The sequence below is a fragment of the Grammomys surdaster genome, unplaced genomic scaffold (genome assembly GCF_004785775.1).
Source record: "Grammomys surdaster isolate TR1022 unplaced genomic scaffold, NIH_TR_1.0 126158, whole genome shotgun sequence".
Classification (NCBI taxonomy): Eukaryota; Metazoa; Chordata; class Mammalia; order Rodentia; family Muridae; genus Grammomys; species Grammomys surdaster.
Genome location: NW_021620966.1, coordinates 2,373,438 through 2,512,649, shown reverse-complemented (window position 1 = coordinate 2,512,649; position 139,212 = coordinate 2,373,438). Strand labels below are relative to the sequence as shown.

Below are 139,212 nucleotides of genomic sequence, written 5' to 3'. Positions count from 1 at the left end.
TGGTGGTGATGGTGGTGATGGTGGTGATGGTGGTGATGGTGGTGATGATGGTGATGATGGTGATGGTGGTGATGGTGGTGATGGAGTAGCAGCAGGTAAGCGAAAGCGATGAGTTGGTAGATTTGAGGAATTATGTGGCCTGAGAGAGATTAGAAGGAAGCTGGGTAAATGAATAGTCTTTGGTAGATCAGGTTAGGCTGCTCTAAGACACATTTGCTGGTGGATGCCTGTAATCCCAATTTTGAGGTGTTAAGTTGGGAAGATCAGAGGTTCAAAGCCAACCTGAGCTACATGAGATTAAAAAAAAAGGCAAACAAAGCACAGGTGTCCCCTGTGAAGGAGGAAACTGGAGAACTTGGGGCTAAGACGAGCTAGGCACTTGAAGAAGACTCTCAGGGAAGGACTGAGTTTAGAAGTCTGGATGAGGGCTGGAGAGAGGGCTCAATGGTCAAGGGCATTGGCTGCTCTTCCAGAAGACCTGGGTTCAATTCTCGGTACCCACAACACGGCTCGAAATCATCTGTAACTCTAGTCCCGGAGGACCCGATGCCCTCTGCGGGCACTAGGTATGCATGTGGTACACATACATACATGCAGCAGATGCCTCTCCACATGAGAAAAGTAATAAAAATTCACATTGAAAAAGAGAGCAGATAGAGTTGGCAGAGAAATTAGTGGAGGAAATGGGAGGAAGTAAAACAGGAAACCGGGGTGGATCTTATTGTATGTGTGTGTGGAACTCTCAATAAAAATAAATATAATTTTAACAAATTCTAGATGAAGTTAAGGAATATTTTGGAGACTGGACGTGGTGGCAAATCCCTTTAATCCCAGCACTTGAGAGGCAGAAGCATGAGAATCTCTGTGGGTTCAAGGCCAGCCTGGTTGTACAATTTGAGTTCCAGGTCAGCCTGGACTACGTAAAGGAACTCTGTCTCAAAAAACAAAATCAAAAACAAAAACCAAACCACCACCAACAAAGACCAAAACCAACAACAACTAAGAATAGTAAAAAACAAAGAAGAAAGGATTCTGGGAGAATTTTGAGGGTTTGGGGTTGTATCTTCCTCTATGTTTTTCTGAATCTAGCCTCTGATGAGGTCATCGCTGAGCTTCTGAGTGGTTGGTTCACTTGCCCAGGATAACCCAGGGGCCTAAACCTCAGAACTACACCCAAGCTCTAGCCCAAGCCCACCCTGGTTTGACCACCCTGGGTCAGTATTGCCAAGGACCATTCTCATTTACCTGTATTTGTTGCGAAGGTTCAGTAAATTTCTGTTTTTGCTCTAGTTGTTTTTCAACACGATTTGGCCCAGACACGGTTCCTAAATTATCTTGCACAACTGTTGATTTATTTCTCAACCTAGGAGAATAGCTGCCTTGGTTAGCCATTGTGAGTGGTTTATTAGTTACAGGATTCCTAGAGATTTTCACCTTGGGAGCAACCTTAGAAAAATCTGGAAACTGGTAGTGCACTTGAGCCCGGCTGTATCTGAACCAGTTGCCTGAACTTGCTTTGTCAGCCATCTGTCTCTGGGGTGTCTGCCTTAGAGAGCTTTTATATTTACCACCTGGACATTTAGTTCTGGTTAGAAAGCTTGGATCTTCCTGATGGTCGCTCTTCCCAACAGTCACTGGTTTTTCTAAGGGAGAGGTATTTTCTCCTTCTGTGTCAGGGGAGTAACAGGGCTTGCTGTTATTTGCTGAACCATTTTGGGGACTGGGCTGGCCAGTGAATTCTGGGGTTTGTTCTTTGGGGTAATACTTTTTTGCATAACATGGAGTGTCATCAACACTCTCAGCATTCAAAGTCTCTGGGAGAATTTCATAGCCAGTACCTTGACCCCTGTAGAATTGTTCTTTGGAGAGATGATGGAGTAACATATCTGAGACGGGGGACTTTGAGGTATCTTCTTTATTAGCTGGAACAGGAGAAGCCAAGGCGCATTGCTCATCTTTATCGTGCCTGCTGCTGACAAGTTCAGTCGTCTTATCCCAAGTTGCTGGCAGAGCTGTGTTCTGGCGCACCTCACAGTGAGCAGCCACTTCCTGAGGGTCTTCTCCTGCCAGAACAACTTCCGCTGAGACAGGAAAGGTGTCATTTGTTAAGGTAAAGTTGTAAGAAGTGCACATCTTCATCTGAGAGAAGTCCCCATCGTAAGGCAGGTCCTCCTGTTGCTTATAAGTCATATCTTCCGAAAAGTCGGCTTCGTCCATGATGGTGTGGTCGCCACAGACTGGAGTCTGTGGTCCTCCAGTGCCCGGCCTTGGCGTTCTTAATGCTCAAAATGCGTTGTCTGCTTTTCATTGACTGTCTGCACTGTGTGTTCTATGCTGTAAGATGAGAAAACAGCTTCATTAGTAAATATATCAGAATCATGTAGGAAGCTGTGCTTAATCTGGTTGCTTTGGAGGAACACAAAAAGATGCTTTTCATCTAGAGCGATTCGTTTGCAAACCTGAGAGCAGAAAGCTCAGCCAAAGAATAACTCATCCTAAATACTATTGAGAAAAAGAATGATGGAAGAGTTATAATTTTTATCCATTAACTTCAGAGGAGGTGTGGCCCGTACTTAATGACCATATCTTTATCTCACAAGATACAGCCATACCGTTTGGCATTTGTTCTCATCACGCCTCAGCCTTTCTAGTGAAGATCAAATGTGGAATTTTTTTCTTACATGTCTCCTTGGTGTCCCTGAGTCCCATGATGCTGGAGGCTAGCTCAGCTCAGACGTGGCTATGCAAGTTCTCCATTCTGTTTTCTTTTGTAAAGTGGTATTTTATTTCTGAATTGACACATAATAATTGTAGAGATTTGTGCCACCCAATGTGTGTTTCGATATATATATATATATATGTATATATATATATATATATATATTAATGGCATTAAAAAATACAGGGTCTCACTGTGTAATTCTGACTGACCTGGAACTCACTATGTTAAATATGTTGGCCTCGAACTCAGAGATCTGCCTGCTTCTGCCTCCCAAGTGGTATTGATTAAAGGTGATTTGCTCCCCACACCGGGCCGAAGAGTAGTTTACTTATCACCTTGAACACGGATTGATCTTTGTAGTAAAATATTAAAAATCTTCTTTTAGCTATTTTGAAATATTTATCACTGTTAAGTACCTCACTGTGCAATAGAATATCAGTAATATCAAGATGCATTCTTCCTAGCCTAACTTTCTAGCCATTGGCCCAGTCCTCCCTGTCCTGTAACAATTCTGCTAACCATTGTTTTGCTCTTTGCTTCAATAGGATCAGGTGTGTGTGTGTGTGTGTGTGTGTGTGTGTGTGTGTGTCTACTGACTGCGTGAGTATATGTCTGTGTGTGGTTATGCTGTGTGCATGTATATATGCACATAAAGGCCAAAGGTCGACATTGGATATCTTCCTTACTCTCACTCTTCTTTTCTGAGACAGGGTCTCTCACTGAACCTGGTACTTAGAATTTGACTAGACAGGCTTGCCAATAATCCCCAAGGTTCCTCCTGTGTCTGTCTCCTTAGCAGTGGTACCACAGGAACACTAGAGCACGTCTGGGTTTTTACACGCATGTTGGGGATTGAAGTCAGTTCTCAATGCCATGCAGCAAGAGACTGAGCCATTTCCCGGTCTCAGATTAGCCTTTCTGGGTTGTACATATGAATGAGATCAAGTACTTGCCTTTCTGTGCCTGGCTTATCTCACCTCTCCTCTGCCTCAGTGCTATCACCTAGTGGTTTTCTCTTAGATTTCTTTTTTTGTTTTGTTTTTGTTTTTGGAGACAGGGTTTCTCTGTGTACTGGCTGTCCTGGAACTCACTTTGTAGACCAGGCTGGCCTCGAACTCAGAAATCCGCCTGCCTCTGCCTCCCAAGTACTGGGATCAAAGGCATGTGCCCGGCTCCTCTTTGATTTCTTAAAGAGCATAGAACAGTACTTCTCAATCTATGGATCGCAACCTCTTGGGGATTGCATATCAGATATTTACATTATGATTCATAACAGTAGCAAAATTATGAAGTAGCAACAAAAGTAATTTTATGGTTGGGGGTCACCACAACATGGAAAACTATATTTTAAAGGCTCGCAGCATTAGAAAGGTTGAAAACCACTGCCATAGAAGGATTAACAGAAAATAGCCAGGGCAGGTCTTTTGAATATCTAGAAGACAGGCTGCAGCCAAACATCCCTCTTCTACTAGGACCCAGGAAGGAAGTTTGCCAGTGAGGCTTTGCCTCAGCCAATCCCTAGCAGGTGCCCCCACCCAGAGGACAGGGTGGTGGTGACAGGCAAGCGTCTTGGGAATATTTCTCAAAATGGTCAGGGCACAGCTGGTTGCCACTGGGTTCAAATCCTTTTAAGAAAAGCCACAGCATCCATGTAGAAGCAACTCTTCTTGTTGATGAACAGCACCTTACAAGTAATAAAGGCATCCCAGCTTTTAGGTATGATGACTGGGGCTATTCCTCCCCGAGAACACCAGCCAGGTTCTGAGCTCTGCTAACTCAGGGTGACCATAACCACTAGCTGGCCCTGCCCATCTGGCGATGGGGTTAGGAGAACAGATCTTTGAGGTCCTTCTTCATCCAAATTTTTATGTCTAAGAACTTGGATTTATTAGCTAACCTCAAAGGCTAAAATAACATGTTTGACAAAGAAAAAAATGAGAAAAGCTCCCCCAAGGAAAGAGGAACACAGACTTAGGGCATCTGGGAAACATCAGACAAAAACCCTTCATTCGTAGTTGCATGCCAGTGTTACAGAGGCCAGACTTTAAAAAGTGAAAACTGCCCCGAAGAGGGGAGGAAGAGAAAATTGCCACAAGATTGCTTTAAGTCATTTATAGAGACGAATGCTTGCTACAGACTGAGGAAGGCATGTCTGTGGGAGCAGAGTTCCGGGTTATTCACACCAAGTTGAAGGGGTAGGAAGAAAAGTTTTCCCTGGAGAGATGAAGACACAGTGGGAAGGCTGGAGTCTGCCCTGGATTTGGTTCCTACACCTCCGATCATTAACTGTATGGCATCTACAGTCAGTCCTCCCCTTCCTCCTCTTCTTCCTCCTCTTCCTCTTCCTCTTCCTCCTCCTCCTCCTCCTCCTCCTCCTCCTCCTCCTCCTCCTCCTCTACCTTTTCTGTTGTTGTTCTATAAGAAATTACTATATCCAGCTGGCCTCAAACTCTTGGGCTTAAGTGGTCCTTCTGCTTCAGCCTCCTGAGTAGCTGGGCCTACAGGCATGCGTCTGCATGATTTTTATCTAACTTTTATGAATCCAATTCTCTTCTGAACAAGTAGGCATGAGAGTGCCCAGCTCACTGTCTTCTAGATGACGGCAGGACATGAGGTATATGAGGCATGAGACACGGAGTGAGAGTGCAGCCGGCAAACATCTAAAATTAAAGAGCACCTTTAATCCTGGCAGGGGTAGGGGCAGAAAGGTGGAGAGGTGGAGGAGCAGCAGAGAGGCAGAGAAGCAGGAGCAGAGAGGCAGAGAAGCAGGGGCAGAGAGGCAGAGAAGCAGGGGCAGAGAGGCAGAGAAGCAGAGATGGACAGGCAGAGGCAAGCACATTCTCTGTGAGGCTAGATTGGTCTATATAGTAAGTTCCAGGCCAGCCAGGGATACATAGACACTCTCTCTCTCTCTCTCTCTCTCTCTCTCTCTCTCTCTCTCTCTCTAGATAGATAGATAGATGATAGATAGATAGATAGATGACAAACAAATAAGAAAGATAAGGGATGATGGGATGGCTCAGTAGATAAAAGTGTTTGCCACCAAGCTCCACGTTCATGAGAACATGAAGGAGGAGAAAAAAAAAACTCCTGAAAGTTGTCCTCTGACTGACACACACATGATATGGACAACACAGCCACAGACACACACACATACACACACACACGTGCACACACTTTCGTCTAAAGCAAAGAGAAGATCTCACAAACATAAGCCCAAGGAATTCTCTCATTACACAGAGGGAAGAAGAAAAAGAAAAAAAACAGCTTCAGAATTACTAGTTTCCCCATGTATGCATCCAAACATGGCAAGGCCTTTATCACAATGAGCCCTTACAGGTGGCTGGAAAGGACTGGAACATCTTCCTAATAACACCCAGCTCAGTCTTGGAATCTGAAGGTGTCTTCTGAGAGATTCTGATCAGAACCCAACAGAACCTTTGGCACCACAGCTGTCCCCGCAGGTAACCGGAGCATTGTGTGCTCAACAGCAGCTCATAGTCACTCTGCAGAACAGAGGAGCCCTAGTGCCAGCCAGCCCTGAGCAGAGGTGCACAAATGCCCGCCATGCCATCAGCTCTTCCCAACGTGGTTGACAATATCATAAAATCTGAACAGGATGCTGACGTGCTGGCCTAAGCCCACTACATTGCCTGTGGAAGAGATGCTGCAGGAGTGGCTGGATTCTGAGCAATCAGTCAAAGATCTATTCAGTGTGTGGGGAGGGAGCACTTAGTGTAGGGGCAAAGGTTGGTCAGCCTTGTTTCCAGCTGATAGGGGTATTTCTTTACTAGGTTGGTTTAATGATAACACTTCCCATCATGGAAGGACTGTTTTCATCACTGAGTCACGGGTTGTTTTGGTTTTTTGTACCTGGGGATTGAAGCAAGGGGCTCATACATGTTAGGCAAGTATCCTACCACTGAGCTACACCCCAGCCTTCAGAGCTGAGAATGGCCTTGAACTTCTGATTCTCCTGTGTCTTTGATGGAGTTTCTATTATTATGGTAAAACATCAAGACCAAAATGACTTGCTGAAGAAAGAGTTCATTTAACCTTACAGCTCTGAGGCCACACTCCATCACTGAGGGAGGTCAGAGCAGCAACTCGAGGCAGGAATTGAAACAGAGGCCATGGAGGTACTGGCTTTCTCCTCACGGTTTGTTCAGCCTGCTGCTTTTCTATAGCACCCAGGACCACCAGGCCTGGGGTGGCACTGTCCACAGTGATCTAGACTAACCTCACTCATCAAGAAAACACACCACAGGCTTGCCCACAGGCCAATCTGGTGGAGGCCTTTTTAAACTGAAGTTCCCTCTTCCAAAATGACTCCAGCTTGTGTTGAGTGGACATAAAATTAGAGAGCTCAATTGACACCTTGTTAGCTTGACACACAAAAGCATCACTGTTAAGCCATAACCTTTCCTTGTCCCAAGATGTCATACCAACCAATAGCACAATATAAAATACATTCCAAACTTTAAATATCCTGTGGTTTTTAAACATTCAAACACTTTAGAAGTTCAGTATTGTAAAACATCCAAAGTATTTTTCAAAGTCCAAACCTCTCTAAAATATCCAGGTTCCAAAATATCCATATTCTTCTAAGGATTCCAAATCTCTAACTATTGTCTCCCTATAATATAAAAAAATTGGTTAAGTAGTTTCCTTCTAGTCCTCCTCTTCCTCCTCTCCATCCTTCTTTTCTCTTTCCCTCCCTACAGGGTTTCTCATTGCAGCCCTGGCTGTCCTAGAACTCACTCTATAGACCAAACTGACTTCAAACTCAGAGATCTGCCTACCTCTGCCTACCTAGTGCTGAGATTAAAAGCATGTGTCACCACCACCCAGCTGGTTAAATAGTTTCTTATACAAGAGAAAATAATCAGGGCATAGTCACAGTCAAAGCAAAACCGAAGTTCAAGGGTATAAACAGGTTAGTACTGTCTGGCATCTACTCACGGTCCTCTGGACTGGGACTCTGCTGCAACTGGCTGCACCTTAACCAGTACCCTCTCCTGGGCTCTCTCCAGGAACTCTGACCCTGCCTCAGTTGCTCTCCATGATCCCTTCATGCCTTCAAAGCCACTACCCTGGAGTGACCCTTGCACATTGCCAAGTTTGGTTGCCATCATGAGATGCAGTCTTGGTCTCCTCTGGATCATAGCTTCTGTGTGGTGACCCTGAGTAAAACACTCCCAGATTTGTAATCCTCAGTGATGCTGGTCTAGTTCTGAATTGCCACTAATTTCCTAGCTCCAACTGACCAACATCGACTGTCCCAGCAAAGCAAAGTTTCGTGTTGGTTCTCCTCTCTTATAGTTACAGCCAATCCTTCTGCTGCAGCTCACTAGAACCACAGATTCTTGGTTCAAAATACCACTAAAACATGTCTGATAGAATCTTATTTCCCTCCAAAACTTGGAAAGCCAAGCCTCTAACAAATGGATTGCCTTCAGCTTTGTCTTCTCAGCTCCCATGATAGCTCGTTAAGTTCTCGGAACATCCAGTGGTTTTCCCAGCCCAAAGTTCCAAAGTCCTTCTATAATCCTCACCAAAACATGGTCAGGTCTGTTAGCAACACTCCACTCCTGGTACCAATTTCTGTCAGAGTTTCTATTGCTGTGATAAGACACCAGTACTCAAAACCACTTGGGGAAGAAAGGGCTTATTTTATATTACAATTTTCAGGTCTCACTCCAACACTGGGGGAAGCTGGGGAAGGAACTCAAGGCAGGATCCTGGAAACAAAACTACTGAGGCCTCAGAGGAATGCTGCTTCCTGGCCTGCTCCTCATGGCTTGTTCAGTTTGTTTTCTTAAAGCAACTAGGACAACCTAGTAGGGGGCATTCTCTCAGTTGAGTTTCCCTCTTCCAAAATGACTCTAGCTTTTTATCAAGTTGACATAAAACTAACCAGTACATCATGCCTCCACTTCCTAAGTTGTGAGACTACACGTGTGCCTCCTCATGCCACATTTAGGCTGGGGATGGATGTGGGCCTTCATGTGAACATAGGCAGCACTTTCTGATAAAGCTCAACCCCAGCCCTCATTTTATTTTATGGGACAGGGTCTCAGTAAGTTGCCCAGCTAGCCTGGGACTCATTTTGCAGCCACAACAACCCTGAGCTTGTGACGCTCTTGTTCAGTCTCCTTTATGGCTAGAAATATGGCCCTGCACCACCAGGTCCAGTTTTATGGCTATCCTTTGACCTCAGTACCCCTCATTCCATGTTCTGTGAGCCGGGTGGATGGGAAGATGCCTGTGACCCAGCTGTGGATGTGAGAGCCAGGATAACTTCTACTCACCCTCATTTCTCTACTCCACACTCCATCGGGTACCCGTTAGCTCAGCCACCTTTCTCCCCCGAATGATCTTAAACCCATGCTTCTGAGATCAACTGTGCTGACTGAAACAACACTGAGACCTAAGTGTCTGAGGGGCTGATAGAACCATCCCTCCCTGCTCTTCCCTATTCTGGCCTTTAGAGTGTGATTGGCAAGGAGTCCGGAGCCTTGAGGATCTGGTCCATAACATTTTTGTTCTGCACAAAGTCACATGCTGCTCTGTCCTTGCCGAAGCAATATGACAGTCACCACTAAGAGGTGAAATAAGGGTAGGTACAAGAGAAACTCACCTGCATCTTGGGGTCCCGACATCACACAGTGAAGAGTCTCAAAAACGCAAATGAGCCAGCCGTTAACTGGAAATCATTTTATTTCTTTCAATCACTGGAAAGTTGGTTGCAATGGAATGACAGAACAAAAATAACCCTTTAAAATTGTGGTGTGCAGCTCCTCCTGCGTCCCTTTGAGGAAGAGGCCACACTGAAAACTCACAGGAAACTTCTGATGCAATCTAAGCTCTTTGTCTTTATCTTAAGCGGTCAGAAAATGCTTGGTTTCACTCCTAATCTTTATATTGTCTGCCTCTCTTTCTAGTTGTGGATTTCTATTTATCCACGAGGAGGGAAAAAATAAAACCTGCCAGCTGGCTTAAGATAAGTCCTAAGCCACACCCAAGGGTCAGATATTCAGGGACTTTTATATCCAGTCTACCTTGTTTCTAGATTAAAATATCTGCAGAGGTAATGCGATGCAGACCTCCTCTGTGCGGGCTGCACTGGATTCCGGGATGGTAATCCTATCAGCTAACTGGACCTCAGCCCTGGGGGCTGCCCACAACCGCGGTGTCTATAACTGTAACCGTAGCTCATTCTGTGTAGTGGCCCAGCCTCATCTTGTCATTGTGAGGTGACAGGGAAACTGCAGTGGAGCAGCAGATCAACCCAATCCTCCCTCGAGAGCCAGGTGGATGTATTATTTATAGTCAGGCGGAGGGCCACCGTTCTTCAATGAGTGGGCATGAGTGTAGTAACCAGCTGTTACAGATTATTTGTCTAGAGACTATCTTTGAAGCTGAGCAAGCCAGCGTTTGGAAAAACACCTTCCCTTCACTGACTCTTTTTCTTTTTAAATCTAATTTTCCTGCCCATATAAGCCAGTTGTCACCATAGACAGTCTAACCTGCACCACGGACATTGGCAATGCTCAAGGAACGTTTGGAAAGCAATTGATTTTCTGAAAATAATTCTCATGGTAAATTTGTTGTGTGCGTATGAAGTATGCATCCATGTGAGGGGATGTGAGTAGGGGTGCATGTGTTGATAATTATAGGACAACCTCCAGGATAGGTCCCCAGGCATCTGCCATTTGTTTGAGACAGTCTGTCGCTGGCCCGGAACATCTCACCTCACCGCCACTGGGATCAGAGCTGTGGGCCATTGTACTTGGCCTTTTACATGGGTTCCGGGGATCTGAATTTAGGTCTTCTCATTTGCAAAGCAAGTGCTTTTATTGAGTGGTCCATCTCGCTGGCCTTCAGAATAAAAGTTTAACCACCTTCAATTTAAAGGAAGTATTATGCTAATAACTCCAGAGCCAGTAAGATGGTTCAGCAGGTATAGGCACTTCCTGCCTGAACCTGGAGACTTGAGTTTGGTCTCTGAGATGTATTGCAGGCTTGATGCACCTTTACTGGCTGAGTCACCTGAATGACCCAAGAGACAGACAAAGGACTACAATGCCCGCACTCAGGAAGCAAAGATGGGGTGGGGAGATCACAAGTAGGAAACTAGCCTGTTCTACATAGCAAGTTCCAGGCCAGTCAGGGCTACATGGTAAATCCCATCTGAAAAAATAAAAATCAGTCGTTCACTCAATCAGCACAAATGTGCTAGGGATGTTGGTGGAAGGTTGATAGCATGGCGGTGAGGCTTAAAGAGGTAGATGTGTTTAATATACTTGAAATAATGAGGGGAGAAATCAAACATACGTGTCTAATACATATGAAGCAATTCGGGCAGAAACTAAACAAGTGTCTGTGTCCAGTACATATGAAATATTTTGGGGAAAAGCTAAACAAGTGTCTGTGTTCAATACATATGAAATAATTTGAAAAGAGAGTCAGTAGGCAGAGGCCATATGCTTGGGAAAGCATGGGAGAAAAAAAGGAAATGAACCTGCCTCCTTGGTCACACCTCCTTGCCCACACCTCCTTGGCTACACACCCTTGGCCACACCTCCTTGGCTACACATCCTTGGCCACACCTCCTTGGCCATGCACTCTTGGCCACACATCCTTGGTCATACCTCCTTGGCCACACCTCCTTGGCTACACACCCTTGGCCACACATCCTCGGCCATGCACCCTTGGCCACACATCCTTGGCCACACATCCTTGGTCATACCTCCTTGGCCACACCTCCTTGGCTACACACCCTTGGCCACACCTCCTTGGTCACACCTCCTGCTATTTTCTAGTATTGCAGGATGATGATCATGCAAATAATATGCAAATATCTCAAAGGGCAAAAGATGTAGGGTAACAGAAAGAGAAACCATACAACACCCATCCCTAATAAGATTATCTGTATGCTCACCTTTGTTAGAATATTGTTTTAGGTGCTGATCACATTTGTCCTCAACTAAGCTTTACTGTTTAAAACTTCAATTATAAATTGTTTTGAGGCAGGGTTTCATGTGTCCTAGGTGGTCCTCAAACTCCCTATGTAACAGAGGATGCCTTGAACGTTTTGATCCTCTTGCCTCCAGCTCCAGAATGCTGGGATTGCAGGTCCTAGGACTCAAACCTAGGACTTTGTGCACAGTAGGCCAGCACACAACCAACTGAGCCACATCTGGATCCCTACACTAGAACAAAAATATAAAAATGGATGAGAGGACTTTTCAGACACAGCATACCTCCCAGATGAAAGAGAAGTCTCAGTGACCTAATGAAGCTGTATCTTTGGTTTTCAAAACAGGGCATCACTATGTAACCCTGGCTGTCCTGAAACTTCCTATGTAGACTGGACTGGCCTCAGAGATCTGCCTGCCTCTGCCTCCTGAGTGCTGAGATAAAGGTGTGTCCCACTATGCCCAGCCTGAAACTGCACCTTAATTTTTTAAAAAATTTTCATTATTGCTCTACTTAATGTGTATGGGGCATTTTTTCTACATTTGTGTCTGTGCACTGTAAGCATGTCTGGTGCCTGTGGAGGTCAGAACAAGGATCCCTTGAAACTGAAGTTACAGATGGTTGTGAGCCACCGTGTGAATACAGGAAATCAAACTCTGGTCCTCTGGAAGAGTGGTCAGTGCTATTAACCACTAAGCCTTCTCTTCAGCCCCTGTATCTTTTATATAAAATAAATATTTATTGGTGATAGTGGTATCTGTGTGTGTGTGTGTGCCTGAGTGTATATCCCTGAATGTGTACTTCCATGAAGTGCCCTTGGAAGCCAGAAGAAGGTCTCAGGTTCCCTGGAGCTGGAGTTACAGGCAGTTGTGACCCACCTGATTTGAGTGCTGGGAATTGAACCTGGCCCTTGGAAGAGCAGCAAATGCTTTTAACCCCTGATCCAGTTCTCCAGCCCTAAAGCTGTATCTTTATGCACATAGAGTCTGAATGAAAGTGAATTTGCTTTTCTGGACAGCTTGCACCATCTAGAAAAAGAAAATGAAGAAGGAAACAGAGAAAGAGATGGAGAAGGGGAAGAAAGAAAGAAGGAAAGGAAGGAAGGAAGGAAGGAAGGAAGGAAGGAAGGAAGGAAGGAAGGAAGGAAGGGTCCTTTGTATAGTACTAGAAAATGGACAGCCACTCTGAAGTCTTGAAATGAGTGTAGGACATGATTGTCTTCATTCTTGCCTGACCTAGCTTGATCTGACCAGGTGTCTGTTTTCACGCATGCGCTCCTGTTTTCCAGAGGAGCCATAGAAGGGTATCTTCGCTCTTTACCCACAGCTTCTCCTCCTGGAAGAGGAGACCTCCCTCCTGAGAGGCTGCACTGCCTTACTCGCAGAAGTGAAAGGAGCCTGTTAAAGTCAAGTTTGTGTGTATATCAGCTTAAATAAGATGGACTCTTCCTTATTCAAGACATCACAATTGCCAAGAACACTGTTCAAGGAAGACAGATTCTGGGGACATACAGACAAGGATCTGAATTCTGCTATTGTTGTATGTAGCTTTTCACTACCCCACCTTAGCTCCAGGAAGTGGCTGTGCTACCAGCCCCAATTCAACTTCCCTTGAATCCATGGATAAAAGACACACACACACACACAGTTGTTCCTTTTCAACTTACCTTCTTGGTACAATTGCTGGGCGCTACTATCTCCTGCCTGAAAAAGTGTGCCCTTACCACTACTCTTTGCTCTGCACCTCTCGTTGGCCCTAAACTTTAGTGGCTAGTCCCAACCAGGCCCTGCCACATGTGTGGCCACTCCATTTTGAGAGCTCATATGGCTCTCCAAACTTTTTCCATCAGAAGCATGGCAAAACTCTCTGCTCCCTTGTGGCTCCCTTCTACTCCAGGGACCCAGAAGTCCTGCCTGTCCCTTCTCCCCAGCAATTGGTCCATGGCTGCTTTCTTTACTGACAGATCAACAGCCAATTGAGGAGCAGGACCTTAGCATCAGACCCATCCCTACAGGCTATTAACGCTTGCTTGCTTTTCTCTCTCTCTCTCTCTCTCTCTCTCTCTCTCTCTCTCTCTCTCTTTCTTTCTTTCTTTCTTTCTTTCTTCTATCCTTCCTTCTTTCTTCCCCTTCTCTCTCTCTCTTTCTTTCTTTCTTTCTTTCTTTCTTTCTTTCTTTCTTTCTTTCTTTTTCTTTCTTTTTTTCAGTGCAGTCCTGGCTGTCCTGGAACTCACTCTGTAGAACAAGCTGGGCTCAAACTCAGAGATTCTACTGCCTCCTCCTGCCTCTGCTTCCCAAGTTCGGGGATTAAAAGCATGTGTCACCACTGACAGGCATTAGGGCTTTCTAGTTTTACAATTTGGCAAAAGTTACTTAACTTCTCTGATTCTTACTTTCATGCTTTGTAAAATCATGGAGATAGCTGGCTGAGTCCTGCACAGCTTGGTCCTAGAAACTAAACTGGGGTGACACAGGAATGAAGGACAGACACATGTACAGAAAAGCTGGAATCAAGTAGGCTGTGTGTGCTCTGACGGAGTGGCACCTTCTGCACAGCAACCAGGAACTCTGTCGTATGCACAGAGTACAAGGAGGAGGGTTAGCTAGTCTTGGCAATCTCTAGTGCGCAGTGGAGCACTCTCATCTGGAGGAGGAAGCTGCAGTCCATGCTCTCTGGACACTCTGTCAACATTCACACACAGACCCCATTTTTATCAATTCCCTGAGCCTTATGAGGCAATGGAGTATTTGTCAATTACACATATTTACTTGGGATTTCCTCTGCTCCTCACAATTCCTCTAAGAATAAAAGAAGGAAATGTGTTTCCTTCATGTACTATCAATCATACCTAAGAATGGAAGCCATTCCTACAGAACCAAAGCCCTGGACCTTATGAGTCCTCCACCCTTACCCCAGCATGAGCCATCCTAACCTAGCTATGTATTGGGAACATTATAAACAAATAAATGCAGTACATTAGGGTTAGGCTGTGTCTATTTTAGATTTAAGACATGCATACAACTTAGAGCAGTGCTTGCCATATAATATCTCATAAATACTAGCTTTAAAACAATATTAACTGAAGTCAGTAGGACAGCCCAGGTTAAGGCACTGGCTACCCAGCCTGACAACCTGAGTTTGATTCCCAGGATCCAGATGGTAGAAGAAAAGAACAGACCCCCCCCACACAAAGCCGTTTTCTGAACTTCATACAGATGCTGTGGCATAAGGTACTCACCCATACCATGTAGGCACACAGAATAAAATTAATTAAACTGTAAAAAATATTAGTAAAAGAGCTGGGGCTAGCTCACTAGTAGAGCTCTTGTCTTGTATTCCATTGACCCCAAATTTAATTCCTATCATTGTCAAAAGAAATATAGCTATTATATAGAAATCTTAGTCTTTCAAAAGTTTAACTCTTTCAGTCTTTCGTTTTAAAAGCTAAGGATTTGAAATGAAAATCTGTTATAAAGTATATAAAATACTACAAATTTATAAAGTAGAAAAATGTCAGTTATCAGTACTCCCTAACCCTTGTAAATAAATCAAACTACATAGCTCATTTAAAATACATTAGAAACCTCCATGGTTAATGAAGTAAGTATTAGCTCAGCTGGTGCTGAAGTGCCAACCTTTATCAGACAACATTGGTATTACATACCGGAAGTGGAAATGATGCCCGTACTTAAGGTAAACAATCCTCATTTAGCTTTTGAAAATAGGCTTGTGTAGGCTTAATAGGCATTAAGTAGTTAACTCCTAGGTGAGGTATTTATTTCCTCTCTCAAGCAGTGTCATCATTTAAGAGGTGGAAACAGTATGATGCTGGATGATTTTGTACCGGAAAACAATTATCTGCTCAGAGCGTCATAGCGCTCCGTACCTAAAACAGGCTTTCAGCTGCATCCAGCCACACTACAAACCTAATTAGACACCAGGGGGGAGTTAATGGCGTTACCTTTTACATTCATGGGCTGTTCAAGAGAGAGGAAAACATTTAGGTAAAATTATGTCACAGTCGAGCCCTTAGTGCCTGAAATGTTTGCTGGGGAAGGACTATATCTGTTGGAGTCGCAGGGGGCTCCATGTTGTAGGTACCACCTCACACCGCACAGCTCTCGAGGAGCCTCCTGATTTCCTCCTGTTTTATACCATGTGTCACAAGGAAGAAGAGACAGAGAATCACAGTTACGATCTTTGCTGTCCCTTGCCCCAAACTGGTTATTTATTAATTTCCTATTGTTACTGTAACAAATTGCTAAACAAAAATGTAATTTTTTAAAGTTTGTGATAGTTCTCTCAGGTGTCAGCTTGACTAGACTTAGAATGGTCTAGGAGACAAGCCCCTGGATCTGTCTGAGAGGAAGGACACTTCAAGAAAGGGTTCGTGGTGGTAGAAAGACTCATCCTGCATGTGGTTGATACCGGGCCACGGTGCAGTGTCCCAGACTAGATTAAAAAGCTGATGACCAGTGTTCATCTTTCCTGACTGTGGATGCAGTGTGACCAGCTGCCCTGCGGTCTCGCCTTGATGTGTACCCCAACTTGCACCTTGATGAACTGTTCCCGGTAACTGCGAGCTAAAACCCCACCTTTCTTATTTCTAATGATGGTTTTTAGCAGGCATTTTGTCACAGCGACAGAACAAGTAATCTAATTAGCTCTTCTGGGTGCTTAGGACTTCAGAGTAGGAAGTTTCTCCTCTGGGCTGGAGTGGAGCAGCAGGCTTTCCCAACAGAAAAGGTTGGAGAGAGCAGAAACATAAAGGGAAAAGAAGCCCCTGGTTTCAAGGTTACACACTCCCACTTACGGTTAAAGCAGAGAGGGTTTCCTTCCCATGCCGGCTAGGGTTGACTGGACCCCTTTCCATTAGTGCCCTCGAGTTTCTCTGCTGGCTTCCCAGCTCATATTGAATACCTAGCACCTAGTATGAATGCTTGAGGCCTAAGATAAGAACTTAATACAAGATAATAACCTTCCATAAATCTTAAATAAAATTATTACAAATTTAGTGACACAGTACAGAACAAATTTGTTTATCTTTCAGTACTTGAAGCTGAAATTCTGGCATTAAAGTCACTGATCAGGAAAGCAAAGCACGGGGATTTCTACGTTCGTTCTGGAAGCTTCAGAGCAGTCCCTCCGTCATTCCCTTGCCTTTTCCAGCTTCTAGGGACTATACATTCTGTGACCCTGACCCCATTTTCCATCTTCTTCTTTTTTTTTTTTTTTTTTTTTTTTTTACTTTTTCGAGACAGGGTTTCTCTGTGTAGTTCTGGCTGTCCTGGAACTCATTCTGTAGACCAGGCTGGCCTCGAACTCAGAAATCCACCTGCCTCTGCCTCCCAAGTGCTGGAATTAAAGGCATGTGCCACCATTGTCCGGCCCCCATTTTCCATCTTCAATGACATCACAGCATCAATTCCCCTGCCTCTGACATTCCTGAGTCCCTCTATCACTTATCAGGATCCCTGGGATTATCTTGGACTATCCAGATAACCCAAAATAATATCTCCTTCTGGAGATCCTTGATCACGTCTGCACAATCCCCGTTGATATATGGGGTAACAGATTTACAGGTTGGGGGATTAGCACGTGGACATCTTTGAGGACCATTTCATTCACTGCAGTGCCCTTTGGTGATCTAGAAAAGAACCAGTCTTCTCTTTTAATCCCCAGACAGCATCCTTTGTGTCTCCAGAGGATTACCCCCAGATCCCTTCCTGATAGGGGGCTTTGTCACCCATGGAACCACTAGGGTTTGTTAAGTAGAAGGGCATACCTCAAAAGCAGTTTAGAATCAGTTTTAATATATGCAAATACACAATGAATTTTAATTATGCTACTTGAATTTTTAATGTTTAACAAGGGCTATATATCACATTCTATTTATATAAAATGCCAGAGGAAAGAAATTAGTAACTACAGGAAGTAGATGCACAGTTGCCTAGGATTGGAGTGGAGGTTGGAGGGATTTCCAAGGCAGGAGGAAATTTTAGTGGTGATAGATAGATGAATCGGTTTTGGAGACGGTTTTCATTGGTTTGTCGCTACAAGAACTTCCCTCACAGTATATATGTACAGTAGGATCTGCCACATTGTGCCTTTAACTGTGCATTGCTTATTGTATGCTGGCTATACTAGTTCCAGAAAGCTGTTTTAAAAATACCACCATGTGGGCTGGAGATGCAGTTCAGATGATAGTATGCTTGTCCAGCACACACGAGGCCCTGGATTTAGGGCTGGAGATAGATGGCTTTTAAGAGATTGTATTGCTCTTGCAGAGGCTTGTTCAGGTCTTAGTACCAATACCAGGTCACTCTCAACAGCCCATCCAGGGAGATCCGATGCCTCTGGCCTCTAAGAGAAGCTTCATTCATGGGAACATACTCCCAGCTCCCTGGACATATACACACAATTAAAATAAGCCACCACCACCCCCACAAAGTCCTGGATTCAATCCCCATTACCACATAAATTGGGCATGTCTGGAATCCGGGCACTTGGGAGGTAGATACAAGATCACTTTAAGGTTATCCTGAGCTACATAGCTTGTTTACTGACAGTCTGGGCTTCATGAAATACTGTCTCTTCAAAAAAAAAAAGTGTGGAGGGAGCTGCAGTTGTGCCTCAGTGGTAGAGAATTTGCCTTGCAAGCATGATGCCCTACATTCAATGCCCATCACTGCCAAACAGACAAATCTCTACCCTCCAAGGCACATAGGACCTTCATAAATGAAAACTAGGAAGAAACATGTATCACACCAGAGTAACCTGATCTATAAAAGCTCAAATACCTCATTTAGATCTTGGTGTTTCAAAAAATAAAAGAAGGAGGAGGAGGAGGGGGGAGGAGGAGGAGGAGGAGGAGGAGGAGGAGGAGGAGGAGGAGGAGAAGGAGAAGGAGAAGGAGAAGGAGAAGGAGAAGAAGAAAAGAAGAAGAGTTGAGAGTTTATTTCCCACACAGTCAAAGCTCCCTAGCTGCAAACTGGAGCCTCTCTGCCATTTGAGGCTCCCGACTTCGCCCACCATCCCTTTGACCACACCCACAGACAACATGCTTGAGCAGTTTCTGGGTCTTCCCTGGTGCTTTCTACTCTCTTTGAATATGCTGCTGGGAAAGCCCTCTCCCCCCCCCTCTGGGAAACTCCTTCCCCCCCACCCCGGGGCCCCTTTAACTAGGGGGAGTGGTCCTTTCTCCTCTCGTCACCTCCACCTCCCGTCTGAGCTTCCCCATTATACCTTCCTCACCATCTTATAACTAAGCCGTTCACTCCGTCCCGGCCACGATTGTCCTGTCAACCTGAGAATGTAGCAGAGAGTCAACATTTATTTTATAGAATTGGAATTGTTAAATGCTGGAACCATCAATGTGTCTGTACTCGAAAGAGATCTGGTAAGGGGAAGTTCAAAGGTCACTGGATGAAAGGACAAAACTGCTTATAAAGTTTATGGCAGTCGTCATTCTGCAGCAACTAGAGCAACTGGTGCCCAGAAGAAAGGCAGGTCAAATCCAGAGGTGTCAGGAAATGGAGAGTAAAGGCTGACATTTAATACCTGCAGACCGGGTTAGAAGCAACACACAGAACGGTCCTGTACAGTGAACAGCTCATCCAAAATGCCAGTAATGTTATAATAATAATAATAATAATAATAATGATAGAATGTATTTTCTATGGAAAGATGAGAATGAATCTCTTCCTAGGTATTTCAGGTAGGTGTGGGTACCATGAGTGATGATATCCAGAATTCTCTCCCCAAAGGAGCTGATTTTCAAATTTACTCTTTCTTAGACCCCTGGCCTGCCCTTCCTCAAATACACTGTCCCCTGCCCAGTGTGGGCCTTTTCTTCACGTCGCTCTCTCTGTAAGGTGTCTACCCCACTTTCCTTCCTATTTATTCCTTCTTAGCCTGTCACTCACTCTAAAACCTTCTCTCATCCCCACACTAGGGCAGGGTCCTCTGCTGCAAGCCTTCAAAACACTTGCTATCTCTGTCCTGACATCTCTCATACCATAAAATATTGGTGGGGAGGAGGAGCGAGGAAAGTGAGGGCCAAGAGGAGAGAAGTGGGAGGAAGGGGTGCGTGGAGACCCACTCGTGTGCTTGAGGAGAGTGGAAAAGCACCAGTTCAAGAAACGCACTGGGCAATGAGGGTGCAGCTCTGTTGGCAGAATGGTTGTTTAGCATGCGTGAAGCCCTGTGTAGTTTTAGTTTTTCTCAGCCCTACTTTTAATGATTCTTAAACGCTTTAACCTCCCTTCTAACCCACCACCCACCAGAGGTAGTGGATAAGAAGAGATACAAGGAAAGTAGACCTGTTCAAAAATTGTTCTTTGGAGCAACTCTCATCTGTGCTGTCTAGAAATCAGCAGTTCAGTTCACAGGTCAGCAGTGGCAGCTTGATCCACTCGAAAATATTTCATGAATAGAGCAGCAGTCCAGTTTCGTAGAGTCGGGATAGCAAACACGAATCATCAGTGGTGGTACCAACTAACAGAGACAGCCAGGCCTCCACTGAATTGCCAGAAGTCAGCAGGAGAAAAACAGGACCACCAGGGAAAACAGGAGAAGTTCTCAGCTGTGCCTCTCTCAGTGCAGTGAAGATCAGCAAAGACATGGGGCTGAGAGGCATTGCAGAGCTAGCTCTACAAACAAGTCCTCTCAGTCTGCTGAGTCCTATTTATGCTCCCTCCAAACATCACATGTCCTCCACAGGTCTTGCCTCAGCACATGAGTCTGTCTTAGAAAAACTCTGCGTGAGTCTGTACTAGCTGACATCACTTTGCCAAGAAGCCACCAGCATACCCCCAAGAAGTTTTTTGGTGCATTGCTCTCTATGGAGTCCCAACAAAAGGAGCTCAACTATGCAATGTAAGGCAGACCAATACATGCACGTTGTTAGTGAAGAATCTTTCATCACATGTCCTTTCATGTGCTTACTTTAGCAGAACATCCTTTCACCTGTGTCTGCTTCAGTAAAATACTCCTTCACGAGTCTGCCTTAGTGAAATAGCCTTTTACCTGTGTCCACTTCAGGAAAACACTCCTTCACATGATCTGACACAACTGACTTTCTAAAGATTCTGTGAGTGTCCACTTCGGCCCTGGGTTATATCTTCATCCTCAGTACATGGTAGTGTGCACTTGGGAGCACTGGGGAGGTAGGAGAAGGATCATCATAGCTACATGGTGAGTTCAAGATTTACGCAAAACTCTGTCTCAAACAAGACAAAACAGGGCTTGAGAGGTGGCTCCATGGGTAGAGAAGCTTGCTGCCAAGCTTGAGGACCTGAGTTTGAGCCCCAGGGCACACAAGGTAGAGGAAAGATGTGACTCCTGCAAATTGTCCTCTGACCTCCATGTTCACACTGTATCCTAATGGATAAATACATGCAATAAAAATTTTGAAAACAAAGCAACAATAAAAAATAGAGTTGGATTCTTAGCTCTGCCTCACTGAGGACCTTGGTAAGTTGTCTAGGATGTCTGAACTGGTTTTTCATCATCCACAGAATTGGGAGACAGGTTTGTACGAGGATTAGTTAGATAAGTAGACAAAGTAGCTTCTTCAATGTCTAACAAGTATGGGTGCTCAATAAATAGTCTTTTCCCTTCTTTCTTTCCTCTTCTTGCCCTAATGCAGGCATGTAATAGTGAACACTAAAAAGAAGTCTGGACTGAAAAGGGACTTTGAAGCTGGTATGGGAGAGCGAGGAGGTCTGTAAGACTTCTAGATGGCTTGACAAAACCTACTTGAGCAAAGCCTGTGGTCAGCGGTGGCAGATGATGAAGTTTTGAGTGGTGCCAATGAGTAGAATTCTAGATATTTGTGTGTTACTATTGCCCAAATATTTTTAAGAGAGCCAATATTGTCTTCATAATCCCAACTATGGACATTGGCATAGTCGTCTATCAGTGTTCATGGAAGATTTTAAGACCTCCAGGGATGCCAAAATCTACCTTAAGTTCCTTATATAAAATGATGTCGTGTTTGCATGTAACCCTCACACTCTTCCTGTGTATTTTGACTCATTTCTAGGTTATTATACTTGAGGTGGTTTGAATAGGTATGGCCCCAATAGACTCATGTGTTTAAATGCTTGGCCCATAGGGAGTGGCACTATTAGGATAATTGGCCTTGTTGGTGGAAGTGTGTCACTGTGCAGGTGGGCTTTGAGGTCTCCTAGGCTCAAGCCCAAGGTGGTACACAGTCTCCTTTTGCTGCCTATAAATTAAGATGTAGAACTCTCTGACCTACGCTAGCACCATGTCTGCCTGCCCACAACTATGTTTCCTGACATGTTGATAATGGACTAAACCTCTGAAACTGTAAGCCAGCCCCAATTAAATGTTTTCACTTATAAGAGTTGCTGTGGTCATTGTATCTCTTCACAGCAATGGTAAACCCTACCTAAGACAGTACTTAACTGTGATAATCAGTTTTTATCATCAGCTTGATATAGCATAAAACTATTTGTGGAGAGAGTCTCAGTCAGGCATTGTTTAGATCAGCTTGGCCTGTGGGCACATCTGTGGGGAATTGTCTTGACTGCTTTAACTGACAGGGAAGAACCAGCCTGAAAGTGAGTGATAGAATTCCCTTGGTTTGGGTCCTGTGCTGTGTAAGAGCAGACAAAGCTAGATGAGCAATACACATTCATGTGCCCATTTCTCTCTTCTCTTGGCGGTGGGTGTGATGTGACTAGTTCCTTCAAATTTGTGCACTGACTTCCTCAAAATGACAGAGTTGTAAACTGGAACTGTGGTTTAAACCCTCTCTCCCCTAAGTTGCTTTTTGTCAGAGTGTTTTATCACAGCCACAGAAAAGGAACTGAAGCATCAACAAATTAAAAAACACATCACAAATGGCCTGACTTAGTTACTAGAAAAGTAACTGAGTAGAAAATTGCTGTGAAAGACACCAGGACCAAGGCAGCTTATAGATGAAAGCGTTAAATGGAGCTCACAGTTTCAGAGGATGAGTCTACCTATGGTGGGGGAGCATGGCAGCAGGCAGGCGTGGTGCTGGAGCAGTAGCTGAGAGCTTACATGTTGAGACAACGACCATGAGACAGGCTTCCCTGTCTCTACAGGAGAGAGGGAAAGAGGGAGGGGGAGGGAGAGGGAAAATGAAAGAGAGAGGCAGAGGGAGAGGGAGAGAGAGAACTCTAACTAGGAACGGCATGGGATTCTGGAACCTCAAAGCCCACCCTCAGTGACACACCTCCTCTAACAAGGCCACACCTCCTAAATCCTTCCCAAACACTTCCACTAACTTCGGACCAAGCATTCAAATATATGAGCATATGGGGACAATTCTCATTCAAGCCACCACATGGTCCATGAGCAGTTGCTGCACTATACTTCTTGGGAAATAATTACAAGTCTGGATATGAATGGTATCTCAATACACAATTGGTTGAATCTACAAGATATAGAACTCATCAGTTTGGAGGCCAAAGTATCTGTAGGGTGACTAGACCTGGCTTCTTGAGAAGTTAGGTTTATCTTGATAGTGACTTCCACCAGGGCCAAGACGAGAGGGTTTTGATAATTTTAAAGTCCGCATGTGCTACATAGCTAGCACCAGCACAGCCAGAGTGACACATAGCAAGACCTTATTGTAAAAACAACAACAAAACAAAAAAACTTACTTAGGTCTTTATATCTGTAAGATATAGGTCCTACAGGGGTCACGGGGGTTCAAAAGCCAATGTCTGGTAAGCATCCGTGACAAATATTTGAGGTGGAGTGTAACTACTGAGAGTAGAAAGAATTTCTTATGGTGATAATTTAGGTTGCTAGGATGTGTCCAGTGGGACCTCTGGGCACATTTGCAATCCCATAATTAAGACTGATAATAGCATCATAAAACAGAGGAATTATCTTCAGAGGAGAACATCTGAGTAAGAACTGTGAGCCAACTCTTTAAAGTTGGACTCAGGATAGTCATAGGAGACTCCTGCGTCTCTTCTATGCAACTTACCCTGCTAAGTGGTTCTTTGAGCAATAAGGTAGTTGGTTTGTACATGGCACCATGTGAGCCAAAAGCACATGGCTTCATCTGCTGACTGGCAGCCTCTGGATTGTCCCAGACATTCTGTTTGCATTATTTAAAAGCTGGAGAAGCTGAAGTGCTTATGGAGACTCACTGTAGCCCCTGGGATTTCCACTGTAAAGGGCTGGTCCTGTCCTGTGCTTTTCTCTTGGGTTGTTGCCTTTATTGGTATTAGATCACTTATTTCCCTAACAGTTCTTTAAATACTAAGAATTTAGTATTAATTTAAATACTAAATATGTAGTATTAATTTAGTCAGTCACATATGCCTGTACTTATTACTTCTTTTTGAATTACTAAGGAACAGTAAAGAGAGATGTCAAAGCATAGCCTTGGGACAGATTGACTCTGTCATTTACTAGCTAAGTGGATACACTTCAGTGTTAGTTAGCTTTCTGTTACTGTGACAAAATTCCTGAGATAATCACCTTAATAAGGAGAGGAAAAGTGCTGGCACTAAAAGCATGCACCACTGTGCCCTGCCATTTCTATTTTGTTATTTTATTTTATTTTATTTTATTTTATTTTATTTTATTTTATTTTATTTTATTTTATTTTATTTTCTGGTGTTGAAAATTAACATGTGCTGGGCAAGCACTGTGGCACTGAGCTGTGTTCCCAGCCTTTATTTTTGAATTAAACTTTTATTTTTAGATCACTATATGAGTGTTTTACCTGGTGTACCACACACCTGGTGCCCAAGGATGTCAGAAGAAGGTATCAGATGCCCTGGAACTGGAGTTCTGGATATGTGTAAAGCTGCCATGTGGCTACCTCTCCAGCACCATCATCTTAGGTTTTGACCAGAAATGTGTTGGGGCATCTCACTCTCTTTTCCACATTTCTCTTTCATTTGAGAATGTTTCCTGAGCTGCACCTCGTGGCTCACTTTCATCTCTTAGTTTGCCAAAGCTGTGCACTGAACTTAAAATTTCAGTTGCTTCCTATTATACTAGAAATTTCATTCGAGTCTTATTCTTTTAAAACCTTCTTGTTCTTGTCTTCTTTTTTCCAGTTCTTGATGCATGCTTTTGTCTCTATAAATATATTAACCATTCTTATTTTATTACCTATGTCATATTGCATCTCATAGTCTATGTGGGCTAGGTTCTGCTGCCCTTTTGTTCTCTGAGAATATTTGTATAAGCTATCATAAATATATATAGTTATACATATAGTTATATATTGTTTATATAGTTAATATATAGTTTTGGGTTTTTGTAGTCCTTGGTTCATCATATTTTCATGCTTTTATTTCTTTAAATATATTAAATATTCTATGTCATATTTCCATTTCAAAGTCTATGTGGTATATATATTACACATATAATACTCTTAACTACACTTATTAAAAAGTAGGTGTATGTAAATATATATATATATATTTTTTTTTAAAGATAGAGTCTCACTATGTACCCCTGACTGTCCTGGAACTCACTGTATAGACCAAGATGGCCTCAAACACACAGAGACCCACTTGCCTGTGCCTCACAAGATCTGGGATTAAAGTATGTGAGACAATACCCTGGTTCCTGTTGTTTTTGTTTTTGACCATTAAATGTCTTCAAGTTGTAGAATTACACAGTCTCACATATGTATGCATTTGGAAAGATGATTTACAAGACAGTTCAACCGAAGTGATTAGGAAGGTGTACATAGCTGATAGCAGGAATAGAAAGTCAAGTCTATGAGAGAAGGGGCACAGAAAGGAATCGATTCACTTTGGCTGTGCTGAATTTAAAATGTGTTTATTGTGGTTTACTGGATCAATACTCACAAAGAATTTATGAGTATGGAAGAATTATAATATCTACCTCTGAAATAGTACAACCAGCTAATTCAGCTTTTTATAAGAACCTGGTATTAAGGGTGTTCGCTGATAATAACAATAAGGGTACCATTTACTGAACAGCTTCGATGTGTCAGCAGCTGTGTTAACTATTTCATAAACTTTACCTCCCGAAGCATCATGACAGATCTTAGTAGAGGAGGGGTCATTATCTGTGTTTTACAGGTGAGGTAGCTGAGGCTACAGAGGACAGACGCCTAACTTGTTCAAGGTCAGTCAGTCGGAAGAGGCCCCGAGCTGAAATTCAAACCCAGGTCTAGCTGGTGCTAACACTATCTCTGAACAGTGTCCCATGACACACACAGAGTGGTCATGGCCATCACCAGAGAAATGCTGAAACCAGAATTTCTCTAACAGGTGCCCAACTCTGTAAAACATTAAAATTTCATCCCAGTGGAAAAATAACCAGTGGCTATATATAATGTAACCAACATCATCAGCTTCACAGCAGAGACTCTAGTTTGAATATTTCATGAGCAAGCTAAGATCTATTTTTTTTGTGTGTGTGTGAACTTGACATGAAGGCATGAACAGAATGGGAATGTAGCTGCCGAAGCTGATTAAACTCACCAACTCTGCTTTTCCTGGGAACCAGCGATCCTGCAGTCGGAAGAAGTTTGCTCTCCCAACAGCTGGAAACGCCAGAATTGTGACACAGCCTCAAGAACTGAGGCTCCTTGTTCAGACTTTCACACGGGACCCTCTGTTCCTTTTACACAGGCCTCTTTCTTTCTCACATCTGCCTCTTGGAAGACTTTCCCAGGAGGAACAGAGCCTGCAGGGAAAGAGGCACTGGACTGGGGCTCCTGGGTTCAAAGTCTGAACTAGACCCAGCTTGAACTCTGATGTTTATTGTTCCACTTTTCGACATCTGAAGAAGAAATTCGAGGACAATAAGCTTCTAGTTGATGGAGGAGGATCTATCCGGAGCATAGAAGGATCAGGAGCTACAGTCCGGGAAACAAACTCACAGATCTCTACGAGGGAGCCCTGGCTCGTCTAGCTCCTCCCTCCACCCCCTAGCCCCGCCCCTCCGGTGCCATTGGCCAGTCCAAAAGACGCGGGGCGTTGTCAGTTTGAATGGGAGATCCTGGAGCTAGGCGCAGGCGCAGAGGAGTTCGGGTGCTGGGGGAACCTTGCTGACGGGGAGACCCTCCGAGAGGCCAGGGGGAGTCCGAAGCTCTGGCCCACGTGACCTGCCGAGGGCGGGCGCCGGGGGCGCGCGCCAGCCTCCCGCGGTGCCCCTGCTTGGCTCGGCGTCGCCGCGGGGACCCGCCTTGGGGAAGCGCCGCGGTCCCTGGTCTGCGGCCGGAGGCGCTCATCCCTGTAGCGGCGCCGAGTTCCCAGGAGCCGCCGGCCAGAGGGAGGTGAGCGGAGCCTGAGGGGGCGACCCAAAGGGGCGTGTGGGGGGCGTGGAGCGGGGTTTCCGGACCACCGAGGCTCGACGGGCTCGGGTGACGCTGGGACCCCAGGTCTCCGCGGGGGACTTCGCACCCGCACCAGCGCTCTGCTGTTCTTAAGTTCTTAAGTGAGGGGAAACTGGGGATCCGAGTTCTGCAGACCTTGAAAATATTTGCTGGGATGCAGCGACTTCACGCGTTTTCCGAGCGTAACAGACAATGGATACAAAGCCGAATCTCGGTGGATTCGAATCCCAGGCACGTCGCCCGCCCCGGGTCTCCAAACCAGACAGTTTTGTTAGATCACATTTAAACTCCTGAACTTTTCGGAGCCCAGACGGCGTTCTTCTACTTGGCAGGCGAAATTGAGAGATCGTTGCAACCAATTTCAAAGCAAGCCTAAAATGTTGAGACCTTACCCCCGAAAGCTGTCAATTTATCTTCAAATGAAAAGTGGAAAACGTAATTTCCTTGTATTTTAGTGGTAAACAGGTAGCTTTAACTAGCACCGTTTGAACTCAGTTGAAACGAGTAATGATGGAAATTTTTATTTGCCTTTATGCATAATTTAACCTCACTGTAGAATTAGAAGAGGTGAGTTCTTGACTTTCCTCGCGGTGTTCTGTGTTAATTGGAGTGCTGTGTGGTTTGTGTTGTAAGTTTTTTTGTCATCAACCTAGCAGAATTTTCAGGCTTATTCAGACTTTCTCTGCAGAAGGCTAAACTGAAGATTTTCTGGCTTGTTAGTAACCATCGTGATTGCTTCTAGTTAAAGAGCCCTGGAGAAACCTGGAGTTTCTACATGCAATAGCAGCGATTCATTATGCAGAAGTACGAAAGCAAGCAAAGGTCGCTAAATTTTGTTGTGAGGGGGTGTGGAGGGGGCCCAGGGATGCCCGGCCAGTTCTAGGCATTCATGGGCCCCTCTTGGAAACTATTTCTAACTTATAATTCAATGATTGGACTGGTTATGAACTCAGAGACTGTGGGGTATTGTGGAAGCATGTCCCACAGAAAAGTAGTTTAACTGAATTTTCAGTATGTCAGACATAGAATATTACAAGTATGTTTTAATATAAACCTAAGACTTAATAGTAGGCTAATTACAAAAGGTAATGAAGTATAGTGTGCCTCCCAGCCTCGCTGCCTCTATGCTTGGACTTGAACCCTGAGCCATGTGAACGCTAAGCAAGAGTCCTATCACTGAGGCAGTTCCAGATCATTTATTTATTTGAGACCTAGTGTTGCTAAGGTTTTAGGGCTGGCCTGGAACTTGGAATTCTCCTGTCTCAGCCCAGTAGCTGGGATTACAAATGTGCACAAATTCCACCTGGTATGAAATGGCTGGCTGACTTTCTTGTCTGTCTGTCTGTCTGTCTGTCTGTCTGTCTCTTTCCTCTCTCTCTCTCTCTCTCTCTCTCTCTCTCTCTCTCTCTCTCTCTCTCTCTCTCTCTCTCTGTGTGTGTGTGTGTGTGTGTGTGTGTGTAAGTTTTGACACAGGGTCTCCACCTCCCCAGTGCTGTGATTACAGGTATGCACCATCCATGCTTAGGGTCAAATCCAGGGCAGGTGTATGCTAAGCAAAAACAAACCACATCCTCAGCCTTCACCTTTCTTATCTATAAAATACTTCAAGATTTACCTAAAACAAAACAAAAATAAGCCCCCCACCAACTGAGGTCATTTGTTTCTAAGGTTGTGTAATTAATAGGTTACTGGTGGGATCAGAACTGCTTCCCAGTCTCACAGTATCTGCTGTACTGCACTTAAATCGCCACATGTCTCTGACTCCTGCTTACAGCACATTCTACCTAAAACCACATATGGAGTCGGTGGTTTGTTATGGAGTGTACAGGAATATTTCTACCCTTCTAACGATGGTCTTGCTTTTTTTGTGTGTTCTAAATCAAAGGAAACTCCCCATATCTTTTAACCTTTCTAAAAAACACAGAGCAAAATTTTCTTAAGTCTGCAAGAATATAAATATAGTATTCTTCACTGGTAAACAGAACTGTGTTATAAACTCTCGTTTTTGCACGATTACAGAATTCCTTTTTATCTTTCGCAGTCCTGGGGGTTAAACCCCAGCTCTTGCCCTCACATGCTTCGTCTGCTGAGCTACACCCCAGCCTCCTTCTCAGGCTTTTTCTCAGGCAAGCAATTAAAGGAAGGTTGTTGAACATCTGTGAGGCACAGAATAATGTACTGGTGTCCTCAGTGGCCAGAGAGGCAGGATCCTTAGTCAGTTTTGACTTTTTGCAGTGTTTTTCACCTTCGTCTCCTCATTTGGCCCTATGTGATGTAGCCTGTTTCTCATCCTAACATGTAACTTTGCGCTTTTTTTTGGGGGGGGGGTAGGGGGTAGGAGGTGGTGAGGAAGGGGACAAGGTTCCCATTACAAGAAAAAAAAAATGCACTGCCAAATAGGTCCCTGGGCCAGACAGTGCAAGCCTCACAGTTTGGTCCTGTTCTCTTCTGCTCCTGACCAGACAATGCAAGCCTCACAGTTTGGCCCTGTTCTCTTCTGCTCCTGACCAGTGTGCTTCCCGGGAGCAGGCTGTACACCCCACCTCTGCTTTGGTTCAGTCGCTTCCCTTAAATAGAGCGCCTTGCTCTGTTGCCTGATAAGCTCTACTATCCCTCAGAGTGCCTGCAGTACACATTTCCTTGTTTCCACAGAGGGTTTGGGTTGTTTTGTCCTTTTTAATTAGGGTTCTCATATAACCTCATAAAATTAAACTGAGTAGAAACATTTTCTTCCACAAAAGGTGATTCACAATTTGTTTTATGTATAAGAGTGTGTTTTATATCTTTTTTTCCTATAAGAAATTCTATACTCACTTTCTAGAGCCCTTCCTTCTCTGGTTGGATGTAAGGTTTTGCAATTAGGATTCATTTTTGCTTTAAAATGTTTGGAGTTGGTGCTGCCTTTCTAAGAGAACTGAGCCTGGGTTGTTTTTTGTTTTTTTTTTTTTCAGTTTCACTGTTCAGCTTTTAAATTGTCATGCACACGTGTTGACTGATTCAAGTTGATGATTGAGCACCATTGGCACAGTAGCCTGTATTAGCCTCAGGGGAAGACACTTTGAAGACCTCCAGTCTTGAGACCTTGAGTAGCTCCTAAGCAGACTTTTCCTATATGAACATACCTATGGTAATTAACTTACAAATTAGACAAAGTAAGGTGTTAACAATAGTTAATAGTAAAATAAAGCAGTTAGAGGCTGGAGAGATGTCTCAGTGGTTAAGGGCACTGAGAGAACCCAGGTTCAAATCCCAGCATCCACATGGCAGCTCACAACTGTCTGTAACTCCAAGATCTGACGCTCTGTCATAGACATACATGCAGGCAAAACACCAATGTACATAAAGGTACATACATAGAATAGATAAATAAAGCAACGGTGGCAATATACTGTAATGAAATTGTTGTCATCTCTACTCTTGTGGTTTGAAGCCATTATTAACTGTAATAAAGATTACTTGAAGGAAGACTTGTGACATCTACTGATCAAGATAGTTACAGGTAAATGACTAACAGGGCAAATAATGTATACGGCATGGATACACTGGACACAGAATGATTCACGTTCTTGGTAGAACCAGGGCATTTCATCATGCTTCTCAGAATGATTCATAAGTAAACTGTTAGATACGTTTGATTTCTAGAATTGAACATGTAATAGTTTTGGGTTACCATTGACTGTAGGTAACTGGAACTGAAAAGGGAAGTCACAGGTGAGAGAATTACTGTGATAATGAATGGCTGTGGGTCATGTTGTCAAGTGGCTTGCTAACTACTTTTTCTTACAGTATCCTTCCCATTTGTCTTAGTTAGGGTTTTACTTCTGTGAACAGACACTATGTCCAAGGCAACTCTTATAAGGACCACATTTAATTGGGGCTCATGGCAGCGTCCAGGCAGGCATGGTGCAGGAGGAACTGAGAGTTCTACCTCTTGTTCTGAAGGCAAATAGAAGAATGGCTTCTAAGAAGGGCCTTAAAGCCCATGCCCACCATGACACATGTCCTCCCAAGGTCACACCTCCTAATAGTGCCACTTCCTGGGCCAAGCATATTCAAATCATCACATCATTGTTGACGAATAATTGTCCTTTTTTTCTTCTAATAATAGTAGTCATAGGACTATTTTATATTTATTTCTTTGAACTCGTATATGTTTGTCTAATTTGTATGGTCTCTAAAAAGGTAAAAATTTAAACACATCTTTTTTTTTTAATAATGTTCTTTTTTATTTTTATTTATTTATTTTTTTATATTTTTTATACTATATGAATATAGTGTAGCTGTCTTCAGACACACCAGAAGAGGGCATCAGATCTCATTACAGATGGTTGTGAGCCACCATGTGGTTGCTGGGAATTGAACTCAGGATCTTTGGAAGAACAGTTAGTGCTCTTAACCGCTGAGCCATCTCTCCAGCCCCCAAACACATCTTTACTAACTAAAAGACTGCAGATAGGAAAAGGTAACGACAGAAATACATAGTTTTTTTCTTTTTAGAAATTGGACTTAGTTTTTGCTTTTAATATTTTTGGATTGCAACCTTTCCTGTGATCTCTTGGGGTTTTTTTTTTTTGTCTTTGTTTTTAATGTTTGTTTTGTCATGAATAGTCCTTTAGAAAGCACTCAATATATCATTATGTCTAATTAAAATTTAATTTTTAAAAAGTTTCTTGATTTTCTGCTAGTGCTGTGTAAATAACCTATAAAGAACCAGGACTCAGTTGAGAATAGGATAACCTACTGAAGTGCATGACCAGTTTATTTTATTAACTTGGATTGTGTCAAGTACTGTATACTTGGCCTTTATGTCAGTTAATAGTAAATTGACACTTAGCACTTAGATAATGATGGATAATGTATCTTGAGTTAGTTAATCGCCAGCTCACAGTATTATGCATATAGTTTGATTATGTTACTGGCTTACAGAGTATGTTGGATGATGAATGAGGAATTCTATGTATTACTACCTTGATTTATTTTTACTCCTGGTGGAATTTCTTTTTAATTTTGGCATTCAATTACTTTATTAAATTTAGATTTCAAAGAGAAGAAAGAAGAATGAGAGTTCTTTAATGGTTTTTAGCTTTAAAGACATGTGGAAATTCAGGCTATTGAGTTTGATTCCTGGACCCCCCATGGGGGAAGAGATCACAACAATAAAAAGATATAAATTCAGGAGCATCTATCACTCAGACCTTTCCTCCTCCCAGACCTTTACCTGTTTTTCAGATTTTTGTATCTCTAGCTTGATATGCTAATTTTTTAGCTATCATTGGTGAATAGATATTACTTTGTGAAGTACAAGTTTAACACATGTAGAGGCAGTCCATGTTTTTCTTCCAGGGTGTCATTGCAATCCAGTTTGCCAGTCACAGTGGGCACTGTTACTATTTGACTGGTCTTGGACATTCTGTCAGCTCAGCTTACTGTCAGCCTTGGCCCCTGGCTTGGCTCATGGGCTATGTCTTCATTTTCTTCTGGTGACATGATTGAGGTCACAGCTGTTCTCAGGTTTGACCATCTCTCTTTGGGTACTGGTTTCTCACGTTAGTACTATGTTTTAATGTCAAGTAAGTTTTGCCATTTGTTGGCTTGAACTTTTTTTATTGATTGCCCACAATAAACTCATCCCTATGCTACCTTTAGCCTTTGTGTACCATGCCCTTTGCCTTTCCAGGCAAACATGCTTCTTAGGTTCCCCATTATCAGCGTCCTACTCTTTTCTTTTGTGTTATTTTTTTAAATCAAGAGTTTGAGATTCGTTTTTAACCACGAGTCTATGTACCTGTCTGCGCCTGTGACTGCAGATCTCTTAGAGCCAGAGTGATGAGTGTTTGTAAGCCCCCTGACATGCATGCTTGGAATCAGACTGGGATCATCTGCAAGAATAATACAGACTCATAAGTGCTGCGTCATTTCTCTAGCCCTTGTGGTGTTCCTGCATGTGTTCATGTGTGCCTGCATGTGTGTTGTCAATTTGTGGTGCACACGTGTGGTGCATGGGAGTGAGTGTGTGTGGTGTGTATGTGAGTGTGTGTGTGTCCACATGTAGTGTGCATGTGTTTGCAGATGTTGTTCCAAGCGCTCTTCCCACTGATCCATCACCCACACTCAACTTCCTTAAATAAGAACACTTACTGGTCTCTGGCATTAATTTTTTTTTTTTTTTTTTTTACTTGCCAACTTGTTTCCACTTATCTTTCAAATAGAGCTTGAATAGAGAGAGACCTTGAAGAGGTAAGGAGCTTAGGGTGTAGCTCAGTGGCAGAGCACTTGCTTAGCATGCCTGGGGTTGTAGGTTCAGACCTCAGCACCAAAGTGGGGTGGAGTTAGATTACTAAGTTCATGTCTGTTTACAGACACATCGTTAGACACAGAACGACCGGCTTATGCAGGGTCGAGTTTATTCTAGAAGTGGCTGTCCTGGCACTCTGCTTTAGCTCCTCCATAAACACCGTGATGCACCTGTGTCACTGGAACCTGTGCTCCGGATTCTAGTAGAACAGGACCTTGTCTTGAGTTTGTTCTTGATTTTCGTACATAGTCCTGCTTATATTGATAGACATGTTAAAACTAAAGGGTCTTAAAGAATTTAAATATTGTACCTTAGAGGCAATTAGTGGGAAAGCTTACAGACCTGACTTAGAGGTAAGAAAAGTAATGAGTGTTGCCAATATATATAGATTTAAAAAAAATATATTTATTTTATGTGCATAAGAGTTTTGCTTGACTTTATGTATGTGCACTGCGGGCATGTCTGGTGCCTGCAGAAGTCAGAAGAGGGCATCGGATACCTTGGAACTGGATTTATGGATGGTTGTGAGTCTTGAAAGTGGAATGGAGCTGGTGACCACTGGGCCATCTCTCCAGCTGCATTTATGTGAGCCTTTGAATGAAAGGAGCAGGCTAAAAGTTACTGTCCTTTACATCAACGTCAGGAGCACACAGTTTAGATGGACTCATAGATCCTGAAAATGTAGGTATGCTCATCTGCTCCCCACCCCCATCGTGTAGTTTATGGACTTCTTTGTCAGTGGAGTAAACCTGGGCAGGACCTCTAATCTACAATGGTTGTGTACCTTGGACAGTAGCTGAAGTCCACTAGCTGTGTCTGGGGAGTTTCTCTGTATGAGTTTCTAACCAGAGTTATATGTGAAACAGAGGTACACGCCACTTCTTCCTGTGTGCTTCTGCCTGTTTCTGTGGTATGGGGTAAATACTACATTCTCATTGTTTCTTTATGGCCAGACTAAAACCGCCACTGCTGACCATCTTGAGAGGTGCTGTGGAGACAACTGCTTCTTGCAAATGACGGCTTCTCACTGTCCTTTCAGAGCTCTCATATCCTGTGTAGTTTCTAGTCTTAAAGTCTCTTATTCTAGCGGACAGTTTAATAACTCATGAATGTAACTAGTGTTGTTTTACATGTGTGTGTGTTTATATATGAGGGATGTTTCCTTCTAGTATTACAGTACATCAGTGTGCACATGCACAAATGTAGTGCTAAATATGAACCGTTAGCTATGCAGCAAGGAACATAGCAGACACATAGGCAGCTGTGGTTAGAGCCGTGAATCATGAGTCAAGGGATGCCTGTCTGCTCAGTGAGTGGTTTTAAGATGTCAGGGCCATGAATCCCAGCACTCAGGAGGCAGAGGCAGGCGGATCTCTTTGAGTTCCAGGATAGCCAGGGCTACACAAAAACTCTGTCTTGAAAACAAACAAAACACAAGTCAGCTATAAGAGCACTTGTGTAGCATGGAAGGACCTGCGTTGAAAGAGGAGAGAGAATAACATGGTATCCAGTTGTTGCAGAGAGTAATGCAGAGTGTCCTTGGGGGATAAATATGAGAGTTCTAAAACCATAATAACAATTTACTTAGGAGTCATTTGTGGGGGGCATACATTTAATGTCAGGACTTTAGAGTTGGAGGCAGGAGGATCAGGAGTTTCTTGGCTAGATGGGGAGTTAAGACTAGCCTGTGCTATATGAGAGCCTAGATTTAAAAAAAAATCACACAAATCAGTTCGCTAGTCATTCAGTGTGGTCTTCTGTGCAGTTTTCATCAAGTAAGGTATTTGACAACTTCATCTGTATGTCAATTCGTTAACCATGGAAACAGTTTACATTCTTACAGTATGAAGTTAACATTTTCAGTTATTAGTAAAAGTTGGAATTTTGTTATTATCTCATAGATGGCAAGATATTTAAGTATAACTTAGTTTTAAGTTAGGTAAATCCAAATACCTTTCCTTGCACCTCATTTTATAAATGACAGGCTGAACCTCACACTGAATAATAGACAACTGTCTGGCTGCCCTTTTAGCTAGTTGTGTAATCTAGATGCACTTTAGAGCTAGTGTTCCCAGCAGCTACACTAATTCCCTTCAGTCGTGTTTTTAAAAGGGAGAAAGATACACAGTGGGATTTGGGGAGGGGAGAGGAAGAGAGTTGTTGGCCTAATAGCTGTGATGTGTCTTTTCATCTTTAAGTTATTGCTTCCTTTGTGGGAGGAGAGAAGGAAGAGGAAGAATAGTGTATGTCCCTTACATGTCAAGCTGGTTGCTTATGTGAAAACCTCACTTCCTCAAGGAAACATTCAGGCCCTGAAGGCTAAGCCCACCTCTCCTTACTGCTGCCACTGGAACGCATTCCCTGCAGAGCAAGGCTTGTTCACTATTTACAGTCCAGCTGTGCTCTGACGTATCACAGGATGTTATGTGGAAGAAGAATTGGGTTTTATTGTAGATGGCAGCGTGAAGAAAAACCTGGACAGACAGGTAGAAATGAAGAGCCCGCTTAAAATAAGAGACAACCTCTCAGTAGGACGCAAAATAGGCAACAGCTGTTTACCTTTTGCAAATGTAGTAAGATGCTGGGCAGTCTCACGTGTAAAGGCTTGTTCACAATGCTGAAGGTCTGGGACTCTATCTATAGTGACATCTTTATTTCTTTTGTGGTTTCCCTCTCATGCTGGTTTCTGTGGTGTGTCAGTCTGAGCACAGGGTATCTCTGCAGCTGGTTGGGGCTTGTGCTGTTTCCGTCTGCTGACTGGTGCCTCTAAGTCTGAAGACTGCTCCACCTTTGCTCCTCAAGATCGTATCTACGACTCTTTCCTGCTGGTGCTCCCGTTACGGCCGTTAGAGCCTCTCTTTTCCTTCTTTCTTGCACTCACTGGTCTGTAGGAAATTTTTTTCTTGTATTCATCTAATTGTTTTTCTCCCTAACTACATCTACTCTGCTGCCAAGTTAGTAATCAGATTATTAATAATCAGTCTTTGTGGCGATTCATTTAATAATAAGTAAAAAATAGGGATAAAAATGTTTACAGTCTAAATGCCCATCAACAGCAGATTGAAAATCCACTTGCTATTTAATGGAGTGTGATATGGAGATGAAACTATGCAAATTGGAGCAAGGATTTAGGTGACATTCAGAAACATAATGTTGAACAAAACCATAGAAAATGGAATGTGTTGCTTAGGGCTGTGCACACCTTGTGGTAAAGTTAAGATAAGCAAGAGAATGATAAACAGAGTCCATCCAGAGGTCATCTGACAGGAAGTGAAGGGAAGGCAGCGGAGGAGTTGGAGCATCCAGGAGAGTCTCCGGGCAGTGGGAGTGCATATTGTCTTACACTGGGTCAAGTAGACATTTTGTTACCTCATTCTTTCTCACATATATATATATATATATATGAATATATATATTTCTCTCATTCATATATATATATGAATGAGAGAAATTCCTAAATTCTTTTTATATCTGTTTAATATTAATGCAACAATTTAAAGAACTTAAATAGAATATATTTGCAAATTAATGCAAATATAATCTGACTACCGGTGTGGTATCATCCTTGAAAAAGCAGATTTGCAGAGTTTCATTGACTTACTTAGACAGTTGTTGGATCCTCACTTGATCTGTTAATAGCAGTTTTTAAAAGCTCAAAGTATCATGATTTTATTTTAAGGTATTAATCTGATAACATTGCTTTTTCCCATGATTCCCATTAAAGTAATAATTTACATAAGATGATTATACTCCCAACCAGTGAAGTGCACTTGTCAACCAAACCTCCTAAAGCCGATCCCTGCCTACATGGTGACAGTCCTGTCCTAGTGACTGGCCTGTCTATAGTCCGTGACGTTAGCTGTGTGATCGTGTACAGCTCAAGTTACTTTAGGTTAATCTTTGCAAACAGGACTTGCAGCAAAGCATCTTGTATTCCTTTTGCAGAAATGTTGCTGAAGTGCTGCTGAAGGGGCCAGAGATGCAAGGATTGGGACACATTTGAACCTTTAAGCTGTCTGACATTGACCTCCTTTCATAATTAATAAAGAAGAAGCAGGAGCTTAGGATGTATTAACACCAACTCATTAATGTACTAACCGGACAGTGCTCTGCAAACCCCTCTGCGCTATAAAGGACTGGACTGGCCCAGGACACAGTCATTTCGAATTTTCTCAGCTTATAATATGACTGGATGGAGGGGAATTTGATAAGCATGAGGGAAGACCAATCCTTTCATGTCCGCTACAGGTAAGATGCTGCTCTCTTAGTGCATGGCTGTTCATCTGTTTAGACGTGCATTTAATTCTTGTCCATTTCAATTTTTAATTTCAAAGTTCTCAAAATATACCAACTAAGTTTAGTCTGTTCTGCAAGCAGAGTTTTATGGTAGTGTAAAGTTGTGTATACTTTTGTGGGGAAATGACAGTAGAAGCTGTACTGTAATTTATTAATGTTCTCTGGGAGAATTTATGAATAGCTGCTTTATATTTTGTAGCTTGTACATTGTAAGTACAAAACAGGAATCTATCTTAAGACTTTTGTGGCTAATAGGTGGACGAGCTGTCGTGACAGTTTCTAAGTGGTGATCTTTCCTGGTTGACCTTTCAAAGCAGACAAGTGATATAAAGTAGAAATGAGTAGATACTTTCTAAACTTGGCAAATCAACAGCCAGCCTGATATTAAGTAATAAAATACTAACAACATTTCTGGTAGAATAGGAACAGGGCAAGCATCTCTGTTGTTATCTGACATTTATTCTAGAAGTTCATGGGTTCAAACCAGGAAACAATTGTTTAATAAGATGAATATGTAACAGTAGATTCGTTCTCAAAAAATGTGTTAATGAAACAGACACCAGAGGATCATAGTGGTGAATAGAATTTAAATCAGTGTTTGTATCTCTCTGTTTCTCTCTTACTGGGACTTGAACCCATGGCTGCGTGTATGATAGGCACATGCTCTGCCACTGAGTTATAGTCTTGGCACTCAAAATCTTCTGTGTGACAGTGTTTGTTACTAAATCCTCCAAGTCTTAACGTGTGTTTAACAGGAGATTTATACTGTGAAATAGATGATTTGGGTTAAGGCAGTGCTAAGAAAGGTTATACTCTCTCTGTCTCTGTCTCTCTTTCTCTCCCTCTCCATGTGTGTGCACATGTGTGTTGTGTGCATGTTGGAGGCTATCGGACAACTTCAGTGTCATTCCTCAGGTGCTATCTACAAGTTTTTAAAGATGGGTCTTTGGACTGGAACTCACCGGAAGTGTGACAGATAGAAGTCTAGGGATCCACCCGTCTCTGCCTCCCCCAACATCCGGGTTTTTTATGTAGGTTCTAGATGAGTGCATGTGTGTGTGTGTGGTGTGTGTGTGTATGTGTGTTGGGGGCAGGACTGTGTATGCCATACTGTACATTAAGAAGTCAGAAGACAGTTTGTGTGAGTTGGTCTTCTCCTTCCACAGTGTGGATTCTAGGGCTGAAACTCAGGTCACCAGACTTGATGATGAGCACAGTTACCCACTGGCCATCTTACCAGCCTAGAACTCCCATCCTTATGCCAGCACTGTACTAACATGACCCTCTCCCCGGCGCAGTAAGCACATTGTCATTAAAATTTCAAAAATCTCAGGCTGGTGAGCTGGCTCAGTGGAAAATGGACTTGCAGCATAAGCTGGTGACCTGGTGTGCACACTGCCTTGAGAGAACTGACTCTCAAGAATTGGCTGTGCTGGCGTGCTGTGGGTCCATGTATACAAGTGCATGTGTGCATGCATGCATACAAACACCATAAGTAAATGTACCTTTTTTTAAAGTCTGAGGTATGTGGCTCCTCTCTGTAATGTCAGCACTCAGGATTGAAGCAGGAGCATTGCTGTGCGTTCAAGGCCAGCCTGAGCTGTAGGAGTTGTGATCCAGGCTATAGAGTAGGACAGACCTTATCTATCTCAAAGAGAAAGAATACTTTAAAATAAAGGAAAATGGAAGGCATTGCAGCCTGGACCAGCATTTAATGTGAGGTACTCTCATGTTAACCTTAGGCTGTATCTCCCTAGACCTGAAAGTTTACTCCCTTTTTTCCCCACACTCTGCCCATCCACAGCCTTCCCACCTTGCTCTGGTTCACACTCCCAGCATTCCCCACTCGACTCACCTTCAGTTTGTCACTTGGGGGCTCACTGAAAACAGAGCTGACCTACAGCCCAGGGTGGCCCCTAGATGCTTGGGCACAGCCAAGCAGAACATCTGCCTTTGTGCCTGTCCCAAATACACCATACGCTTGCCTCTGTGATTCTCTGTCTTGCACTTGGAGCTCTGTACACTGTGCTGCTCCCTGTCTCAGTTCTTTTGCTTACGCTGTGCATGGTGACCTGAATCCCCTTCTTGCTTTCTTGGGGTAGCTAATTCTACTCAATGTCTAAAAGATTCAGCCCAGAGACCACAGATAGGAACCTTTTCTAAGCTCCTTAGTTTGGTGACATTGTGGCCTATGCATTCTCCTGTCTGGACGTCTTTGCTTCTTTACCTTTTCCTTATTTCTTTGGTTGTTAGTGCCTCAGGGCAGCCCAGTTGCTTGCACTTGTTTGCCTACATGCCTGTTCAACTGTGGTTGGACTTAACCATCAGATGAACCAGGGACATTTATCTGTCTGATCGTTGTGAAGAGTGTTACATCCTCTGATGCAGTGTAAGAACTGTAGATAAGTTGGAAGGGATTGGACCCCTGCCTGAGGATGATCTTAGTTTTGTTCTTTTCCCATCATGGGTCCTACCTGGTTGCACATTGCTATGGGACTTCACCAAGGAAAGACTTGTAACCATCTGTAGTAAAAATACACCAAACACATCCCTGGCTTCATCCTAACCCTACCTCTTTCTTCCAAGTCCTTAATGATATTCAAAATACTTTTAGTAATGCACATTAAATATTTATTAGTGAAATTGCACACATTCTGGAATTTACTTCAAGATAATCTGGGGTTGGAGTGAGCTTAGGAGTAGAGATAAAACATTGATTGGGTTGGTAACTGTGAAGTTAAAAGATGGATATGTTATATTAATTACACTAGCTTTCATGGTTTTGTGTTTCTTTGGGACCTTTGTTCATCTTTGTCATATAAATAATAACCACTCCAATATTTTGATATTATAAAAGTAACACTATTACATTCTAGTAAAAGGAGTAAACCACAAGCTAGAGAGATGGCTCAGAAATTAAGAATGCATCCTGCTCTCACAGAGGACCCAAGTTTGATCCTAGCACTCATGTCAGGTTCACAACCACCTGTAAGCCCATCCAGCTCCAAGGGATCCGTTGCTCTTTTCTGGCCGAACAGTATAGCCAAAGTGGTGAGCTCTAGGTGTAGGGGCAGACTGTCTCAAAAGTAAGGTGGGGGGCGATGGAGAAGACACTGACTTCAGTCTCTGACCTCCCAACTTTACACACAGGTAAGCAAACCCACACATGCATGCACAAACATTTGTTTTGTTTTCAATACATCTTGACTGCAGTTTCTCCTCCCTCTACTCCCCCATCCCCCCCCAACTTCACCTCTCCTCTCCCCGAGATCCACTCCTTCATGCTCTCTCAGAACAGAACAGGCCTCACAGAGATATAAGATACAATACGACTAGGCACATACCATCATACCAAGGCTGGGTGAGGCTATCAGTAGGAGGAAAAAGTTCCCAAGAGGAGGTCAAAGAGTCAGAAACACCCGAACTCCCACTCTTAGGAGTCCCACAAAACCACAAGCTAAACAACCATAACATATGCAGAGGACACAGCACAGACCCACACAGGTTCTGTGATTGCCACTTCAATCTCTGAGCCCCTATCAGCCCCGATTAGTTGATTCTCCTGGTGTCCTCAAGCCCTCTGGCTTCTACACTTCCCACTCTGCCACAGGGTTCTCTGGGCTCCAAGGGGAGGGACCCGATGGATTGAGATCTCTAATTTGGGCTCTCTCTGGTAATGATTGACTGTGGGTCTCTGCATCCGCTCCCATCAGCTGCTGGCAGAAGCCTCTTGGACAGTTGGGCTAGGCACTAATCTGGACTTCTGGCAGCCAGCGTCATCTCTCAAAATGTAGCTCTTATGTTATCATTTTGTCTACAGTTAAAATTTGTTGAGTATCATGTCATTTGGATTGATGGTATTATGTTGTAGATAGACATGCAAATCCAGAAGGTTATATGTTTGTACTAATGATACTTTAGGTGGATGTTTGCTTTATACGGCATTTGCTTTATATGGATATAGGCAAACACATAGCTTTCATTTGCCTTCCATATGAATAAATGTGTTTGTCTCTGATGTCCTGTGTAACCCAGTCACCCTGAATTGAGGGCACTGCTCTCTGTGACTGTTTCCCTGCTCCCTCTCCCTCTGAAATCATGTGCCATGTATGTATGGTGGCATTTTATTTATGTATGTATTTTATGTGTGTGGGTGTTCTGTATGCTGGTATTTCTGAGTACCATGTGCCCAGTGCCAGATGAGGCTAAAAAGAGGGTGTCTGATTCCCAGGGATTGTTTACAGATAGTTAGGAGCCACCAGGTAGTTGCTGGGAATCAAACCCAAATCCTCTAAAAGAGCATCCAGTGCTCTTAACCACAGAGCATCTGTCCAGCCATGCTTGTAGTAACTTTGACCAGTACTCTCCTGATGGACACTTATTAGCAATATTTTAGTGCTATGAATCTCCTTGCATAGACATCCTGTGAAATTCTGGAAATTAATTCTTAAGTTCTGTTCCTAGAAGGGAAAATGCTTGATATATATTTTACACAATTAGAATATTTGGTTAAAATTTTAGTAGGAAGTTTTTATATATATGTATATATGAGTGTATACACATATATACACACATACATACATACATACACACACACTTTCTCTTTTCCAAATGGTTCCCTCTGGTAATTCTTACCTGTTCATTGGTTTCAGTATTAGACAAACACACCAGGTTCAGATGCCTCATCTAGTGCCTTTCGTGTAAAGGGAAGTTTTCAGTCACAAAAGACAAGAATAAGCTTTATTTACTTCAAACCTGCATATAAAGAAATGTAAATAACTGTGGTGGTGGTGCATGCCTGCAATTCCAGCACTCTGAAGACTGAGGCAGGAGAATCACCAGTTTAAGTCCAACATAGGCTACATAGTGAGGCTGACTCAGACAAAGAAAAGAATGAGGGAAAAACCCTACAAGTATAGCTGACTAAACACCTGCACCAGACTGGGCCCAGCATCAACATTCCATCATGGCCTGGGAGGGGCTCCTAAGACCCCGCCTCTTCCTGAAGAGCTGTAGGCAGTTAACAGTTGCTGGGAGACAGGGGTCACATTCCCAGTGTGTCGTAACCACTGGTAAGGTGCCCAGCTCTAAAAGACGCCCTACTTATGCCCTTTCAAGCAACTCTTAAGTTCAGTGGGGCAGCAACACCCCCCACACCCATGAAGCTAGAACAACTGCTTGTCGGGAGGAAGACCAGCGGGGCAGTGCGGGGAGAGGATATGGTCATGAGTGTGTCGTGTACCTGTGTGCCACTGAGACAAGAAGATAAGTAAACTAAGAGTATAGCTGGCTGCATTCCTGATTGGACTGGTTTTATCTTCCCATGTAGTTAGTTCTTGCTGTGTCTAATTGGTTTCATCTAATGTTGAAACAAGATGTCAGAGCCTTGCATATATTGATTTGATTGCCTTTATAAGCTCATGTGTCGAAGGCAACGTTACTGTTGTAGAACAAGCATTAGACATTGCCTAGGTCTTTAGAATTGTTAAACCACGAGTATAAAGTTGAGCATTACCTGTTACAGATTGTGGGGTAAGTCTCCGATTGTAAATCCAGAGTCGGCTTTGAAGTTGATCTGAGTCCTTAGTTTTTCTAGCTGGATCAAATTTATTTTCTACTGTTACAAACCCATTTTAGTGCATGACCCTAAGGACAGCCTGGCATGTCGTTCTTAGGAAGACCGTACATCTCCTATGACAGTTTCTCATTGCTCTAAAGGTCCCACCTTGATGAGACTGGCTGACCATTGCCTCTCCAGTGCTGGGGTGACAAGCATCAGCCACACCTGGCATTTTTATATGGCTCTGGGGAATTAAATCTGGTCCTTATGCTTGCAAGGCAGGTGCTGTTACCAGCTAACTCTCCACCCCCTGTTGTATCAGCTAAGCCCTCTTTCTCTACCTCAGTTATTGGCTTCGGGAATGCTTCTTGACCGTTAGGTCTCTGCTGAATCTAGATATTTGGTTCCTTTATTCTTCTAGACTATAATTGCTTGTGTGCTGGTAAAAAATGGAAAGAGTGAGGTGTGTGTGTGTGTGTGTCTGTGTGTCTGAGTGTCCGTGTGGTGGATGAGACTGAGGTAGATGGAATGATGGATGGGTGGTTTAGAGAGCCTCACTAGTAAAGTGGGTTACTCTACACAGGCCAGTTAGAACAAACTCTATAGAAGATGTTTAGCAACTCAATTGAAGAGACCTCTGAGGCTCAGAAGTGTGAGCAGGCACATTAGCTGTTGCTACAATTAAGTTTACTCTTTTGTCAGTAATTCAACTAAGCATCGGTTTAATCAGGAGTAGCCACAAAAATCCACGTTTATTATATTATTGGGAATTAAAATCATTGATGGAGTTGTGATGTGTCTGTCCTATATAATTTTGCAGAATGGAAGCTTCTTGCCTTGAGCTGGCCTTGGAAGGAGAACGTCTGTGTAAATCAGGGGACTGCCGTGCTGGCGTGTCATTTTTTGAAGCCGCAGTTCAAGTTGGAACTGAAGACCTCAAAACACTCAGTGCTATTTACAGCCAGCTGGGCAACGCGTACTTCTACTTACATGACTATGCCAAAGCATTAGAGTACCACCACCATGACTTAACGCTTGCAAGGTAATTCCAGCCTTTTAGATTCTGTCTAAATTCACTCTTACTTAGAGCAAAACCTTCCATTCACCTAAAAAACCAACAGTATATTTGAAGTTTTCAAATTAATGATACTGCTTTTGAAAACTAACTTTTAGGCAGAGTAGCAATGGAGCAGCCCTAGAGTTTAATTAAATGCATGAAAATGAACTAGAGAAAGCTGTTTCAATTTTGTATTTAAAATAGGTTCTAAGATGAATGCGTTTTATCTTGGGTTGCTTGTCCTCTTAAAAAAAAAATTGGTCTTTTACTTCTTTGTCTCTTAAGTTTTAAAAATAGTTTTAACATCATTTGTTTTTCAAATTTATTTCCCAGGACTATTGGAGACCAACTCGGGGAAGCTAAAGCCAGCGGCAATCTTGGAAACACCTTAAAGGTCCTTGGGAATTTTGATGAGGCGATAGTGTGTTGCCAGCGACACCTAGATATCTCCAGAGAACTTAATGACAAGGTAATAAAGATGGCAGGACAAATGACATTGGCTGCACTGAAGTAATTTTGTGTTCTAACACTACTTCCATGGTTTGTTTACAAAGGAAGATGTTCATACACAAAAATCAAAGAGGAAAAAAAAGTTGGTTTAAAAAAAAAAAAGTAGAAAAAGCAAATAGCAAAAGATTCTTCTTTGTGTGTGAAATCACGTGTTTGACTTTCTGTGGATGGGCACTGGGGACCACAGTATTGGGGATGTCATACACATGGGGGCTGGGGAGATGGCTCAGTGGGTAAGGACACTTGTTGTGCAAGCCTGGTGACCTTGCTTCATTCCCTGGAACCTGCAGAAGGCTGGAAGGGGTACACTCTGATCTCCACAGCTGTTGCGGCACGTGCACCACCCACACACATCGTGCACACGCATGGTTATAGCATGTTAAGTCGATACACGGAATAAGCAGTGTAACCCCTGGCATCTGACTTCAGAATGTAAGCTTTGTTGACGTCTCCATCTAGGTGGGAGAAGCAAGAGCACTCTACAATCTTGGAAATGTATACCACGCCAAAGGGAAAAGCTTTGGTTGCCCGGGTCCACAGGATGTAGGAGAGTTTCCAGAAGAAGTGAGGAATGCCCTACAGGCAGCTGTGGATCTCTATGAGTGAGTACAGACAGTGTGGTCCTGTGGGCCCAGGAGCTTACTGGGTATGTTTTACTCAGTAGATTTCCGAGTTTGTGAAAGATATAAAAGTTGTAAGCTAATTAACTGGCTGGGGTAGCACATACCTCTCCTCCCTGTTTGAAAGTAGCCTGGTCTACATTCTGAATTCCAGGACAACATATTGTGACCCCCATCTCAAACAAAACCAAATACTGGAAAAAAGAAAAAAAAAAAGGCTAATATGAAGACTAGGAACAGTTGTTTCAATGTTTAGTGCTAGAAATCTGCGGTTTCACTTAAACTGCAGACCAGCGCCCCTTAGTGGTAAAAGCGAGAAATATCACTGCTTGAATTTATTTGGGGTAAATTTAGTGTTTGACCAGTACAACCTCATAGAATTGTCTAGCTATAAGGCTTCAAGATCATCTCTTGATGACTCTCAGTAAAGATCTACAGTGAATGTTTTAGCGAACACAGAAGTCCAGCCATTTCACAAGTGCCCTGCCTCAGAATGTACCTTTAAGCCATTGCACATTATATGTAAGCGTACTGTTTTCTGATAAGTGGAATTAACTCTAGGCTGGAATTACAGCTCCGAGGCCAGTGCTTGCCTAGCACACATAGGCCCTGGCCTTAAATCCTCAGCTATGAAAAGAACAAACTACCTGTAAATGAGCTAAGAACTTCTCCTAAACTTACATTTTTCACCACCTTTTGTCATCACTAAGGGAAAACCTGTCGTTAGTAACTGCTCTAGGTGACCGAGCAGCCCAGGGACGAGCCTTTGGGAACCTTGGCAACACACACTACCTCCTTGGCAACTTCAGGGATGCAGTCATAGCTCATGAGCAGGTAAACAGAAGGCCTCGGACCCTGGTCGTCTCCTCCATCACGGGTGAGGGCTGTGACTGGACGGTCTTAAGTTTTATTGTATTTCTGATAAAAGTTTTCTTTTCCAGCGTCTCCTGATTGCAAAAGAGTTCGGAGATAAGGCAGCTGAGAGAAGAGCGTACAGCAACCTCGGAAATGCGTACATATTCTTGGGTGAATTCGAAACTGCTTCCCAATACTACAAGTTAGTCAGATATTTTATGTGCATAAATGTCAAGTGAGCAATTATGCATCCCGTAAAATCACATTGGCTTTGGAGCTGAAGCCTGCTTTTGATGTGTGCCAGGGGTCAGGGCGGAGGCGCCCACACCTGTCTCCTCATCTGCCTGCATCAGGACCTGGATTTGGGGCTGTGAGAACTGGGTGGAAGGTTAGGAACTCAGCACCTAGTACCTGGTACACAGTGCCCAAGAAACTTTGTGACCCTACTTTATCGTTTTCTGAGAGTCTCACCTGGTGGCCTTGAATTGGTAGTCCTGTCTCTGTCTCCTTAGTGTTGTGACTGCAAGCACACACCGTCACCTGTAGGCTTTCACCTGATCCTTACCGGCAGCTGTGTGACTTCTGTTATGCTGAAAACTTTTTGTTAAAGTTCTAAACTTCTCAAGTCGTTTATAAGCCCATTAAGCATGTATGGTATGCATGCTTCATCTCACTCGATTATGAGTTGTACAAGAGGCCAACTTGTCTGAAGAGAAAAGTTTCCAGAAAACATAGGTCTTAGCGTCCACTGATGATCACCGAGTTTTTCTCTACTGCCCCAGCGTTTACCTTTCTGCCAGCATTGAGTGTCACCAAAGTGAAGGCGCTGTTCATTGCTAGCCTGCGCTTCTGTGTCAGCATCCCCCTAGCCCGGCAGCAGGGTAGCAAGGTAACCTGCTTCCAGTTGTTGCCCTGCACCTTCTGGATGGGTCGGGTTTTCTCTGCATAGTGGGGTTCGAACACTCATTCAGACTGAACCAAAAGCACTGGGGTTGATTTGCATTGAAGCTTTAGAGATTCCTATGGGACAGAATTCAGACAACAACAACAACAAAAACAATCCTAGCTTTTGATATATGCCTTTCTCAGACCAATAATCCAGTCCCATTCTTGGGAGTGCCTTTCTTTAGTAAACTTTCTCTGTTTTTTGTTACTTTAAAAAAGAAAAAATCTGGCACATGCCCTTAAACGCTGTGGGCAGGTGCATCACTCTGAACTTGAGGCTAACCTCAGCTACTAAGTGACTCTCAGACCAGTCTGAGGTACACAGTGGGACCTGTCTCAAATAAAGAGAAAAGAAAATGTGAAAGTTGTTTTGGACCATCTAAAACATTAAAGAATGCTGTCTGTCTTTAGATATCTGCCGACGGTTAATATTTATTGGTTGATTATTGATTAGTGGTTCTCAGCCTTCCTAATGCTGTGATCCTTTAATACAGTTCTTCATATTATGGTGACCCCCAACCATAAAAGAATTTTGTTGCTACTTTATAACTAATTTTGCTACTGTTATGAATCATAAAGTAAATATCTGATGTGTAGGATATCTGATAGTCATTCCCTGTGAAACACATGAACACGTGTAAGTTATTGATAGCACAGAGGAGAGAGATTTTCTAAATATTTGAAATACTGAGGCTTTGATCTCATGCTCAGGACTCTTGTATTTTAGTGAATTGTTAGAACTCAAAGTCTAATTCCTAGTTTGGTTTTTTTTTACCTTAAAACATCTTTTCACTTTTCCTAAAGTAATAGAAAATATATTGGACCCTCAGACAGACTTATTTAAAAGACAACAAAAAGTAACCAAGATGGAAAATGTTAATATTATGATTCTTAGGACCAAAATTTAAAATGGGCATTATGTAAATTGGTTTCAGGAAGACACTGCTGCTGGCACGGCAGCTTAAAGACCGAGCCGTGGAAGCTCAGTCTTGCTACAGCCTTGGGAACACATACACTTTGCTTCAGGACTATGAGAAAGCCATTGACTACCACCTAAAGCACTTAGCCATCGCTCAGGAGCTCAAGGACCGGTGAGTGCTGCACTGCTGGGAAATGCAGATGCACTGATGAATTCCGGCTTTCCCTCTGGCTCTCCATCTGTTGACTAACTCCTAAGAAGGAGGGTCCTGGTTGATGAGTCTGCTACACGTTACTCTTTTTTTTAATTACTTATTTTTATTTTATGTACATTGGTGATTTGACTGCATGTATGTGTGTGTGAAGGTGTTGGATATACTGGAACAGAAGTTACAGACAGTTGTGAGCTGCCATGTGGGTGCTGGGAATTGAACCCATGTCCTCTGGAAGAAGACTCATGACTGCTGAGCTGTCTATCCTGCCCCTCATGTTACTGTCTCAAGGGCCACCCTGTGGTTGAGGATTATTGGAGGTGCCTAGGACTTTGAGTATGAATGAGTGATTAGGTTACAAGCTTAGCTGCCTTCCCAGAAGTTGTCCTGTGTAGCTCAGTGTGGGCATTGCAGAGAACTCAGGTGATCTGCCGCTCAGCTCCAGCAGAGTGTCGCCTGTGGGGAACACAGGTCCTCAATAGAAGTTAGAACTCCTGTGAAGGAGATAGAATCTGCCTGTTGAGTGTTGGTGACTAATTGGATTGTTTTGATTTTTTATTTATTTTTATTGTTTTCTATATGGGAAACAATATCTATGGAACATTGGTCTGTTTTACCTCACTGTGAGAAAGAACTTTTCAGTGTAGTTATTCAAAATAAAATATACCACATCAAGATGTAGAGGAGGGAGCTTTGCTAAGTACTCCCAAACCCATTCCTGGGTTCAAACCACACCAAATGCTTACTGGGAAGACTATAACAGAGAGAGAATGTGGTTAGGAGACAAATCCTCTCCCTGAGATTTGTTGTTTCATGATGCAATGAGTGTGTGTGTGTGTGTGTGTGTGTGTGTGTGTGTGTGTGTGCGCGCGCGTGGTGTTGTTAATGAGACAGATCTCACTGTGAAGCTCTGGATGTTCTAGAACTCACTATGTAGACCAGGCTAGCTTCAAACTCAGAGGTCTGCCAGCCTCTGCCTCCTGAGTGTTGAGATTAAAGGCCTGGCCACTGTGTATTTTTAAAGGATCTTTCCATGTTTTAATGTTTGAGTTTGTATTTGGTACTCAGTATTTTCACATCTCTGTCTAGAGTCCTCATTGCTATAGCTGAGAGGTTAAGTAAACCCAAAGCTTGCTTTATACCTTTAAGTATTGCTAGGTTGCTTTATTTTCTCTATAAGAACCTCTTTTCAGATAACTCCATGTTAATTTTGAATTCTGTTTTAGGATTGGTGAAGGAAGAGCATGTTGGAGTTTAGGAAATGCATACACAGCTCTTGGAAATCATGACCAAGCAATGCATTTTGCTGAAAAGCACCTGGAAATTTCAAGAGAGGTATGAAACAAAAGGAATTGCCATGTTGTAGGGCGATATTTAGAAAATGATGCCCAAGCCGTGCAGTGGTGGCGCATGCCTTTAATCCCAGCACTTGGGAGGCAGAGGCAGGCGGATTTCTGAGTTCGAGGCCATCCTGGTCTACAGAATGAGTTCCAGGACAGCCAGAGCTACACAGAGAAACCCTGTCTCGAAAACACCACAAAAAAAAAAAACCACACACAAGAAAAAGAAAGAATGGAAGGAAAGAAGGAAGGAAGGAAGGAAGGAAGGAAGGAAGGAAGGGAGGGAGGGAGGGAGGGAGGGAGGGAGAGAGAGAGAGAGAGAGAGAGAGAGAGAGAGAGAGAGAGAGAGAGAGAGAAAAGAAAAGAAAATGATGCCCAGTCCAACTTGTTTCTGGGCAGCCGCCATGTTCCTGTTGCTCCTCGGCTCTGACCGGGCTCCAGCTAGCTAGATGGCTCTGCCAATCCCCCATGCTGCATCCACAAAGCTCGGCTGAACCCCAGACAATATCTGCCATCCTCGCAGTACCCGGTAGAAATGAGACTCTTAAAGCTTAATGATCATCTAAAGGATTTATATATTTAGAATTGCTCTATCAACAGGATGCCCACACAATTAGAGTTGTTACCCAGTATCTAACCTTTCGATAGAAGTTGCTACCCAGGACAGCTTTCCACCCATCCGTGGTTCTCCATGGCTGCTAACCTCCTTCTTCTCTCCTTGGACTCTTTCTCCCCTCCCCTTCCTCTCTTCTTCTCCCAGCTCCACCTCCTCTTCTACTGCCTAATCACTGAGCTCCAATGTGAATACAATGTAGCAGAATAAGTATCCTGCTACACTGTGTATCCTGTTAGAATTTACAAGTCAGTAATGGGATAGAGTGTTTTCCCAATGTTCAAAAAAGCTGTGTAAATAGACAGATGACTGAATTGCCTTGATCTAGGGAGACAGTATTGTGAGCTGAGCCACATGAGAATAGGATGTTACCAGAGTACTCTTCTCACCCTCGGTTCTATGTAGAGAAATATCATAGTTTTTAAAAGGAAAAATCATTTCAAACCAAGGACGACTGGCTTTTGTTATACCTGATGGATATTTGGGCTTAGATACCTCTCCTGAGCCTCATGTCCCTCTCAGATGAAAAGTGAATGGTTATAGACACCTTGGGAATTGGTTATGTATACATGCATGTATGCGTGCATGTATGTATGTATGTATGCTTGTATGCATGTATGTATGTATGCTTGCATGTATGCATGTATGTTTGCATGCATATACACATATGCACGGTGAACTGATGTCACTCTGATGTAGAAAACACTTTTGATTACAGGTTGGGGACAAAAGTGGCGAACTGACTGCGCGCCTGAACCTCTCAGACCTGCAGATGGTTCTTGGTCTGAGCTACAGCACAAATAATTCCATGATGTCTGAGAACATTGAGATTGATGGCAACTTACATGGTAGGTAGCAGCCTGAAAACTACACCACTCTATGCTTAAGGTTTACTTTACATTCAGAAAAAAAAAAAAAAAGGATCTTTTAAGTTGCTAGGAAGCATGCCGATTGTACATAGAGTGAGTGTGTGACAGAATGTAACTTCTCCCGCCCTTCTTGGTTTTACAGTTCAGTTCACCTGTCAGCATATAGAAAATAGCATTTTATAGTTCTTACTGAGAACACAGGAATACTGAAGGTATAATTTTTTTTACTTTGGTTAAAAAACTATATTCAAATGCTGTTAAATTAACTTGTAGAGTAATTCAGAAGTGTATAAATATGTAGATGCTAGAACTAAAACCTTTTGTCTACCTTTTTTATTTCAAATAGTTATAATATATCTGGTTTTTAGTAAGCCCCCTCTCCCATTTCACTTCTGGTAAAACAACTTGAGATTGTTATCTTTTTTAAAAATCAGAAAATTATCTACTGTATCTATCAGCTGCTCAGACCTTGACTCTGAAATACATTTTTAAAACTTGGCTCCATGGCTCAGTGGGTAAAGCACTTGCTGACAAGCTCTGTGATCCAGGACCGAGCCCCAGAACCCACGTGGTAGATAGAGAGGACCAGCTCCTAGATGCACACCCCAACAAGAAGGGAAGAAAGGAAAGAAGGAAGGAAGGAAGGAAGGAAGGAAGGAAGATTGATTTTTAAAAATGCCTTGGTTCCTGAGCTTGAGTTCATACTCAAGGGCTGGAGAGATGGCTCGGGGTTAGGAGCATTGGCTACTTTTCCAGAGGTTCTGAGTTTAAGTCCCAGCATTGACTTGGCAGCTCAGAACTGTAACTCCAGTTCCAAAGGATCTATCTGATGCCCTCCTGCTTTGGCACTGGGTACAACAGTAGTGCACAGACATAAGCAGGAGAAACATTCATACACAAAATTAAAAAAAAAAAAAAAGAATGAAATTCTTGGTCTGAAAAACATCAACAAGAATGTTTCAAACTTGAAAGCCAGTGGAAAAGTTAGCTTTGTCATTGGCTATTTCTCCTTTAAACTCGGAGAGGTAATGATGAGAAATCCTTACTGATAATCTTAAGATATTCACAGAACATTCCGTAAAAGATTCTCAAGTGAGGGATGTGGGATAAATAGCAGTTGTGCTTTGTATAAACTGAAGTTTTCTGTGTTTAACTTGCAAATGAGTATGTGTAAGAATTCTCATCTTAAAACATATCTCCTCATGAGCTCCTCGCGGATTCCGACCCATGCTAGTGTCTCCTTTCCTTCTTCCTGTTCACTGAGGCTCCATGGTTAGGTAGAGCCCTTGTCTAGGTCTGCAGTGGTTCCTCTCTGACCACTCCCACCGTCCCCCTCCTCCGCACGGCAGACTACACACGGCTGGCTCTCCGCTCACAGCTCTCTACTCTCCTTCATGCTCCATCCAGTGTGTCTACAGTACCCGGAATGCTCTCCCTCTTCCTTTTCCTCCCACGCTGGTCACCATCTATCACTGGGAGCAGGCTCTAGGTCAATGCCTAGGTAGAGCATTTTAGGATGGTAGAGAGGTTCTCAGGGCAGTGAGAGGCTCAGCAGTTAAAATACACTGCTTTTCCAGAGGACCCAGGTTCCACTCCCAGGACCAACATGACACCCAACACAGTCTTACTTGCACTTACAGTTAAAACTTGGTTCTTAAAAATGTGAGCAGTGACCTTGGGCTAGGACAGGGAAGTCGGCTCAGATATTTTGGTCATCCTGATAAGCCCTTAGAAATAATGATCACAGGAGTGCTCTCAGAATTTTGTTTATTGCCTTGCTTGTTCTTTGACTGTTTGTGTTTATTGTCTTGCTTGTTTCTCAACTATTTGCATCTATTGTATTGCTAGTCCCTCAACCTAGAACTGACCTTAATACTTGCATGTAATTAAAATGGTATAAAAGCAAAAAGGAGAAGGGGGGATGGGATAGGGGGATCTAGGGAGGGGAAATGGGGAAAGGGAATGACATCTAAAATGTAAATAAATAAAATATCCATTAAAAATGGTGAGCAAATCTACCACAAGTTTCTTTTTATACAGAGAAAGGGTGACAGAGAGAGAAGGGACATAGCAGTGGGTGTGCAGACTGAGCAGGGGAGAGCTCAGAATACTGTTAGGACAATCTATTTCAAAACCTGGGGGAAATACCAATTTCTAGAACCATAACAAACCATACAGAAATTAGGTCAGTAATTAAAAGTCTTCCCTTGCCAGGTGGTGGTGGTGATGTATGCCCTTAATCCCAGCACTCTGGAGGCAGAGTCAGGCAGATCTCTAATTTCAAGGCTAGCCTACTCTACAGTTCCAGGACAGCCAAGGCTACACAGAGAAAGCGTGTCTTAAATACCTACCCATCTACCCCCCAAAAAGTCTTCTCCCTAGAAAACATGAATGTTTGTTTACATGTGTAAGTAAAAAAAAAAAGTGTAAGGTCTGCTGCAATGTCCTTGTCATTCAATGAGGTTATACAGGAGCCTGTTCTAAGTTGGTCAAAATATATTTAACATGCTTGGAATACCAAACATCAAAGCTAAACAATACACTGACTGTGGAGTGTAGGTAGATTTCTCCGGTGATCTGGAAGCTGCCTCCCACTCACAGCTGCCCAGACCATGAGAATATCCTGCTGCATTTACCTGTGGTAACATCCAAATTCCGTAAACAGTTCCTGCTGAGTGAATCATTTTCATATCATTCAAAGTGAAAAAAGAAAGTGTATCATAAGCCAGGGACCATCTATATAACTGTCTGCAACATCTTACAGATCACCAAGAAACTTCATGAGCCTTAGAAACATGTATCTTTTGAAATCTAAATTATAAATAAATAGTACAAGACGGATAACTGAGAGACCAGCTTCACTCATGAATGTAGATTCAATACTCCTTAAAACAAACAAAACAAAACAGATCCAGGACAGCAGTTATTTTGAAGCAGACAGGTTTTAATGGAGCATGCAGATGCCTCTGCAGTTTTGTTTGAGTGACTGCAGACCCTGGAGTCATCGCTCCTGTTGATGGACAGTATGCTCTGTTATTGCAGCCACTGCCGTCAAATCCGCAAGGTTACATCTAAGATATTATAAGACGGAAAATAAAAGGATGACAAAGGTTTATCATACCAAACCTAACCAAAGGAGATAGCTGTGTTAATAAATACTGAATCTGATGTTTTTAGGATACAAGGCCTGTGCTGTGCTGCAGCTCCGTGGTAAGGATGCTTACCTAGTGAGGGCCAGAGCTAGGATCTCTGGCACTAGGGAAGAAATGATATGACCGCAAAGATGGGGTTTATATAGAGTGGGACTTGCACAAGATTTATATACTGGTCATATTTTAAAGCTGGGTGGTAGGCACCAGGAATCCTTTATGTTATGCTTTTTGTTGGTGGTGGTGCTTTGTTATTTGTTTTTAACAAGGTCTTGCTGTGTAGCCCAGTCAGTCCTTGAAATCACTATGTACTCGGACTGGCTTTGAAATTTGATCCTCCAGACTCAGCCATCCGAGTGAGTGGTTGTCCATCAGTCATGTGCCACTGTGTCCAGGTATATTATGCCTTTAGAAAATATTGCTTGCCGGGCAGTGGTGGCGCACACCTTTAATCCCAGCACTTGAGAGGCAGAGGCAGGCGGATTTCTGAGTTGAAAAACCAAAAAAAAGAAAGAAAGAAAGAAAGAAAGAAACTCTGTAATTAATATTTAACAATCTTACTGAAAAGCCTTTTTTTTTTTTGGTTTATTTGAGACAGGGTTTCTCTGTGTAGCCCTGGCTGTCCTGGAACTCACTCTGTAGACCAGGCTGGCCTCGAACTCAGAAATCCGCCTGCCTCTGCCTCCCAAGTGCTGGGATTAAAGGCGTGTGCCACCACCGCCGGGCCTGAAAAGCCATTTTTGAGAAACTGCTTTTATTTGACTTGTCCTGACTGACAGTGAGCCTGTCTGGAAATGGGAGGCTTAGAGAAAACTGTAGAACTAGGGAGTTATTTTCAGTTCCCTCAAAATTGAAGGCCTGCAGCTTTCCCATGAGTTTCCTTAATTTGACCACAGTATGTTTGGGTTTCTCTGAGGCCACATGGATAATAGAAAGCAGTGGTTATAAAATGCCTTTTCTAAATCAAGGGGAAATATGAGTAACCAGTGGTTACTTTGCAACCAAAAGGCGTCTTCTGACATCAAAGCATTTTAGAGGGACTATTTTCATGAGCTGTGGGAAATAATTAGTCTTCAAAAAGTGAGTGTTCCCTCCATGTGGATTTATGAATCATATGTTAGAATAGAATCATGCAGTGATGCCAACTGTGCATTCTGAAGGGTTCCCTGATTTATTTGAGTTGGTTTTTTTTTTTCTTTTTAACAAAGGTGCAGGTTCCAAACTGGGACGGAGACACAGTATGGAGAACATGGAACTTATGAAGTTAACACCAGAAAAGGTTCGTGGTCTCCACTTTCACACTCCAGGAACTGCTAAGTAAAAGCATCTGAGCCCTGTCCTGTGGGTATCACTAAAAGTTTGCTTTTAAAAAGAGCCAGAAAAAGTCTAGTGCCAAGGGAATGAGAACAGCAGGCTGTGGTGTGCTTAATAAAGATAGATGCATATATACTTCATAGAGTCATGTAGCATTTCTGGAAAAGTACACAAGAAATGTTACTGTCACTGCTTCTGCAGAATATTTGGGATAAGCTAGAAATATTTTATAGGCTTCTTGAATTGTCTGAACATTTTCCCTTGTTAAAAAACAGGTTTTAATTGAGTGCATACTAGGTAGACTAACAGCAAGAGCAATACTTGCTGTCATTGAGTTGCATAGCAACATCATTGCAGAGCTGTGTGTGGGAGCATGTGTGTGCGCATGCCCAGATGGGAGTGGAGGTCAGAGAGCATCTTCAAGGAGTCAAGTCTCTTCTTCCAGCTTTAATAAAGAAAACATTTATGTGTGCCAGGAGGTGTACAAGCAGAAATGAGAGGACATCTTGTAGGAGTTGGCTCTCTGTCCATCCTGTGGGTTCCAGGGTCATTAGCCTTGGCAGCAAATAGCTTACCCCACTGAGCCGTATTCAGCCTCCACCTTGCTTTTTGAGTCAGCGTCTCTTCCCTACTCCTCTCTCCCTCCCTCCCTCTTGTGCACAGAATATCCCAAGCTAGCTGGCTCACAAGCTTCTTGTTGATTCTCATGTGTCCACCCCACCCCATACCCCCATCCCAATCTGGGATTACAGATACGCACTACTACTGGCTTTCCTCTCCCTGTCTCTCCCTGTCTCTGTCTCTGTCTCTGTCTCTCTCTCTCTCTCTGTGCACACGTGTGTGTGTGTGTGTGTGTGTGTGTGTGTGTGTGTGTGTGTGTGTGTTTCTCTGAGACTCAAGCCTGCAAGATTTGGTGGATGTTGGAGGACAGCTTTCAGGAGTCAGCTCTCTCCTAATGCTGGGTTGGACTCAGGTCTTCAGGCTTGCACAGCAAGCAAGCGCACTTATCTGCTGAACCATCTTGCTGGACCTGGAGGAATTAGTCATATATACAGTTAACAGTTAATTATTTCATTATTCTTAAGGTATAAATAAGGAACCAGAAGGCTGGGGTAAGGTGCTTCCTGGGGAAACAGGTACAGTGCCAGAGAAAAGAGGCTCTGATGTCTCACGTTAGACATGTGAAGATGCCTCCTCCTGCTCTCTCATTTGACTGACCAGATTTTGCTGACTATTAGATTCTTGGTTTAAGTGTGTAGGTAGAGTGTACTTGAGACATTGGGTATACATGCACACACACACGCGCATACACTCACACACACGCACCCCAACACCAACAAAAACACCGAACAACAAGAATAGTTTTTATTCTTTGATAACTCCATGCACACATGTCGTGAATTTGGGTCATTTTCCCTCCATTATCCCTCCTTTCTCCTCCACTCCTGCTGAGCCCTTTTCTTCCCAAGAAAGTCTCCTTCTCCTTTATCTCTGTAAAAGAAAGAATTCTTGGTTAGAAATAACTTTCCCTCATCATTTTTTAAGGCACAGTTCCACTTGAGCTTTTTATATTTTATTAAAATGGATTTTGAGGTATAATTTCATATTCTTAAAATATTCTTAAATCCAGGCCATTTTTTTCCACTTATAAGACCATGAAGCTACACAGAGAGACCCTGTCTCAAACAAACAAAAAGACCACAAAGTTCCCTCTAGCAAGTAATCCCCTCATAACTGTGCCTGACTTGCTGGCTCTGTGCCTCACTCCTGTCAGCCCTGGCGCAGGGACTAGCCTGCTGGTTTGTACCTCACTGGGGACTCTCCTGGATTGGTGGAGCTGTTGTGTGTCCTGATTAGCATGAGTTCCATGGTTCCCAATGGTACATATAATATTTGCCATGAACCTTCGGTGGTGAGTTCAAACTCAAGTGTAGAGGGTACTGCATCCACTGCACAGACTTCCCTTCGCTCAGTCGGGCTTTTGTCTTTTTAAGGCTGTATGGCTGTATAGCCTGGGTTGATGCTGAATGTGCGGTCCTGCCTCCAGTCCTGAGTAGCAGTCATTAAACCTGACTTAAACCAATCTGCCCAATTTGTCTACTGAGAAGTTACAAGTTTCTGGCTGTAACAGATTTTTATTTGATTCACATCCAGAATAATACTTTATCTTCTCTGTCCATTCAAAATATATTTTTAAAGGATTTGAGTAAACTTCGGGGTTTTTTTTTTTTGTTTTAACTCATAAAAACATTCACAGTATGCATTTGATACATAATGTTGAATATGTTGAATGGATTCATTAAGATTGTGAGGCTAGCTGGGCACAATGGCACACGTCTTCAATCCTGGCAGTAAGGAGGTAGAGGGAAGCAGATCTCTGTGAGTTCGAAGCTAGCTTGGTCTACAAATTGAGCTCCAGGACAGCCAGGGCAGTTATACAGAGAAACCTTGTCTCAACCCCCCCCCAAAAAAAAAAAAAAAAAAACAAAAAAAAAGGGGGGAGCTGAGGCCGAAGGGTCACAGGGCCGGATGAGTCCAGCCTGGCGAAACCCTTTGTCTAAACACAGAACACACAGTAACAGCAACAACAAAAAAGCCTCTGAAGGATTTGTGACTGTCCCTTCCTAATAGTCAGTGAGTAACTGTGAAGGTAGCTTTTTTCACATCTTGCTTCCACTTACAATCTATAGGTACCGAATTGGAACAGTGAAATTCTTGCTAAACAGAAACCTCTTATTGCCAAACCGTCTGCAAAGCTCCTGTTTGTCAACAGACTGAAGGGGAAAAAGTACAAGGGCGGCAGCGCCTCCACTAAAGCTCTCCACGACGCCAGCAACCCCATCGACCACCGCGCTCCACATTCCCAGAAGGTGCATTTCAGTCTGGAGCACTGCAAGTGCCCGGGTGTCATCCTTTAGTGCCATTGTACTCGTTCAGTTGTTGGTAAACAAACAACGTATGTACTAGTCAAAGAATGGCTCTCTCTCAGGCCTTCCTACTCCTCAGCTAGGGCCTATTTTGTTAATAGAGAAGTTGTTCTCTTGTTTTAGACGTAATTATTACTGTTTTAAGTCACTGTTTGCAAAAGTACTATTTATTTTACTGTTGTTTCTTACTAAGACTAACTCATGTTTGAAGCCAGAAAAAACTGACTTCAGATTCTGGGGTTTTATTTTTTATTGAATCAGCACTATTTCATCTAGTGGAAACAGAAGCCAGGGGATTTTTATCTTCATGGATTTTTTAAGCAGACACTATCTTAGAGAAAAAAATATTTGGTAGCATCAGCTTTTTTTTTATTACCTTTATTTTATTTTATTTTATTTTATTTTATTTTATTTTATTTTATTTTATTTTATTTTTTACAGTCCAGTTGTTACCCCCTCCTGATCCTCCCTCCCACAGTTCCTCATCCCATTCCTCCTCCCCACTGTCTCCAAGAGGATGTCTCCTCCACCCCACCAGGCTTCCCACTCCCTGAGGTCTCAAGTCTCTTGAGGGTTGGGTGTGTCTTCTCTCACTGAGGCCCGACCTGGCAGTCCTCTACTATATATGTTTCAGGGGCCTCATATCAGCTGGTGTGTGCTGCCTGGTTGGTGGCTCAGTGACTGAGAGGTCTCAGGAGTCCAGGTTAGTTGAGACTGCTGGTCTTTCTATGGGGTTGCCCTCCTCCTCAGCATCTTCCAGCCTCTCCCTAATTCAACCATAGGGGTCCCCTTCTTCAGTTCAGTGGTTGAGTGTACATATCTTCATCTGATTCTTCCAGCTGCTTATTAGACCTCTCAGAGGACAGCCATCAGCTTTTATTTCATCTTGTTATTGAAACCTTCCTCCTCTCCCCCCACTCCCACTCCCACTCCCCAAGTCAGGGTTTCTTTGTGTAGCCTTGACTGTCCTGGAACTCGATCTAGACCAACCTGGCCTTGGACTCAAAGCTTCACTTGCTTCTCTCTGCCCCCCAAGTCCTGGGATTAAAGGGGTACACCACTACCACCTGGCCACAACCACATTTATATTAAGAAATTTATCGACGGGCGGTGGTGGCGCACGCCTTTAATCCCAGCACTTGGGAGGCAGAGGCAGGCGGATTTCTGAGTTCAAGGCCAGCCTGGTCTACAGAGTGAGTTCCAGGACAGCCAGGGCTCCACAGAGAAACCCTGTCTCGAAAAACCAAAAAAAAAAAAAAAAAGAAAAAAAAAGAAATTTATCTTAGGGTTTTTCTATTGCTGTGAATAGGTGTCATGACCCTGGAAACTCTTAAAAGGAAAACATTTAATTGGGCTGGCTTACAGGTTCATTATCATCATGGTGGGAAGAATGGCAGCATGCAGGCAGACTTGTGCTGGAGAAGGAGCTGAGAGTTCTACATCTGGATTGGCAGGCAGCAGGAAAAGAGAGACAGACTGGGCCTTGCTGGAGTATCTGAGACCTCAAAGCCCATCCCCAGTGAAAAACTTTCTCCAGTAAGGCCACAACTCCTAATAGTGCCATTCTGTGGGCTTACAGGGGGCTATTTTTATTCAGGTTATGACAAAAGTACACCAGTTTACTGAATTTAACTTACTCAGAAATAAAGACACCATTGTCTTACTGATCGTTATTGAAGAACTCAGTAAGCTTCCCTAACTGTTCTCTATTCTGATGAACAGGATCAAAGCAGTCGAGAGCATTCCTCACCATACTCCATTTTCAGTCAAGGAAGGGCTTTCAAAAAAACAAACATCTTTTGGGTTTTTTTTTTTAATCAAAATCTCACTAATGACTATATAACCCTTGAAGTGTCTTTTCAATGCTTTTTGGCTAATAAAAGGAAGAATTACGGGGCTGGGTATAGACAGACAGTCTAGGGATGCAGAACTAGGGCTCAGGGCTGTCTTCAGCAAACACCCTGAACGGAGCTGAAATCTCTCTACTCTTGAAACCTACTGTGGTTTTTTTCATTTGGGGCTGTTTAGAGACAAGGTCTTACTCAGTGTGGATCAGGCTGGTTGGGATTACAGGTGTGGTCGCCATGCCCAGCATTGTGCTGTGCTTTTGATGTTCAGGATTGTACAGTACAGGCTTTCTGTACCTAGAGCAAGGTCTTGGTGATGACGTATTTGGCTACAGCTTAAGCACTTCATTTCCAAACATCAGATTCAGCTCACATCTGGAGTCAGCCACTCTTCCCGTCTCATTTGTAGGAGGCCCTGCCCTGCCCTGTCTCCGCCTAGAAAGCTAGGTCTTACCAGATTGTCTTTCCTGTATTCACCACACTTGAGCGTTTTGTTCTTTAGATTTGAATTTCTCACTTCTAAAACATTCCCCCTACCAAGTCTTCCTCTAATACTTATTCCCTTATCTAGGCTTGTAGACTATGTGCTTGCATTAGCCTTCCATTTTTGTTTCTGCTGCTCGGATCCTCTTGAGGAGCTTCTGTACGGAAGTGTTTGGAACTAGCTGTACAGCCACCAGAGTCCAAAAGGCTCATCAGTATCTGGCCTACAAAGATTGATGCTTTCTTGTTTTCTTCTTTTTTGTTGTTGTTGTTTTGTTTTGTTGGGTTTTTTGTTTGGTTGGTTTTTGAGACAGTTCCTCTGTGTAACCTTGGCTGTTCAGTTCCTCTGTGTAACCTTGGCTGTTCTGGAACTCACTCTGTTGACCCGTTTGGCCTCGAACTTAGAGATACACCTGGCTCCACGTGCTGAGATTTAGATGTGCACCACCACTGATAGGCTTTTAAGATTGGTTTATTTATGTATGTATATGGATGTACACTCGCACACCAGAAGAGGTCATCGGATCCCATAGCTACAGTTACAGATGGTTGTGAGCCACCATGTGGGTGCTGGGAATTGAACTCAGGACCTCTGGAAAAACAGCCACTGCTCTTAACCACTGAACCATCTCTCCAGCCCCTGGGATTCTTCATTTTTGATTCTAGAAGGTTATAGTTATGAGTATCCAAGCCAAGCTTCAGATATATTTCTTTGGCCTAAGAAATACAGGAATTAAAAGTTAAATAAATAAAAACAGTTTTTATGGGATTGATACGGGAGCATTTTATTGCCACTTAATTTCTTTTTTAAAACAAAAGGCCAATTTTTAAAATCTGTATCCTTTGCCTTTTATATTTAACCACATCATGGTGTTCATTGACGACCTAAGAGTAAAGAGGAATAATTAAGCATACTGGATTTTCTTTGTTTTAGAAAATCAGTTCAGACACAATTGGAGATGAAGGATTCTTTGACTTACTAAGGCGATTTCAAAGCAACAGGATGGATGACCAGAGGTGCCACTTACAAGAAAACTGTCGCACTGCATCCACGACAACTTCCTCTACTACTCCCAAATTGATGAAAGGTAAGCCATTTTTGCTCCCCTTCAATTTTGCTTATTTATCTGAGGCATAGCCCAGGCTAGCTCATTAAGTAGCCAAAGCTGGCTTAGAACTCCTGATCCTCTTGCTTCCCTCCCAAGTGCAGGGTTTACAGGCAGAACTGTGATGCTTTTCCCCAATTTTAATATCATCTTTAGTACTGTAATTTCTTAGAGATCCCATTATATTCCCATAATAGGAAATACAGTAAAAGACCCCATAGTCCTGGCATGTGGCACTGAGACAGGAATGTTAAAGTAGGTTAAGACTGGCCAGTCTTGTTACTTCACTAAATGATTCCCGTCCAGAACATGGAAGGAAACATGAAATTATATAAGGAAAAATCCAGCTGTTTACTCACGTTCTGAAATCCAGCCCAACACCTCAGGGAGCACTAGATAAAGGGAGAGAGATCTAAATAAGTCTGAAGCACCTGGGAGTCGTCCTGCCCTCTGTTGGGGAAGGCCACAAAGCAACAGTCCCTGCAGGAGAGGAAGGCAGGGTGCATACAAGCTGTGTGTAAATAGGTATTTCAGCATTTTTGTAACATTTAGGTGTTATTCTTTCCTGTCCACAGCACCATCTGTTTCTGTGGTATCCCCCAACACAGATGAGTTTTTAGATCTTCTTGCTAGCTCACAGAGCCGCCGTCTGGATGACCAGAGGGCCAGTTTCAGTAATTTGCCAGGGCTCCGTCTCACAAAAGGCAACAATCCGTCTGTACTTGAGCGCCTAATGACAAATGACAAGAAAGAGCCTGATGAAGACTTCTTCGACATCCTTGTAAAGTGTCAAGTAAGTACACAGTTAATCCATCCTGTAGTGTACACTGCCATTGGGTGCTGGGCTTTAGGGAAGCACCGAGACATCACTCAAGGGGTGGGAAAACACAGCCAAGGATGTGGGAGGTCGAAGCTTGGAGTTCTCTGACTCCTGGGTGTCCAGTCACTGCTGGAAAACCACAGAGAAGCTGGGGATCCTCCGCCTGAAGAGGCTGGCTGGGACCGGGTGCTCCCAAACTCCTGGACATCCAGGCATTGCTGGATCTCCAGGAGTTGGGAACAGTTGGAGGCCTGCGTGCTGAGGATGATGAGCGTGGGGCCTGGTAAATGGGAGCTCCAGCTTAGTTCATTGGTGAGAGTCCTTAGCTTAGCACCGGTTGTCTGGGAGCACAGAGGCCTTCTGCAGGAGACTTAGGCTTGGTAGTCGAAGGCTTTCTCCATGCTTCCCACAGCAGATCTTGATGAAAGAGACAGTCCAACTTCATCCATGTTTATTGACTGTTCATTGTGGAAAATGGGTGCATACCAACTCCTCAGGGTAGACCAGAGATTAAATACCTTTTTCAGGGAGGAATGTCCAGGAAAGAAAGTGTATTGGGTAAACCCTCGGGGTCTCTAGGTGCCTCATTAGCATGGATAACTATGTTTTGGTCTACGGGACCACAGGTCACTTTTCTTATGTGAGAGGTGTGGCACTTGTTCTAGACCAGGAGTCTAGTAAGAAGGGACACACCTACCGTCTCAGGTCGGTACCCGGGTGTTGGGGACTCTGAACCCGCATGGTCTACTGTCCCGAAGAGCTCACTGTGGATAAGGCATTATTTATTTACCTGTCATGCAGAACGCCATTAATCATCTTTGTTACAGGGACAATTTGGGTTATCAGGATGCTCTTGGTTTTGTAGGGTCATGCGTCTTAGTGGAAAGACAGGGGCAAGTGTGTACAGTGTACAAGCAAGAGAGAGTGGCAGTGGTACTGTGAAGAAAAAGTAAAGGTTGAAGGGGTGGTGGGTGATCAGGATAGGTAGTGACTTGGGGAACATCTGTTCTGTATAGTTAGAAAACCCTTCTGGGTTGCCATTTGAATCATTTGTGCAAACAGCTTCAAACGTAGGCAGATTATAATTTGTTGGCCCCTGGCCTAGACCATTCTAGAAACATGTTATATAGGCAAGACTCTAATTTTGAAGCTGTCATGCCTGGACATTTTAGTGTCAGATTTGTGACCAGTTGTAGCAGTGTACAAAGCCTATTTTTACCTAATGCTTACTGTATTCTCATCTGTCAAGTTTCAGGTCTGAAGGCAAGTTTCTGAAAAAAGCCAAAAGAAATGCTTATGGATCTAACTTCTGACAGATGATACAGCTTGGCATTCTCCTTTCTGACTGTTTTGTTTCAATTTCTCTCCATCTTTATTTAGGGGTCCCGATTAGATGATCAAAGATGTGCTCCACCACCTGCTGCCACAAAGGGGCCGACTGTCCCCGATGAAGACTTCTTTAGCCTCATTTTACGCTCTCAAGCTAAAAGAATGGATGAGCAGAGAGTGCTGCTGCAGAGAGATCCAAACAGAGACAGTGAGTTTGGACTAAAGGAACTTCTGCAAAATAATGCTTTGTTGGAATTTAAGCATTCAGGAAAATAACTAGCAAACCATAAGATGGTATGGTATTTCCTACTAAAGAAAAGGCCTGGTTCCCTCGGGACACTGCAGGAAATTCATCTTACACAGCACTGTAGCAGTCACCACGTTTTTAGGGTGTAAATGTTGAGTACTGGGGGACTGACATTCTTCTCGAGATGTGTTTCAGGGCAGAATGTCCTGTAAGGTGCTTCATCAACTTAACTGACCTTGAGATTTTGCTTGGGTGACTTATTAGATTCCTTGGCTAGGGTTTGTGTAATAGGAATTTAAATGAATCCTACATTAGAATTCAGTCCTTTCTGACTGAGGTCATTTTTTAAGGATCTAGTTGACAATGACTTTTTTTTATACCTGCCCATGAATATAGTGGATTACATTGTTTATTGAAAATAATATAAATAATGTCCTATGTAAAACAGATGAAAATAGTCATAAAATTCTAGTTTAAGAAAACTATATTCAATATATTTTTAGGCAAAGCCAGTGAGGGAGATGAGAAATAAACTACTTTTAGCATGCTTTGGGTTATCTGTCTCCTTTATTACATAATACAGCTATAAAACAGCATAAGACCTACTTTTTAGGAGACTTATGGTTAAGAAAAGTACATAAGCAGAAAACACGTGAAAATTCACAGAAAGTATGCAAGACTTAGTTAATGTTAGACCATCAAATGAGTTTATAAGACAGTGATCTGGTCTGCATTTGGTGTAGACACTTAGAAGAAAATTCATTAAGAAAGCAAAGACTGTACACTAGACCAAAATGTAAAAATATGTGTTTATTTTGTGTTTACAGTGGTTAAGACCATGTAATGTAAGCATTCAACATTTATTCCATTTTAAAAAGTGCTTTCAACAACTACCTACCCTGTTCTTTTCTTAAAAGCCAGTTACAATGTGCTTTAACCTCAATGACAAATACTTGCAAGTCTCACTAGTCACTTGAGACAAGCCGCCTCTCTTTTCTGCAATAAACTGGCCTTGATAGCTTCACCTTGTTTTAATCAAGTCTTCCCTGAATTGCTGTAATCACTCAAGAACAGCAAGTTGCTTTGCTAGCTGTCAAAGTAGATTCCATCCCAAATGGGCATCTGTAATGAAAAATACAAAGGTGAGACTGTAAATGTTTTTAAAGGGGTTCACTTTTGGATTAAAAGCAATCACTAGTACCAGCAGTGCTTTTTTCCTCTCAGGGACACCTATTAAAGGAGGCATTTCTTTCTCTTCAGAATTATACCAGAGCTCAAAGGACACTTCCCTTCCGATCTTGGGGAGTGCATTTACCAGTTAGGGTGAGTGGGTCCAGTCCACAGAGATAACTACGTCATACACAGATGTTCAGATGAATAAACTGTTTATACCTTCTCATCCATTCATTACATGTCTGCTATGATACTGTCTTAATGTAGAATCCTTTTGTTTTTTACCTTCCTGATGAAATACTAAAAGCATTTACTCCTCCCCTTCCTTCTATGTTCATGCCCTTTCTCTCTTTCTCCAGCCCCCACCCTTCCCAATGGAAACTCTTCTGGCCTCAATTTCCAATAAACCTGCCCTTAATAATGATCTAATGATCTAATCTAAAAAAAAAACCCATTTACAAGATAAGCAAGAAAGTTATATTGGCATATAAAATGAGTTTTTCAGATACTGAGGTAGAAAAAAAAGGAACATCATGCGTTTGTATAAAGAAATCAAAAGTCAGCCATTCAGAATGTCCCTGTTGAAGCAGCCTGCCCAAGACTTCATTCTTGAGCAGTATTATTTTTGGAAACCAGTTGAATAAAAGTATGCAGTGTGGATACGGCTGCAACAACAAAGGACACCGTGTGCACAGAAAGCGTGCAAACTCGGACTTGTACAAAATGTTAAAATTGCTTTTTTAAAAAGGTATAAAATGGAGAATGCACTTTAAAAATCACAAACAAAACGTTGACTTAAAAGTATTAATACGTCTTGTTCTCTATCTACAGCTCTTTGAAAACTAGAATTACATTTAGCCTAGACAGTATAGCAAACTGAATAACATCAAAGCAACTGCTAGGTTCTAAACATGAAAATGGGTATTTTTAAATCTAGTACTACATGGTAGAGAATAAAGTCTTTCTCACAGTTGCTGGCAAAATGTGAAATTCAAGTATTAATAGAACCAGTTCATCCTCAGGTTTGTCTTAGTGAGACCTAATGAAAAATGTATGACAAGGATACAGGCCTGGTAACCAGAAAGTCACATTGTTCTGCAGGTGGCCTATCTAGAAACACAGATGACTGACTGTGGCAGCAGCAGACACCAGCCTGCATTAAAGACCTTGTTTAGTAAACCAGGCTTCAGAGGACCTTCTATCAGCTAACACACACTTTGATCAGTTGGATCCTGTTGCTTTGCTAGCTGTCGTGTAGCAGTGTAGCCAAAGCAACATTTAACATTAGTTAAATGCCTGCTAATATCACCCCAATTAATAGTGTCTGTCTGCTACAGCATTAACTTAAAAATGTAAATTTTACAAACCCCTGTTCTAAAATATGAGCTACATCCTAACAGCTAAGAGATATTCTGATGGTCTGTAAAATTATTAATTTAAAGTTGGCAGCTTTGTAGTAAATTTCAACATATTTGTAAGGAAGGATGAAGAGTCAATACAGACTTCAAAGGTGACTGGAGCTGGGGCTGGTCTGCGCCTTGTTCTTTAGCCACATGGGCTGCTGACAAGTTCAGTCCCACGGGCTGCCACTGCAGCGTCTGTGCTGTGTGGGTGGCCTCCTTGGGGGCTACACTCAGAATCTGTCTTCAGCTGGGCCTTCTCCACTATGGGTGAGCTTTCAACAGTGCTGGGAACTTGGCCAGAGACATCCTTGGCAGGCTGGCTGTTTTCTGTCGGAGTACTTTCTCCTGGGAGTTCACCAATCTCTTCGAGGTTTGTATTCACAATGGATGATTTATGCTTTAAAATATAGAATTATATTAACTGTTTAGTAAAATGTAAAGTTTCATTGCCAATTCTTATCCAAATCCATTGTAGCTTGCTCCAAAAATTTAAAATCCTGTTTTTTGAGCTGCATAATTAAAGCACTAAGCGTCACAAAACTGTACCTGAAGGACTGGAGACACTTGAGGTATTACAGATGGCCTGCTGACCCTGCTTAGGAAAGGTCAAGAGGATTGGCTACCAATAATAATACATCTCTTCTTGCCTGGTGAGAATAATTATTTCACAAATGTGTACTGACCTGTTTTAAGTTCTAGGTGCTAGGAATAGAGAAGGGGCAAAACAAAACCTTCCCATAGGAGCCTGCATTCAGCTGTGGGAACGAATCAGACAGGATACGAGTATTATGTTTGAAGTACAGGTTACATAGGAAAGAAATGTGGTAGGTGGGAGATAGGTTATGTTCAGACTGCAGTTTAAGATGATGTGAGTAAAAGCTGAAGATGTGTGTGTGTGTGTGTGTGTAAACATACAGTCAACAACAAAAACAGAGACCCAGTCACACATGCAGAATGAACACACAAGACAGCAGATGATCAGTAAGGTGGTAGACCTGGGACATGGTGAAGCAGGGAGTCCCCAGGGCTACTGTGGTAGATGGCTTTTGGAAATGACACTAGAGGGGTTTGGAGTGAGTGACAGGTGGTCAACACATATAGAAGCTGGAAGAGCAGTCTCAGGTTATCTATACACTGTATAGATACAGTGACATCCATAAGAGCATCCGTAGCTAGACCTCTGTCATCCCTAGAGTCTAATGGACTTACAGCTTTCTCAAAGGTTTCTAGTTGCAACTCAAACAAACATTACAAATAATTCCTTTCTAAGGGAGAAATGGAAATATTCCTTTAAACAGTAGCAGTGCTACAAAATGTAGTTCAGTGGCTTAGCATGTGTGAGACCCCAGGTTCAATCCCCAGGACTGCTAATATACAAGTATCAATAATGAAGAACTTAACATCTTGCAGGTAAACCAGCCCAGCCAACTGTGCTATTACTTTCTTCTATACTATAGAATCTATAGGGCTTCTGATCCCTCGACAGCCACCCAGGCTGGGCCAGAGCTCTATAGCTAGTCCCCTCACTCTCTTAGGCCCTCAGTGAGGCCTCTGATCTTGTAACTGTATGAAGAATACGGTCGAATGGTATTTGACATACAAAGTAAATCTCATTTTCTGAGGAAGCTGGACTGGTGTCAGAAGAGAGGATGACTAATTGTGTCACTGGGACTTGACTGACAGGCTGACAGAGGGTACCGAATAAAAGCAATCAAAGCTCTGTAAAAAGCACATGGGCCTAGAGTATAAAGCAGACAGTTGCTGACTTACGCTGGGGACCACTTCTGGATGCTCTTGTGCCTCTGTGTCAGGTAAATCAAATGCCCGGAGCACTTCAGGGCTCTTGTTGCCAGACTGAAATCTCATGTCAACGTCTCTCTGTCTCAGAACATCTCTCTTACGTGCATGCATTCTGTCATAAGGGCCTTGCTCGATGGAGCCAGCTGGGCCCCTGTAAGAGAAATCTGCGTCACCTGCTCCACCGTGGAATCTATAGTCAAGTTCCTTCTGCTGTCTTCTGTCATCCGGCTCAAGGGCTCGGGGAGGTTCTCGCTCAGGACCACCAAAGAGTCTCAGCATAGGAATTGACTGTCCAGCACTATAGCAGAAGCTCTGTGAAGAAAAAGAGGCACTGAGGACTCAGTGACTGACAGATAAGAAAGTAGGAACTATGTTATTCAGGCTTTAACAAAAATGTCTGACAGTGTATATATATGTATGTATACGTATACACACACACACACACACACACACACACACACATATATATATAATCTATGTTAACGTCACTCTTTAATTATAAACTTCTTTAGTAGGGGGTCAAAGTAGTCAATAAAATGTACTAAATAACTAATATTAAATAAACATTTCAATCAGCTTGATACACTTTGAATAGGTAACAGTCATTGAGACCTAAAAATTTTAATTACAGAGTTCTAGAAATTTATGTTTCTGTTCATACTCATATATGGACAAATGATGAAAATTATTAACTGCATCTCATCATCAATCATACACCAAGACAAAACTGGAAAGGGTACAATTGAGTCAGTGCAAACGGCACTATAATCACAAATTCTGGGGCATTCTCTCTATTTTTTTTTTAAGATTTATTTATTTTATGTATATGAGTACACCATTACTGTCTTCAGACACGCCAGAAGAGACATCCCATTACAGATGGTTGTGAGCCACCATGTGGATGCTAGGAATTGAACTCAAGACCTCTGGAAGAGCAGTCGGTGCTCCCAACCACTGAGCCATCTCTCCAGCCCCCCCCCCTCTTTTTTTAAAGCTTTATTTATATGAGTGCCCTGTCTTCAGACACACCATGTGGTTGCTGGAGTTTGAACTCAGGACCTCTGGAAGAGCCATCCCTCCAGCTCGTGGGAGTCTTCATTTTTGATTCTAACAGCACGTGTTTTGGAGAGGTCATGGCTATAACAACAAGATGCTGAACTAGGGGATAACACATGACAAAAATGCATGCGTGTAAGAGATGTTCTGAGACAGAGAGACGTTGACATGAGATTCACTCTGGCAACAAGAGCCCTGAAGTGCTCCTGGCATTTGATTTACTTGAGGCACAAACACAGAACCATGGGGGAACTAAGAACAATATTTGTAATAAATATCTTCTCTTGGAGCTCCAACTGCTTTTCAGTATGCACACCCACTCCTGCACCCCTTTCTGTTCTGTTCTACAAAGCTCAGACTAGAATAAAAGCCCCATTTCCTCACAGAGGAAGCAGTCAACCAATTTCCTGTGTGTTCACGTTAAATTTAAAAATAAATTATTCTAAGCCACTTGCTGTGATGTGCACAAACACAAGAACTACCGATTAGAGGAATATATGAAATCTCAACTCATTAAAAACCACCTTATACCTATGAGCACAGTACTATTACTCCAATTTGATTTACAGCAAAGAAGTCTAATGATTTGAGGTTTGCCTTCTTTTTTATAAATCTTATTCACTATCAGCACTGCTAATGTACTAACCAGGACAGCAGCCGCTATAAGCAGAAGCACCGGAATCTGCAGCAACACTGGAATCTCCTTCATGAGCGCTTTAATGAATTCACCAGTTCCTTTTCCAATGTGCTTTAATGGTTCCGTTATAAAGTTAGTGAACGTAATTGCCAGAGCCTAAAACCAAAGACCAGAGCAATTTAACTTCAAGACTGAGATAGCCACATGCAAAACTTCACTGTGCACTGAGGCTCGGATTACAAAACTTAACACCCATGTTTTTGTGTATGTGTGTGTATGTTCTAAGAGTGAGTCTCTCATACAACTCAAACTATAACCCAACCAGGCCTTAATGCTACCCTCCCTCCTCCCTCCTGAGTGCTAGGATTAGAGGTACACCACCAGGCCCACTGAAAGCCAATATTTAATGGAACCATTTTTCCCCACTAGGACAAAGATTTATTATTAGCCTTATCTGTTATAAAGGCAAAGACTTTTTGTGACACTGTAATTATTACAAAATACATTCTATACCTTTGTTGGCGGAACCAACCAAATAGGGTTGACTAATAAGAGCTCATAGTACTTTTGGCATGGGTCATCCTTATAGGTCCATGAACTTCTAAACCACTCTATATAGAGAAACAGACAAAAAAACAATCAAGGGAAAACATAGTTGTATTTCTTTGACAAGTTAAGATCAGTTTGGTTTTGACTATGTCCACCCACTAGTAAATTTTGAGTTGTTTTATATTTTAAATAGACTCTATAATGTAATTATTTCATCTCAAGTCCAAAATCATATCCTCAAAATTCATTCAAATTCAACAAATCTTATGGACATGACAAAATAAATGTCTGCTTTATAGATTTTCAAAGGGTAAAAAAATCAGTTTTTCATACACACAAATAAACATAAGTAAAACTGAGAAGTGGAATGAGACCAGTCCGTTAATATCCTGGCTAGGTAGCACAGTGTTGTAGCTGTGTAAAATGTTACAGGGAAGAGACCTATAAATCTAATTATCTCAGCAAAATTCACGTTAAAAAGTGGACTCTAAGAGTCTTTCATTAGTTCATTTATTTATTCTCTTTATATCCCAATCGCAGCCCCACCTCCCTCCTCTCCTTCCCTAACAAAATTTGTAAAGTGAATCTTCTCTTAAGTTTTTCTAGAACAGATTTGTGCGGGTTTGGAATCTGGCTGCACTAGAGGAAGCATCTTGTCTCCTGAGGCCAAGAACCTAAACTGAACTGGGTTACTCTCACAACTTAAAAGGGGGGGAACAGTAGGTTTGGAGATAGATGGCTCAGTGGTTAAGTATACTTGTTGCTCTTGCAAAATACCCAGATTCCGTTCCCAGCACCCACATGGACGCTCATAACCATTTGCTCCAGTTCCAGGAGACCCGATGCCTTTTTCTGACCTCCTTGGACACTAGACACACATGTGGTACAAAAACATACATGCAAACAAAATACTCAAACACATTTTTTTTAAAAAAAAAGATCTAAGAAAAAAAATTAAGTTAATCCTGGGACCTACTTGTAGACTCTACTGAGAATCTATTCTGTGTCAGTCATTATAGATGGGTGTTTATAAAGTGTCTTTGAATATTACACTGTTCCAGTCTAGATTTCGACAGTTAGTGGTTAACATTAGTGATAATTTTTACAAAATCTGGAAGGATAAAAAACAACTTTTCACTTAGTTTAAAAAAATCTATAAGAAAGCCATAAAGTAATACTTTATGTTAATCTAAGGAGATTAAAGCTAAAATAGCTATTATTTTATATATACATTTACTTTTAGTGCATGTCTGCTGAAGACCTAGAAAATGCTGCAGGCTAGGTGATGAAAAGGAGCCTAGGACCCTTCAGTCTACCGCAGCAGACTGAACACACCACAGCACGGACACAGTCTTCTTGTGACTTTGGATGAGTTCAGTAAGTTGCTACTTTTTAAACTTAAGGAAGTAGGCTTTATCTGCAGTTGTTTTGTGTATTCTTTGGGAAGGGTACTAGGGTATTTCCGGAGATGTGCAAGCATTCTAACACTGAGCTGCACCCCATCCCTTTTTACTTTGGAACAGATCTTGCTAACTTGCTGAGCTTGGCTCCGAGCCTGTGAGCCCCTGGAGTAGCTGGATTACTGCAGTTCCTCTCCCCACCTACTGCACACACCCTGGGCACACTCTCAGATTAAAGACTCAGTCGTGGGCAGCTTACTGTGGCATTCATTTTGTTATTACTGGTCATTTTGTTGTTGGCCTTCACCTTACCCCAGAGACTTCCAGTCCAGTCCATCTTGACAACACACATATTGTTGAATGGCTCCATCTTTGCGATGTCAGCCTGATGCTGAGCAAAGGCTACCTGGAGAGCACAAGGAAGCATACAGAAACTGACCACTGAGGATGCAAATCCAACAGAACTTATTTTATCATTTTCTATATCATTTAGCCAAACAAGACTTTAATTTCTTTTTTTTGTAAGTTTTTTGAAACAGGGTCTCACTGGCTGGACTGAAACTTGCTATGTAGACCAGGGAGTCCTCAAATTCAAACTCTACCTCACAAATGCTAGGAATAAAGACTTGTTCCCCTATTATCAGGCCTAAAATATATATATTTTTTTTGAGACAGGATTTCTCTACATAACTGTAGGTTTATTTATTTATTTTATTTATTTATTATTCATTTCTCTACATGGCTGTCCTGGAACTCATTCTGTAGACTAAGCTGGCCTGAAACTCAGAGATCCACCTGCCTCTGCCTCCCAAGTGCTGGGATTAGTTGAGAAAACCAAATTTAAAGACTGGTTATTTTCAGTCTTTTTTTTTCTTCTTCTTCTTTTTGAGACAAGGTCTTGTGTAGCTCAGGTTGGCCTTACTGTGGTACCTAAAGATAACCTTGAACTCCTGACCCACCGGCTTCCCTCACCCAAGCACTGTGATTATAGATGTGTACTATATCACCCAGCTACAAATGCAGTCTTAATGCAGTAAAATGGTTAAAAAAAATAACTACAATGCTTCATACCATCTTTGTATATAATTATGATGGAGGAAAACTAATTTTTTTGTAACTTCTTTTTTTTGGGGGGGGTGGGGAATTCAAGACAGGATTTATGTGTAGCCCTGGCTGCCTTGGAACTAACTCTGTAGAGCAGGCTGGCCTTAAACTCAGAAATCTGACTGCCTTTGCCTCCCAAGGGCTGGTATTCAAGCCATGCACCACTTCCACACAGCAAGACTGTTATTGAAAAGGAATTCACATATGGTTCATGTCATGACTGAAAATATTAAAAAACAACTTAGGTTATTTTATAGTTCATGACAAAATGGTATTTTGCTCTGAGTGAGTTTAATATAAACAGCTGCTATCCAGTAGGCTGAAAAACCTGCACAGGTATTAAACATGGATAGCCACTTACACTGTATCAGGCAGCATGTGACCCACGGGTAATGTGAGGTACTGAGAGGACACACACAGCTTGTATGCAAATGCTACGTGACACCTTCAACCTGGGAGGAGGGGCTTCTAGACCCAAGCCTTCTTTCCCCTGCAGGCAGCTTTCATCAGACCACACTCCCAGAGGAGCTCACTGAAGTAAGTAACACTCCAGCAAGGAAGTTTTCTTCCTCCAAGAGTCTACGTGCTTAATGTGCAAGTAATTTGTTTCAGGGACACGGAAACCAGAGCAGAGGGAAAGGAAGTGTAACACCGATGTCCTCACAGAAATCCCCGACCATCCTGACTCACCCTTGTCAGGAAGACTGAAATTAAATTTTCCCTTCCATGATTATACTATTCTACTACAAACGGTAATCTTTTTACATTCCTACGATCTTATTCTTATTTTGAAAGATAATTAAGCCAGGCCACACGCCTTTAATCCCGGCACTTGGGAGGCAGAGACAGGCGTATTTCTGAGTTCGAGACCAGCCTGGTCTACAGAGTGAGTTCCAGGACAGCCAGGGCTACACAGAGAAACCCTGTCTCAAAAAAACCTAAAAAAAAAAAAAAAAAAAAAAATCAACAGGCTACATGGGATGATTTATACCTTTAATCTGAGCACCTGGGAGGCAGGCAGAGCTCTAAGTTCCAGGCTAGCCTGGTCTACATAGGAAGACTCTTTCACAAAAAATAAAAATAAATAAAAATTCAACAGTAATTCTTCATTAGTAATACAATTATTAAAAATTTGAAAATGAGTTTATCTGTATCTTAGTTTTCTAATTTCTCTATGGTGAATATACATAACTTTTATATTCAAAAAGCCTAATTTTTAGGGATAGCATTTTAAATCATGGCTGTGGTATCACTTCTAAATAGAGAATAAAAGCTCATTTCCCAAATTTTGTGTTTCTAAAATGCGTCCATTTTGCTCTGTGCTAGGCAACAGTAAGCCAGTGATAAAAGTAGAACTGTCTTTTTGTTAGGATCACCTGTGCTGACAGTTACTGACTTACTTCCACTGCTGAGAATCCAACCACCATCTTCAGCCATATCTGAGGCGAGACTGCTCTCAGAGTGGATAACTAACAGTCTCCAGTTACTATGAACTTATATTTAATTAAAAAAAAAAACTTACTAAATACCTTATATAGATATATCCAATTCCATCCTAAACTGACGAAAAAACTGATGATAAAAATTCGTTTCAACTGCGTGTACCAGCGAACGTATGTCCAGAGCTCAGTAGCCACCATCACCACAATGCAGAGCAGACACAAGAGCACCTTATCAACAGAAAAGGGAATCAGAGTTACTGCTAAGTGATCTTCCCCACCAAACCCCACCAAAGATGCGTTTAAAAACAAAAAGGCTAGCCTTGACCAGGGAGATGGCAGCTCAGGAGGCTAAGGAACCTGTCATCAATCCTGACAGGCCGAGTTCAGTCCCAGGACCACACAGGAGAAAGAGACACTAAATCCAGCAAGTTGTCCTCTGACCTACCTACACACACACACACACACACACACACACACACACACACACACACACACTAAATGAATATAGCATTTAAACAGCCTTAAAAGAACTAGATTCAAACAAAACTAGTATAATTTTACTGCTATATCAGCCCTATAGGAAGGAACTAAGAATGGGTTCTTAATTATGTGAATTAATTTTGGAAGTACTTTTTCAAAGGAAGCTTCCTGTCACCCTCATGTCATCTTACCATAAACACATTATATGGATCTACTCCAAAATAATCTTCAAATTGCCACTTCCATGCTTCTGAATCATGACGCTTAAAATTGATTAAAATGTCACTTAGTGCATCATCCAAGGCTCCTGGCTTCCATTCCTCTCCACCAAGGAATTTCTGTATCTCCAATAGTGTCTGTCTGGTAAGGAGGACCTCAGCATCATACCGCATATCCACCTTGTCTTCATCAGGCTGTGTCAGTTAACAAAGGACAGACAACAGAAACGGAACTCAACTATTACATTACTCAATGAAACATCGAGGTTAAAATCGGTTTGGGCCCAATATGGGGGGCACATATGCATTCCCAGCTCTCAGGAGGAGGATGTAAAGAACTTTTAAGTTCAAGATTAGCCTTGACCTTATCTCAAAAAATAAAAACACCTTGGAACCCAATATCTCGTGGTGTAAATAGTTCTAGGTGCCAGCATCACAAAGAACATACTTATCCTCAAAGGCTAGCATGAAATCCAAATACATGTATAAAGCATTAAAACTGTTGCAGACACTGTGCCACAGGTGGCCTCACTGTGTGAAGTACCCAGGTTCTACAAAGCCACTGGCAAGTGCTGGGTCACAGTCCTACAGGAAGCATAGGATAGCTTCCTGTGCACCCCTGGTCAGAATACTTGTCAATTGATCAATATATCTTTGTTTCTGTTGACACCTAAGTCATAAATATGACTGACTCATTACTGTGGGACACACTGCCAACCATCCTATAATTCATGCCTGGATGTTTTCTTGGTTTTTTTTTGTTTTTTTTGTTTTTTTTTTTTCCTGTAGAGTACATCATGGGCTTCTTGCATGCAGGGACAGTAGGTGGCACTTCACATTTGAGAGACATTCCAAATAACGAAATTACTGAAATCCCTCCCTACCCTGAAGTGTGGCAACTGTAGCACTTAATAGCCACAATAAACTGCAGGAATAAATAATGTAAGATGCAAAATTATATGATTTTATCATGTCTTGATTCCCTAAACTGCAACAGTGAGTCTTAAAAAATATGGAATGAATAAATAAATAACATATAAGAACCAGAGTTAGTGTCCAGTGGTAACACTATTGCCTAGCACGTGTAAGGCCCTGGGCTTGCTCTGCATCACTACAAAACAATATAAGGTACTCTCACCATTGTAAGTAACACATGAGGGAGACACAATCCCACAGTAGAACCTGCCACAATAAAGAGCAGGAGACAGACTACTAAGACACATTTTTCTTGTCCTCAAATGATGATTTTACATTTTATGGCTATGAACGTATGGGAACAGGAAACTGACAAGAACGGTTAGGGCAGGATTATTTCCCCATCACCTCAGTTCCAGCAGAGGCACAAGAGTAGAGTTGATTGAGCAAATTCTCAGAGGACTTAGAAAAAAACCAGAGTGCTCTGTACTGCTTACCCTCCACCAAGCAACACTGGAATGCAGGTGGCCCTAGAATCAGTGCAGACATCCTTTTGGGAGAGTATGAAGCAGTATTTTCTGTTAAAGCACATGAGGTTCTATTACTTCTCTCTTTTGGTGGGGATACAGACTGGGCTAGAACTGGAGATCCTCCTGCCTCAGTGTCCTAAGTACTAACTAGGACAACAGATGTGTATCATCACGCATGGCACATGACTTCTTCCACTATGAGAAACAAATAATGAAAGTATCTACTACAATGATTAGAATCTTGTCATCAAATACTTACAAGTCCAAGCTTGGCAGCTTCAATTAAAATCTTATTTAGATATCTCCTAAAAACAGGATTACTTTGACTTTCATAATCTTTCATTTTCTTCTTTTCACAATTATCAACCTGTAATCATACAATAAAGTCAACAGCATCAAAGACTATTGAGAAGGCCAAGTTCTAAATTGATAATGCCCTTAGAATAAGGAATTGGTTGTTATTTTTTGTTTGACAAGTGTGGTGGTTTGAAAATGCTTAGCCCAGGAGTGGCACTACTGGAGCCCTTGGTGGAGTAGGTGTGGCCTTGTTGAAGGAAGTGTGTCACTGTTGGGGTGGGCTTTCAGACCCTCCTAGCTGCCTGGAAGATAGTCTTCTGGTTTCTTTTTGAACAAGATGTAGAACTCAGTTCCTCCCATGCCATGCCTGCCTGGACACTGCCATGTTTCCCACCATGATGATAATGGACTGAACCTCTGAACCTGTAAGCCAGCCCCAATTAAATGTTGTCCTTATAAGAGTTGCCTTGGTCACGGTGTCTCTTCACAGCAATGGAATCCCTAAGACAAGAAGGTTAGGATTTTTTGCACCTTAGGATTTACTGGTAACTATGACTAAAGAAAGCTTGACCAGGACACATGTGTACCTCACTTAACACTCTCCCTGCCTCCCCAGATAGACACAGCACTCGTCCACTCTATCTGCTCTCTGTCCCTTATCCGTACCCATGAAAGTGTCACATCTATCTCTTCTCTTCACCACTGTCACTATGATGTCAGCACTGCTGCACGTTCTCAGTGACCACTGGATAACCTCCCTCCCCATTCCAGAGCCTTTCCATGGTACAACCATGACATATGTATGTATGTATGTATGTATGTATGTATGCATATATTTATAACCACTCTTCACATTTGGAAGAACTATAACAATCTTTAATAAGACAATTTACTCATCTGTTCATCCGTTATGTCATCAACGGCTCAGCAGCATGACAGGTGATAACAATCAAGATAAAATCTATTCCTTGTGCCAACAAGTTTATAATCTCATAATTATGTTATTACAAAAATACTAAGTACTATTTAAAAAAACAAGATGCAACTAAATATTATACCAATAAAATATATAACTGTATAGTACATAGAAACATTACAAATACAAAACTTGACCTAAACAAGTAAACAAGTAACTGTCTTAGGGTTTCCATTGGTGCGATGAGAGAGCATGACCAAAGCCCCTTCGGAAGGGTAGGGTTTACTTGGTTCTAGATGACTGTTCATCACTGAGGGAAGGCAGAGGTGGAACTCACTCAGGGCAGAAACCTGGAAGCAGGAGCTGACGGAGGCCATGGAGGAGTGCTGCTTCCTGGCTTTCTCATAGAACCAACCCAGGGGTGCCACCATCTACACAGTGTGCCGGGCCCTCTCCCGCCTGATCTTCTCATGGAGACATTTTCTCAGCTGAGGCTCCCTCCTCTCAAATGACTTCAGCTTATCCCAAGTTGACATAAAACTAGCCAGCACAGTAACTTGACATAAATAAGTTATATCTAATTTATGAATGGAAAAACAAGATCAAACCTTGTGAGTTAAAGAATCCAGTCTGTGCAAACAGTCTGACAGTTCCTTGGCATCTGACAAGTCAGGGTTTACTTCCTCTTTCTCTGATGTACCGTATTTCACCTAAGTCAAAGCAGAGGTTTTATTCTTTATGCTTGAGTTTAAAAACAGGCTCCAGTGAATAGAGACTAAAAGTCTATCATTTTATGACTGGGCTTCTTAAATTCTTCTCTTGCATTAAACCACCAAAGAGTAAGTCTCAATGACACATTCTAAGAACCAAAACTAAACTGGCTCACTCCTTGATGGGCTTTACAGCCAAATTCAAACAGAAATAACCAGACGGATGTGAGTGTTTGTCTAGCATCTCAAGACCCAGCATGGAAGACAAAGAAAAAAAGGATTTTGCATGACAGCTAATCATCTCTGACTCACAGCTCTGTATAAAGCAACAAAACTGCACTATTCCCATCACGACAGAGAAGGTTTCGTCAGTGCATTTAAAAAACAAGTACCTGAGATTTCCTCATTGTCCCTGAGGCGGCGTCATAGTTAAGCATATCTGTTGGGTCAATCCAGTCATCATCATGAGCATAGCCAGTTATCAGCAACAGACATCCACAAAGGAGCCGTGAACACAGCATCCTGAATAAGGCTTAAAAATAAAAAGTAATGAAATACTATTTTTAAATAATTGTTTTTATTATTGTAATTGTAATACAACTGTAATAAAAACTACTTCCTTCTATAGTTAACACTTTCTGAATAAAGGACATAAAAAAGTGTACATAAGGGCTGGAAAGATGGCTCAGAGGTTAAGAGTACCAGCTGTTCTTCCAGAGGTTCTGTGTTCAATTCCCAGCAACCACATGAGATCTGATGCCCTCTTCTGGTCTGCAGGCATACAAGCAGGCAAAATGGCAGAACACTGTGTATATAAGTAAATCTTTAAAAAGAGAGAGAGAGGGCTGGTGAGATGGCTCAGCGGCTAAGAGCACTGACTGCTCTTCTAGAGGTCATGAGTTCAAATCCCAGCAACCACATGGTGGCTCACGACCATCTACAATGAGATCGATGCCCTCATATGGGTGTCTGAAGACAGCTACAGTGTACTTTCATATAATAAATAAATAAATCTTTAAAAAAAAAAAAAAAAAAGAGAGAGAGAGAGAAAAAAAAAAGAATGTACATAAAATTCAAGCAAAACAACCCAGTAAAATGGCTCCAGGTACTTCACCAGCAAGTACAAGCCCTGGGTTCAATTCCAGCATCTCCAAACCAAGCATTATAGTGTCCACTTGTAATCCTCACATTGGGAGGTAGATACAGAAGATCAGAAGTTTAAGGTGAGCCTTAGCTACATACTGGCTTTGAGGCCAGCCTGGGATACATGATACAATCTCTTTAAAAAATACAATAAAATGGTGTGGTGCTTTGAATAGGTTTGGCCCCTGTGGACTCAGGGAGTGGTACTATTAGGAGGTATGGCCTCCTGAAGGAAGTGCATCACTGTGGGGTTGGACTTTGAGGGCTCGATGTTCAAGCTCTGCCCAGTATGGAAAGAGAGTCCCCCTTCTGGATGCCTGTAGAAGACACTCTCCTCTTGGCTGCCTTTAGATCAAGGTGTAGAACTCTCAGCTCCTCCAGCACCATGTCTGCCTGCATACTGTCATACTTCCCACAATAATGATAATGGACTGAACCTCTAAAACTGTAAGCCAGCCCCAATTAAATGTTGTCCTTTATAAGAACTGCTTGGTCATGGTGTCTGCTCTCAGCAATGGAAACCCTAAGACAAATGGTATTTGTATCTAAATCTATGTGTGTGTATATATACATTCATATATATACATTCACACACATACAAAGTAGTCTCATAAAATATAGGCATTTTTAATATGGCTCTGTTATTTGATTTCTAGCTTTTCTATTCTACACTCAAAAGATAAATAGCCACATAAAAACTTGTATGAGAATGATGGGCACACAATTCAAACTATAGAAATAGCCCAAAAGTCCATCTATAAAGTGAGTAAGTAAAATGTGGTATAGCTGTAACCACAGATTTGGCTCTGCTTTATTGGGTTCTTTTTCCTGTGACCCTTCTCCACCCTTACCTCATACACCCCCTTCCCCCCCTCCCCCAGATAGGCAGTAGAGAAAGAAGGTCAGAGGAGAAAGGGAGTGATCTCTTAGACTACTTCCTGCTGATTAGGGGCATCGAGTTGCCTGCTTGTATGCCTGCAGACCAGTGGAGGGCATCAGATCCCATGTGGTTGCTGGGAATTGAACTCAGAACCTCTGAAGAGCAGCTGGTGCTCTTAACCTCTGAGCCATCTTTCCTTGGGGCAATAATGATGATCTTCATTGTCAGGATATCCAATTCCTGCTTCTTATCTCTCATGACCACTTGACAAACCGCAACAACAAAATCCAGCAGAAACGGGGAACAGCAGCCTCCTTATCTCTAGGGGCTCTGGCATTTATATAACCTCTAAAGAGTCCCCACAATTACACTATTTGCAGCTGGCAAAATCAAGCCCCTGGTAGAGCACAAGGCAAATCATAGTCAGCTGCTTTGGACAATCTGAAGCAGCCTTATATCCCTCACCTGGGAATAAAAGAAAAACATTCCCATAACATGTCTACATTTTGAAAGAAATCAAAATTCTTACTGTGTATAGCCATACTCAAGAATATTTAGGCCGGGCGGTGGTGGCGCACGCCTTTAATCCCAGCACTTGGGAGGCAGAGGCAGGTGGATTTCTGAGTTCGAGGCCAGCCTGGTCTACAGAGTGAGTTCCAGGACAGCCAGGGCTACACAGAGAAACCCTGTCTTGAAAAACCAAAAAAAAAAAAAATTTAGGCATAAAAGCAATTAAGTGCTGATACCATTCTACAACATAAATGAAATTAAAAAATGTTCTACAAGAAACCAGTCAGAAAAGACCACATCATGATTCCATTCCTATGAATGTAAAGAAACACAAATGTATAATGACAGAAAATTAATTCATGTGTGCTTAATGCTGGGTTTTGGGTTTATGTGGGAATTGTCCCTGAAGGCTACACGTAATGAACAACACTCTAAAACTGTGACAATGGTTAGACGCATCTGTGAATATATTAAAATGCAACAAACCATGCCTTGTTTTTGTTTTAAGGTATTGAGGTCTATGTTACCCAGACTAAGCTCAAACTACCCTTCCTCAGTTTCATGATTAGCTGACACTGCAGGTGTGCCTCATGGCACTCAGCTTCTGAACTTATTTTGGGAGTCTGACCTTGCCTTCCACATATCTGCCACCACACACATGTGGGGTCCCAGGACAACCTACAGCAGCTGGCTTTCTCCTTCACCATGTGGCCTCTGGGATCTGAAAACAGCTCTCTCAAGCTTACCAGCTGAGCCATCTTGCCAACCCTTCCCTAATTTTTGAAGCAAATAATTTCAAAAGATATGAAATTAATGCTAAAACAAGTGTCTAAAGTGTCTCACTGGCTAAGAGCACTTGCTACTCTTCCAGAGGACCTGAGTCCAGTTCTCAGCATCCACACTGAGTGGCTCGGAAGTGTCTGTAACTTCAACTTCAGGGGATCCAAACTTCTCTTTTAGATTCTGTAGGCACCCACATACACATGCACATATACCCACATAGGCATATACATGGAAAAAATAAAAAATTTTAAAAAGCCTCAAACGAGGTTTGAGTGACTCCACATCATCCAGAGAATACCCTGCTCAGGCATCTCATGTCCATTTCGTAGCCACATGAGGACACCGAGCACGTGGAACACAGCTAATGTGAAAAGCTGAATACTTTAACTGCCACATAATCGTAAAACACTGCAAACAGAATATTTCCATCAGCACACAGTCTACAGGACAGTAACCACAAGATGAGAACAGCAAACAGCTGTTTTGCTTGTAAAATTAAAGGTAAGCCTAATCTAAATTAAGCACTCTCTGTACTTCCCTGATACTTTATTATTATAGCAAAACACAGAACTGAGCCCTATACTTGTCTGTCTCTCCCATCAGCAAAGGGTCTCTCGGTTGTGGCTATGTACTGTACCATAGAGCTCGAAAACACCTACAGCTCTGGCCACTTTCCAGACCAATTAAATCAGCATCTCTAGAATTAAAGCCCAACCAGTGAGATTCATAAAGCTCCGTGGGTGATTTCACTGTGCAGCCCAGGTAGAAAACCTCAGTGCAATGTGAACACTTCTGTGAAAGGGAGTGTCTTACCCACATCTGCACTCACCTTCCCACTTACACATCCATATCCCCAAGGCCGAGCACCCAGCCTTGCAGCTAGCAAATCAAGCTCAGTAAGTGTTAAGAAGCAAATGCAGATGACTCAAGTCTTAGCAAGTAGTCAAAGGATTTTAGGAGTTCAGAAATGAAGGAAGCTTATCTGATTATGAAAATCCAGGAAGATTTCACAGAGGAATAGCAAGCTTAGTGAAACTTGAAGTACAGGGAACTAGTAGTTCATGATATGGAAAAACAAAGTCCATTCTTCAGTAACTGGTGAGCCAAGGATGAATATGGTGGGACAGGGAGAGGAAGAGCAGTGATGATGACCCCACTGTAAGAATTTAATAATTTCGCCAGGCCACGGACAAACAGAGTTCACCTGAAAGGGGGGCTGGAAATGAAAAAGGGGGGATGGAGAGGTGAGAAAAGCATGAAGCCAAGACAAAGTATTCTGATCAAGGCTCGAAGTTTAATATTCAGCTCTTCTAATTTAAAGGGAAAACCCCACCGAACCCCTTCTTATTTCAGCCGGGAGATGGGTGGGGAGAAACCCATCCTTAGTCACTCCTGGAGATGTCTCAAGGCAAGCTCAGCGGGTAGTTTATTCTTCTAAGTTCCTGTAGCAGGTTGTACGGGCAGCCAAGGTGGGTAACTCCACCTAGGTCCTATTATTTGGTTATTGTGGTAAACAAGGTCTTTCAGGCCTGCTCGGGGCTGGAGGTAGGGCTCACACTTTATCTGAAGTGAATGAAAATAGTCTTGTCAAAGGGCTGGAGAGATAGATGGTTCAGCAGTTAAGAGCACTAGCTGTTCTTCCAGAGGTACTGAGTTCAATTTCCAGAAACCACATGGTGGCTCACAAGCATGGGATCTGATGCCCTCTTTGGGCATGCAGCCACACATGCAGACAGAGCGCTCATACATTAAAAAAAAAAAAGCATAAATAAAAATTCAAAAAAATTGTCTTGACAGGAAAGTCATTCAACAAAAGCCATGCCTCAGAAGAAACCAACCAGGCCACACCTTCCACTAGGTCTTCTTAGTCTATAGAGCTGTCAGAAGACTGGCTTGTTATTTACACTGCCCAGTTTAAGATACTTTGTTATGCCAGGCAGTGGTGGCGCACGCCTTTAATCCCAGCATTTGGGAGGCAGAGGCAGGCAGATTTCTGAGTTCGAGGCCAGCCTGGTCTACAGAGTGAGTTCCAGGACAGCCAGGGCTACACAGAGAGACCTTGTCTCGAAAAACAAAACAAAACAAACAAACAAACAAAAAAGAGTGGCTAAAACAGTGACAATCACAGGAATTGATCAAATATAGTAATATGCTGACTGATATTGTTTAATGTTTATGCTTGAAAATAGAAAATCTAAATACTAACATCATTTCATACTCTGGAAACAGAAAAACTGAGTAACTGTGTGATTAAAAATAAAGCTATGAAGTAGAGCCTTAGAAGAACTACATACAGAAGAAACTGAAGGCTGAACTAGAGCAACAGGCAAGAACAAAAGAAAAAACAAAAACAGCAAAGGGAAGACACCAAGGAAGGGGTCAGAGAGACAGCTCAGGGGCTAAAAGTACTGGCCGCTCTTCCAGAGGACCCATGGTTCTAGTCTCAACATCCACACAGCAGCTCAGAACAGGCTGGAAGTCTCCAGTTCCAGGGGATCTGACTCCCTTTTCTGCCCTCTGTAGGCCCAGCATACACATGGTACACAGACATACATAGAGGCAAAATATCCATAAAATTTTTAAAGGAAAAGAGATTTTAAGGGAAAAAAAAAGACACAAAGGAGAGGCTTGGCTGAGAGAAACATGTATTGGTCATATTCAATATTTCAAAGAAATTCAGTAAAGCCCGAGAAAAGGTCATTTGATGAGTTAATTCATTAACCATTTACTAACAGAGTGATAGGGAAAGGAGCAATTCTAAAGAGTTAAGAAGAGCGAGCATATAAACTGATATCAAAGACACAACAAGGCATCCTGTGTCCTCTCATGGGCAGGGCATACTTCTTCATTAAGAGAACGAGTGAGAAGGAAGACAAATTTTCTCAAATAAAAAACAGGAGTTAAGGGCGAAGGTAATTGATATTTAGAAAAAAAAAAAAGCAGAGGGCATTACTTAAGGTGACTGACAGCCTGCGGCATCACTCACAAAGTCACACCCCTGGCAACCATGTTACTTTCTCCAATAATGACCAGCAGGTGCAGAGTTAACCAAGACTACAGAATGATGGAAGGCCAGAGTCAGATTCCACAGCAGAGTGAGCTGGGAAATCAAAAAGGGGGGGTGGAAGAAAACAAAACCAGAATCAAGGAAATTCAAGCCCTCCTGTAAGAGTCCGGTGGTCATTAAGACTAGAACCCTTTGAAAACTACAACAAAAAAACTTAGAACTGATGCCACATTCCTCCAAAGCTGCAATCTAGACTTGCTTCGAGCTTATTTTAAAGACAAGTTTCTGAGCTAAGGCCAGCCTGTGCTACATAAATAGACTGGTACGAAAAACAAAACCATCATCACAAAATCTTCCTATGTTGCCTTAGTTTATGGAAAACCCTGTGTTACTCTATGACTTGTCAGAGGACACCAGTTTGTCTGTATCATTCTCTCATTGCCTCAACTACTACACATATAATACAGTATGCACAATTACAGTATATAAAAAAAAACATACTCTCATACAATAATAGAGAACTTTTTGTTACTGAAACATATATTCCTCTAATTCTTACGAAAACTTCTGGAAAAGGTACCACTGTCTCATAAGAAAAACACGGAACTTGTCCATGGCCTCTGAGCAAATGCTGCTGGGTCACAGGTGGGAAAACCAGAAGAGGGAGGGGCTTCTAACAGGAGCAACCCTGGTGTAGCTCTTAAGACGTGCAGGCTGACAGTCACAAAATGGAAATCCTCAAAAAAGTCACTGACTTCAATGAATTAAACGTCTAACCAAGCCAGGCAGTGGTGGCGCACGCCTTTAATCCCAGCACTTGGGAGGCAGAGGCAGGCAGATTTCTGAGTTCGAGGCCAGCCTGGTTTACAGAGCGAGTTCCAGGACAGCCAGGGCTACACAGAGAGACCCTGTCTCGAAAAATAAAACAACAACAAAAAACGTCTAACCAGCCAAGCAGGACTAACCGGGATGAGGGGAATCAAATTCTGTGGTATCTTAGAAGCGGGGAGTCGCTATTTGGCTCACACGTGTTCCTCCTTTCCTGGCGCTTAAGAGTTTTTTGTTGTTGTTGTGGTGGTGGTGGTGGTTGTGTTTGTTTGGTTTTTTTGGTTTTGGTTTTGGTTTTTCCAGACAGGTTTCTCTACGTATCTCTATCTGTCCTGGAACTCACCCTGTAGACCAGGATGGCCTCGAACTCAGAGATCAGCCAGCCTCTGCCTCCAGAGTGCTAGGATTAAAGGCGTGTGCCACCCAACAATTTTCATTTCCAATGTGTGCCCAGACAACGCTGAGAAGAGCACTTTTACAATCAGACTCATGGAGAAAACCTGACGTTTTTGCACCCAACTATAAACACACGGACTTACGGCATCTCCTAACTTTATATACTCAAATTAGATTTGGAGTTTCATACCATTACTACAACAAATCCAATGTATATACATAATTTTTTGGCAGTATTTGTTGCAGATTCTGGCCTAGGTTTCAGATAACACAAGCAAGAGTGCTCTTGCCCTAGGTTGGCCGCTCAGTATTCGCAGGGAAACAGAAGATGAGGCAGGGGAATGACTGGCCGGCGCTATCTGTCCGCGTAGGAAAGAACAGGGGATCGCCATGGCCCAGGCCCCGACGCCTCCCGCGCTGCCGCGTCGCCTCCCGCATAGCCCCGCGGACCGCCCCGACACACCGCAAAGCGCCCACTCACGTCGGGGGTCCTGCCTGCTCTTCCAGAGCGACCGGGGCCAGCCCGGACGCGAAAGACGCCGAGCCGCCTACCTCAGACACCGTGAGCTCGCGCAGGAGTCCGGAGCCGATTCATCGACTCGCTCGGCCCGCAGCTGTGCGGCCTTCCCGCGCGCGTCGCTGATTGGCTGTGCTGAGAGGCGGGGCAGGCCTCGCTCCTTTGCTCTGAAGTAAGGGCTTTTCAATTACCCAATTTAGGGGTGTGACTAAAGGAGCCTACTACATGCAAAAACCCGAGTATGTTAAAAAATATATATATATGAAATATATGAAATAAAACCAAATCTACTTGGAGCATAGCTTTCTAAGTGGAAGGTAATGATTAACTAGTACTATAATAAGGCAGGCAAACGGGAGTTTGCACACGATAAAGCCTTTGGATGTGAGGTTTGTTTTGAGTTTATCTTCACCTTCTGGCTTTGCAGTGTTCAAAGTGTCCAAAAAGGAATCCCACCCAGAAGTGAATACAAAAATTAACTGGCAATGAGATACTCTTGGTGTTTAATTTGGTATTCTTTGGTACACATACATTGTTTACAACTTTTTAAGATTCATTTTTAGTCGTTTTAGATTTATTTTATATGCACGAGTGCTTTGCCTCATATACTAAGTGTATTATGAGTGTCTAGTACTCACAGAGGCCAGAAGAGGGGGTTGGATTCCCCTAGATAGGAAGTCACAGATAATTGTGAATCATGTGGGTGCTGGGACTAGACCAGGTCCTCTGCAAAAGCAACACGTGACCTAAACCGCTGAGCCATCCCTAGCCCCAAAATTTATTTTTAATTCTGAATGTGTGTCTGCATATGAATGCAGATGTCAGCAGAGGCCAGAGATATCTCATCAGGTACCTTGGAGACAGAGTTATAGATGATTGTGAGCCACAAAACTTAGGTACTAGAAACCAAACTTGAGTTCTTTTAGCAGCTAAGCCACCTCTCCAGCCCCATTGTTACTGTTGCTGGTAGCTTTCCAGATGTAGATGATAAGATCCTACTGCTGTAGAAACCATGTATGTCCATAAGTCAAGCTGGAACTGGGCTGGATGACTACTCTGGGATGGTTAGCTTTAATAACACTAGAGGATGCCGTATGGAAGAAGTCACTAACATTCCTGCCCTGCTGTGACCCAGGCAAGATGTACCCACTTTTGCAATAGTGACAAACTGTTAAGTGGGTAGCCATCCTCTTTCCTGCTTGATTTGAGGCCCACTCCGTAGGAGGGGATTCATACCTGGCACAGTAGACCTGGTCAAGTCTGTGTCTGGGCAGGTCATATGTCCTAGTGGGGAAGTTGTTTTGCTGAGTAGATAGATGTGTGTGCCTATCTAACAGCCTTCCAAGTATTTATGTTTATAACTAAACAGTACGGCTTTAAGCTTTGGGCAAAGAAGCTTCATTTTGCAGTAGTAGTCGTTAGATTTTGCACTTAGAACATACAACACCAGACCAAACGGTTCCAAAGGGGAGGGGGTTTATTCAGGGCAGAGGGCAAAGGTGGGGAGAAAAATGGGAGAAAATGACAGAGAAAGAGGAGAGAGAGAGAGAGGAGAAAAGTGGAGGCCGGCCATGACCATGTGGAGAGAGGGGGAAGGAAAGTGGGGAGAGACGAGGGGACAGAGAGAAGCTAGAGGCAAGAGAGCAAGAGAACGAGAGAAGAGGAGGCAAGCAGCCCCTTTTATAGTGGGCAGGCCTATCTGGCTGTTGCCAGGTAACTGTGGGGAGGAGCATACCTGGGTGTTGCCAGATAACTGGACGTGGAGTTTAGACAGAATACTAACAGTAGTGGTTAATACAGAGACTCGTAACTGCTCAAAGTGCTGAGATTAAGTGGCTTGAATGCTCAGCCCTAAATGGAACATCTAAATCTCTCCTTCCAAGACTCAAGGAACATCACTTGGTGGGTTAGGGGGTGGGGTGGGGGTCGTAATGGTAAAATCTGAGAGCCAGAGGAAGGGTAGAAAGGTAGGCGTGTTGTGGAATGTCGTCTACCTGGCATGACATGAACTCACTAGTAGCTAAGAACTGTTCGAGACAGTACCTGTCTTGATGTTGTGAACATGGGAGAGGGCTCGTGAGGTCCCACTCTTCCCTGAGGAGCTAGGGGCAGTTAATGATTGCTTGAGGAAAGGAGGTATTTTCTTCAGTGGTATAACAACTGATTAAGTTGCCCATCTAACTCCTGTAAATAATCCTTCACCTTTGCTCATGTAAGCAACCCTAATTAAACTTATATACTCCCCACTCTTCTTTTATGTCCCCGCTCTTCTTTTTAATAGCATGCATTAATTATAGATAATGGCTTCATTGTATTCTTGTGTTTATAATGTATTTTGATCAAACCCACTTACTGTAACCCCCTTTTTTCTCCTTCCCCCTCCTTCTGACTCATTTTCCACATCAGTCCTTGTACTTTCCCCTTTTATGTGTGTGACTCACTAGGTTTAATTATGGATGCTTACACGTGAGTGTGGATGAGGAGGGGAGATTATAAAGTCAAGGTTATCCTTGGATGTAGGGATTTAGGGCCACCGAACTCCTTTATCCATCTTTATTAGTTAGTTTTCCCATTGCTGTGATCAAAAGCTCTGACACAAGCATCTTAAGGAGGAGGGGCTTATTTGCACTCATAATTCAGGGGAGAGCCCAGCAAGACAGGAAGTCATGAAGCGGGAACCTGAAACAACTAGTCACATTATGTCTTCAATCCGAAAGTAGAGTGATCAAGGAATGCTAGTGCTCAACTTACTTTCTCCTTTGTAATTAGTCCAGGACACCAGCCCATGGGGTGGGGCTGCCCACAGTTAGGGTGGGTCTTCCTACCTCTGTTAATCTAATTTCAAGGTATTTCCAAGGACTGCTTGACAAATAGACAGTATTAGACACTATTCATCCAAACATAGTCAAGTTGATTATCCTGTTCTTTGTCATCTTTGAAACATTAGGATAGGCAGTTGAGCCTGGCACATCAGGACTTGGAGACAGAACTCGGGCCCTAAAACTCCATTAGCACTTATTTAAATGTTTTTGAAGATTTGTTTTATGCGAATGAATGTTTTGCCTGTGTGCATGTATGTGCATCACCTGTGTGCCTATTAGCTTCCCCTGGAACCGAATTTATAGATGTTTGATGTGGTGGTTTGAAAGAAAATGACCCCTCTAGGCTCATAGGCAGTGGCACTATTAGGGGATATGACTTTGTTGGAGTAGGTGTGGCTATTGGAGAAAATGTGTCAGTAGTGAGTGAGCTTTGAGGTCTCAGAAGCTCAAGCCAGACCTAGTGGCTGAGTCTTCCTTTCTGCTGCCTCCTATCTGATACAAAAATCTCAGCTCCTCCAACTCCACGTCTGCCTGCATGCTACCATGGCTCCCACCATGATGATAATGGACTAAATCTTGAACCTATAAGCCAGCCCCAACTAAATGGTTTTCTTTATAAGAATTGATGTGGTCATGGTTTCTCTTCACAGCAATAAAGCCGTAAGACAGTTGTGAACTACCAGATGGGTTCTGGGAATCGAACCTCGTTATCTGCAAGAGCAACAAGTGCTCTTAACCACAGAGCCGTATCTCCACCTCCAGTACTATATAATTGAATGTGGGGCTGCTGAGTGGTATTTTTAAATTTTTATTTCTGTATTTTGTAGCAGGGTCTTATTATGTAGCCCACACACAGTTTCCAGCTCCTGATTGTCCTCCTCAGCCTCCCAGTGCTGGGAATGCAAGTGGTGACACCACAGCTGGCTCCAGTTTTAACTTGGTTGGAACTGCCAACATCATTATAGATCAATGGTTCTCAACCTTCTTAATGCTGTGACCTTTAATAGTTACTCATGTTGAGATGCCCCCCGACCGCAAAGTACTTAGTTGCTCTTTCATGGCTGTTATTTTGCTGTTATGAGTCATATTGTAAATATCTAATACATAAGACATCTGATATGCAACTCCTGTGTTGAGAACCACTGCAGCAGAAAATAATTTTGTGATCACAAGCGTGCCCAAGACAAATATCCTGAATCCTCAACTGTTTTGTTTTTTTTGGATAGTGTCTTTTTTGTTGCCCAGGCAACAAACTCTTGTTCCATCTTCCAAGTCCAGCAGAGAATCTTCTTGTGCACTTCTTTGGTGAGTGACTATTCAAAACTTTACTTTTTAATCAGGGTTTTTGGTTGGTTGCTTGGTTAATTGGTTTTGAATGTTGTTATATTTTAGTAATTCTGTCTCTCTTTCTGTGTGTATGTGTGTGTTTTAGGACATGGGGGACATAACCCAGAAGGGCCTGAGATTTACTATGTAACCCAGGCTGGCCTTAAACTTGTGACAATTCTCCTGCATCGGCCTCCCAACTGCCATGTCCAGATAATTATATATTCTTATACTTTGAGTTGTGAGCCTAGCCTTTAGTGGAGCCATTTCTCTAGCAATAACTATATATATATATATTCCTAAAGATTTGTTACTACTTTCTCACATTTCATGGGCTTCCTTTCACTGTTAACTGTATCTTTTGGGCTCATAATTTTTTAGGAGAGCTAAATATTTTTGATTAATAAAAGAAAAACAGAGGAGGGGGAAATTTTAATTAAACTGTGAAATTTAAATTAGACCTGGGGAGTCCAGCACCTCCTTTTAGACAAACTCCTTTCTTACATGCTGAGAGCAGCTGGAAGCACAGACACTTCGGTCTTCGTGTTTCCTTTTGTGTATAAAGTCCAGAATCTATTCAAGCCATGGAGGAAGACAGTGTAGAGACACAGAAACTAAGTGTATGTATCTGAATAGTTGCTAAATAATTCCTGGTGCTATAAGACAGTTCGATAAAAGAAATGAAATTGAAGCCTGTGAGTGGCTCAGCAGTAAAGGCAGCTGTCCATAAGCCTGACAACTTAAGTTTGATCCCTGGGACCGATACTTTTAACCTTCATTTACACGCTACAGTGTATACACAGAAATGCGTTAACTTACCCATGTGTATGTAAAAATTTTAAGGAAAAATGAATTTCATACCTCATCTGAGGGTCCTGAAAGATTTCTGCCTCACAATTTAAGCAGGATAAATGTTTTTATGAACTTGGGGAAGGTGTGTGGAGTATTGAGAATCAAACTCAGAGACTCACACAGAGCTTTACTACAGAGCTATAGCCCTAACCCTTTATTTATTTGTTTGTTTGTTTATGTAAGAATGTTTTTGAGGCAGGGTCTCAGGACCTCCAACAGGCTATACAGGAATAGAACACCATGCACATCTGCTGTCATGAAACTTAACGGGGCTATATTGGTAAAGTTTTGGTATTTTATTATATACTAAGGTGACAATACATAGTGAACCACTTAATAAGCAGGAAGAAAAAATATACAAAGGAGTTGAAAACTCTCACAGTATCCTATAAATACAATTTTTACGGGAAAGGAGGTGGTGGGAGGGAAGGGGAAAGAAAGGGGAAGTGAAGAGGAAGGTAGGAGGAAGAACTACCTGCCCTAGAAGATCTGAGGAACGGTGTACATACAGGTCCTGAAGAAGCTGCCCAGGGAAGCTGCCCAACTCTTCCTAACTTTTATAATATCTTTTATGATAAATGAGTAATTTTGCACTCAGGAAAAAAAGCCCACAGGAACCATGAAACCTGCTCTTGAACTGTAGAGAGTTCAGTGCAGAATTAAGGAGGGCAGCAGCTATGGCGGTGTCCCACCTAGACCTCCAGCAGCAGAGCCTGAGGACAGCAAGGTGACCCAGGTGACACCTGGTCTATAAAACGTTCTTGCTAAGCAACACTTCTGGGCTGTCAGAGCACAGCAGGGAGGCATATCTAGCCCATCAGTGCGCGAAAGAAAGAAGCTGCCTTTAAATGACAACTTCTGCTCAGGATTTCCTCTCCACCTGGTGCAGACCACAGGAAAAAACAGGAACACCAAACTGGGTACCCTCAAAGCCAAGTGGACAGAGGATGTCACTGACACATCTACACACCATGCAGAGAAAGCTGTCTATTCTTTGAATGTTCTAATTTCCTGAAAGGAAAACAAAGTCACTTTTACTTGGTTTGGTCAAAACTATTTGTTGTCCGAGGAGGAGGAGACTTTGATTTGGGAAGAGCAAGCAGCATCTTACATACTTAGTTTACTTTCCACAAAAGAAAAATGAGATCATGTCTTTCTTTCCTAAATGCCTTCCCCACCCTGGTTTTAAACTTCACAAAAATAACCTTTCAAAATTCCTAAAATGAACAGGGTGGTGGTGACACACACCTTTGGTCTCTGCACTCAGGAGGCAGAGGCAGGTGAATCTGAATTTAAGGCCAGTCTGGTATATAGAGTGAGTGCCAGGATAGCCAAACTACACAGGTAACCCTGTCTTGAATAAATGATTGAATGAATGAATGAATGAACGAACAAATTCTAAAATGGGGCCTACATTTTTAATCCCAGCACTTGGGAGGCAAAGAGGATCTTTGAGCTTCAGACTAGCCAGGGTTAAGAGTGAGACCCTGCTCAAGACAAAACAAAACAAAAAGACCTAAAATGTGTGAAACTGCACATTAAACCAGGGTAAGGAGGCTTAATTTCTTTTTTTTTTCTTTTCTTTCTTTTTTTTTTTTTTTGGTTTTTCGAGACAGGGTTTCTCTGTGTAGCCCTAGCTGTCCTGGAACTCACTCAGTAGACCAGGCTAGCCTCGAACTCTCCAACTCAGAAATCCGCCTGCCTCTGCCTCCCAAGTGCTGGGATTAAAGGCCTGCACCACCATCGACCCAGCGGGAGGCTTAATTTCAAAATGACTCGGTGTTTATAGCATTCTCTTCTGAGTCAGTGAGTGAAAAATCTGTGTTAAGCAGTCGAAAGCTTCCAAACAGTGCTGATGCACTGGTTAGAGTGTGTGCTTTACTAGGGCACACTTTCCTTAGCCTGGCTGTTCATGTGTTTTATAGTTCTGTGGTCTGAACCCAGGGCTTCCCCGTGCTTAGAAAATGCTTTACCACACAACAGCTATACTCCAGCCCCTGGTGTGCTGGAACCAGAAACCACAACAAAAAGCTGGGGATGCTTGCTTAGCATGTGCAAAGTCTTGGGTAAAGAGGGGAAGGAAAAACAGAGGGAGGGAGGGAAGAGAAGTGCTCTGTGTTGCCAGGGGCTTCAGGAAACAGTAAGAAGCAGAGCTAGTTCCACATTCAGGAAGTCTTTCTTTCCTTGGACCTACCTGTTCCAAGTAAACTGGAAACAGCACTCTGTAAAGTAGAATGCCATGGACTCAGACTGAGAGAAAAGGGCAGTGTTAGGTGTCAAGAGGTCTTTATTGAACTAAAAAGCACAGTTACACTTCTATCCCTTCCCACTTGTGTACTATAGATTTAAAATGCTTGCTACATATAGTGCACAGACAGGTCAATACCACTGCAGTTGAAATAAATAAAGTAGCCTATTTAATAACTTAAAGTAAAATACTGAACAATATGAAAATAAAGATACATAAAATGTTAGGATATATAGTACTGTACAAATAAATCATTATTCCTCATTACTCAAAACTGTGCAAGAAAAATCCAAATAAGCTTCTGGAGTGCAAAGCTTCAGTTTTCCATTTTAAATTATCATGCAAACATAGCTTTTCAAGCCATGCTAGGGTCATGGCAAAGTCTTTAATTATTAAGAGGAAAATGCTGCCTGGTAAGTTAACCCTACCATTGAATATTGTTCCATGTAACTGCTGCCGCCCTGCTCCTACAGTGCTGTTTGGAAGGGAGGTATCCTGTGCATTCAAAACATTGACGTCAACAAGTTCCCAAGCAAAGATAGTTATTACCTTTCAGCTGGAAACAGAGTGATGTGAAAAGTTAGCAACCACACCTCTGGGTTAAGAGAAAGAAGCTGGAGACTGTGGTGAGCCCTACACAAAGATGATCATGTAAAGCTGGAGACTTACCAAACCATGACCTCTAGAAGACACGTGATACAGTATGGGATTGTGACAAGAGCACAGTCATTTCTGAATACCTATGCCTCATCTGGGGAGAACCTCGTTCTATTATGTGTAACAATTACTTAAATTATAATTCCATGTCAGTGTGAGTATAAGACTGTTACCTGGGTAACACCCAAGGAGTGCATTTAATAATAAACCATGAACCCATCCTGTACCATGACTTGGCGTGCACACCAACAACATTAAGAGCTCATCTGCAGACTTTGGCAAGGAAACTACACAGCAGTATGAACACACACGGAAGACTGAAACCATCACCCAACACCTTCTGTTCATGGGACACGGTAATAAGGGGGCTTCCTCTGCTTAAACTCTTTCTGGGGCAGTATAAGTTCTTCAGGCCTGTAGTCTTAACAGCTCAGTAGTCTCAAGTCTCTGTGCTTTCACTGCATAGACCAATGCAGGGTGGCCTCTAGCCACTGTAAGTCCAGAGGGTCACAGTTCTGTCTGCAGAGGATGAAAGGAAGGAAAGATCCTGGGTGTGCCATCTGCACTGAATCACCTTGTCCTTGTGCTCCCCCACCACCATGAGAGGAAGCTGCTTGGTGAGGTCCCCTAAATTGAAAAAGAAGAGATATTGGCTTTTAAGAAGGAAGCAGGTAGATACTCAAGTTATACAGACTGCCTGCTACTCTGAGTTGAGGAGTTGGTAAGATACGCATGCAGCATGTCACAGGCGCCACTCCCACCTCCCGCTCCAATGTGGCTCCACCGCAATCACATCAGGGCCCTCCCCTGATTTTCCTTCCTTTCCCAGTTTAAAGTTTGATGGGTTCCTGGAGCCTGGAGTTCCTATCTTGCAGATTTCTTCTGTATCCTACTTCCTCTGAAATTCTATCTCTTATCTTGGGTGTGTTTATATGCTTGTGACTCACACTCATATTATCTCCAAACTTAAACCTCAGGTTAGAAACCAATAATCTTTTTTTTTTTTTTTTTTGAGACGGGGGTCTCACTATGTATCTCTGGCTGACTTGGAACTCACTCTGTAGACCAGGCTGACCTCAAACTCACTGAGATCTGCCTGCCTCTGCCTCCTAAGTGTTGGGATTAAAGGTGTACACTACCACATCCAGCCTTTAAATAATTATTTAACACCGCACCTGATTCCTTGATAGCCATCATACATTTAACATGTCTAAAATCAAATTTTTTATTTTCTTGCCAAAATTTGTCCTGCCCGACTCATGCACCTCATCACTAGTGACACCATCTGCTCATGTAAGACTCTGAGGAGCGCCCCATGCCTTGTTTCCTTCCTCCTGAGTCTAACCTCAGGGAGAACTGCCCTCAATTCAGTCACTTTACCTCTCACACCTACTGCCCAGACACACCCTCCTCAGGCAGCACCTTCTCTGGTTTTGGATTTCTATTCCTGTCCTAACAACAATACACACATAAGAACTCAAATTACTTTAATATAGTTTGGATTAAATTACTTCTTGATTTGAAACCTTCCAGAGGATTCGTGCCGTAACTTTTAAATGCTGGCAGCTCATCAAGTATAACAAGACACTGTTCTGGTGTAGAGCCTGACAGTGGGAAGCTACTCATGGGAAGGGCAGATGGGACACGGGAAGTCAGTGTCCCTTGATTTTTCTATTAACCTAAAACCTTTTAAAAACCAGACGCCTTTACAAAACAATATACTTGTCGGCAGTGGTGGCGCACGCCTTTAATCCCAGCACTTGGGAGGCAGAGGCAGGCGGATTTCTAAGTTCAAGAGTTTGAGGCTAGCCTGGTCTACAGAGTGAGTTCCAGGACAGCCAGGGCTACACAGAGAAACCCTGTCTCAAAAAACCAAACCAATAAATAAATAAATAAATAAATAAATAAATAAATAAATAAATAAATAAAATATAAGCTCCATTAAGATAGGAGTTACTTAATCTGTTCCCAGCTACTATTTAACAAACATTTAGTTAATGAATGTTTCAACATAAAACTAGACATTAAAGGACTAACTATTCAAATTGTACTTTTTTTTTTTTTTTTTGGTTTTTCGAGACAGGGTTTCTCTGTGTAGCCCTGGCTGTCCTGGAACTCACTCTGTAGACCAGGCTGGCCTGGAACTCAGAAATGCGCCTGGGATTAAAGGCGTGCGCCACCACCGCCTGGCCGCAATATTATTTTTAGGATGCTAAAGTGTATATAAACCCATCACTTACAACACAGAATGTCACTGTAGTAAATCAAATTAATAAAATATATTTTATTAAATAAATTTCATTCTACTTAATTTATAAGAAATCTTAATATAGTCTTCTCAATAAATATAGAATTAAAGCTTAAAAAATGTTAGTCAATCATATCAGACTAGAAAAAAAAAGACCCCAAATAGACTAGGAAATTAAAAACAAAGGGAGCCAGTCTCCATCACCTTGTAGGTCTGTCACCTTTATTTTCATATCATAAGAGCCTGTCAGCAAATAGTGAGCTCCAGGAGAGAAGCGAACAGAGCGAACGTCACTGGAGTGAGGATGGTAGCTCTGTACCATTCTGCCTCCTCTTATGTCGTACAGCATGCAGCTAGAATCCTCTTGACCTGTAGCTAAGAGACGGCCACTGGGATCCACAGCCACAGATGCCACGGCACTGCCTATAGTGGGGAAATGAATATTGCAACACAGAAAATTAATACTTACGCCACTATGTAGCTACTCACACTAATGATCTGATATACTTTATCAATACTGTTGCAGTGATCTGATAAGGAAAAATCAAAATTAACTAATGATTACTGTATCTTTTTCAGAAGCCAGGATAAAACAAGTTCTGGAAGAAATGAAACACTATGTCCTGTGTGTTGAAGAACCACCTGCATAACATTGTGAAACCGTGTAGAAAAGCTCTTCTCCCTCAGTGTGTTCACTACTAGGTCAAGACCAAAAACTACCCCTATGCTCAGCTTAGAGTATTGAGCCAAGGGAATAAGAAAACTCACAAATGAGTTATACTTTAAATAAACCTTGGGTTGCCTTAGGATATTTCTTATTAACAACAGAAATTAAGAAATTCTGAATCTGAAGGATATAGCCCTAACTTTACCATGTATTCTCAAAGGGGACAAATAAATGATCAAAATCAGAAAAGATGGTCCAAGCAGAGCACAGCAGGTAAAAGTACTTGCTATGAAGCCGGATGACCTGAGCTGATTCCTGAAACCCATATGGTAGAAGGAGGGAACTGATTTTCTCTAAACTTGTCCTCTGACCTCCAGGAGAAGATCATAACATACCGGCCGGCACCCACTCACATACATACAAACACACACACACACAAAGTAAATGTAATTTACTATTATTTTTTATTAAAGATGCTAAGGACTGAGGATATGACTTAGTGGGAAGGTGAAGACCTGAGTTCGGATCTTGGTGCCATGGGCACGGCATGCACATCTGCAACCCCAGAGCTGATGTCCAAGACCGGCTCGCTGACAGGCCAGTCTGGCAGACACGCAAGCTCCAGAGTCAGTAAGAGATCCTCAAAAAAATAACAGAAATAGATGAAGTCACCTGGTACTAACTGCCCTTTGGTCTCCACATGCATACACAGTGTAAGTGCACCTACACACACATGTGAATCTACACACACTACATATATAAAAATGCACAAAAGAATTAGGGAAAATGAGAAGAGCTAACACATAGGAAAACTATAAAAAGTTGAGTTTAAACATAAAAAAATTATTGTGCCAAGAGAAATTTCAGTTAATTTCTTCAAAAAGCTAATTATTAATTCAGTTGTTCCTTGGATCAGGCACTTTAGAGAAGGTGGTTCACCTACTCTGCAACATAAAACAGATATAATCGCTTAATATGTATTATAAGAGGCAAGTTTATAAGGATAAACATTATTTTAAACAGATATTAAGAGTTCAGTGAGCTGGGCAGTGGTGGCGCACACCTTTAATCCCAGCACTTGGGAGGCAGAGGCAGGCGGATTTCTGAGTTCGAGGCCAGCCTGGTCTACAGAGTAAGTTCCAGGACAGCCAGGGCTACACAGAGAAACCCTGTCTCTAAAAACTAAAAAAAAAAGAAAGAAAAGAAGAAAAAAAAAAGAAAAGCCTGGTAAAGAGAAGACAAAAAGAAGAACAAATACCTTGGGCTGCAGAAGAGACATAAATTCATGGAAAATCTTGAAGTATTACAAAACAAACAAACAAACAAACAAACAAACAAACAAACAAATGTTTGAACTAAGACTAAGGATGTGTGATACCAGGTTAGGCTTGAACCTGAAATCACCCCTTCAGCTTCATGTTTTGAATACCTTTCCCCCCAATGTAAGAAGGGACTTTGGGAGGCTATGACATATTTCGGAGGTGGGACCTGGCAAGCAGAAGTGGGTCACTAGCATCACGTGTTGGAAGGTCAAGAGAAATGAAGAAGGCCTCTACATATTTAAAAAGAGAATGATCCACCAAGAAGATACACACCACATTTTCACACAAATATCAATAGTTTGGGGGTTTTTTTTGAAAGTTTGGATTGTCTTGATAGAATAATAGTGGGTGACTTTAGTCCCCTACTCATTTCTAAACAGATCATTCAAATGAGAACCCAACAAAGAACATTAAACTATCCCATACAGTAAGTGGACTTAATAGTCACCTACAGAATACTCCATGTACCAAAACAGCCCCCTGAACCCACACTAGATAAGCATACTTTTAAATTAAAAGACATAGCTGGTTCATAAAAGAAGCTGGCACATGAACATTCTTCAGGAAGTAGTGAGGTTTATAAGAAGAAAGGGCTGCAGGCCATGACCTACCTGGCTTTAAGGTCAGAAAGAATTAGATAGAAGAGGTAAAATATACTAAAAATAGCACAGCAGAACTTTAAAGGAAACCCGGAACTTCAAATCTAGAGTGTGAATTCATTAAGAGCGTCAGAAGGGGCTGCAGAGACGGCTCAGTCATTAAGAGTACTTGATGCTCTTACAGAAAATGAAGGTTTTCTCCCCCGCACCCACAAGTGGCTTCACAACTTTCTGTAACTTCAGTTCCAGGGGACTGATTATCTCCAAAGACAATGCATGCACATGTGTACAGACATAAAGGCAGGCAAAGCACCCATGCACATAAAATAAAAATAAATCTTTAAAAATTAGTTATCGCCGGGCGGTGGTGGCGCACACCTTTAATCCCAGCACTTGGGAGGCAGAGGCAGGCGGATTTCTAAGTTCAAGAGTTCGAGGCTAGCCTGGTCTACAGAGTGAGTTCCAGGATAGCCAGGGCTACACAGAGAAACCCTGTCTCGAAAAACCAAAAAAAAAAAAAAAAAATTAGTTATCTATTGGCCTTCAAATGAACACATGCCCTCACATAAATAAAAGTTAATAATTTAAAATGTTAAGTATCTAGACCTAGGCAGGGGATGGCTCAGCAGTTAAGGAAACTATCCATCTGGACTCAGGCGGATTCCCAGAGCCCACATGAAAAGAACAGACTCCTACAAGTTGTCTTCTGACCTCCACATGCACAAGGCACATTGTAGGGGGTGTATACACTCACATACTTCACATATAATAAACAAATGAATATACATTAAAATTGCCAATTTCGAACACAATATTTAATCCAATATCAGTTTACAAATATGGTAACGTATCAAAGAATTCTAAAAGAACTGAAACTAAGCAATAAAATACAAAGTTGGTCTTCCCTGTAATGCTCACCCCACCATCCTTTTCTTTTCTTTAAAGCAGTCTCTTGTAGCCCAGGCTGACCTGGTTTATTCAGTACTACGAATTAAACTCAGAGCTTCATATAAAGTAGCCCAGCAGTCTGTCAGTAAGCTACATTCGCAGCCCTACTTCCCTTCTTCACATAAAGATAGGGTAGGGATGCAGGCACTAGTCCTTTATAAAGTTCCTTTCTCACAGAACTTCATTCAAATCTATGGAAAACTTACCAGTTCCATGGAATGTGGTGCCAACTACACGAACACAGCTTGGCACACGAAGATCCCAGAATCTAACGGTCTTATCCTGAGAACCAGATGCAATCATCCATCCACTCCAGGTATAAAGTGCTAAAATATGCCCTAAACAAGACCAGAGACATGCAGTTACTGATGTAGGAAAGGCCTTTCTACATGTGCAAAAGTAAGTTCTTCTCATCACTGGTTAACCAAATAAGCCATATCACAGAGACTGCATATACTATAAAGTAGATTTAAGAATTGTTTAAATTCATCAAAACCACTCTGAACAAATTCAGTTCTTCTTCAGTGACTCTATTAGAAGATTAAGTTCTTTCTGTATTTCAAGATATAATAATTAGTACAAACAAAAATTTGAAATTTGAAAAAAAAAAAACTTGAAATAATGGCAACTTTTTCATGAGGCAACTATAGGCAGCTATTTTGTGAGGTTAGGTTTCCAGCCTCGAACAAAGTGGGTCTAGAGTCAGATCTAGCTGTCCCTTACCAACTTTACCTCTGGGCCTCACATTCTTCAAATACAAACAGGGATAAAACTTCCTACATCATAAAATGACTGTGAAGGTTAAAGTAAAGGAATCCTTCTATGAATAAATGGATCATAATGCTATTAATATTACTCTGATATTCAACACTCACAATGCAAGTTTTTGAAATAAAAATCTGTCTAAAAAAGATCCATTACGAAGAGATCTCACTAATAAAACAGCACACATCACAAATTGAGAAAAGGAAGACTGAGTATCACATACCAGTGTGTCCACTCAAAGCATGAAGACCCTGTCCTCTTTGACAGTCTGTTGTATAAATGTTACAATCTCCTGCTCCAGCACTTATTAAAATAGCTCCACCACTTTCTGGGCCTTCCATAAATGCCAAATCTCGAATTGTCCCATCATGCATGCTAAATTCCAGATCTGGTCCTGAAACAGCAATAAGAATTAAAAAAAAAAAATGCTGCTCAACTTACTGTGTGAAGAGGATGCTAACCCGCCTAAGCACTGGCCAAGGAGAACACAGAAGTGTTAGGGCAAAGCATAATGACACATCTGTAGGAAAACATCATAATGAAACCCATTATCTTGTATGCTTATATACTTAATTTAAAAAATAGTGCAGTATGATTTATAGAGACTGACATAATCAACTCATTTACTGAACATAAAACTTTAAAAGATTAAAATACTGATTGTGAACTAATTATTACTGCCTTTAAAACAGAACTACAGAAGATTCATTGCTTCCCTGTCTTTTATTTCAAACAAAAAAGGAAAGATACACTACAGAAAATATCCATTAATTCAATTATGGGAGTTATTAAAAGACTCTTTTAGTCTCTCTCTCTCTCTCTCTCTGTCTCATGTGTGTGTGTGTGTGTGTGTGTTGCGAGCATGCGCTCTCATGTTTATGTTTATGCATACTATGTAGGTGATCTATCATTCAGCTACATCTCTAGTCCTTAAAAAATTAATTTTACCTTGTGCTTTTCCTAAAATTCATATACTACTTGACTACCTGTAAGATTTATTTTAATAAAATAATGCCTCACTGGATCAGAATAATCAGAACAAAAAATAAATTCTTTAAGACAGTGTTCTTGGATTTCATTAGTGACAACAGAAAGACGGAGAGACAAGCGTACATGTACACTGGCATGTGAGCCACTGCTGCACCGGGCCCTACCTGTGGCATTACAAGTCTCTGCATTGAAGGGCAGCACCTTTACGTATTTGTCATTTGATCCTGTTGCTAGTAACTGTCCACATGGACTCCAAGCCACACAATAAATAGATCCTTTATGATGTTTGTTTCTTTTAAATCGTACCACTGGCTGCTTAGGACTGTCATGTGCACTGGAAAGAAAAAGTACATAAAGATATTTCAGTTTCCTGCTTTTGAAAATTAGTTAACATGAAATTATTATAAAGGAAAGAGGAAAAAGAATACCCAGCAACAAGGCTTTATTTGGGGAGAGGCTGGATTTCTTGGCTTCTTGAGATATATCCTACAAAGCCTAGTAGGAACGCAATAATCTTCTTGTCTCAGCCTCCAGAATGCTAATGTTAAATATGGGTACCACATGCCTGACAGCAGATGATTAGATTTACAAAATCATAAAAGAAAACATTATAAATCATATTGAAACCAAATCAGTAAAATTATAACTATTACATGAATCTACCATTTCAGATCACATAATAAATAGGACATATGGGCAAAAAAATATCTCCATTTATCTTTTCTCATAAATTTTCACCATTTCAGATCACATAATAAATAGGACATATGGGCAAAAAAATATCTCCATTTATCTTTTCTCATAAATTTTCCTCAGGAGGGAAAAAAAACCTAGGAAAAGTGAAATAAATAGTTATTAACAAATAATAAACAGTGTGCCTGGGATTAAGAAAAGGTGAGACATGGATAAGAATTAAAAAGACAAGGCCTCTTTGGAGAATTTAACACTTTTTTTGTTTTGGTTTGGTTTGGTTTAGTTTTTCGAGACAGGGTTTCTCTGTGTAGCTTTGGCTGTCCTGGAACTCACTCTGTAGACCAGGCTGGCCTCGAACTCAGAAATCTGCCTGCCTCTGCCTCCCAAGTGCTGGGATTAAAGGCATGTGCCACCACTGCCCGGCTGAGAATTTAACACTTTAGCTGGGGTAGGTGATGTCATTCATGACTGCTCCATGTAAGTGTAAAGACAGGAAGATTTGTTCCCAGGAAGGTGACAGTCAGGGAACAGCTGCAGGGAAAAGATGACCCAGATGTGAACATGCTTGCTAAGAATGTGGCATGGATCCCAAGCTCAAGGCCAGCCTCAAAACAAAACCCTGATCTGAAATTCTGCTGTCTCCTTTCAAGTATTTCTACTCAGTAATACAGAGCTGGAGAGACAGTTCAATGGTTGGAAGCATTTGCTGCTCATGTGGAGAACCTGCATTCAGTTCCCAGCACCCATGTGACTGCTAAAAACTGTCTATACTCCAGTTCCAGGATCCTACACCTTCTGGTCTCTGTGGGTACTGCATCATGAGTTGCACTTAAAAACATGTACGAACACTCATACACTTAATTATAAATAAATAAATCTACTATTAATAAAAAGAGCAACAAAAAATTTAACACTATGAATTAACGGAGTCTCTATTATTCTTTTTCCTAGTTTTTAATTTTTATTATGTATATATGCATATGTTTGCATGTATGTATGGCTATGTGTATTCAGGTGCCCTTGGAAGCAAGACCAGGATTTAGACCCCCTGGAACTGTATGCAGTTAATAGATGGTTGTGAATCACCTGATGTGAATGAGTACCAGGAAATGAACACTGGTCTTCTGCAAGAGTGTCAAGTGTTCTCAACCACTGAACTATCTCTACAGCCTCTTATCTAGCTTTTTAAATGCTTTCACAGGGCAAAGGCCAAAATCATTATTTATTTAATTATCATATACATACATATACATATTAAAAATACTATGAAAAATCCCATCAATTCTGTTCTATTAGAGTTATAATAAGTCTTAAAGTGTACTTTAAAAAACGGTACTTTTAACCTAGTCAAAAGCCCAGATAAGGGGAGAACACAGTCCCTGAGGGGTAACCCACTATTGCTGTTTTGTTAAATGGTCACACTGTCAAACTGTCCTCTAAAGTATTTATGTTGAGACCCATAGATCTGTGCTGGTCTCGACTTTGGTGAAAGTGGCTTCTTTTTTGGCAGAGGCAACAGTTCATCCAGAGGTGCATAACTACTCAAATATAAGTGAGACAGCTGCATCAACCAGCACAGCATTACAGAAAGGAGGAGTGCAGTGAAATGCTGTCGTCTATACATGACATGGCCATTGAACTCATGAACTCAGAGCAGCTGCTTCTCTACACTACACCTGCAAAAGGTCAAGCCAGTCAGAACTGCAGCAATGGACCAGAGAGGGACTTGGGACGGCCTGCAGCTAGGTGAGGAACTACTAGCAGTTGATTGCTGTTAGCAGAGGGACAGTCAGTTCTCTTTGGGGTGTGGATACTAACAGGTTAACCATGCACCAGTGTCTGGCCCCATACTCATGTAGATGGGAAACACTGACTAGATTCAGTGTGTATTTAACTTTTTTAAAATGTGTGTAAAGTTGGGGGTGTGATGTATATTTGGGGGAGTCCTAGGAGGAATTAAAGGGGGGAGGAGAGAATATGATCAAAATACATTATATACATGTACAAAATTCTGAAACTTAGTAGTACATTAAAAAATTTGCTTAAAAAAGCCAAAATAATACATTGCATAGTACTAATTAAAAATTTTAAAGCTTTATATACCTTCTTTGCTTGGGTATCTTTCTTTTGGTATGTAAACTAATTGTTTCTTTTTTCTTTTTCTTTTTTTTTTTTTTTCGAGACAGGGTTTCTCTGTGTAGCCCTGGCTGTCCTGGAACTTACTCTGTAGAGCAGGCTGGCCTTGAACTCAGAAATTCGCCTGCCTCTGCTTCCCAAGTTCCGGGATTAAAGGCATGTGCCACCACTGCCCGGCAACTAACTGTTTCTAAATAGCTACATACTCTCAGACTTTTTTTTATTTGAACCAATAGTATACAAGCTACCATTTGGATAAAAACCAACTGTTCTAACTCCTCTAACAGCCCCTGTGTCTTCTAGAATACTAATACAAACAGTTCTATTTCTCTAACCACAAAAATTTACCAAATAGCTCATAATCTTTTTTATTTTTTGGTTTTTCGAGACAGGGTTTCTCTATGTAACAGAGTTGTGAACTCCCTTTACAGACCAGGCTGGCCTCAAACTCACAGAATCCACCTGCCTCTGCCTTCTCAATACTGGGATTAAAGGTATGCACCATCACATCCAGTACTCATAATCTTTATAATGCTTGTTTTTTTTTTTAAATTTGTATTTTATGTGTATGAATGTTCTGACTGTGTGTATGTTGGTGCATCATATCTGTGCCTGGTGCCCCAGGATATTGGTCCTCCTGGAGTTACAGGTTATAAACCACCATGTGGGTACTGGGACTCGAACCCAGGTCCTCTGGAAGAGAAGTCTTTGCTCTAACTGCTGATCTATCTCTCCAGCCCTATAATGATACTTTATTCATAGCAGACCTTTAATAATAAACAACAAAAAAGACAAAAACAGTACCTTATCACAAATTTCCTATCTAAATTCCTGTGAATTTATATCTAAAACAAAAATATATTTTTTGCTGTGCTGGGGACTGAACCTAGTCTAGTGTCTTATGCATCATAGACAAATGCTACACCACCACTGAACTATAACTAATGAATACTACCATTTCCATGACATTCTGAGGTCTGGTCTGTTGCTATGTATTGTAATGCAACTTCTACATTTACCAGCTTTTGTTGTGCAAACCTTGTTCCTTAATTTAAAACTATGGTTAAATAAAAATGGCTACAGCCAATTACTGGAAGGATTAGAAGTGGGTGAGCTTTAGAGTAACCTGAGGCTTGGGAGAAGGGGAGAGAAGGCAGAGAGAGGAGATAGGCTCTATGAGAGGAGACAGACCATGAGCACATGGCCAGGAGAAACAGCAAGTATTTGGGGAACAATGCTGGGGAGGCAGCCAGGCCAGCAGCTAGAAAAGTAGATTAGGGATTACCCCCCCGGTAATTGTCAAAGCCAAATAAAATAACCATAGTCTAAGTCTCATTTATTTGTAAGCTAGCCAGGGATAAACTTAAATTGGTTGTACTACAGTGACATATCTTTTAGAACATATATCTTGCTTTCAAATCCTATAATTTGCTAGAACAAGATAGCAAAACCATTGTTAAGTTAAACAAATAAAATTTTGATTTTTGTAGGTTTAAAACTGCCCAATATCAGCCGGGCAGCGGTGGCGCACGCCTTTAATCCCAGCACTTGGGAGGCAGAGGCAGGCGGATTTCTGAGTTCAAGGCCAGCCTGGTCTACAGAGTGAGTTCTAGGTCAACAGCCAGGGCTACACACAGAGAAACCTTGTCTCGAAAAACCAAAAAAACAAAACAAAACAAAAAAACAACCAAACAACAACAACAAAAGCCCAATATCAGTAATTACTATAATTTAACCGAAACTCCTCTGAAACTATAGGAAATGGTGGCATATACCTGCAAAGGAGAAAGAGGCAGAAGAATCTAGGACATAAGGCCAAACCATGCTACAAGTGAAATGATGCCTCAAAAGAAAAAAACATGTATTTTGACAATCTGTAATGAGCCATAATCTAGCTTTTGTCTTGCATCATTTAGATTGACTATAAGAACTCTGCAGATATAAATATGTCTTGGAAATAAGGAAGACTTTCTGATGCAAAATGGCATACTCAGAAATATTTTATGGAGAAATGAATACATTAATATTGATGGATATTTTTCCTAGGCACTGATTAATAAAGCTTATCAGGAGGAAAGGAAGAACCAAACATTAGTAAACAACTAATTAGTAAACAACTGGAAGGCAACCAACAGAGCCAACTGCGAACAACACAGCAGAACAACGCAAACAGCTGCTCTCACCTTGCATCCATTTTCTCTGGATAGGCACACACTCTCAGAGTTTTTGAATTTGAACCAACAGCATATAAACTACCACTTGGATGAAACGCCACTGCTCTAACAGCCTGTGTATCTTCTAGGGTATTAATACACACAAACTGCTTTTTTGACTTGTCATCCTATAGAAAGAACAAATATAAAAGTCATTACATGGAAAAAGCAAGCTTGAGTTACCTTTATCCCACTTTAAATTAATTTCAACCATATTATACCTGTTTGATCATTTCATAGTAGTTACTAATAATCTTTTAAGTGACCGAAGTCCAAATTAACCATAATGTTACTAATTTTGCTAATCATTACTAAGCCAAAGTCAGATAAAAACAAAATATGGGGCCTGGAGAGAGAGCCCAGCAGTTAAGAGTATTTGCTGCTCGTGTAGAGGACCTTGGTTCCGTTCCTAGCATCCACAGCAGCTCCACATCACACGTGACTCCCGTTCAGGGAGAACTGATGCTGTCTGACCTCCTCAGATACCAGACATATATGTGATTCTACACATAAACACAGAACATGAAGTACTACTGCCTTGAAAGAAAATAAATATATGTATATATATTCTCAATCTGTAATGTATCTTTGCTGTGAATCATTTAACTGAAATATAAGAATGTTACAGATAAAAGATATAAATGTAACAGAAATAAGATTGGGGGTGTGTGTGGAGAGATGGCTCAGCAGTTAAGAGCACTGGCTGCTCTTCTAGAGGTTCTGAGTTCAATTCCCAGCAACTACACATTTATAAATCCAGTTCCTCTACTGGATTCTGTAGGCACACACATGATGCACATATATACATGCAGGCACATAAATACATGCATGCACATAAATAAACACTGAAATTAAAATAATTATAACATTAGAATGTATATTCCCATATTAAGCTTTAATTTTCTTTTTAAAAAAAAAACCATGCAATTCTTTTTTTTAAAGATATATTTATTTATTTTATGTATATGAGCATACTGCAGCTGTTTTCAGACACACCAGAAGAGGGCATCTGATACCATTACAGATGGCTGTGAGCCACCATTTGGTTGCTGGGATTTGAACTCAGGACCTCTGGAAGAGCAGTCAGTGCTCTTAACCACTGAGTCATCTCTCCAGCCTAAGCTTTAACTTTCAAGGGAGAACTAGTATATACTTCTAACAAAAACTACAGAGCTTCATTTGTGTTCTAATAGAAAATTCATGGGCTGCTAGTTGAAAATGAGACAGAAGTAGTTTCTAGACAAGAAACAGACTGCTCTCTCAGGAAGAAAAGAAGAATAAATATAAAAGGCTATTATTCATTTGATACACTTACAGTTAAAATCAGACAGCTTATGGTGATTAGTATTTCAGTATTTCACATTGAAATTATAGAATGGCCTTTTAAAATTATGGAAGTGATTTTAATAAAAAATATTTGAGTTTCATGTTTACTTAAAGTGTCAGTCTCTGTCCACACACTCTCCCAGAGAAGTGAGTTGAAGCAATTCTATAGAAAGACTCCTGAAGCTCTTGCTCAATGTCCTTTAAAAGAGCACTGCTAATGGAACAGGGGTCTCAAGACAGCATGGCTGACAGCCTTAATGTAATCTTGTCTTTGGGAAAGATCAATGTCACGTACACAAAAACGCAAATCATTTCAGCTCTGGACAGAGCCTAAGAACTTGAGATCACAATGACCAGTGCAGCCCTCTTACTATGCAAGCTTTTATGCACACAACAATGGGCCCTCCTTAGGGAAGCAATGGATGTATGTGTATGTATATATATATATATAATATGTATTTTTCTTACCTAACTAAATTGCTATTAATATAAATCATGTATAGGAAAGAGACATGTAAATGAATAGTATGGAGGAGATAAGAGAAAAAGGAGAGGGAAGGATGGTTGATTAAATACCCTTCTGAACACTAATACTAAGAGGGTTTTTTTAATAGCACAAGTAACATAAGTTGGTTTTATTTGTTACTGCAATTTTTAATTTAAAAAAAAAACTAGCCATTTAGGAGACTACATATAAAATACAGATATTAGCTTTTCTTGAGAAACTGGAAACACCAGTACTTTGCATTTCTTTGTACAAGGAACAAATATTCCTGAATACTTATCATGAAAATGGTGGACACTATTAATTTGTTTCCTGTTTGACCTCTACAGACATCTGAAAACATATCTTTATTTATGAGGTTAAATTTTGAGCTGGAGAAAACAAGATAGAATATTCTAGTAAGAAAAAAATATCTGATTCCAGAGCACACAACATACTGAGATGAAAGGCCCAGTAGAAATGTCAATATAATCTCAACAAAGCCGCCATAAAGTTCAGAGAGTAGCACAGTCTCAGCCTGAAAATTCAAGGTCACCTAGTCACTAATGTGAATATCTACAAATGTGTTTCACTTAATTAATTAGTTGGGAGGGCACATATGCTTATGGAAGTCAGAAGACAACGTTTGGCAATCAGGACTCTATTTCTTGCATGTGGGTCCTGGGGCCTGAGCTCAGTTTATCAGGTTTGGTGGTGAGCACTGGTCCCCACTGAACCAGCCATCCCAATTGATCTCAAAATGTCTTTTCAAAAGTAAATTACAAGGCTAACTCCTGTAAGTACACAAGTGTCAAAAGGAAATTATACATTTCTAAATTAGCCACACCTGAGAAGTATCTTATAATGCAAGAAAATACCTCTTGACTCTTCTCACTGCATACATTACCTCCTGTTTACCAGTGACAGGAAGATAAAAATGTTCTAACTAATGAAAATATAAATATGTAAAGTCTTTAGTTGCTATAATGTTTTTCATGGTTGCCAAAATTGTCTTTCTCTATAATCACTCAAACGTGTAGTTCCATGAGATCTACCCAACTATTTTAAGATCAACAATGACCATTTCTATAGTTTTCTTTGAAGTAAGAATTTTTGCAGCAGGGTGGTAATGGCACACACCTTTAATCTTAGTGCTGGGGCAGGAGCAGGCTGATTTCTGTGGGTTTGAGGCCAAATTCCATGTTACACAGTGAGACCCTGTCTCACAAATTTTTTTTTTTCTTTGCAACACATACACACAGAAACTTCTCAAAAACATTACCTCTTCCTCTTTTGACCTTGATAGATTTCCTGAAGAATCTCCAGGTGATGGCTTAATGACAGAATGTTCTGATGAGCTGTGGGATAGAAGTTCAGATAAAGTTTACTCTGAAACTCGAAACAGAAACTAAGCTAACCTAACCTTTCATTAAAAAAAAAAAAAAGAGAGAGAGAGAGAAAGAGGGGGAGAGAGAGAGAGAGAGAGAGAGATTGATTTATTGTATGTGAGTACACTGTAGCTATCTTCAGACACACCAGAAGAGGGCATCAGATCCCATTACAGATGGTTGTGAGCCATCATGTAATTGCTGGGAATTGAACTCAGGATCTCTGGAAGAGCAGTCAGTGCTCATAGCTGCTGAGCCATCATCTCTCTAGCCCTTAACCTTTCAGTCTTTCCTTTTTTTCTCTTAGCAAATGGTCTTCAATAACTGCATTCAAAGCTACTGTATGGAGACACTTAGGGACTCTGGATTTGGTGATACCAAGGAGAGCTGTAGAGAGAAGGTAAGGAGGAAGGTCAAGTCTCTACACTGTATAGAAAGGATGGAGAACCTTTCCTCTGCTTGAACCACAGTCCTGTCTGCAATGTCTATTAATCCTACTCCAAGCACAAGCCTAGAAATGTCTTTAGGAAAATTATCTGGCCTTGGATTAAATATGACTGAAACTGACAGCTATCCCTTCCCAGAGCAGTGCACCCATCTGCAAGGCCAAGGACAGACAAGTCGACAGCACGTGCAGCTATTTTCTAATAACTTAAGAAAACTCCTCAGCAATTACAGACAGCCAGAGGCTTCCAAATACACAAAGAAGCAAAAGCCCTCCTCATAAAAGGGTGACATCAAAGGAAGTGAGGTAAGAGCAGCACTTCACAGAACAAAGCCCCAAATCTAAAACCATAATTACACTCTATAGATAAGAGTATTTGATCTCAGAAAAAAAAAATGGAGTGCTTTTTTAAAATAAATTTTTAGAAAATGGGAACTCTTAAATTAAAACATCACATCAGGGGTTAAAAAAAAAATCAATAGAAAATCACTAAACACTTTTTTTAACTGCCTAAAACTTAAGTTCCTAGTTTTAGGAGGTCCATGGAGAATTTGACAGAATGAAATTATAGATCAGGAAAGAAAACGACCTAAAAATTTCAGAGTCGAAAAAGCAACAGTCCTTAGACAAAGAATCAAGAATCAAAATGACACTGGATTTCTTCATAAGAGCTCTGAACTGGAATATCAAGTTGCAGGGCTTTAAATACTGAGAAATGGTTACCATGCCAAATTTATACCAACACTGTGAAATAAGCAAACACAGGCAGATATACAGGTCTAAGAAACTACTTCTGACACACATCCCCCTTCAAAGAACTACATGAGATCTTACAGACAGGAAATGAAGATCCCAGGAAGATGAGGAAAGTCCCAGAATTTTCTAGGCCTGTTTTGTTGTTGTTTGTTTTTTAAATGGCTTAAAGCCAGTAAATAAAAAGCAAAAATGAAGCCGGGCGGTGGTGGCGCACGCCTTTAGTCCCAGCACTTGGGAGGCAGAGGCAGGCGGATTTCTGAGTTCGAGAGTTCGAGGCTAGCCTGGTCTACAGAGTGAGTTCCAGGACAGCCAGGGCTACACAGAGAACAGAGAAACCCTGTCTCTAAAATCCAAAAAAAAAAAAAAAAAAAAAAAAAGCAAAAATGATGGTGGAGTCAGTCATGTCCCAGAGAGAAAAAAAAGACAAAAAAATCATTGGATGCTTTTTAACATAATAAAACAATTTTGTTTTTTACAGTTATTAGTATGTGTGTATGAATGGGTGTGTGTAATGCTGTTCATGTAGAGGTCAAGGTATTAGCTTGCTGTCTTCCCAGATCATGGGCCCTCTGAATAAAGCATAACTTTAAGATTTAGCTCCTGTCTGTACTCACAGACATTTGTGTAACAGCCTAGGATCCAGTATCCTAGTTACAAAAGCAGACCATGATATTAATTACAAGGCTAATTCCTACAAGTACACAAGTGTCAAAAGGAAATTATACATTTCTAAATTAACCACACCTGACAAGTATTTTATGGTCATGCAAGAAAATACCTCTTGACTCTTCTCATTGAATAAATTAACCCCTGTTTACTAGTGACAGGAAGATAAAAATGTTCTAACTAGTGAAAACATGAATATGCAAAGTCTTTAGCTGTTATAATGTTTTTCATGGTTGCCAAAATTGTCTTCCTATAATCACTCTAACATGTAAAACACACTCTTGTTCTCTAAAAGTCTGTAAAATATCTGTTGAATGTCAAAGGCACAGGGGTAAAAATCAAGATAAAGTCTAACACTAAAGACCCAGTAGGACTCAGGACACAACTGTCCTGTTGCTGGTGAGGAAGCAAAAAAGATGCCGAACAGGAGAGATCGCTATAAAGGGATTAAAACAGACAAATGAAGGCAGGTCAGACAGAAATTGGGAAAGGCCCTCAATTCTGAAAGGCTCCAAAGCAAAGTGAAGTTTATGTTCCTATCACTATAGTAAGAAGTTAATATTTCAGGTTTTATCAGTCAAGTACTTACTTCTGGCTTCCACAAGGTGATTCTTCAAGAAAAGGGATGTGATTTGTTGATCCAGGATTACGAGGAGTGCTTGTGTGAATATTGGAAGTATCATGTATTAACCTCTGACTGGAATCTTGGGGTGGTGTACTGAAACTAGTCACAGAGGAATTATTTGATCCATTGCTTTTGCTCCCAATGCATTGTTGGTTGAGCACTGGCACCTCATTACCAAGACTGTCCATCCCAATATTTAATTCGCCAAGCTTTTGAATAGACCTATAGAAGTAAACAACACAAGTGGTTCAAAAATGTAGTTTAAAACATTCATAATATATCCAAGGCTAAAAGCTTGAAAAGTCAAACCTGTGAATATATATAATTGAGGGGAAATTTTTTTTATAAAAAATGCTCACTATCAACTGAAGACATAACCAAGATACTAAAAAAGATAATCCAAAATTTCCTACAGTACTACATTGTAAAGGAGACAGGCTTGGTGGTTTTTGCTTACCATATGTGAAGCTTTGAATTAAAAAAATCATAATTTCCAAATATTGTCAATAATAGTATAAAAGTACTGAATTTTCCTCTAACAAAATAAGCTGTCTTCATTTCATTTATCTCTAGGTACACCCTGTCGAAACATGGATGATAAGAGCAGAGCACAAATGTCAAGTGGCACCCTACTACTCAGATCTGCATTCATCCACTCACCCTTTAACTATCATTTGCCAGACTCTGATGGGCACTGGAGAGATAACATACTGAAAAATGCACCCTCAGTATTTCTCTCTAAACAATCTTCTATCTACACAGCTGAGTCCTTGGAAGCTCCAGCTTATGGAAGGTACAAAGAAGATGGTACTAGGCTCTCTTAGATCTAGGATGCCTTGATGGTGTATATCTGTAATCCCATCACGAGGGGTGCTAATGCAGCCTAGCCTACACAGTGAGACCATCAAAAACTGCTTAGGTCTAGCATTGACCCAGGATCACCCTTCAGCCAAGAGTCAACATAATTGGTATGATTACTGAAGTATGATAATTCACTGTGCTTTCTCCTTTCCCTTTACTAAACATTGTGTGTGTGTTTGGTTTTTGAAAGTCTTTTGTAAAAGACAGGCATACTAACAAATGCCTATAATCATCCCAGTACTTGCAAGGCTGAGGCTAACCTGAAGTACACAGAAACAACTCAAAAACCAAAACAAAAAATGTAACAAAAATCAGGGGAAAATTCAATATTTATTAAATATGTATTAGGTACAAATTTAATTAGAATTTCCAAAATTATTTTTTTGTGAAACATTAATCCTGTGATATGCCCCCCCACCCAAAAGACATTAAGCAAATCTGGACATTAAGTATAAAGAGACTTCAAAATGCTCACATCAGTCTGATTGTCATTTTAGAGTCTCTCTCTCTTTCTCTGAGTCTGGGTCTCATTCTATAGCCCAGCCTCTTAAAGTCGGCTAGGATAAAGGCGGGACAGAATAGACCTTCAAGTGCCCAATCACCGATGCCAAGTATAATACTGAGCAAACAATCAAGAATATAAAATGTTGGTGCAGCACTAGCACACACAACATAGACCTCACTACCCTGTGGGCTTAGAAGTTGATCATGCTGGGTAGTGGTGACATGTACCTTTAGTCCCAACACTCAGGAGGGAGGCAGAGGCAGGAAGATCTCTGTGAGTTCAAGGACAGCCTAGTCTACAGAGTAAGTTTCAAAACAGCCAGGACTCTACAAAGAAACCGTGTCTTAAAAAAAAAAAAAGTAGATTTAATTAATTACTAATTAATCATTAGGGGGTGTGTGCAAGTGCTTCAGCATGCTTGTGGAGGCCAGAAGACAACAGAGGAGTTGGCTCTTCTCCTTCTCACTGACTGTTCTTCCAGAGGGCCTGGGTTCAATTCCCAGCACCTACATGATATCTCACAACTGTCTGTATGTAGCTCCGGTCCCTGGGGATCCAATGACTTCTTACAGCCTCTATGATCACCAGTCATGCTTTGGCACACAGACAGGCACAGAGACAAAACACTAGCACATAAAATGTTAGAATTTAAATAGAAAAGAAACAAAGTAACTTCTCCTATATCCTCATCTACCTTGGGTAAAAATGGACCCAGCTAGCCCACAAGCTTCCAGCCGGTGAGCTGAACCACCACACTGCAGCTGTAGTTACTCAGGGAAGAAAGACAGAACTAGGTTTTTTAACTGAAAGACATTATGCAATTTTATGTTACAAAAAAAAATTTCTAAAATCCTGAAAATTCCAAACTACATGAAAAGTAGCAGTTACTGCATGTATTTAAAGATTTATTTCATGTGCATGAATGTTTTCCTACATGTACATATGTGCACCACATGTTTACTTGGCCAGAAGAGGAGTTATAGGTGGTTGGGCGCTTTCTGCACCACCATGAGGGTGGTGGGAACTGAACCTGGATCTTCTCTAAGAAGCATCATGTGATGTTAACGGTGAGCCACCTCTCCAGCCCTAGCCTTCACTGTGTGCTCTGAATGGCTGTAAACAAATCTCTTATTTATAGAGACAAACAGACCTATGAAGGAATTGTTCAGTAAGGTTCTGCTGCTGATCAGGACCATCCTCTTGGTTCACTCCTCCTTCAAGAAGCATCTGCTGGTATATCTGCCGCTGCTGCTCCTTCTGTTCTAGATGCTGCTGGTAGCGTAATCTTTGCCTATAATATTCCTGAAACTGTTCGGTAGAATCTCGAAGCTTAAAAATATTAGAAAAACAATACATATTGTTGAACAGACCATTACTGAACTATGTTTTTTCAACATCATCTAAAAATGCTGAATCAAACTACAATTAGAACAATTTAAAACTCACATTACTCTACGAAAAAAACAGCAACAACTTAATCGTCGCCGATTACTGGTCCTGTTGCTTTACTCTGGACTGAAATGACTGGTTACTGTCTGTTCCTGACTAGCCCAAAGTAAACATGCAAACTGACAGTAATAACGAGCATACAGATAGAGAATGTGCATGTAGATAATGATAAATTTGGCATTACTTAATTAGATACCTTTTTAAAGACTGTATTACTATTTGGTAAAAATATTAACCTTATCAAACATATTTAAGCTGGGGGTGGTGGCACAGGCCTTTAATCCCAGCACTTGGGAGGCAGAGGCAGGCGGAGTTTGAGACCAGCCTGGTCTACAGAGTGAGTTCCAGGACAGCCAGGGCTACACAGAGAAACCCTGTCTCGAAAAACCAACCAAACAAACAAACAAACAAAAAAACAAAAAGAAAAACAAAACAAAAACATATTTAATACTGAGCATATAATAGGTTTCTATAGATAGAAACATATTTGTCTAAAAACTGGGCTCAAAATATGTTTTCATGAGTAATAGTTAATTTTAAATTCATCATCAGTATTTCCCATTCATCCACTGAAACAATTGTTTAGGGGCTGGAGAGATGGGCAAGTGGATAAAAGTAACTCCCATATAAACTTGACAACCTGAGCTTGATTCTGGAGAGAACTATCTCCCACAAATTCTCCTCTGACCTACACTCATGCACTGTGGCATGTGCACTTGCATACCCCCCTCTCTCTCTCTGTCTCTCTCTCTCTCTCTCTCTCTCTCTCTCTCTCTCTCTCTCTCTCTCACACACACACACACACACACACACACACACACACAAATTTTTTTTTTTAAAAGAAAAAAATGCTGGGCGGTGGTGGCGCATGCTTTTAATCCCAGCACTTGGGAGGCAGAGACAGGCGGATTTCTGAGTTCCAGGCCAGCCTGGTCTACAGAGTGAGTTCCAGGTCAACAGCCAGGGCTACACACAGAGAAACCCTGTCTTGAAAAAACAAAACAAACAAAAAAAAATCACATTTAACACATCTTCAAGTGGAATAACACATAAAATTTATAATCTATCATAATACAATTTCCTGTCAAAAACATAAGAATGGAACCTTAGGTTTAGATAAAAGTATTGCTCTATATTATATATTTAAAATTTGTTTATTAAGTACAATAAGTAAAATATACAGTATATGCCTTTAAAATGAAAATTAGCCACATTTAATACAAATTCAATTATTTAAGTCATGCAATGCCAATATGTGGCATTGTAGTTATAAAATACTCAATGACAACTAAACATACTATTAAATTCTTTGGGAAAAAAAAAAACAAAAAAAGCCAGTAAGAATATCTAAAATCTTTGTACTACTCCAAAATATTAAAAATCTTTATCTAATTCTATTATTTTTACAAAGAGTATAACTTTAAAGCACATGGCATTCAATAAATATTACCTCATTTTTTTCTTGTTTAGCTGGAACTGGGTTCTGTGCTCCATTTGCAGGCTCTTTTTCTAACCCTGAACCCTGGCACAGGGGTTCACTGCTCACAGGCTGCTGGGCCTCAACAGGTGTATCACTTCTTCCAAAAAGTAGAAAAAACAGATGGGAGTAAAAAAATACATTTAGGAGAATTCTTCTTGCATTTAAAAAGAATATTAAGAATTTAATGTTTATAAATTATTTTAAAAAAATAGATCTCTACCCTTTTAACTATAGAAAATCGATTCAAAATATAGAACGTGCTTAGAGAGAAGGTGTTTGCTTTTGTGACAGCAAAAAGCCTCCCGCACACTGCAGCTGCAGGTGTGTACTGCTGGGATCTTCAGTCCCGCTCATACTGCAGCTGCAGGTGTGTACTGCCATGCCCAGGTAGAACACACATTTACTCTGGAAACAGAGTCTCTAATATAAAATCTGTGTTTTCAGGAAATTCATTTCCATTCTTTGTGGCCCAGAGTCATCTACAAACTGCAAAGGCTAGAAGATTTAATATCCATGGACTCTTTATGCAATATGAATTGTGATTTTGTTATTCAAATATTTATTTTTACCTCTCATATGGTTCTATAGAGTTTTAAGACTTTTAAAATTTTATTAAGAAACTTTATTTGGCTTATTTATATTGACAATAAAAGTAAAACATATCTTTCTACTTTTTTAATTACTCAAGATTTTTTTTATTTATTTTTAATTTTTTAAGACAGTGTTTCTCTATATAGCCCTTGCTGTCCTGAAACTCACTATGTAGACCAGGCTGGCCTTGAAGTCAAGAGATCCACCTACCTCTGCTTTCCAAGTGCTAGGATTAAAGATGTTTACTACACATTTTTCCCTATGGAGGACCTATATTTAGAATTATATTTATACGTACGGTGTATGTATATTATCACACTAGAAAGGGGATTACGGCAGGGAAGAAAGGTATCTTAAGGAAGGGAAGAAAAAAGGAAAACGGAACACACGTGCATGAAAACATACTGGAGGAAGGATATGACCAGAAGTTGACAGAAGCAGGGAAGCACAGTGAAGGAAATAAATCACAACAAAGTAATAATAATAACACGTATTTATAAAAATGTGCACCACTGTGAGACCCATTACTTTATAATCTAACTTTAAAAATAAACTTAAAATTCTTAAAACTACAAAGTACTACTGACCAGCAAGAGCATTTGCATACACATACTACTGATTACTTAGAACTGACAATGTTCTAATTTTTAGGAGTAAATGCTTACCGCTCGGGAGATTCTTCATAGATGCTGTGACACTCTGTATTCTCAAGCATGAGGCTTCTGCTGAGGTTCTGTACCCCTGGATAGTGGAAGTTAGCAAAGGAGTGTGACATTGGAGAAGTTTTGTTCCCAAGATCTGAGATCCTCTTATCATGACTGGTTAATCCACATGTGAGGCCATCCAAAGCAGGATTGAGAGAGCGAGTCATATAGGCATCGGCTGACTGAGGCCGTCTCATTGGAGATGAAGGGTAGGGAGACAGTTTGCTGATAAGAGGAGTCAACAGATCAGCATATGCAGCTTTTGTAGGCTTCAGAAGTTTGTCTACATGAATATTAAGCATTTTCTGTTCAAATGCACAAGAAAAGACTGAAGAAGGGAGATTCTGAAGCCAAGACAATAAACTTAGATCTAAATCATCACAACCATTGCCACATAAGAGGTCGATGCCAAGAAGGACTTCACTTTCTGTAATTTCTTCACCAGTCGCTTTACTCTGACAAAATTCTACGCAGCACTCATAAAGTAAGCCCTTCATTACCAGCTGGAACAGGCGATTGTTACTTGCTTTAAAGCCAGCCTCACTTAGCTTCCTGTCGGCAGGGATGAACTCCGCAACCATGACACAGACCTCTTCAAAGCAGTGAACTCGTGCAGTGCTGGGATTCCAGTCCTTAAATTCAGCATGATTGGTCAGACGAGGCAGGGTGAGGAGCAGACAGAGCTTGCTGTAATCATCTTTAGAAGGGCAGTACTCCTCGAGAGCATGTAGACACTGGACAGCTTCTTGCATAGTAAATTCCAACTGGAAAACAAAGGGTGACTATAAAGCGGTGCAAGGCAAATGATCACCTTAAAGTGAAATATGAAAGTTGAAAGCATAAAAGATAGACGTTGGTGCCAGAGAACATCCATATAATTTGTACAGTGTGTAATAATTTTTAACCAGTGATGTTTTCACAACTTAAAAATGAAAAAAATTGGTTAATTACCAAATTAAAATTTTACCTACAAAAAAATAATATTCTAATTCAATTCAGACTTAAAATTCTTTGAAAACGTTTGTTCTTTAAGTTACTTTCATTTTGTTAGTGTGGTTAGATACAGGGTCTCTATGTAGCTCAGGCTGGTCTTGAACTCAAGCTCCTCCTGTCTCCCCGGTCTTATGAATACTATAATTAGAGTTGAGTGTCTCCATGCACAACTCAATGAAAGTGAAAACTGAAGGATGACAAAAGTTTGTTTTAAAAACCTGATTATTTGGTTTAGCTCAAATGCAAAAGAGCCATTATCTCAGTCTCAACTGAGCTGGTTCTTAACTTGTCTTGGAATAAATTCTGATATAGGGAGAAATGCAAAATTCACAACAGGGAGCATTTATACTACAAAACACTACAAAAACAATAGAAACAGCGGGAAGAAGCTTAGATGAGATGACTGACAACAATGTGTATATTAAATATTGTCAGATACCCAGAGGGCATGTCCAACCTGTGACCTGTGAGTAGTATGTGCCCCAGGTTAGCTATGAATATGGCCCAACCCAAAATGTAAATGTACCTAAAACATTAAGGTGGTTTTTTTCTAACCCAGTTGTGTGGTTCTTGAGAGTAAGCAGTGTAGATGACGATGTCATGTCCCAGTGTCAGAAGTCTAGACACAGCTGATAGAATTTAAGTATATGGGCCTATCTTACACATAGGAGTAACTGGGATACAGACTGAATCAATTAGTTAGTGACAAACTCAAAACAACAAGTTGAGTTTTAAAAACTTGTTCCATTGTTTTTTCTACTTGTGACATCATCTGGTAAAAGTTTCTTCATCATGGAAAACAAAATGTCATTATATTAACCATTAGATTTTGCTATGTTCTGAATTCCCCACAATTCATCTGTTGTGGGTGGGGCTCAGTGGATAAAAACATTTGTTGCAAAGACATAAGGACTAGAACTGGGCCAGCAAGATGGCTCAGTAGGTGATGTACGTGCTGTCAAACCTGACAACAGAGTTTAATCCCCAGGATCCACATGGTGGAAGGAGAGAACTGCCTCAAATTGTCCTCTGATCTCTACACTTGTGAATAGCACAAGTGTGTGAGAGTGTGTGTGTGTGTGTGTGTGTGTGTGAGAGAGAGAGAGAGAGAGAGAGAGAGAGAGAGAGAGAGAAGAGAGAGAGAGAGAAAGAGAGAGAGAGAACTCAAAGCAATAAATGTTGAGAACCACTGTTCTAATCCTTGGTGGTTAAAATCTATTTTAGAATAGCTTTTAAAAACCTCAACTCTGCTTCAAAAAATTCAATTCAAAGTTTATGTTTGAGCTGCTTATTTGAGCTTCATTTTAAAACTTTTGACTAATTCTGATTTGAGATTAAAACAAAATTTTCAATGATTTCTAAAATGGTCCTAAGCATACTTCTGCCATTTTGTATTATGTATTTATGCAATATATTATCATCATTAACAATTATAAAATCAAATTATTGACCAAGGGCTGGCAAGATAGCTGAGAGTAAAGAGTTGCCTGCCACCAACTCTGAGGACCTCAGTTTATCCCTGGGACCTAGATGGCTGAAGGAGAGAACCAACTCCTGCAAGCTTTCTGGCAACCTCCACACACTTTTACCATGAAGTGTGAGAAAATAAATAAATGATACAATTTTAACACTTGATCCAACACTGAGTTAAAGATGTGCGACAACATCCTGTAATATAAAAATACTTAGCCAATATTTACTCCTTTATATAACAGTGAGCAAGCATCAGGAGACAGAGGCAGAGACAGGAAGGTGTTATAGAAGCTCAATACCCAGCCAGAGACATACAGAGAAACCCTGTCTCGAAAATAAAATTTAAAAAAAAAAAAGAAGAAGAAGAAGCTCAATACCATCCTGCCATAAACCAACTCAAAGCCAACACAGGCTCCATGGAAGCCTGTCTTTTTCCTCCCCCTTTCTTTCTTTTAGGTACAGGAGTGTTAGGTACAGGAGGTGACATACATATATGTGACCATATGTGTACCCAGAGCCCCGGGAGGCCAGAAGATGGTGTTGAATTACCTGGAACCAGAGTTACAGATGGTCATGAGCCATCATGTAGATGTTAGGAACCAAACTCAGAAACCCTTTCTTTAAAAGAGAAGAGAGTGACTTGAGAGGTGGCTCAGTAGGTAAAGTACTTGCTGTGCAATATAATAAACTGGACTCAAATCCCTAGAACCCACTGAAGCCCTAGAGGTTTGCAACATGTTCATAATTCCAGGGCTGGTACAGAAAAATGGGAAGTGGACACAGGAGAATCTCAGGAAGCTCACAGACCAGCCAGTGTGGCATATACAGAAGCAAACAACACAGAAACTTTGCCTCAACAAGCTAGAAAGTGAAGACAGAGACCCAAGATTGTCTTCTGACCTCTATACATATACCATAGCATGCATATATATTCTCTCTCTCTCTCTCTCTCTCTCTCTCTCTCTCTCTCTCTCACACACACACACACACACACACACATATATAAATCATAAACACATACATTTTTTTAATTTAAATAAACATATAGAGGCTGAGGCTAGAGAGAGGATTCAACTGTTAGGAACATTTGCTCTGCTTGTGAGAAGACCAAGATTCTAGCACCCATGTAAAAACCAAGCATGGTTCACACATGCCTATAACCCCAGCATGGACTAGGTAGGTAGACACAGGATCACTGGGGCTTGTTGGCTGCCAGCCTTGCTAAAAAAGAAAAAAAAAAAAAAAAGAAAGAAAAAAGAAAACAGCAATCCTTCCTAGACCTTGCTTCAAAGGAACAAGGCAGACAGTGACTGAGGAGGACAACCTATAAGGACACACTAGACTCCATGTACATACAAACACACACACACACACATGCATGCACACACACACAAGGGGGGATGTATACCTCACATATATACATATACAAATAAATGAATATACATAAATATTAACTTAAAATACATATCTATCTCATTAGCATATAAATTTGCTTTCATCATTAATAAACAGTATGTTAAAACAGTATGTATAACATTTTACAATAAAATTCCTTAGATTTGTGATCACTAAATTCTTTATTTGAATACCAATAAATCCAGGGTCATATAAATTTTTCTAGGGTAAAAAAGAGTCAAAGGAGGTAGACATTTAACAGGTCCTGGTCTAACTTACCTTAAAGGAGAATACCTTTGAAGTATTCACATAGCACTTTGGTTTAATCGGAGAATAAGTTTAAAAGGATTACAGATTAAAAGTACTATGTCTGCATATACCATAGCATGCATATATATTCTTGCCTCATCATAGCTCACAAAACCTTGGAAAACCCATGATAATAATCTTCTGATTTATTAAATAAAATAGCTGAAAACAAGACTAGGGCGCAAACCTTCAGGAATAAAAATCTTACATGCTGGGGCTCATCTTCTGCAGACATTGCATTGTTAACACACAAAGCTTCTAGAAACTTCTGCTTCAGGATAATATAACGGAATCTGTGAAAGAGGAAACATTAAAATGATTAAAGAGCTGAATGATACCCGGCATGGAAGCATTCATCTATAAATCTAGACTCAGGAGGTTAGATAAGGACAACTGACTGCTCATTGAACAATGAAGGCCAAGAGTCAGCAGAAAGATGTCTCTGTATGTACTTCACTACTTCACATGCGGAAGTCTGAATACATACTACTGACTGAGTCGATCTGCATATGGAACTTGCAAAGACTTTAAGAACTGTAACTGTGTAACTAGAGTGCGCTAATACAGCCAGGATCCACTATGTGCTGTTTCATAGGAAGGCTGCATCTTATATGCATTTATTGTTCTGTTTTGTTGCTAGGTTTCTGTTAATGACAAGACATCAAAACTTTAAAATAAAATCCTACCTCTTTTTGTCAAATTTTTCCATACATTCTAGAGGCTGAATGAACTGAAGAACTTCATCCCATTGACCATCCAGAATTAGCTGCCTAAATAAAGAAAAATCCAGAATGTTCATCAATTCAGGTCACACTAATAAATGACAGAAGACATGACAAAATAGACATTAAAAGCAAATAATGAAATTAACTTCTGACTCTTCAAACATTAGTAGTATTCTTTTACAATAACAATTTCTCAATTTTGAGTATATGATAGTAAATTTATAAAATGGAGGGATGGGAAGAAAGATCAATATAAGATTTCCAATATTTCCAATATTTTATTTAAAGAATAATAACCAATAACAATATATATCATAGTAGTTTTATAAAGAGATATTTTAATCTTAAAAATGGAGGAAGGACACAATTTCATAGATTAGATCTTTAAATGAATACATTAGCTTAAAACTTACTAATTTTTTCCATTTCACCTCAGACCAGTAAAATTTCATCACAAACCAACAGGCTCCTAGAAAGTACTGGGGGGGTGGGGCAGTGCTAAATTCCAGAGGTATCAACACTTGAAAGACAAGGGCAAGACAGGCATGATGACATACACGTTTATTCACAGCACTCAGGAGGCAGTGGCAGGCGAATCTCCGAGTTCAAGGCCATCCTGGTCTACAGAATGGGTTACTGGACAGCCAGGGATACAGAGAAAAACCCTGTTTCCAAAACAAAAAGAAGAGGATGGGGAAGAGGAAGAAGAGGGAGGGAGGAGGAAAGAGGAAAGGGAAAAGGAAAGGAAAGACAAGGGCAAAAGAACACTACTTTTGTACTGGTCCTCACGATAGGCTCCTGAGGCTAGAGGACCACAGTGGGGTTCAGGGAGATGTAACGAGATCACTCAATAAACCTCTGTGCTCTCCTTTCAGCTTGATGTTTATAAATTAGGAATGGTTCCTTTTTAAAAAATATACACTCCATCTCAAGGATATATAGAATCATTAAAATAGAATATATTTCTATGTGAGAGATTGGTGTTATCTTTTCCATCAAAGTCAGCCTGGGATATATTCAGTTTTCCACTGTGGAAAATATGGCAAACCCCCTTGCCTTGCAAATCTCCCCTCTAAAAATCGTGCCCTAGGAAAATAATTCAAGATACAAAAAGTCTCATCCATATAAACTGCTCAGTAGGAAATTAGAAACAATGATTTTAAAATGGGCAATCACAGAGAATTCCTGCAAAACAAAACAAAGTTACAATTTCAATTGTGGCAGTCTTGCTTTGTATATGTCGTTCTGGCTGGGCAGGAAGTCTGCCTACCTCTACCACTCAAATGCTGGGATTAAAGGCATATACTACAATGTCTGGGAAATTTTTGCTATTTTTAAAAAATATACACAAAGGGGGTTGGAGAGGTGGTTCAGTGGCTAAAAGCACTAGCTGCTCTCCCAGAGGACCTGGGTTCAACCCCTAGAACCCACATGGCAGCTCACAATTATCTCTAATTCTAGTTCCAGGGGATCTGAGACCCTCTTCTGGCTTCCATAGGGACCAGGCATGCACCTGGTACACAAAACACACATACATATAAAATCAAAACAAAATGAAATAATATATAAGTGTGTGATAGACATAAATGCAAGAATCACAACTGTTTCTAGGTACTGGTGAATTTTCTTTATTTTTAATAATAAATATATTTTATAATAAATGTTTTACTTTATGAAATTCATTTCTATACACTCCTTGTACATACTTTAGAAATGTTTTCTTCTTCTTCTTCTTCTTCTTCTTCTTCTTCTTCTTCTTCTTCTTCTTCTTCTTCTTCTTCTTCTTTTTTTTTGGTTTTTTTCAAGACAGGGTTTCTCTGTGTAGACCAGGCTGGCTTTGAACTCAGAAATCCACCTGCCTCTGCCTCCCAAGTGCCGGGATTAAAGGCGTGCGCCACCACCGCCTGGCTTAGAAATGTTTTATCTTCCCAGTGCCTTGGATTTCTTGTGGACTTTTAAAATTGATACCACACTTAAGGCTGTAATTCTGAAGACTACACATGTTACCACTAGAAACATTCTATACCTATATTACTGCACATTGCAAATATTCCATTATGAAAAAATAATTTTAATTACACTTATAGTATTTCATGAGGTATTATGCATATTACCCTATTACTACTCTTCTTTGGAAGAGCTACTGGTAAGTCTTATAGTAATGATGTTAACATACCTCAGGAAAAGCATATCGTCTGAAAATAGGCCATTTATGACTCCACTCTCCTTCTCAAGTGCCAGCATACTAATATGAAGCTTCTTTGAATTCAAGAAGTCCAAAATCAGCTTAATGATCTCAACCTCTTTGACATTCACCGTTTCTTCAGCAGTCATATTGCTAGCCTAAATAAACAGTAACAAGGAAAAACATAGTCCTATTATTTATGCGGGAGTTTAATTGCCTAGAAATGAGAATGTTGCTTGGGAATGTTTAGTACATTGTTTCACAGTGAAATTAACTATCAAAACTGTGTCATTCTTTATAGTGCTAAAAATATGGCTCATGTTTTTTTGGGTTTTTTTTTTGTTTTTTGTTTGTTTGTTTGTTTGTTTGTTTTGTTTTTTTGTTTTTGGTTTTTCAAGACAGGGTTTCTCTGTATAGCCCTGGCTGTCCTGGAACTCACTCTGTAGACCAGGCTAGCCTCGAACTCAGAAATCCACCTGTCTCTGCCTCCCGAGTGCTGGGATTAAAGGCGTGCGCCACCACCGCCCGGCATGGCTCATGTTTTTTAAAGTACTAATCTGTGAAAAATACACACTGGAGTAATGACATTAAATTCTGAGGTCTGAAGTGCCTCAGGATAATCTAGCAGTGGCAGTATCAAGCATGTCTAACGCTCAGACACTGTGCCACGTCACCTACAACACCCATTTCAAGATCACCTCCCCTTCCCCAGTGGAGTTACCAAAAAAAAAAAAATCGTAATTCTAAGTAAGTTTACAATTTTGTTCTAGGTTGAATTCATATCTATCCTAAAAAACATGTAGCCAGCCGGGCGGTGGTGGCGCACGCCTTTAGTCCCAGCACTTGGGAGGCAGAGGCAGGCAGATTTCTGAGTTGGAGAGTTCGAGGCTAGCCTGGTCTACAGAGTGAGTTCCAGGACAGCCAGGGCTACATAGAGAAACCCTGTCTCAAAAAAACCGAACCAAAAAAAAAGAAAAACATGTAGCCTATAGATCAAATGTTGGTCATTTTTGAATCATTTTGGAGTTAAATAAGGCTCAACTGAAACATACAACTAGGTAATATCAGTGACATAGTGGTAATACCAATTATATTTCAACACTTTAAAGTTCCTTCTATTGAGATTGGATTGGAATGAAATACAATTGTTTTGCCAAAAGGACATAGCAACAAAATAACTCCTAACAACCTGCTATACCTGTAGATCAGTATCTCACAGTTTGCCATCAGAGAAGCTTCCTCTTGTAGTAGATAGGAACTGAGACCCATAGCCGGACAATGTGCAAAGACTAAGAGAGTTTACAACACTCAGTCATAGATGATGACTTCATCATCCTTCCCCTCCCCTCAGGGCTCAGTGAACTATGCAGGAGAGGAAGCAGAAAGATTCTAAGATTGAGAGGGTATGGAAGACACCAAAGAAACAGGGCTTTCCAACTGTAACAGAACAGTACTGACATGCATATGAATGCACAGGCAGTATGCACAGGGCCTGTACCGGTGCAAGGGCTCCCATCCCTAACCAAGAAGCTATCACCAACTGACAACCACTGGCAATAAAAAAATTTGTTTTGTCATATATATATATCCTGTTTGTTTCCTCAAAAGAGAGAAAGAAGGTATGGGAATTGTATGGATGGGGCAGTGAGGAGAAGTTGGGAGGGGAGGAGAAACCGTGACCAGAACATTATATATAAAAAAAAATAGTTTTCAATAGAAAATAATTAAATAAAATTCCTCCTAATGCTTACCTATACATCTGTAATGATACTACTAAATATATACACTATGAAAGTAAAAAGATTTATAGCGGGCTGGAGAGATGGCCCAGTGGTTAAGTGCACCAACTGCTCTTCAGAGGTCCTGAGTTCAATTCCCAGCAACCACATGGTGGCTTACAACCATCTGTAATGGGATCTGATGCCCTCTTCTGGTGTGTCTGAAGACAGCTACAGTGTACTCATATAAATAAAAAATAAACAAATCTTTAAAAAAAAGATTTATAGCTAAGAGGAATTAAAAAAATCATTAGATTAGTGCTCTCATTTTGTACAAGTCATATGCAACTGTATTTTTCAAATGTTAATACTCAGAGGAAACACTCCGACCCCTGACAGATCACAAGAACAGAGATGAAGGTTGTTCTCTCTTTGTTGCATTTATTGTGAAAATGAAGACTTGTTGTAGGTTCACATGGTGAACCCTGAGATTGTGTTATTTACTGGAAAAAGCTGTTTCTAGTTGTGGTATGAGAATGGGTCTCTGGTTGAAATCTGAAACTTCTTGGGTGAAAAATACACTCTCAGGGTTTGGATGAGTTCAGATGCTGCTGGTTCTGTTTCTCAAGCCCATATGGGTGAGTTAATCTTTGAAGAAAATGATATTGAACTTTTTTCAAATCCCATCACTTCAATTCAACAAGGCATTTAACAGTTAAGAACAAGGACAGCAAGAAGTTTTGGATGGCATCTGTGTCTGAAAAGGAATCCTCCAGCATGTGAGAGGGAGACTGCAGTTACCCAGCCAGATTATAAGGATGATGTGGGATATCTCTGGGACGAAAAAAACAAAGTCCTTCTATTAAAGAAAAACAAACTCATAGTGGGGCTGGCAATATGGCCAGCATTAAACACACTTGCTATCAAGCCTGACAACCTGAGTTCAAGGTCTAGAACTCACATAGTGCAAAGAGAAAACAGACTCCTGGCAGGTTGTCCTCTAACTTGCACACTCCATAGCATACAAAGACCCACACATATACAAAATAAATAAACATATGTAAAAAATGCCTCAGAGTAATGCAAAAAGATTACCAATAATGGATTGGCTACAAGGAAATGGTACCTGATTGTTAACAGGACTATAAGAAGTATGGTCTTTCTCATTTGACCAAGTCATTCTAACCAAGCTCACAGAAACATAAGCACATGCTTGTAGATAACCAATTCTGTTCCTTTCGATATGCTTTGTCCATTTATTTCTTCCTAAAAAGGAATACAAATGTACAGCCAACTAGAATATTCTTATCACCAAACAGCATATAGTCTCTTATGCAAAGAAGCTAGCATGGATAAGGAACAGTGTGTGTTAAGAAAATTATTCAGTTAAGAAACAAATTTTTTTGAAACACAGTCTCACTATGTAGCCCCCAGCTAACCTACAACTCCCTATATGGACCAGACTGGCCTGTATTCACTCAGCTCTACCTCCTAAGTGCTGGAATTAATGGCGTGTACAATTATACCAGGCTAATTTATTATGTGTATGGGTGTTTTGCCTTGCTTGCATGTCTGTACACAACATGCATGCAGTGTCTGAGGACTCCAGAAGAGGACATGAGATTCCTTGGACTACAGTTATAGATGGTTGTGAGCTACAATGTGGATTAAACCCAGCTACCTGGGAATTAAACCCAGGTCTTCTAGGAGAACAGCCTGTTGGGATAACCTACTATTATCATACATACTATATCAACTGGCTATGAAGATGTGTCCCTGTATTCTCAATTGTTAGTTGCTATGCCTGCAGAGTCAGGTGCTGGTAGGATATATGACATTGTCATTTCTATAGCCCACAAGACCTGCTTTATATATGTTTGTTGCTTCCTCACCTGCCCAAAAAGAGGATTCTCTGAGATTGTCATGTTAAAAAGCAAGCTGCCATGGGGAAGCACATTGCCTTCAATCTGGCCAAAAGGCCACACTAAGATATGAATGGAGTGTAGTCTGGCTGCTGATTGGTTCAAAATGAGTAAGCTGTGGAAACTCCCCCACTATGGTAATAGCATTTTTGTATGAGAATAGAGTGTGGCTTTTGATAAATGAAGAGCAGGCTGCTGGAGCTGGGGCAGAGAGAAGCAGAACAGGAGCAGGGCAGGAAAGTCAGATTGAGTCTAGATGGGTAGCTGAGGGAAGCCCCAGCAAACAAGCTAATAGCCTTATACAGATATCTCTGTCTTTATCATTGAACTCCAAGTGGGACCCCTGGAAGCCCCCACAATAGTATCCAGTGTTCTTAACTGCTGAACCATCTCTCCAGCCCCTCAACTCAAATACTTACTTAGTGATAGAAAAGTAAAATACTTGGGGCAGGTGAGATGATTCAGCAGGTTAAGATGCCTGCTGCCGAACCTGAAGACCTGAGTCTGATCCCCAGAACCCACAGGATCAGAGGAGAGAACCAACTCCTGCAAATTGTTCTCTGACCTGCATGTGGTATAGGTGTGCACAAGCATACAAATACACAAATACAAATGTAATGTTTAAAACCTTTTAAAGAATAATATGTCTATTCCCACAGTACTGTAATGCCTGCCTCAGCTGACAGATAGGCACAAACCTTTCTCACAACACGTCAACTGTCCAGTTCCTCACACTCCCTTTGCCATCCTCTAGTATGTCCACAAGAGGATAAAACAAAGTTAGTGAAAGCTCTACTCACTAAATTCTGACCATATTTCAGAACTATCTCCCTGAGAATCTCCCAAACACATGGATTAGCAATTTTGACAGTCCCCAAATCTTCATATAATATTTACTTTAAAAAAAACAAGACTAAATTCACTTGCAGAAAAATATTACCCCATTCTTATAATGAGAACTTAGGGGGCATGTCATTTGATATTACCATGTACCAACTACACATTTAGCAAGAACTGAAACTATAATTTTCTCATGTAGTTCAATATAAATATTTTACAGGTCTCATAGTCAATATTTAGTCTAAATATTAAGTAAGTAATTCTAGAATGGAATTTGTGGCAATTGTTCCACTTTAACTCATAACTATGCTTAAGGGCATGTTATGTTGCCCGGGCTGGTCTCAATGCCTGCCCTCACATGATCCTCCAGTCCCAGTTTCCCCATATTCCATATTATAGCCATACAGTGCTGTGACCACCACAATTACAAGTTTAATACTACAATTATTTTTGGCCAGTAACGCCTAAAGAAAGAAGACAGACTCTCAAAAGCATTTGTTTTATACTGACTTTTAAATAGATAACATAAGGGGGACGCACGATTGTGGTTGCCGATTGAGCGCTCTTTGGGCGGTCTCTGTCACTCAGCCACAGCGACGGATGAGGAGGGAGCTGCCCGTCACGAGGTCTCCAACCCTTGGTATAAATGAAACACCAGATGTTTACAGCCTTCCAAGTAATAGCGTTATATTAATGCATCGAGGCACAAGACATAATGTGGCATGCTGTCTGTTTTGAGAGTGTTACTGAGTAGAAATGGCTGAGAGAAGTGGGAAGATTGCTACAGGCCAAGCGTACATTGAGGTGGAGTATGATTATGAGTATCAAGCAAAGGACAGGAAGATTGTGATTAGACAAGGAGAGCGCTACCTCCTGGTGAAGAAGACCAATGATGACTGGTGGCAAGTCAGACCTGATGAGAATTCCAAAGCATTTTATGTGCCAGCACAGTGTGTCAAGGAGGTCACTCGGAAAGCACTGATGCCACCTGTGAAGCAGGCAACGGGACTGCCAAAAAATTCTGTGAAGACGATACCGAGTGTGTATCTTCAGAGATCGACAGAAAATGTTGAATGCCTGAGCTTTCAAGTTCTGGAAAGCCATCAACATCTGTTCAAGGAACAGGTCTTACTCGTGACGCCAATCAGAATTTCAGATCCAATTATAATTCAGGCCAGACTCTCAACCTAAGCCTGGACCTGACCCATAATAATGGAAAATGTAACAGTTACTTACATTCTCCTAAAGTTCCCAGCCAGAATAGGACACGCTTATTTGGTCATTTTCCTGGGCCAGAGTTCTTGGACATAGAGAAGACTAGCTTCTCTCAGGAACAGTCACGTGACTCAGCTGGAGAAGGCTCTGAAAGAACACACCAGGATTCCGAGTCTGGAGATGAGCTTAGCAGCAGCTCCACTGAGCAGATGAGGGCAACCACACCCCCTAATCAAGGAAGGCCAGATTCTCCAGTCTATGCTAACCTACAGGAACTGAAAATATCACAGTCTGCTCTTCCTCCTCTCCCTGGGAGCCCAGCAATTCAAGTTAATGGGGAATGGGAGACTCACAAAGACAGTTCAGGCCATTGTTACTACTATAACCGCACAACCCAGGACCGTACTTGGAAACCACCTCGATGAGCTCGGGATGTGAGCACAAGCCGAGATTTCCAGAGCCCAGGAGAGCAAGAACCTCTTTCATCAGAAGAAAACTACCACAGCGTTTGTTTGAGCCAGTCAGATAGTCAGTGTGGTTCTCCTCCCAGGGGTTGGTCAGAAGAGATGAACGTGGGCATACCTTATATACCAGTGACTATACTAAGGAAAAGTGGCTCAAGCATGTTGATGATCAAGGTAGACAGTATTACTATAATGCAGATGGATCCCTGTCAGAATGGGAACTGCCAAAGTATAAGCTTCATCTCAGCAGCAAAGAGAAATAATTAAAAGTAGAAGCTTGGACAGGCGGCTGCAAGAACCAATAGTGTTAACTAAATGGAGACATAGCACCATTGTGTTGGACTCCAACGACAAGGGTCAGGAGAAATATGGACTGTTGAATGTAACAAAAATTACTGAAAATGAGAAAAAGGTTCGAAAGAACTGGTTGTCTTCTTGGGCAGTGTTACAGGGTTCATCTTTACTTTTTACGAAAACTTAAGGAAGTAGTACAAGCTGGTTTGGGAGTAATCAGTCCAAACCAGAATTCACAGTGGACCTGAAGGGGGCAGCGATTGAAATGGCATCAAAAGACAAATCAAGCAAGAAGAACGTGTTTGAGCTGAAAACCCGCCAACGAACAGAACTGCTAATTCAGTCTGATAATGATGCTGTTATTAATGACTGGTTTAAAGTTCTTAGTAGCACTATCAGTAACCAGGTAGCAGAGGCCGATGAAGCAGCTGAAGAGGAGACACCAGATTCACCAGGGGTAGAAAAGCAGGATAAAGAAAAAGACCAGAAGGAGCTTAAAAAACTTCGCTCAATGAAAGGATCCAGCATGGATTCTTCAGAGCAGAAGAAAACTAAGAAAAACTTAAAGAAGTTTCTCACCCGGCGCCCCACCTTGCAAGCTGTTTGTGAGAAAGGTTATATCAAAGATCAGGTGTTTGGATCTAATCTTGCTAATCTGTGTCAGAGGGAGAACGGGACAGTGCCAAAGTTTGTGAAGTTATGCACTGAGCATGTCGAAGAGCATGGTTCAGATGTTGATGGTATCTACAGAGTGAGTGGCAGCCTTGCGGTGATCCAGAAGCTGAGGTCTGCAGTCAATCATGATGAGAAGTTGGACTTGAATGACAGTAAATGGGAAGACATTCATGTCATCATGGGAGCACTCAAAATGTTCTTCCGAGAATTACCAGAACCTCTTTTTACGTTTAATCATTTCAATGATTTTGTTAATGCAATTAAACAAGAACCGAGACAGCATGTCACTGCAGTTAAGGACCTAATTAGACAGTTGCCAAAGCCAAATCAAGATACAATGTAGATTCTGTTTAGACACCTCAAAAGGATTATAGGACATGGAGAAAAAAACCGAATGACCTATCAGAGCATAGCAATTGTTTTTGGCCCCACCCTTCTAAAGCCAGAAAGAAAGACTGGTAATATAGCAGTTCATACTGTGTACCAAAACCAGATTGTAGAGCTGATTCTCCTGGAATTAAGCACTGTCTTTGGACGTTGACTCTCATGAAAGACAGCCTGTGAAATAGATGCTGGATTCCAAGATTTCAAGTCTTATACATGGTGTGTTTCGTTTTGGACCAAGCAGTGACTCTGATTTTGCACTTTTTTGAGGGTCAGAGAGGAAGAGAAGAGTGAAGGCACCAGCTGGGCCCTCTTTTGCTGCTTTGTTGCAAACAAACAGCAAGCTATGTCTGTGTAAATTTGGATTCATTTTATCCTGGATGCTTGTGTTTCATCCTCTGAATATTAGTAAACATCAAAACTCAGAATTCTAGCCAGTCATATACACTGGATAATTTGGTGAGGACAACCATGTGGGTCCCCTGTGGTATTTTCCTTGCTGTCTTCAAACTGGATAATGTAGATGCCTTCTCATGGTCCGTAAGCTCTTTACTTGGTACAATGATAATAATCACTGTCAGTTATTTTAAAAATGCTCTTGGGCATTTAAGACAAATGAAGTTGATCCATTTGAAACCTGTGTACTGTTTTTTTTTCAGGGTGTTTGCATGAGTGGCAAATGCCAAAGCTCATAACCAGATAGAATCCCTAGGTGAAGGTTTGCTGTCTAATTTTACTGTCTCACAGCATTCTTGCTAGATACCTTAGTTGTCTGTTGGAGCAGCACTGGCAGGACTTAAAACACTGTGATATACTGGAGTTCTATTAGTCTAAGTCAAATCAGGGTATTTGGTACCTGTCTTGCTGTACTGAATTATAGCTAACAATCTGTATTATATTTAGTGCCATATTGAGGTTTTGGTATGACCCTGTGGAAACAGACATTTGTTTGATGTAAGTATGGGCTAAGGACCTAATATAATTTACCTATGTATATAACTGTGTTGTATAGGCTCAGAGTACATCTAACTCAATGTTTCTAATCATGACATTGGTAACTGTTTCCATGGATATTAGAATGAGGCCATTATTTGGGAAAATTAAACTGTGCACTTTTAGGTTTTAATTACATTTACAGACAGACCACTGCCATGAGAATGGTACTGGGAAATACTGAATAGACTTGCTAAATAGTGAACACACTGCAGGAGCAGCTCTTTAGGTTATTTAATATGTACAGAAAACATTAGGAAAATCATTACAGAATTCTAACTCCAGCTCGAATAGTGGAAACCTGTAAATTGGATAGAAAATGACACTGCGAAATTTGAGTATTTTCTTTTACATTACTAATGTAGATTGATTGTATAATAAAACAGGGTTCGGAAGGTTTTGTTATAGGGAGGCATGGTCTGTTGAAGATTTTTAAATGTATTCTTCTAGATTAACTTCTGTATATGAAATGTCTAATCTAATAAAGGAAGCTACAATATGCTTAGAGGTTTTTTTCCATTGGGGGAAAAAAAAGATAACATAAAATGTATTCTAATTAATCTAGAATTAGTTCAGGATAGTAAAAGAACAAAAACACAACTTGTAATTCTATACTATAAAATTTCCAGTTAAAAATTATGGTATTTTAATCACTTCAGAATTTTACTATTAAAAGTTTCACTATTACAAGTATTATTATTCACTATTACATATATGCATACATGTATATATGTATATACATATTTGTAACTACTCTTTTCTAATCCCATTACTGACACATCCATAGTAGCTGAGCTTAATGGCCTACCCCACCATGTCCATTTGTTGTTTATTTGCTTGTTTGTTTTTTTCTGGAGTTTTCTTTTGGGGGGGCGGGGGAAGAGTGGCAAAGAGAAGAAGGATCAAGACAAGGGCTTACTATGTTGCCCAGTCTAGCCTCAACAACCAAGTTCAAATGAAGGTCATCTCAATAACTTGAATAGCTCAGACTATACTTATATGCTACTACATCTAACTCTGAGGTTATCTTTTAAAACATATGCAAGTCAGGAATAGTAGCACACACCTATAATCCTAACACTCAGGAGGCTGTGGCAGGAGGATCTCAAATTCAAGGCTACCCTAGGTTAGATGGTGAAATCCCAGTCTGTAAAAGGGTAAGTGTGGTGGTTTGAATAGGTATGGCCCCCATAGAGTCAGGTGTTTGAATATTTGACCAGTGCGGAGTGGCACTATTAGGTGTGGCCTTGTTGCAGTAGGTGTAGTCTAGTTGGTCGAAATTTGTCAATGTTGGGGCAGGCTTTGAGGTCTCCTATGCTGAAGCTCTGTCCAGTGTAGAACATAGTCTCCTCCTTACTGCCTTTGGACCAAGATGTAGAACTTTCAGCTCCTTCTCCAGCACCAAGTCTAACTGGTGGCTGTCATGCTTCCCACCATGATGATAATGGTCTAAATCTATGAAACTATAAACCAGCCCCAATTAAATGTTGTCCTTTATAAGAGTTCCGTGGTCATGGTGTCTCTTCACAGCAATGAAACCCTAACTAAGACAGTAGGGAAGGATAAAGGGATTAAAACTCAATGACAGAGTGCTTGCTTTACATGTTAAAGGCCCTAGCTTCAATTCCCACTGGGGTTGGGCCAAGGGGAATGACACCATGTGTATTTAATTAATGCTAGTTAAATGAACTTGAAATGCAAAAAATGTCACTGAAAAAAAAATGTTTCTTCGAAGGCTAGAATAAGTCACTTTTGTTTCCAACTTCTCTAAAGGTTTCTGTTTTTTAATAGGGTTCTGGCCTTTTTATCCTATTTTGTAAAATCAATTCTCAAAGCATCTTAGGTAGGCTTCCCAGACTACAGTTGCTGGAAATACCTACTTAGCAAAGAACTCACAAAGAGACAACAATAGGGTATATTCCACTGATATTGGGTGGTGTCAATGTCTGTATTCCCATTAATAAATGACAGCTCTTTTGAAGTCACAGGATGAAATTCTGTTTCTTGGGGATTTTCCTTTGAGAAATAAAATTTTACTTATAGTCAATAACTCAGCTAGGTGGCACAAATAATTTTTTTTAAACAGAATGGGGCTAGAGAGATGGCACTGTGATTTAGAACACTGGCCACAGCTTGGCAGTGCTGGCACATGCCTTCTAATCCCAGCCCTCAGAAAGCAGAGGCAGGTGGATCTCTGAGTTTGAGGCTAGTCTGATCTACTAAGAATGAGTTCCAGGGGGCCGGGCGGTGGTGGCGCACGCCTTTAATCCCAGCACTCGGGAGGCAGAGGCAGGCGGATTTCTGAGTTCGAGGCCAGCCTGGTCTACAGAGTGAGTTCCAGGACAGCCCGGGCTATACAGAGAAACCCTGTCTCGAAAAACCAAAAAAAAAAAAAAAAAAAAAGAATGAGTTCCAGGGCAGCCAGAGGAACCCAATCTTGAAAACCATAAATAAATAAATAAATAAATAAATAAATAAATAAATACCAAAAATACTAGCTGCAGCTGGGTGCAGTAGGCAGACAGGACAGTTGAGTTCTAGGACAGCCAAAGCTACACAGAAAGACCCTGTTAGGAACAACAACAAACCAAAAACAAAACCACTGGCTATTCTTTCAGGAAACATGGGGTTCAATTCACAGCACCTACATGGCAGCTCACACCCTCTCTAACTCCAGTCCCAAGAGATCTGATGCCATCTTATAGTCAATTTGGGCACTACATATAGACAAAAAACAAAACAAAACAAAAAACCCATAAACACAAAATATAAATCAAAGAAAAAAAAAGCTTAAATATAAAATTGGTTTTAGAGCTGGGTATGGTGGCACAACATTTAACCTCAGTACTCAGGAGACAGAGGCAAGAGAATCTTAGTAAGTTTGAGGCCAGCCTGGTCTACAGAGTGAAATCTAGGTCAGCCAGGGCTACACAGAGTAACCCTGTCTTGAAAAGCCAAAACCAACCAAACAAAAAACCCTTAGTTTTTGAAATCAAAGACTAAAGGTCAATATTAACAACAGAATAAAAATGATAACAGAAATATATTTTCATATATAGAAAAAGAAAATTTTCATGAAAAAATATCACTAGCTGCAAGTGGTAACACACTACAGTAATCTCAGCACTTAAGAAGCCAAAACAGGGGCTGGAGAGATGGCTCAGCAGTTAAGAGCACTGACTGCTCTTCCAAAGGTCCAGAGTTCAATTCCCAGTAACCACATGTTGGATCAAAACCATCTGTAGAAGGATCTGATGCCCTCTTCTGGTGTCTCTGAAGATAGTGATAGTGTACTCACATATACAAAATAAATAAATAATATTAAAAAAAAAAAAAGAAGCCAAAACAGTGGAGGCCAGCCTGATCTACAGAATGAGTTCCAGGACAGCCAGGACTACACAGAGAAACCCTGTCTCAAAAACAAACAAACAAAGAAGCCAAAACAGGCCTACTAAGAATGTGAGGTCAGGCAAGGTCAGACTGGAGATCTGGCTCAGTGGTTAAGAGCACTGACAGCTCTTTCAAAGGTCCTGAGTTCAATTCCCAGCAGCCACATAGTGGCTCACAACCATCTGTAATAGGATCTGATGCACTCTTCTGGTGTATCTGAAGATAGCAACAGTGTACTTACATACAGACATACATACATATATATTTGCCAGGCAGTGGTGGCGCATGCCTTTTAGTCCCAGCACTTGGGAGGCAGAGGCAGGCGGATTTTTGAGTTCGAGGCCAGCCTGGTCTACAGAGTGAGTTCCAGGACAGCCAGGGCTATGCAGACTCTGTCTCAAAAAACCAAAAAAAGAAAAAAGAATGTGAGGTCAGCCTGAGCTATCTAGTGGACACCAGGGCAAACTTTGACTACATACTAAGATAATGTCTCAAAAAAAAAATTAGTGTTAGATTTCTAACCAAATATAGGGATGACTTCAATGTTTCATTGCAATGATGTTGCTTACTTAAAATACAGAATCTAGAAAGAAGAAAAACATGGGAGACTAAGAACTGTTCAGAAGTTAAGGCTGAGGAAATTAGAACAGTCTAAAACTTCATGATCATGAAAAAGTACTTACAGTCTCTTTTCTACGATTTATTTATGATTTACTTTTGTGATTTACTTCAATTCATACTTTAGTAATAGGAAACACATATTCTGGTGGGCACTATGAAGTCTGGGATAATCAGAAAATTTGAATTTATAAAGGTCAGTTAAATTTAAAAAAAAAAAGATTTTCTTTAGATCACTTACAAACAAAACTGTCCTCCTAACTACAAAGCTCCATTGTGCCTAAACTGCTAAAACAGCTAATAAACTGTTTATAAACATGTGCTTTCTTAATGTTGATAGCCATCTTTAGATCATCGATTATTTTAACTTTACAGAACTATGGGTAATTTTTGTCCCAAGACTATGGAGGATGTTAATATAAAGTGCTTGGCTACCATGCAAGAAGTCCTGTATGGCATAAACCAGGTGTGGTGTCCTGCACCTACAATCTAATCCCAAAGAGGAAGGAGACAGACGTTCAAGTCATCCTTGCCTACAGAGCCAAGTTCAAGGCCAGTGGAGACTACTAAAAAAATTAAAAGGGGCACAGAGAATTGGTTCAGTACCTAAGGCATTTGTCACCAAACCTGAGAACCTACGTTTGATCCCTGGGATCCATATGTCAGTAGAGAGCCTGCTCTATAGCTTATTCTCTGACCTTGATGTGTGTGCAATGGTATGTACATACAAATACACACACACACACACAGAGAGAGAGAGAGAGAGAGAGAGAGAGAGAGAGAGAGAGAGAGAGAGAGAGAGA

General features: G+C 41.4%; 4 protein-coding genes and 1 pseudogene across 9 annotated transcripts in view; 2 read left to right on the top strand and 3 right to left on the bottom strand.

Moving 5' to 3' along the window:
* Aknad1 (AKNA domain containing 1) overlaps positions 1–2,217 on the bottom strand; it is a 31,594-nt gene extending 29,377 nt beyond the window's left edge. Inside the window, exon 1 of the mRNA XM_028757413.1 lies at positions 1,246–2,217. Within this exon, the coding sequence (XP_028613246.1) occupies positions 1,246–2,217 (972 nt within the window). The remainder of the gene's footprint in view (positions 1–1,245) is intronic.
* A 24,508-nt stretch (positions 2,218–26,725) lies between these two features.
* On the top strand, positions 26,726–65,755 carry Gpsm2 (G protein signaling modulator 2). Its single transcript, XM_028757298.1, has 15 exons — positions 26,726–26,984; positions 37,285–37,587; positions 44,016–44,237; positions 44,586–44,721; positions 45,222–45,364; positions 46,093–46,216; positions 46,324–46,439; positions 48,118–48,273; positions 49,539–49,647; positions 50,984–51,113; positions 55,492–55,562; positions 58,288–58,467; positions 61,789–61,942; positions 62,536–62,753; positions 64,161–65,755. Exons 2-15 carry the CDS (start codon positions 37,532–37,534, stop codon positions 64,383–64,385), a joined length of 2,040 nt encoding a protein of 679 aa, XP_028613131.1. The 5' UTR covers positions 26,726–26,984; positions 37,285–37,531; the 3' UTR covers positions 64,386–65,755.
* Positions 65,147–87,141, bottom strand: Clcc1 (chloride channel CLIC like 1). Of its 2 annotated transcripts, none has more exons than XM_028757300.1 (12): positions 87,086–87,141; positions 79,379–79,518; positions 78,885–78,986; positions 77,323–77,430; positions 75,592–75,813; positions 75,008–75,148; positions 72,687–72,780; positions 70,939–71,036; positions 70,435–70,581; positions 68,703–69,044; positions 67,033–67,329; positions 65,147–65,478 (listed from the first exon to the last, which is right to left on the bottom strand). In XM_028757300.1, exons 2-11 carry the CDS (start codon positions 79,505–79,507, stop codon positions 67,075–67,077), a joined length of 1,638 nt encoding a protein of 545 aa, XP_028613133.1. In that variant the 5' UTR covers positions 79,508–79,518; positions 87,086–87,141; the 3' UTR covers positions 65,147–65,478; positions 67,033–67,074. The 2 variants fall into 2 exon arrangements, with proteins under 2 accessions (XP_028613133.1, XP_028613132.1); XM_028757299.1 differs by having other exon boundaries at positions 87,015–87,116.
* Positions 87,142–94,319: 7,178 nt separating this feature from the next.
* Wdr47 (WD repeat domain 47) overlaps positions 94,320–139,212 on the bottom strand; it is a 52,241-nt gene continuing 7,348 nt past the window's right edge. The window contains exons 2-15 of one of the 5 annotated variants that reach the window (XM_028757294.1): positions 125,888–126,054; positions 123,673–123,756; positions 123,195–123,279; positions 118,778–119,580; positions 117,492–117,618; positions 115,743–115,921; positions 113,191–113,448; positions 110,629–110,704; positions 107,507–107,664; positions 102,659–102,828; positions 101,728–101,898; positions 100,946–101,077; positions 97,408–97,626; positions 94,320–95,582 (exon numbers count right to left, since the gene is read on the bottom strand). In XM_028757294.1, coding sequence (XP_028613127.1) covers positions 95,440–95,582; positions 97,408–97,626; positions 100,946–101,077; positions 101,728–101,898; positions 102,659–102,828; positions 107,507–107,664; positions 110,629–110,704; positions 113,191–113,448; positions 115,743–115,921; positions 117,492–117,618; positions 118,778–119,580; positions 123,195–123,279; positions 123,673–123,756; positions 125,888–126,045 — 2,763 coding nt within the window. In that variant the 5' untranslated portion in view covers positions 126,046–126,054 and the 3' untranslated portion in view covers positions 94,320–95,439. Of the gene's footprint in view, positions 95,583–97,407; positions 97,627–100,945; positions 101,078–101,727; positions 101,905–102,658; positions 102,829–107,506; positions 107,665–110,628; positions 110,705–113,190; positions 113,449–115,742; positions 115,922–117,491; positions 117,619–118,777; positions 119,581–123,194; positions 123,280–123,672; positions 123,757–125,887; positions 126,055–139,212 lie in introns of all 5 variants that reach the window. The other 4 variants (XM_028757296.1, XM_028757295.1, XM_028757292.1 and 1 more) reach the window with 4 other exon arrangements.
* LOC114612345 lies at positions 131,133–133,565 on the top strand (annotated as a pseudogene).

What these genes read in the sequence shown, in the direction of transcription:
- Gpsm2 (XM_028757298.1), top strand. Translation starts at nt 37,532, where the DNA reads ATGGAGGGGAATTTGATAAGCATGAGGGAAGACCAATCCTTTCATGTC. An exon ending in GCAGCTGTGGATCTCTATGA is followed by an intron (nt 45,365 to 46,092) that starts GTGAGTACAGAC and finishes GTCATCACTAAG; the next exon opens with GGAAAACCTGTCGTTAGTAA. An exon ending in TGAAGTTAACACCAGAAAAG is followed by an intron (nt 55,563 to 58,287) that starts GTTCGTGGTCTC and finishes TACAATCTATAG; the next exon opens with GTACCGAATTGGAACAGTGA.
- Clcc1 (XM_028757300.1), bottom strand. Translation starts at nt 79,507, where the DNA reads ATGCTGTGTTCACGGCTCCTTTGTGGATGTCTGTTGCTGATAACTGGC. An exon ending in AAGCTGCCAAGCTTGGACTT is followed by an intron (nt 75,814 to 77,322) that starts GTAAGTATTTGA and finishes TAACTGACACAG; the next exon opens with CCTGATGAAGACAAGGTGGA. An exon ending in ATCCAGAAGTGGTCCCCAGC is followed by an intron (nt 67,330 to 68,702) that starts GTAAGTCAGCAA and finishes TATATTTTAAAG; the next exon opens with CATAAATCATCCATTGTGAA.